We start from the raw sequence: 142,802 nt of genomic DNA, 5'->3' as shown, positions 1-142,802 counted from the left end.
CAGTCAACTGGTGTGAAATGCCGACATTCTACTACCAATTCACATATAAGGTAATTGACATTTCCGCCGGCCAAAATACTTCCTCAGGGGTAGTCTTTTTTTCAGGATGTCCAATGTCAGGATTTGTCATTCACATATACAGCCATTGTGAACTCAAGTCACATAACTTGTAAAATAACGTTTGTAAAAGAAATATGCAAGTGTCCTCCCTTAAGTGACCTTTAAAGAGCTACTGACAATTTTGATGGGCCTTGAACTGGTGTACATGAATCAGGTGTCTAAGGGCCCGTCCACACGGAGCCGTTTTTTGGTTAAAACGCAGATGTTTTGCATCGTTTTGGCCGATCGTCCAAACGAATCCTGTAAACGCATCGCATGAAAACGGAGTTTTCTGAAACCAGGTCCCAGGGTGAATAAATTCACAAACGCAGCCCTTGAGTGTTCGTCTGGACGGCCAAAACGCATACTTGCGTTTCGATGATGTCATCGCCACACCCCTCGAGCGTAACCTCTTGTAACCTGTGACGACGTCTCATTACAACAACTATGGCCGACTACATGCTTGTGTTCCTGCTGGAGAAGATATTGTGCCTATTAGGGTTACTATCGCAAAATTAGTGGTGGGCATAGATTAATTTTTTTAATCTAGATTAATCTTGGAATTAATCTAGAGGGCGGCGGCGTTGACGGCAGACGGCTGGTACGCGTCCGCCTACCGCCGTACCAAGGCGGGCAGCTTGGAGGAAGATTTGGATTATTACAACAACAACAACACCAACTATTTCGACGCTCTGATGTTACGATCAACCCAAAACGTGTCATAGCAAGTTATTTCTATTATCATTGCTACATTGTCTCCAGCATATGGCGCGATTATGGACAGTATATTTTATTAAACACTCCGTTTCTGGTTAGTTCAACTTTGAGAATAGATTAACGGCGATATTTTTTTTATCGCCCGATAAAGAGTCTCGCGTTAACGCAGCACGTTAACGCCGATAACGGCCCACCACTACGCAAAATATTATGCTCCTGTGCCACCACGCTGAGCAAAAAAGACTGATGGACAACCACATAAGCCACATTTTACAAACAAACAACAGCCATGCGTGCGCCAATTGAGACGATCAAAAGGGTTGCGTTAACGCTTTATTACTTGACTCGTTTCCGGTGAATTTCTAAAACTAAAACAGCGCCACCTATACGCCTGGAACATGAAGTAGCGTGTTGAGTCGTATTGAGATGGATCCGTGTGGACGCAAATGTTCTTGAAACGATGCCAGGGAAAACGGAGAAAAAAAAGATAGTTTTGGTACGTGTGGACTTGGCCTAAGGTTGAGCTAACACTCGTTTTTCCCCTGAAATTGCCCTAGATGCATGTATCTTGTTTCAGTGTTAACTTCAACACCTTGAACAACGTGTCTTGTTTGTCAAGTTTAGTGGTCCAAGAAGTTATGTTAGAAAGGATGAACTCATTTGTAGTGTACTTTTCCTACCACTTGTCAATAACAACGTGGACAGACACCCTTGTCTCTCAAACAACTTTTCACACAGACAGAAATGTCAGACATGGAATTGTTCCCTCCTCCCATTCAAATTCCATATTCAACACAGGCCTGTACTAGGCCAAAATTCTCCTGCCTTAATAGATCTATCTCTCCGACCAACTCTCGCTCTACTGAACACCCCAGCGCTGGCCAACAGTAGATGCCAGTGAAATTCTAGGTACAGCCATCACTGTTGGCAAGCCTTTTCCTTTTTTTTTTTGGACGCCCAGCGTCCATCTCCTCTGCCGGCCAACGGGGGCGACCGAAGAGACACTTCCCCGGAGGGGATCCCTGCGCTGCGGTTCAGTGGAGTCATCGTGTCACACAGAGTTTTGGGGAAAGCTGGCTAAGTGTGTCACAGGTCATAAACATAAACAGGTCCTGCACAGTAGGACCCCCTCTGCTCCGCCTGCAGGTCACTCCATGGGTCCCCCAAACTTTAAACCAACCTGGCTAATCCATCCTTAATGTTGAACACACCAAAAAGTAATCCTTTGCAAAGACATTGCTAAGATTCATTGATTTGTGATACAGGAGATTGCTGTATGCAGATTTGGTGTAATTTATTCTGAATATTATTCATTTAACTGCGGTGCGTCATATTTAATTGCAAGGAGTATAGCGTCAACATTAATCAATCCCCCATTAGGAAGATTGTAGTGGTTTACAATCTCCAAGTGCTGAATATTGTAATAAATTGTGCAAAGATACATTGACCGTTGCTGAACACTTGGTCTAGCAAATGACCTTTGACCGTTATACTATAAACACTTTACCTGCGTCAAGTCAGCTTGGCTGTGCAGAGCAGAGCGCCTCCTGTGTGCAGTGACTCCACATAGGCCAGGGCACTCTGCATGGAGGTCAGACAGTAGCCCTCCTCTCCAATCAGATAACTGTAAAATAACGACATGTTGAGTGTGATCACATCCAATTGGGGAGTTATAAACAAGCACATCAATTGCCTTTCACTTCACAATCGCTAAAGACCCGAGGAACCTGGCAGGAGACAGGCATGGAGAAAGACACCCGAGTGACCTTGGTGAATCCCCTCCCTAAACAGCCTCTCTGTCCCGCACCACCAACACAGCCAGCAGCTCGTCAATTCTCCAGACCCCTACTTCCCAAGAGGGTGGTCAGATAATATACCCCCTAACCCCCCCCCCCCCCACACACACCATCGATCATAGCAGCACAACAAGAAATACAAATCAACTTTTTGGCAACTTATTTTCTAGAGTCTTAGTAGAAGTGAGGGTGGAGCAGAGGCGCAGTGCAACACAGCGCCGAGGAGGAATGGCTGAGAAGAGGGGCTGACCCCAGGTGACCCCTGGACTAACGAGACCAAGACACGAGAGCGAGGAGGAGCCAAGAGCCATTACATTACGGCCTGGAGAAGAGAGCGAGGGAGGCTGGCTGACTGCCGGAAGAACTTTGGTTCGGTTGCTGCACAGTTGACTGATCCCCTTCCCTTCCACTAAGAAAGGCTGCAAATCACCGTGCTGTCAAGTATTAATTTAGACGGAATGGGAAAATCATAAATACTGGCATTCCTTGTCTACCGCCAAGCTAACCAGACTGCCAAAATTACAGCTGTGGTGATTGGTCTGTGTGTGAATGTGGCGACAACTAACTGTGTGCATGCACGCCAAAGTGTGTGTGTGTGTGGTGCCAAACAGCATCTGTAACCGTGGTCTGCACTCACACGCGATACGACTGAGTTGCATTACTCTCACTCACTTTCATCACTCTCACACTCTAAAGTTTTGGAGGCTTCATCATTTGCATCTGTCTGTGTACACATGCTGGCGTTCTCCAAACCCACGCCCGACCACAGAGATGCTGAGCTCTGACATCCCTGCTTCGGAGCTGCGGTAGTATGCACACCCTGTCCTCCGTGTGTGATGCACATTTTTCAGTATAGTTTACTCCACAGCTTTATCAATGGCACTTTTCCTAGAAACGTTCCTCTAAATGCAAAACATTTGCTTGGAGGAAAAATGCCACTTGACAAAAAGTGGAAAAGTGACAATATTCTAAGTATAAACCAATTTTGGGGAAAGTCTCAAAATAAAACCGCACAATTATAGGTGGGTCGATTTAACGGCGAGTGGCACACGCTAATTTGAATAAAACTCTAACGACAGAACATTGAAAAGATGGAAAAATTATTAAAATAGCTCTACACACAATCCTGCCTTTGAGTAAGTGGCAGACTGGCTGGAGAGGGCCCAGACACTTACCCCTCATGGATGAACTCTTCGAGGGCAGCGCACTCAGACACCAGCTGGGGAGAGTCGCAGCGGAGGGCCACATATGACAGGATGGGCAGCAGGTCGTCCGCGCCACTGCTCACAGGGACACACAGACACACATGGGTGAGGACCAGTAGGGAGAAAAAAAACATACACACATACACTACAGGGTTGGCTGAGATGAGTGAGTCCCATGGGGAGGAGACTGACAAGGGTCCTAATCGGATCTTGATGGGAAGGAAATGGTAATGACCGCTACACTTCTGCCCAAACAACAACCGAAAGGGAGGGCTAAATGACGGGCCCTCTGAGACGATGGCGGCTAGATAGCATGTTCTCGCTGGGTGCAGACCTCCAAGTATTTGTATATGTGGGCCCTCACACGCAGGGATTTCGGTAAGGCTCGCGTGAGAAGGTAGGCTGGCCGGCCGGCCGGGTCCCTGAGAGCAAAGCAACCAGATGAAAGCGGATACTGGAGATGTGAGAGCTTGGCTCACCAGGGTAGGTGGAACTTGCGTGACAGTGTACTGACACTCCTAGACAACAATCCTGTGCACAATCTCCTGTAAACACAAACCGCCAGTAAAAACACACACACACACACACACACACACACACACACACACACACACACACACACACACACACACACACACACACACACACACACACACACACACACACACACACACACACACACAGCAAATCATCCTCATTTGTTCCAATACAAACATCAGCACAGGGAAATAAAACCCATCACCCTCATCATCGCTTATTATTAAAATATCCCAATTCCACACATGATCAAACAGACCCAAAAGGACAATGGAAGGTTAGAAGGTTGAGAAGGAGGAGGAGGAGAGAACTGGGCGAGTGACAACATGAAGCGAGGAGAGGGAGGTTTGATGGGACAAAAGGTGCACAGCATAGAACAATTGAGCCGGTCACCCGAGTGGGTCAAGAACAAAACAAATGATTGAATGTGGAAACGCTTTTGGATATGAATGAAAGGATTAACAAAAGAGTAAGCAGAGAAGAAGGAGAGTGGCGCTGTGCGTGTGTGTGTGTGTGTGTGTGTGTGTGTCCATGATTTAATCAGGTAGGATCCAAACAAAATGATGTGGGGGATATATTTACTGTATATATATTTCTTATATCAAATAAAAATACAATCACCATGGCGGGGTGCTCTTGCCAAGGAATAATAAAAGGAAACAGTGGCTTAAGATTCAAAATTTGTTGATTTGTTCAACCATTATTTAACAATTAATGATAAAAACCGATAAGGACTGCAATATGTCAGGACAAGTCAGGGAAATATTACAAATGAATCCCAAATCAAGCATGGTTAAACAATATCCCAAATCAAGCCCTGGGGAAATCCATACCCCAGTTAAAAATGAGAAAAACCCTGGCTGTGATTGTATTGGTGCTGCCTCCATGAGCTACATTCATTTATTGTTCAGAAATCTTAAAATCTGAAATCAAGTTGACGCCCTTGTTTTGGGGAGCACCGGCAAGAGAAAGACTTGTCGACTACTCTGCCTCAATTGTGTCTGTCCGGTTTAGGATAATAGAGTTCATATGGGCATGACAATGGCTTCCTACGAAACTCAAAAAAAACTCTAAAAAACAGCAAGATCTCAATTCAATCCAAGAACATGCACACATATAGTTTGTAGCAGCCAATTAAACTGCTGACATTCCATGGCTTATTTTTTCTCTTAAAAACAACAACATCTCTGATTTAGAGAAAAGACTAGACAAAAAGGCTAATGAATGCCTACTCCCTCCACGACTGGAGTATTCCCTGGTCCTCCGTTAGCCTCATTCACCGTTATTCCTAAACACACATAAACATACATACTGGCGGACACCACCCCTCATTGCTTAGGCATGAGCTACACAGTGTTGTCAATACATTCATGATAGGATACCCTCTTCTCTTATAAACAGTGCCATCCATCTATTCTCTCTCCTTGGAAATGAAAAACAACTTGTTTACAAGATGATGTAAACTCACATACATCCCAGTAGTGCATTGCTTATTTTGCACTACTGACACGACGCCCAGTCTCCTGCTGTACTGTGCGTTCACTCTAGGTTCACTGACCCAATGAGCTTGATTCCTTGTGAGTTACCCTGGATGCATTCTATTGGTACTCTCTGCCCACTCTCTCCTTCCCCTGCCCTTGTTCCTTGTAGCACTCAGAATGCATCAAAAATACAGACGGACGACCCAATTTTAGGGCTGGCCCTTGGGAAGTGGTGCCCGACATGGGGCCATCAGACACAGGACAGTCCCCTGCTGGGCTGGGCCCAGTGAGCCCTGATCAGATCTGACAGGCCCAATGAACAAGGCAGGAAGCCTTCCAGGGATGTGTGTCCCACTGGACGACAGGATAAGTTGTTGTCTTTGTGCTATATTAAAGTATGACAAGCATCGAGTTCTCTTTTTGGGATAGAAAATGGAAACCTAGCTGCACTTTCAGTGCATTTCGGGGGATTCATTTGTGAAGGCATGAACGTTCTCACTCACATGGCGGCGCTTTTGGGCGGCGAGTCCACCTCCTGATGGCACCGATAGTCCTCGGCGCAGACGCAAATGTTCCGCAGTGTTCGAACTGTAGCAAAGCAGCACACAGAACGTCAGTAATATTAACAAAAAAGCTGCCAAATCAAATCAAGTTCACAGCCTACAAGTTCGACATGTTGAAACGGAGCCGCAGCACGGAGGTCACCATGACTCCACAGGGAGGGGGGGGGGGGGTCGCTGAACCACACTTTTAAACACTAGCTATTGGCTATTAAACATCAGACGCACCGATACACTCCAGCTTCCTCTGGGGGCAGCAGTCGTTGCAGAGCAGCTTCAGCTCCTGGACGGCTGACTGGTAGGGGTAGGAACACTGCTGCCCGCCGGTGTCCTGGGGAAAGAGTTTGAGCGGCACGCCGACCACCTCGGGCGAAGCGTCGCGGTAGCGCTTCATGCTACATTCGAAGGCCTGCTCCCTGTCCTTGTACACCTTCCTGCACACGCACACACGCACACGCACACACACACCTCTGAGCAAAAGCAGTACTAATGCTGCCCCATGCTGGCCAACAATAGGAATGCACAACTACATTTCTTTACTTTTGCTACCTACAATTTGTGTAACCTGTGTGCTTTATTGTTGCTAACCTTTAACTCATTTGTGCCTTAAGTCCAAGTAGTACACAACGTAAGAGCATGGTAAACATCTATCCAAGAGATACAATGTGTGTATGTAGCTTCTAAAGATAAAAGCCTTAAAAAGAGCAATTAGGTACAGCACTACCTTTGTTCTTTGCTACATATTTTACACTTTTGCTCATCATTCTCTAATATTGTACCAAGTGGGAATGTATATTTGTTTGTTACTTGTAGATTGGTACACAAAACAAAACATTGTGCAAGGGTTTGTTTCAGACTTAGGTGGACAAAAGCCTGAATTACCTGAAGAGAACCAGCAGGGGGCTCCATAGTGGTGCGAAGAAGGCTTCCTCTATGCTGGCTACACACAGGTCCTTAGAATTGGCTGTGTTCAGACACTCAAAGGACAGCAAACACAGCGAGAGCAGCTGATCTGAAACAACAGGCAGAGAGCCATAGGTCAAGACAGAACATATACTCAATAGACAGCATAAACCGGGTCTGCCTGGTTTTGGTTTCAGACTCTGCATTGCAAAAAGGTGGAACATAAAAAGAGATTCCTAAAAGGGGATCTCTGTTGCAGCCTACAGGTGAGCAATGCAGCCCCTTCTGAAGTGCACCCAATGCTCACCAATGGAAATGTGAATGTCCTTGACAATGGCCTTGAGGTGCTCCCTCAGCGCTTTCACCTCCAGCTCCTGCTCCCGGCTCTCCTCCTCCAGCGGCTGCACAGAGGGTTCAAAGGTCAGCTCGGTGTTGCTGTTGTCATGGGACGGCTCCCATTCCAGTTGGTTGAGGAACTGCTCCAGGTCCTCGAAGGAATTCTCCCGGTCCACAAGTAGCGGCATGACGGGACACTTCCCATCCCCCTTCTCAGCCAAGGTGACCACGAAGCTCTGGGATGGCGAGAGCGCAGAGTCTGAGCAGGACCTTTCTGTGATGACCCGCGTGATCCCAAACCCTTTGTTGTTCAGGTTCTTCTGAGGCTCTACATAGAGCCAATTGGATGAATGAAGAATACAACAAACAAAAAAAATTATGCTTCTCATTTTATCTGTGACTTGATAATAGTAGTTGTCTTTGTAAATTGGTCCTTTGTAAAAAGGAAAAGGCAATTAAATTGATCGATTAGTGTTCAATCGACTTTGCATATACTTGTTCTACCTTGCTAATAGCCAGCTCACCAAAACCATATAGCCAGCCAATAATTATTACTACTTGTATAGGTTGCAAATCTGTAACAATTTTGCATGCAAATCCGTAAGCAGCTGCAGAACTATCTTTTGCCAAGGAATATACCTGTGTGTCCTACAGTATGTCTTTACTAATATTGTGTTGTTATTCCTAAAACTACTCTGAACTTTTTTACTAAAAGTATCAGCCAAATGACTTAATGAATAATCCTAGATTTTGGAGTTTTACTCTTGAGAATCACCTCTTTATATAAATTCCTTCATACAAATGATAATTTTATAATTCAAGGGCAAAAATTACACTAGTGCTGCTGATGCATTTCCCTTTTGAAAGGCCGCCCATATTTTCAGTCGCATGCAAGGCAAAATGCTGAAGGCAAATCTGTTTCAGGTCTACCTTGATGCAGTTGAGGACTGCCAAGCAGGCCTTTACTGATGATGGGGTACAGACGGTCGTACACACGATACTGGTGCTTCCTCAGCAGTGTCATAACCGGGTGGTCGGGGCAGCTATTGACACAAGGGTTAGCAAAAAAAACAACATGAAGAAGCAACATCCAGAACATTGCCCTCTCTCTATCTCAATCTCCCCCTCCCCCAAACAGAAGCAAACACTTCTTGAAAATGGTTTCAGAAGTTACATGGCCACTCATGATGACACAGCAGAAGAGCAAACAAAACAATCAACTCTTGATTAAAATCCAGTTCCAGTTCACGTTTCGCCTCCAGTTCTGCGCCTACCTAAGCAAGTAGGACACTAAACCAGAGACCAGCGTGGGATCGTCAGGATTCTTCTTGAGGTTGGCCTTCCACTGTTTGGGCCAGTCCTGCAGAGCAAAGACGTACATGACCCGGTGTTAAGACACACACACATGCGCTAACACATGGCTCCCTCGCCCTGCTCCCCTGTGGCGTTCACCGGGACTCACGTGGTCCTGCTCGTACTCCAGGATGTTAGCGTAGATAACTCGCTGTTCTTGTTCCTCAGCGGTTGTTGTCCCCGACGCTGCAAATCTCCTGAAGCAAGACGGCCACACAAAGATTACAACAATCCTCTACCAAAAAAAAAATACATTCCATGAGCGCTAACTTTATTGACAAAACAATGATCAAGGCCACACCCACACCCAACCACATACTGTACCTGTTGGCCTCTTCCTGCAGCCTAAGTCTTCGCTCTTCCATCTTCCTTTGGAGCTGAATCATTGAATTAGGGATATACAACAACATTCCTATTAAATTAACTATCTAGACTTATTATTTGGCAAAACACATGCTAATAAAAGTCCTGTGTATTATGTATTATACTGAATAGAAGAATAACCTCTAAATAGAAGAAATAGTTGAGTAAAAGAAAATGATGATGTTATAGACGTGGCCAACTAAATAGAGTTTAAATACATTTAGAACAAAAGGATACAGCATCCTGTCTGGCTTGGGCTATGATGAGGTTCTCCATCATCTGCCGCTGGAGAGACAGGGACTGTGTGGTCACAAACAGAGAGAAACATTAGAGAGAAGAAATACTACTGCCATCTTATTCTGTATAGGACCCAGTCACATTCATTCTAACATAAATCTAATGATTATCTGAAGAAGAAGAAGAAGAAGAAGAAGAAGAAGAAGAAGAAATGCTTAGCCATTTATGTTCCCCCTCAAAAAAAGCTATACAGAAACATGCATGCATGTATATGTACTACTGATTGGAAAGCTTCAACTAAAATGATGTTACATTGACCTGAAAGCTAGTTTAGGAAGGGATTTAATGTGGTGCATGTACCAAAAAGTGTATTTAGTGTGGCCCAATAATCATATATAATGGATGTTACTGGGTTACCTCATTGTTAATTGGTAAATCTGGTAAATAATCCTATTCAAAACGTTGTGATTGGATGCAAAACCATGGTTGTTGTATTTTCCCATCATGCTCAGCTGGCATGACACTTTTTTAACTGGATTGAGACATTTATATTTGATCTAGCCTTTGGCTAGCCTTATTTCAAAAGGCTATTCTGTGATCTAAAGAGACTTAAAAGATGATGTTGCATCGCAGCTGCTGTCAAAGGCAGCTGCTGATTAAAATCCCCTCAATGCAAGAGTAGAAGAGACTATCCAAACGTTTAAGTTACGACTCTTCTTGTGGACTTTAAGTATTTTGACCTGGTTAAACAAAGTAACATTCAGACTTAACTCGGGATATCCAGGAGGGATGGACATCAAAATGCATCTTGAGGATTTTTGTTGACGATACTACGCCATATTGAGAGGACCATTTAAATATACCTTTGTTTTTGCCAAGTCTAGCATGAGAAACACAAATCATTCCACGACGAATTACTAAAACAATGACCCATTACTACCAACATTACTACAAACATTACTACCAACTTAAAACTCCAACGCTCCGATGCTTCCAAACGGATGCGATGTGACATCTCGATGTATCACCACTGAGCAGTTTATCCCAGGGGAGCCTGTGCAATAGTGCCTGATGTATTCCAGCAAACACCGAGGTTTAGGGATCTCTGTATAGCTCCACTGTCTACCATCACGTCTAAGTAACTATTTTTATTGGACAAAAGTATGGATACTCAAATTGAAATAGTGGCCGATACCGATCTCGCCTACTCGAGAACACATACATTAATGTAGGCCTAATATGCCTGTGTGTTATGCCTGTGTGTTATGCTCGTCAACGAACGCGTCAGTAAAGTTGCGGCTGAACTCAATCAATCCGGTATGCGGTTGAGGAAATTAAACTTTCTTGTTGTGAGGGCTCCCCCGTGGAAACAGTTAAACTAGAATAGTTTAACTAGCGTCATAAATACACAGCCCTACGTATCCACAATCCGAGAAGTCGGTGTAAATGTTCAGAGTCACTACATTCACCGTTTGAGTATGGATGTATGCAATAGGACTTTGAGCCGTATGAAGCCAAAGATCTTAGGCTCCGGTGGCTTCGTTGGTGATTTGTAAAAAAAAATGTTTTGTTGGGGGGGGGGGGGGGGGGGGCAAACAGTTTCATACATTCTCGGATGATTAAGAAAAACTAAAACGGGATTTACCTGTAAGAATGCCTTTAGTTTTCTCCAGTAATCCCGCGGCTCCATTTGGTTGTTATTACGACTGAACATTTTCCTTTTCTTTGCTTCCTTTTTTTAATGTCGGGGGTTAAAATAACTAGTGCATCAGAGGAACGGTATTTGCGATTCAGTTAAAGTTGATCTTTAAAACGTCCTTGTTCCATTAAGAACAAGGAGTAAATTGCGTTAAAAAAAACACAGGTAATCCTATATAATTACATATAATATATTCCAAAATGAATGTGTCTAAATTAAGCTATGGTGTCGAGCCACGCAATTCCTGTTCTCCGCAGAAATGGGCCTGGAGCCATTTAACAGAAACGGAGCAGTGATTGACTGCTGATTGTCAACCAAAACTTGCTTAGCGGAAAGGGCGTGAATAACACGCTTCATTTGTTTACCATCACGTGTAGGTATCTGCCATTGGCTGTGCTTGTTGGACTATCTTCGGTTGAGATGTGTGCTGTGTAATAGACATTGTTTCGAATTCAATTTATTTCTGTAAATGTTGGAGCCATTCGTTTCGAATAGATTGCACAATTGAAATTGCACTGATAATGGATAATAGGAAGAAATCGACCTAAACCATATGCTGTGGTTTAGGTCATATCTTCCAAATACCTGCTGCATCAAATAGACCCTTTGGGGTACACCAGAGATCAGTATTTCGTGGTTCATCGCGGGGGTTAGACTACTTTAAGTTACATAACATTCTTTGCATAGCATTCTCTTAAAAGGACATTTGTTGTTCAGCCTCACCCCTTTAATTTAGAATTGGTGCCCCCCCCCCTCTAATAAGGCCTTGATCAGATCACTGTTTAGACGGTGCCTTCAAAGACGTACTCACCAGAGATGTCTTTTGACAGGCTTGACCTGGGGCCAGCCTTGCTAGGCGAGCTTCATATTTAGCTTTCAACCTCTGGTTCACGCGTGATGCTTCCTCAATGGGCGTCAGCGCTCTACAGTCCAGACATACACATTAAAACATTGAGGAGTGTACAAAAATACAACTACTCCCATTGGGGTATACATCTTAGGGGATTAGCAGCTCCTTTATAGCTTGAGAATAGTGTGAGGTGAAAATCCTAAAAGATTAACTGACTTGTGAGGACTGGTTTAGACTCGTCACTTTATCAGATCATTGTTTTGCTGACATGATAGCTGGAATCAAATGGTGTTTTCACAAGCTGTGTGAGGTCTCATGGTTGTGGGTGACCCTTACTTTCTGCTTGTGTCCTGTGATTCGGCTGTTTGGAGCCTCTGGAAGACCTCAGGAGGTACAAAAGGAGTGGGCTCCTCATCCGCCTCCGACAACCCCCTGCAGTGAGGAGATTTTGACGGGCTGGCTGCTTTCTGAGCTACATCAATAAGCGGGTCATATTGAATGTCTGTGGGAAAAGAAAGAGAGCAAGTCTGTTTATTATTTAGTCATTTAGTGGACACTTTTTTATGACTCAAACATGACTTATTTTGTTGATTTCATGTTATCTTGCCCAAGGATACCTACCGTTAGACTTTTTCACATTTTATTTCACCACATGTTTATTTATATATATATATATATATCACACAGCAGAACTGAAAGAACAATTTTATCTCATCACCAGGGGTTTCCTCAGTGCTGATAAGGTAGCTGGCACCCAGAGCCTTTGGTATTTCTGGTTGGTGGGGCAGAATGGAAGGGGGTGGGGGCGAAGGGCTGGGGGTGGAGAGGTCCTGGGACTGCTGCCTCCTCCCTGAGAAGGACTTGGCTCTCTCCATACACTGCTCTGCTAGTCGGAACATCCGCTCCACCTCTACTGCCTCTAACTCGTTCCCCTCTGTGATCACAACAGAGAGAGAGAGAGAGAGAGAGAGAGAGAGAGAGAGAGAGAGAGAGAGAGAGATTAGAAACACTTAGCTTTAACGGTGATCTCATGACAGTTCAGATCTGATTATAACCTTGTTGACCAGGTTTGGACTCTTCGAGTTGATTAGATCAGTTGAGGGTACAATGATTAGGCTGATGACAAGTGTTGGTAAGCTCTGAGCCGTCTGCTTCTGGGCAGACCCAGCTTGATCAATAGGATATGTGCTGGACCAATGGGCTATGCAAACACTGATTAAATGAGCTAAAAAAATATAATGGCTACAATAGCTTTCTGTCCTATCATGTACACAAATCTTACTTTTCGTCCCCGCGTCTTCCAAAAGTGCATGTGATATGTAGTTTATACTCCTGAGGTATTCATAGTAGGCTTCCTGAGGAGGGTGGGGGGAGAGAGGAAATATGTTTTATGCTGCTATACCATGAACACAGACTAATAACAATACAAATGTATAGTTGTAAATACTGGATCATTAAAGGATCAATAGCGTGCTACTATAAGGTTTGACAGCACATACAGCGTTTTAAGGATAGGAAAGATAGTGGTAGTCGGTACTTGTGTTAAAGACTGAAGATAGCCTTTTTGTTTACATAATGTCATTGACTATGTCTGATAAAATTTTAACTAGCTTTAATCCCGCAGTATAACGAGACGACGTATTACCTTATGTTGGTTCTCTGCGTCCATTTGTATCGCAGTTTTAGCCATTTTCATGGCATTTTGAAGTGGCTTTAGTATTGTATCCGAACCAAATGCTGCCATAATTGCACCGGAAATGACATATGTTGTTCAGGGAAGTGTTGGTTGCACAATTGGGAGTGGTTCCCGTTCGCGAATTTTTTTTTTCGTAGGATGGTAGGGGCACGTACCGCTTTTTTCGCCTCTGATTGGTTAGAAGGGCTCTCCTCCGATTGGTTATGGCACAGGGCAGGCTGTCGGCTAGTCTACCACTAACAGAAGTAAACAAACTCAATCCAACAGTGATAAGTGCGTCCTATTAAAGAATACATAAGCCGACTTATGCATTGAATAAAACGGCACTATTTTGCCCAGCTGTGTGCAGTGCAGGTCACACAATTACACAGAGGGAGCAAGGTATGGAAAGCAGCGAGAAATGTAATGCGACTATTGGTTCGTGAATCTTTTTTTCGTTTTTTTCGTACATTCAACACTCGACACGATGGACTTTCAGTCTTCCTTCTTAACCGCAACCGAAAAATAGTATTGTGGGCGGGGCTGGACCTTCCTAGGCAGGGCTAGTCGTCCAGCCTCGCCTTCTAACCAATCAGAGGCGAAAAGGGCGGTACGTGCCCCTACCATCCTACGAAAAAAAGATCCGCTTCCCGCAGGCCGCAGCCGTTAGAACTTGGTTCTAAATTAGCATGGTAATAGCCTCGCAGAGTGGATCAGTCCAGCAGGCAGACTGATTAAGTGACGTGTGTTGACAGTCACCGATATATCAATTGTCTATCGTGTATTGTTTCATGGATCAAATTAATTTAAAGAGAAGTTGAGCAATGCACTTTCGGCCTTATTTATTTAAATTGTTTATGTGATAAAAACGCATTCTAAGATTATTATTCTTATTTTTTTAAATGACTTATCTATAAAATGTGAATCGCGAATAATTTAGTTTTCTGGCAAGGGTGGCGCTGTCTGCCTTTTAGTCCCTGAAGTGCATACAACTTCCGGGTTTCAATGTTTACATGTGGGAGCTGATTTCAAACGTTTCATATCCAGATTTGTGCTTGGCTAGTGTTTGGGAAAACTACGCGCATTTACGTTTGGTTTAATACTGCACCGTAACGTTGTAAGGACAAACGTTTACTCGTAAGTCCATTTAATTTGCAAAGGTAACTAGACATGATCTGGTTAAGATAGCTACTGTACGTACCACAGATGATCCTGTTTAGCATTTTTATATCCGAGATTTATTGTTTGTTTAACGATTCTGGAAATAATAGTCATGAAAAAGAAAAGCAAACGTGCGCGGTTGTCTGATCCTTCACAAGAAAAAACCGTGAACGTAATTGCCAGTGGGTTCCAGAAATCACCTGGAAACAGAGGGCGACCACGAAAGAAAGCCACGCCGACCCCTCCACTACAACATGGTTTTAATCACAGCAACCCTCCATCACTAGAGCAGTCAGCGAGTTTTAACTTAAACATGACAGCAGTCGGCGTTACACAAAGTCATAGTGACAGCAAATCAAAAACATCAGGTGGGAATGTCCTTCTATTATTTTGAATTGGAACAAGATTACTTCACATTTGGCCAAGTTGTCAATGGCCAAATGTCAAGCCATTGTAGTCCTGCCTTTGTACTGCACTAGTCTGGTCACAGGCTGACCCTGAATACTAACATGTTTCAATTCCTACAGGTAGACTACCCCAAGCTCTCTGTCGGCTCTGCCATGGTAAATTCTCCCCACGAAGCTTACGGCATGCCTTTAACAAGTTGCCTCAGGATTTTGCCGAGCTCCAAGACTATGAAGACATTGCTCCCAGGTCATCCCTCCTCTTCCACACTGACTTCCAGAGGCTGGTGGGGGTGCCGCTGGACCGGGACCCACGGCTGTCAGAATTTGTCTGTAAGAAATGTTACACCAACTTCTACAAATGTCACAGCATCCTGCTCAGGTTTCTACAGAGAGTTAACCTGCTGCCTGTAGGAAAAGAAAACGCTAGAGACCGGTAAATATGATCAAATCTATAATTAATATATTTGGAACCGTATATATTTATATATACACATATACATATACACATGCCACTTTCCATACAAGTTTATTACTTAGTTGGCAAACATTTGTCTCTTTTTCAGGAAGAATGAAACAAGTCCTCAGTCATTGGTGAATCTCAGTTCAACAAGTATGTGATTGTCCTCTTTCCCTTCTTTGTTATCATGAGAACTAAACCAAGTCCCAATGAAAACTTTGCATCAATCGATTTCACAGATTTAAAAGAATCAAGCAAATAAAAGCATCCTCCATTCGATTTAACTCTGTCTTGCTGTACCTCACTCCTATCCGTAGTGCCGCAGTCTTTCACAGCCGACCGAAAGTGCCTCCACAGCCTAGTGTCCTGGGCTCACCACCACGGGGAGGCCTGCCATTCCTGCCCCGACCTCAAGGATGTGCTGGAGGGCCAGTGCTGGGGCTCAGTCCGGGCTGTGTGGGGCTGCTTGAGCGGTCACAGTCACATCATGGACACGCAGCGCACCGCTGGCGCCAATAGAGATTCTGGATATGTGGCCGAACTAAGCTGTGCTCTATCGGGTGGTGGCGAAGGGGCGTGTGAAGAAGGAGACGAAGGGGACGTCAACACGCAGGACGAAGAAGAAGACCAGGATGATGAAGTGGGGGGCCAGCCCAGTCTTTCTGCAGTTGCTCCACTGACGCAGCACTCAGGCCGGAACGATGGAGCTGCGTACCCAGAAGATGGTGAGGAGAAAAGATTCCCTACACCATCTGACACTCCATCTCTCTCTGTAGCTGGTGCTGATGACCAGTAGTGCTAGTGCAAGAGACCTTTTTTTTTTTACCACTGTTGCTCTATTTGTTTTCACTGTTGGGGGAGGGGGGTGCTTAGCAGTTAGATCAGTTGATGGGATGTTGGGCTGAGGAACAGACCCCTCCTTGGTGTGCGCGTGTGTGTGGACCTCCTGTGATGCAGTTACCACTTAAAATGTTATAATCTCCTTGCAAACTGGTACTGTATGCCATTAGTGATGGTTACACACTGGGAACATTCATAAAAGCATATGATGCCAGTAAATTTTGGTCTCAAAGTTAATCCTGCCATGGAAACATTTTCCAGTTTGTTGTTTAGAGTTCCTAGGCCGTGAGCAGGTGCCATTCCCTCCTGCAAAGCTGCACAACATGACAGCAGATGGCGAGATGTCAGACAGGTAAACACATACACCTAAAGGAATGTAAATAAACACTTGTTAACGCACTGCAACATTTGCATCACTATGAGAGCACTATAAGGTAGCCTCTTGTGAAGCACAAAGCATGGTCTATAATAACATGGGTATGTCTGTTTCCTGCATGATGACTCGTTTGTGCTTCTTGGGGAAACAGAGATCTATCTATTGAGGAGGACTTTGATGAGGGTAGGAAGAGAAACGCCTCAGACGACGAACTATTCCAGCCTTATCAGGATAAAAGGTTAACTCCTCTTCCGCGCTCAATAATCTTGTCTCATCCCAAAAATATGATCTATTGGTTTATTTGGTTTGAGTAACAACAATCCATGTTTTCATATTGAGTGCACCCTCTCTTCCCTTTTTGTGTGTTTGTTCGTCTAGGCCTCGGAGAGTGACGGGGCCAGGCAAGAGGAGGCGAGGCCCGGCCAGCCGAGAGGAGCCCAAGGTCCGAGGTAAACCGGGACCCAAGCCTGGCTGGAAGAACAAGTTCAAACCTCAAGGGTATGTTTTAAAATTTAAGTCTTTGTCCATATTTTACACTAGGGTAACGTAAGAACACACTAGATCCACGTATTTGGAAGATTTGGTAGCATGAAAATGTCTGGTCGATTTTAGCATTTTTTTTCAGCAATGAGGGACAACATTGTCTCGTATTACATTTCATCAGCCAATGACAGCCTCTTGTCTAGAGAGGTTTCACTTTACTTTCATTGTACAATCATTGAGGAAAGACCACAGTCCCAATCTAATTTGTGTTTAATTTGTGTCGTTTCTCAGTGAAGAGCTACCCAATATCTACAAATGTCCTTATCAGGGATGCACAGCAGTATACAGAGCCACTGATGGGCTTAAGGTCAGACCTCATACATGTTTACAATGTAAAAACAGGTTTCCTATGTATTATATTACACAGAATGCTATCATATTCCATAACAGAAGTATAACCACTGAAATTGCTGCAGGGGTAATAATTATATTCTCGTATTGATATGGTTTCTAGAAGCACATAAAGGAGCAGCATGAGGAGAACAGAGAACGGCCATGTCCTTATCCTGGCTGCAACAAGATCTTCATGATTGACCGCTACCTGCAGCGACACGTCAAGCTTATTCACACAGGTGAATTAGGTCACTTGTCTTTGTTACCTTCTTGTTACCACCTCCGCCGCAATGTAGTGGCTTTCACTCAAACTCAGGACTCTTTCACTGTGACATAGAAATACCTTGATAATGACAATAATTCAACAACATATTTGTGTCTTATTGTAATTCTTTCAAAAGTATTCATCTGTTTACATCCTGGTGACAATTACCCAGTCTTAAATGTATATTTATTTTTGTTTAGTAACACACCTGTAACCTTGCACCCAACGTGAATGAGCAGGACAATGTCAGGGTCATAAAAAACAGCAGACATTACTAATGTGTCTTGGTACAGTGCCGCTGTTGCTTCTTTGTCCCCATCATGGCAAAACATTGCGTCTGAATGATAAAGAAAAAACACTGCACTACTCCCCCCTATAGTGTGTCTTTTTGTCCTGTTTTTGACGTCATCATGGTGTTTCCAGATGAGAGGAACTACATCTGTGACCAGTGTGGTCAGACCTTCAAGCAGAGGAAGCATCTATCAGTTCACCAGATGCGTCACTCCGGAGCCAAGCCACTGCAGTAAGGCTGTCACAGTGAGACAATCTGGAGTCCTGAAAACCTTCTAAACCAGGATATCGAGCAGTTGTCGCATACAGTTATGCCCCTTGAGCTATTTCACTTTGTCCTTTTTTAAAGCATTATTTCACCCATTTTGTATATTTCTCTTAATATCATCCACCTGACTTCCGCCATGAAGTAAACAAAAAATATATACTGATCAATGTCATAGTGATCCTGTGTTTAGTGAAACTATTAATTTTGACCTCCCGCACAATGTCCTTTCAAACAAGTTGAACGTACCTTTCTTTCAAACTGCCAATCGAAAAAATCGATCCCACCTCAGTGCCCTCCTTCTCTCTCCCAGGTGCGAAGTGTGCGGCTTCCAGTGCCGCCAGCGCGCCTCCCTCAAGTACCACATGACCAAGCACAAGGCCGAAGCCGACCTGGAGTTTGCCTGCGTCCTGTGCAGCAAGCGCTTTGAGAAGGCCCACAACCTCAACGTCCACATGTCCATGGTCCACCTGCTGACCCAGGGGGAGGCCCCGAGAGGCGTCCCCCTCCAGCAGCAGCCCACGCCCAGCCAGCTGTACTCGGACTCGCACACAGTCACAGAGACGGGAGAGGGGGTCCATCAGCAAGAGCAGGAGAGATGACCGTGGAGCGCCAACCGTTTGCCCCGGTAGCTTCATGGATTTGTTTGGGGGGGGGCCGTGGGGTTTTTTGTGGAAAAAGACACTGTGTTTACATGGGTCCTGATCTCAGAGGGATACGCCATGTTCTCCTCGTTTACAATATCAGACCTGTATGTCCTGATTGACAAACTGATGCCAACGATGATTTAAAGAAAACCGTTAAAGCAGTAAAACAGGGTGTAAACAGTAGACAAACAGTCATTATATCCCCATTTTGATATGTAGGACAGGTGGAAGAAGGGTCAAAACTACAGCATGGAGCTCCAAGGAGAGTAGAGGATACTAGCTGAAGCATAGTGATGACCTTGCTGGCCACCCAAACCCATTTTTTTTTTCTTCAAGGTTAATTTCAGTTGGTTAGATATGGACTCATTTTAGCACTATGCATATTGAATATTAATTTATTCCTTAAAGAGCACCACTGACATTTAAAGCTGCTGTAGGTTTGATTTGAGGGTTGTACAGAGAGCAGAAGAGATTTTGAAACTATAAAACTTCCCTCCCTACGTTTCTCCGACATTGTGAAGTCTTGCATTTCACATACCTTTGATTGACAGGCAAGATGGATTAATTGGCTCATACAGAAGCCGGCGCAGTCAACTTGAAAGGAATATTTTCACAGCACATTTAACTAATAGCTGACGGATGGCTATACCATTTCAACAAATCATCTTGAATCTTAACTTTTTAGCTTTGAAACAATAATGTATTCTCCATTACTACACCATGCATTTCCTAAATTTGAAACCATATATTGATTGTAGCCAACCTGTTCTTCCAGACTGCTCCATGGACTGTTGTCGACTCATAGAAACATAAACCTCTTACGTAAGATGTTTTTATTGAGTTATTCTGAGGAATAAAAATGATTTTCAACTATATAATGTAAACTGTGCAATGGAAGATGCAAATGTATAATACAGACTTTATAAGTCACGTGTGTGTGGTTCATGACCTGTATGATGTGTAGAGGGGTTTCTGATGTATGTTTGAACAGCAGTCAGTTTCTAAGACCATAAATATAAGCACTGAAACTACAACAAAATGACATCCCCCAAAACACAAGCTTGCATTGAAGATGGGTGGGACATTTCTTGTCGGCCTCACGCTCAAGCATTTGAACACAGGTCAAAGGTCCTCTTGGTCAGTCAGAGGAAATCCATCTCTTGACTGAGCCTGGTGGGGCCAAGGAGTGTGGAGAGGGCTGCAGCCACCTCCAGGTCCAACTCCGCACACAGAGACTCCAGCTGTAACGTATCAGGGGGACACATTTTTGTAGGTCCAGTTTAGAAATACAGATGCACCGCTTTACAGATCACATCACTTGTGACATAATGTACCTGGCTATGTTGGGAGGAGGAGAGAGCAGTTGGGGGGGTCTGGGATATGGTCCTCAGTAGAAACTGCCGGGCTTGACCCAAGATCTGCGAGGGCTCCATCTGACAACAAGACACACACAGCCATCATCATCTATCAGTACTGTCCCGCTGTGGCAGAGAACACTGTGAGTTGATGCACAGTTAAAACCCACAGACTGTATAAAATACATTTCAACCCATGCCTCGTCACCTGATTGACATGGGGTTCAGCCAGTAGATTGGGTGTGTGTCCATCCAGGAAGAGTTGAAACAGACAGGCATAGCAGAGGACAGCAGTATGGAGGAAACCTGGACACAAGACTGCCCTCTTCAGCAGCTCAGGGCTCTGCTCCAGCAGCAAGCTGGAGGAACACACATAACATAAAATTGTTTCTATTTTGCTGTCGCACTGCTGTAGAAATGTGGTGATATGAGGAAAAAAAGAATCACCTGTAGAATGCCAGGGACCTCAGGCGTGTGTACTCATCCAGTGTTGCCATGGTAACTGCCCGGTAAGGACCTTGATCTAGTACAGGGGGGATGGATGAGTGTGGATGTCAGTGATTTTCAAGGTAAAAATACAAAAAGGTACAAGACTTCTAACTGAACAATTATTCAATGAAGGTAAAGTCTTGCTACAGCTTCCAGTAACCATCGTCTGACGAGTGGTAAACACTATAATGAATTTGGACTCTTAAGTGCCTGAGAGGACAGAGGCAGACAGTTCAGTGTACCGGCTGGCTGAATCTTGAATATCAGATGCCAGTCTGGAGAGTCCACGAGCACCGTCAGGAGGTCAGTACACATCTCCCTGGACCCCTGCCTGCCGGACTCCTACGCACAAACAGCACAATGGGATCCAACTAGTTCATATTTCTTGTATTATGTTTTTTATGACGGATGGGTTAGTTATGAGTTATGAATAATGTACAGGACACCGACGCAAAGCTGAGGTGTCTTGCTTTGCCCTGAAGGGGCCTATTTTTAATAATGACCGGCGACGTTCTATACATTATCCCGCTTATTACATGGCTACTTGCCAAAACGAAAAAATAACTTCACACAGTGTGTCTTTTTACAATTTATTTGTTACCAGCATTCGTAGTGTTGATCAGCAGAGAAATAGTCCGCCAAAGACGTTGACGTCGCTTGGAGTATGCTGGGGTTGATAAGTTACCGGACTACTTGCGGAGTGATACGAAAGAGGTGAATCAGAGGCCAAAAATTCCACTTTCGTTGACAGCGGTCATTACATGCTTAGCAACGGTCAATTATCGATAATATTTAATAATAATTGGCCGCTGGAAGTCGGGAAGGCCCATGCAAGTGAACGGAGCATTCAACAGCATTGAGAAGAGCCATGTAATAAATAAATAAATAATTAAATAAATATATATATATATATATACACATACACACACACACACACACACATATGTGTATGTACAATATGTATGTATGTATGTATGTGGGGGGGGGGGGGGGGGGGGGAGTTATACAATACATATGTGTAAACACACACACACAAACACATATATCTATATTTTAAACTTTGGTTTAAATACATTGAAGAATAACAATCCAATGGTAGGCTAGTTTCTAGAAGGCCAGTGTTTGTGTGAGAGCCTGAGTCAACCATTCGTTTCAGTTTGTGTGTTCATCTGTGCATTACCTCAGGGTAAAGGACTGTAGCCAGAGTGTCAGTCACACAGAGGAAAAGTAGAAAGACCAACACCTGGAACAAAATAATAACTGATATAGTGAGAGGTTTGAGGTTTAAAACACACACACTCACATACACAAGGTTAGGTCGAACCGGAATTGAGTCACAATATTTGTCAAAAACAAACCAAAAATCAATAGTGAAGCTTTATGCTTGTTCAGAGATAGGGGTGGAGAGGTTTCAAGGCTAGTATTCACTCGTCTTGTAAACAAAATGTCACTCAACATCATGACATGACATATTTTTGACCTATTTAGATCCATATGGGAAGTCACCATTTTGTAGGGACTTTTCTAAATTTGCCAGATTAAATCTTGTTCCCTATAAAGTGCACTATTCATCACCCAAGCACTGTAAAATAAGTGAACAATAAAGGAAAATTATTTCCACACTAAATCCCAGATGCTTAGTGTTTTTTATTTTCAACAGTGCCACAGGGTGATGTGACCACCTCGCAGTTCACCCTTAACCCTCTCCACCCTATGCATCCAATGTAAATCCTGCTTTAAACCTCTTCTTGGCGTTCGCTGTCTTGTATGTGGACCTAGGTCTTTAGGCAGCTGAAGGAGCTGGGCTTGTCATTAGTTCTGTCATAGCAAGAGGGGAACTAGTGCTGGGGGAGTGTCTATCTTATTATACTCCTATACACAGGGCAAGAACGCCCCCTGCAGCAACAAAAACAAACAGGATTTTACGAGGGGGAGGAGCACAGCTTTCAAAATACAATTGATCAGGTTTTGGGTGAAATTTAATTGAGGTGATTGCTGCTATCTGTAGCTATGGGAATGTACTACAAATATGTCTAGGTCATTTTTTTTATTTTTATAAATACTAATTATAAACGTTAATCTTACTTTAAGCGACCAATACACATCACACCGATAGTCAGTTCTCCGGTGCCTCATTTGTGTCAGAATTGTCCCTATTCCCTGCCTTATTTAAACCCTTAATAATTCTCTATATCGTGTTCACTATAAGGAACCATAGGGATAAGGGAACCGATACCCAACTAGAACACAGCCATAGTCCCCTATGGCGTGCAACATGGCTCAGGCAGAGTGGCAGGTAAAAGCAGTTCTTCCTCACCTGTGTGCAGTGCTTGTCCTCCCTTTGCACCAGTGTTTCCAACGTTTCCCTGAAAGCCTGGCCCTTCTTCCCTTGCAGACCCCCCTGGCCTCCCCTGGCGAGGTGCAGACTGGAAGCCAACAGCAGAGCTGGAGCTTCAGGCAGTGGCGACAGCGCCGCCTGCTGTGAGCTGCAGATGATGAGGAAGAAGACACATACAACTCATGGTAAAGTCAAGAGGATCAACATATGGCCTGGAAAGCCCAAGCGCAATGTACACAGTTCAGATGGATTATTCAGTGCAGCATTAAGCTTCAACTATTCACAATGCATATCATTTCTTCCACATTACTACTATTAATCTCAGAGGAGTCACACCTTGTTGGGTGTTTTGTTAAAGAGATGTTCTACAAAAGAAAACTAATTTGCAGGGGAGGATGAAGCTTTCAGAAGTGTATTTCTACAGCGGGCAGAACACAGTATTGATTTGAAATCTTTACATGAACTTTTAACAGTTTATTAGTGCTGGCAGAGAATGTGTTCCCCCATATCACGCTTACAGAGCCTAACATGATTGGTTGAAACGCCCTGTTCCCCAATACTGAGCTTGCCTGCCATAAGGCTTTAGATATTGATCTTAAGTCTGATCTGGGAAACTAACACACCATAATAACACAATCTAGAAGGAGACAATTATTGTCTGTGTGAGTAGAAAAACAAAAACCTACAGATAGGTTGTGAGATGAGAGATATGTCCTGGAGTATTGATATTTCTTATAATCATGTGACAGTAAAAGAATAGGACATTGCTCCACAGTTTTTTAAGGATGCCTAAAGGAAGAGGGTTACATGAGGGCCCAGTGCAGACAGACAGGGATGGTCCTCAGCAGCTCTGGCAGCGGATCTTCATCACAGAGACGCTGCCACACAGATATCAGCATAGGTGACAGTCGTCCCCACCAGTGCTGTACATGGCGCACACACACACACACACACACACACACACACACACACACACACACACACACACACACACACACACACACACACACACACACACACACACACACACATACATTCAGTTTAAGAGTCATTTGAGGGAATATCCACAATGACTTCCACCACCTTTTGAAGTGGGAAGTGAGTCAAGAAGTTATATTTGCCAAATACAACTAACTGCGGTGGAATTTATATTTTGTCTTGAAAATATTTTTTTTTTTTTAAAACAATAGATCAAATAAGAATAGATCAAATAAATCAAATAACAAAATGGAAAACTGTTCAGACCTTGTTGAAATAGATGATAATGATCTAGAGGAGGCTATAGTTATACCAGGACAGAGGAGGCTCATCCTTAACTATAGGATATTGTTTAAAGCTTGAACGTATAGTCCAGTTCACATCAACGTCTATGTACCACGGTGGAGATGAGAAGCAGTGGACAGCGGAGGGGGATCTCAGACCACGCCCTGTTGACCTCCGTGGAGGAGCGGGCACAACGTGCGCTGGCACTCAGCATACCCTGGGGGGAGGGGAGAGGAGGAGGGGATTGGGGGGGATTGGGGATCAGGTCAGTACTGAAGGATGGGAGCAGAGAGATGTGTCAGGTGTTGTAGATGGGAGATCTCACCCTCAGAAGGTGTGACGTGACATGGTAGGGCAGCAGTGCAGCCGGAGAGCACAGCCTCCTCTGATGCACACACGCAGACCCAAAGGAAAGCAGGGGGAACACACACACACACACACACACACACACACACACACACACGTGAATGTTATTAGTGTCTATGCTAATGGTATGTGTGCAACTGTATATTTTATCCATAAACAACACCTGAAGCAGATCTGACGAAACAATCAAAGCACATCAAGTAGTGCATCTGCTCACCTGATACTGGTTGACATGCTCTATGCTACTGTTGAAGTCCAGAGTCCATCCCTGGTCTGCGTTTCTCACTGCGACAACCAACAACTCCGCTGGGAGGGCTAGGAGAACTCTGTGTCACAAAGTCAAGTCAAGTCAACTTTATTTATATAGCACATTTCATACACAAGACTCCATGAGCGTCATACAATAAAATAAACCAGGATTTCATGAGTGCGTAAGACAACTGGATTTGAAATAGTACATAAAAGATATATGAAAACAGCATTTAAAAGAATGCATGGAATACATTTGAAAAATATATTAAAAAGTAGCAGAAAGCGAAGGTGAACATAAATGTTTTTAACCTTACTTTAAATGTAGTAAATGAAGTCTCAGAGCTTCAGGAAGTTTCTTCTAGCTATGTGTTGCATGGCATCATTTAATGGTTTATAGGTGAGCAGCAGTATTTTGAAATTAATCCTCTGACATATTGGGAGCCAATTCAGGGATTTTTCATTTTTAGAACTCTATTAGCTGCATTCTGAACAAGACCTAGAAAGATCTTGATTAGACATGAGTCCTCTTAGTCATGTTTTTGGAGTGATAGTTGGCCGATGATATCACTGACTTGATGTGGCTGTTGACATTCTTATCTGAATCTATAATAACGATTAATAATAAAGATTTCTGGTTTGTTGTAGACTTAAGGCTTAGTTATGGTTCCACATCGACGCAACGCATGGGGGTTTATGGACCCATTACGTCCTTGCGGACCCAACGTGTGCGTCTGTGTGGTCATTGCGTTGCATCAACGTGGAACCATAACTGAGACTTTACTTTCTGTTAAAAACAAATATCTCAGTTTCGTCGCCTTATTTAGTTGTAGGACATTCTGGCACATCCAGTCCTTGACCTGCCCAATGACACAGCAGATCTATAGTCAGACGAAGACGATAGTCACTCAGTTGTTGATAGGGCTAAAAAGATTTGTGTGCAATGTTGTTATTTCAGATAATTAGCTGTAGTGGGATCATGTCAAGGTTAAATAAAGATGGACCAAGGATTGTACCTTTGGGTACTACCTCCACACGCAATGTTAGTTAGTTCAGATACATAGTTACTAATGGAGACAATGTAGTTCCTGTTTTGTATATATGACCTAAACCAGTTCAATATTGTGCCGGATGGCACAGTATTGAGTGGTGAAGATTGTCAAATGCAGCACTGAGGTCCAATAGTATCAATACTGAAAATTTGCCTGATTTTTTTGTTTTTTGTTTTGTTGAGTGTTGTTTAGAGTGTTGTGTTATATGTGTTATCTGTGTGTTATGTGTTATCTGTGTTATCATCTGTGTTATCATTTACAACTTTCATAAAAGCAGTTTGCGTGCTATGAAGGGGGTCAAAATCCTGACGGAATTGTTACAGCTACCAGTTGAAGCTATTTATTTTTAAAGGGATTTAAAATCGTTCAAGGCTTTTCAACAAGAAAAACTCAAACATCCACACACACACACACACACATTTGTGTGTGTGTGTGTGTGTGTGTGTGTGTGTGTGTGTGTGTACCTATTCCATGCGTGTAGTGTTTGCTGCAGGCGTAGCTCTCTGCCGATGCACTGTGAGTCAGAGTTCCCAGCGGAGGAGCACCTCACAGAGAGCAGCTCAAACAGGAAGTGACATACCTCCTCCCTGCCACTGTGACCGTTCAGTTGCATCTCATAAACCAACTCCTGGACAAACAAAATTATATCTGAGCAAGTGCATCAAAAGCTACACCTCAACATAGAGTGCACAATAAGCAGGAGAAGAACATTCTGCCTTCTGAACATGCAGCAATGGAGCAAATGCTGCACTTAAGTGATACTTTTTTCTTACTTTTACAAATGCATGCATGCAAACACAGACCTGTAATCTAGATAAGATGTCTGGTAGACATGTGCCTGTGTCTTGAAGTCTTGGGCCACTTCTCTCCAGGCTTCTGTAGAAAACATTGAGCCAAACACATTGGCCTTCAGAAAAGGATCCCTAATTTAAGTTCCTGTACTATACATTGTTGAAAGAAATTATACAATGTCCATCCATCCATTGTTTTAAGATTATTTAACTTATCTACACCAAAGAAAACCTCCAGACTTATCATCTGCAAGGTGGTTGTTATCAGCAGGGCACAGTTTTAGTTTGAACGGTTTATAATATTCAGACTTATCAGCGTGAGGTAAAGACGTTCCTGAATTTACTGTTGGGATTAAACGTATCTTATCCAGAAAGTAGCATAAATCACATTAGGTTATAGTTCTCGTGTTTACTCAAGACAAAAAAGAGTTAGTTTAAGCAGTAACCACATTGATGTAAACACTTTTACTGATTATTTAATCTGGGAAGCAATTGAATGGCTCCTTTCAAGACCTGTTGGAGAGGAAGTCCTGTGGTGACCCTTCTTGCTGGTCCATGATGGCGTTGAGTATGAGGGTGCATAGAGCTCTCATGTCCCCTCCACAGCCCCCCTGCTCCACAGGACCAGAGAGGTAGCACTCCATGCAGGCCCACTGCTGGTACTCCTGCCTAAATCACACACACACACACACACAAAAATGAAAATGTGTGTGTGTGTGTGTGTGTGTGTGTGTGTGTGTGTGTGTGTGTGTGTGTGTGTGTGTGTGTGTGTGTGTGTGTGTGTGTATGTCTATGTTCAGTATGTGTGTGTGTGTGTGTGTGTGTGTGTGTGTGTGTGTGTGTGTGTGTGTGTGTGTGTGTGTGTGTGTGTGTGTGTGTGTGTGTGTGTGTGTGTGTGTGTGTGTGTTTAGGTGTGCCTATGTTTGGTGTGTGTGTGTGTGTGTGTGTGTGTGTGTGTGTGTGTTGGCTGCATGCCTGTTTATTTGTGTGTATACGCATTGAGGTGTTACCTATCGGGGTCAGATAAGACGTCTTCATTCCGCTGTACTCTTAGTTCAGCTGCCAGCCACTCTGACAAAGACAACTAGATAAAGGGGGAAAATATGGAATTCCTCATGCATTGGTCAATATCAATAACAAAAGCCAGAACTGTGCACATGCACATAAACAGCAAAAGCGTATTTGACGTAATTTGATATACACACTTATATCGTGTGAAGGCAGAGACTCCACTGATTAAAACTGTCAAAAACCGTCCATATTATTCTCTGATTCTCTCTCGCTAAACTAGAGGCAAAAAACATCAAGAACAAACTTCACTTATTCTTTTTATGATCAAATAAATGTCTTGCTTTTGTTGTTTATGTCATCAAAGTGGTTTTTGATTTTGTTTTTTATGTCATCAAAGTGGTTTAACCAAAATAAAAGGATAATCCAGTGTCTGGGCTCCATTTTGCAACTAAAGATTGTGTACAATAGCAGCTAATGGAGGGTTTCAGAGGACTTATGAAAATCGCCTCCAATCAGAACACATGGTATTTGTCGCCATCTGATGGCTGTATGGTGCAATTGCGATTGTTTGGCTTTGGGTGCCATATATTTATGAAAACACCTTTCCACGAAAGGGCAAGAAAAAACTCCTTTAATTAACAAGGAACAAATCTTGAGAAGGAACACGTAGTGTCCCTCCTTCAAGGGATGGCCTAGTAGTATTACAAGCCAACATTTTAAACACGATGGGAAAAATATTGAAAATGCTCTCCTCCACCTCACCCGGTATTGCGGTAGCTGTGCCAGTTGGCTGAAGGTGGGGTTCCTCCACAGCTGCCAGGCAGAATTCCTCCATGTTGCCATGCAGGTGTCTGCGGTGCCACCCCACCGCCTGGGGTCCAACTCCTGCCACCCGTCCACTTGAGGGGGCTCACTAAGGGTCTCAGGGGAGGCGGCGGCGCTCAGTGGGGCCCTGCGAGCTTCAGGCAACAATCTCGGGACGAGGTACAGGAGCTGAACACAAAGCACACATATCAGGTTCTGTAGCTGCTATCGAAGCTAGAATCCCCACAACCACAGAAGAAGTAAGGATAGTATCTAGATGCAGTTTCCTGTCCATTGCCCCAAATAAACCAGAGCCAAGATCCAATGTTCAATCCTTTATTTATCTCACGCAGGATACCCAAAACAACCATCACAGTCCCTCAGAAAAATAAAAGCAGGATTAACATGCAGAATAAGGACGCATGAAAGAGAATCACTGAAGGACTATGCTTGTTGTTTTGTGTAGCCCACGAATAAAGGATTGAACATTGCATCTTGGATCTACGGTATGTTTGGGAAAACAGACTAGAAACTGCTACTTGATTTGATTCTTACTTCTACATTTAGGAAGCAAGACCAGAGTTAAGAAGAGCACTACATCAGATCTTAACTTCTACATTTGGCGAGAAAGCCAGGAGTTAAAAAGAGGACTACATAATCTTAACTTCTACACCAGCTTCTTCGACTTCAACTACTGCCTCAACATGCACATCATTTGGGTAGTTTGACAGCGCAGCATATGTGTGAGCATCAAGTTGCTGTACCTTCTTGACAAGACCAGTGGGTATATAGTCCTGCAGCTCTTGTAACGGTAGTGGGTTGCTTCTGCAGATACCATAGCATACAGCGGCCACGGAGATCCTATAATAATGAACAAAAGTCACATTGGTCAACCTGTTGCGTTAGTGCACATACTGTGTCTGTGGGTATGTGTGTTTATGCATGCACCTTTCAAAATTGGGCCTGTTTTCCAGTATAATGAAATGACCCACATGAACAGTTTGTCACTAACACGGCCAGTGATAATAAGAGCCCATGAGAATTATTTCTAATGAGCCCTTCTCCAACAATGACAATTAGGGGTATTGCACACTACATGAAGGGCTGTGCAGTGTTCCTGGATGTAAACTTGTTCATTGTAGCAACAAGACCATCCTTAGGGAGGGCCCAGGGTCCATCTGTATTTAGGGGCCAAAATAATCTTGATCATTATCATTATTTGAATATTTTTATTAGAATAACAACTCTTTAATTTATTATTTCAAAACGTTTTAATTCTCCAGCAGGATAACTTTTCCAACTATGACTATTTGGGGTATTGCACTTTACGTGAACGGCTGTGCAGTGTTCCTGGATGTACACTTGCGTGACAAAAACATGTTCATTGCAACAACAGGTCATGCAACTCTTCCCCTCGTCCCCCTGAAGAGCAAATTAAAAGACCATCCTAAGGGAGGGCCCAGGGTCCATCTGTAATTAAGGGCCAAAATAATCTTGATCATTATCATTATTTGAATATTTTTATAAGAATAACAACTCTTTATTTGATTATTTCAAAACGTTTTAATTATCCAGCAGGATAACTTTTTAAGAGGACTTTTTAAACATAAGATAGATTGTAAAAAATAAAACTATTGGTTGGAACCAAACAAATACCAAGATCTAGGCACGTTCATTTAGTAAGAGTTTGAGAAGGAGGGTGAAACACCAAGAAGCCCGTCTGACATCAACGTTTCCCGCTAACATGGTGACTGAATCCTACGGCCCCCCTAAAGCGACCCTGTTCTGTTTCTTCGTCTGGCTAGCTTGGTACCAAGCAGACTTGGTAGTGCAGGACTTTTTTGTTTGTTATCAGCTCGTAAGATGCTTTGGATAAAATAATCTGCCAAATGACTTAATAGAAACATAGATCTCAAATGCATCGGAAATGTCTAGCGTACAATAATTTAGATTTGTTTCTGCTTGTGAGCTCCCAATACTGCACAGGAAATAAAAATGAGGCCACAGAAACAAGGTTGGTATAATTGTCACCCTAAAGAATAATTAAGGGAACAAAGCAATCAGAATCAATGTTTCACCCTTCAGTCTAGGCGGCTTGGATTGCGAAAGCATGGTCACTATTAGGCATAGACATAGGTCAAGATTAACCAGGGTAAAGTTAATCCAAATGGAACCATAGGGGGCGCAACAGCAATAGATTGAAAACTTTGAAGAAGCAGAACTCTATTCCAACGTTATCAACTGTCTTCATAACCCCCCTGCTAGACTCAGGCCCATATTAACACAATGTGGTGCCCCTGGGCACTATACCTCAACTTTACCCCTGTATTTTATTACATTATTATTATTGTTATTTTTATGATATTAATATTCATAATCGAGTAATGTATGGTCTTTCAACATTTTCAGGTGGATAATATAAAAAAATTACGATTATTTTTTTTAAAGCTTGTTTCATGTGGTGCCCCCCCACTGGTTGTCAGTGGTTGGTGCCCCTGGGCACAGGCCCAAGTGCCCTTATGGATAATCCGCCCCTGGCTAGACTGGGCACGCAAGCGTCGCGTTGCATAGCTTAGAGTCGAGCAGTAAGGAAAGGCTCCCACTCTCATCCATGAGAGCTGCTAACTGAGCCCGTCTGAAGCACAGCAGACGCGCAGCAAAATGCTCTAAAAGACTTCTAAAAAGAAGTCTAGTTTTATGCGTGTCAACACGTCCCTCTATGAATAAACTGTGTTTTCAAAGAAAGTAAGCCAGAATCTACACTGCGATGTGTCCGTTGAAGCAGGTCGTAAGGAACCGCGACCGCAATGTGATGCAACGCAACATGACGCAACGCAACTTGACCTGATGCAACACATAGCTGCGCTTTCAATGCTCGGTGTAGCTCCTGGGTGAGGCTTGGCCCCTGATAAATGCTGCTTGCACCTTTGGGACCAAAGTGTGAGGCAACCTGTTGTATTAGTGTTTTTAATATAACTATTACTGCTGTGTCGCTTTTTATGAAACTTTCCACATCTGTAGAGGCTGACTAAATATTAAAGGAGACATATTATACCACCAGGTGTGAGTGTGAATAGCGGTTACAAGCCATTTTGAAAATCTGCTTCTTCTGACATCACTAGTGGGCGTGTACACCTAGATGTATGACAGATAGATGAGCAACGTTTGCTACATGTTTGCTTCCATAGAGCACTCACACCCGGTGGTATAATATGTCACCTTTAAGAGAGAAGATTTCTTTTTCAAAAATGAATTGGCACTATGGCAATAGTCCAAAAACAAGCATATCACCTGACCCCTTTGAGTTACAGTCATGAGAATTTGCCAACACACGCATCTCCTCACGATAAACAAATCTGCCTCAAGAACCTATGACTACCGTCTGATAGATTTCCCGCCATTTAGAATTTTGGGAAAAACACTAAATTCCATAGGGATTTTCTTTTTGACTTGGATCTAAATCCCTTGGCAGATACCCTCTATGGATCAATAGCTTCCATCTTACAAGAAAGAAAGTTTGTACACAAAAAATTCAAGCCCCCAGGAGCCAAAAAAAGGGTGTGCTTTAAAACATGTATGGACTTACATGCTTATTTCAACTTCCTATGATCTCGACTTCAATAGAAAAGTTGTTCAGCATAAATTTGTGGACAAGATGACATCCCCACATTTCCAATTGTGGGGATGGCCTGACACTAAAATGACCACATAGATAACCACCTAGACAGATTATTTGATTTGAGCGGGACCAACTTAGTGACTGTTGGGGACAAAAAATTCTAACTGCTCAAGTAACAGAGCTGCCAACTCTCGCGGTTTCACCGTGTGACACATGGTTTTGCCTGCTTACACACGCTCACACATCCAATTTCTCACGGCAAAACCCCCCCCCGTCAACAATCCCGATCGCCCCCCCCATCAACATTTACGCCCGCGGATCCTGCTATAAGGTATGCAAGGAGCCAAAAGGCAGGGTTAACTAAAGCCAATCATCATCAAACTTCAAGATGAACGGCTCCGAAGTTCATCCAATTTGGGCCACAGGGGGCACTATAGCAATCAACAAAAATGTTAACTTTGGACGGCAAATCTTTTAACCCCTTTCACCTACTGTCATGAAATTTTGTAAACACTTGTCTCTCCTCAGGATGAACAAATATTCCCATAACCTGTATCAACATGGCTGCCCGCCAGCCTAATTAGTACAATCAAGGCGGGGTTAAATGAAGGCAATAATCACCAAACTTGGTGTAGGGCTGTAGGCCTACGTAAAGCAGTGGTTCTCAAAGTGTGGGGCGTGCCCCACTGGTGGGGAATAGAGACGTGACAGGTGGGGCGCGACAAACGGGAGGAAACTTCACTGAAAACTCCATATTTCTTATGGTAGGAGCGAAAGCTTGACAGTAGGGCTGGGCGATATGGACCAAAAGTCATATCTTTTCAAGCAGAATGTCGATATAAGATATATATCGATATTTGTTCACAGTGGCGACTGGTCATTAGGGGCAGGTGGGGCTCGGCCCCACCTACTCTCACAAGAAAAAAAAAAAAAAAAAATTAAAATTAAAATTAAAATATAATAAATATATTATATTAAAAAATAATATGTATATATATATATAAAATAAAAAAATCTCCCCAGAAAGTACTGTAAAATAATAAGTTTGGCGCTTTTAGTTCATTTGTAGTCGACCCTAGCTTGCTTCTTCCGGCTGAGTTCATCCGGTGGGGCAAGAGGGGCTCTAGCCCCACCAGCCCAATGTAATGTGTATTGGGCTTGAAAATTTGAAATGCGCATGCTCAGAGTGTTTCTCTGTTGAAGTGGACGGAGATTATTTTACTTCCTGGTGGGGCTAGCCCCACCGGCACCGCCATGGACATATATGGTTCGTTCCACTACAGCGTAATGTGTGTGGCGCGCGTGATGAGTCATGACTCGAGTGACCTAGTCCTCACCTCACGTATTCAGAATTTTATTAAAAGGTTTTATTATTGAGCTATTGACGTTTAATACGTAACAGTGCTTGTGTACATTTTTATTGGTTATTGAACTGTTAACCCGCGAACTTGGGTTCAATATGTGTAGAAAGACTCCCTTTGTTTACGTGACGTTGCCTAGCAACGCTGCGCATGTGCAGCCTTTATCCGCTTCGTTCTGAGTTGGAGAGTAGCACGTTTAAGTTCAAATAGTAATTAAAGTAGTTTGTTACTATACAAGTTAAGCGCCTGTAACATCAGTGTTAAATGCGTATGTGCCGGTTGGTGTGCATTGGTGTGCACTCCGCTTAGCATTAGCATGCTAAGCGGAGTTAGCTTTATTCACGTCTTATGTTGCCTTACTATGTCATATGGATGAGATTCATGTTGCTTAGCGTAATGCCCCATCCACCGCTTGTTTTGCATGTCCCGCAAACCAACCAGTGGAAGTCAGGGGAGGGCGAAATAGTTTTGGAAAGCACCACTACTGCGATGAGGTTGATTTGTTTATCGGCGTTACCATGGCGATCATGACGGTACTGAGCATAAAGTCAAAAGTAGATGAGACGATAGAGGGGTTAGAAAGGGGGTTAAAAGGATTTTTATTTCAGTTATCCTATTTTTGCACCGAAAATATTTGAAAACCATGAAAGTTTAAAAAGTAAAAAATAATGACCGCTACACAAGCAAAGTTTCACAGCGCCCCCTAGGTTCTATGAACGCCCCCGTTGAGAAACCCTGAGGTAGATCATCTGTTGGAGCACAGATTTGAGACCCTTACTGTGTGTTCACACCGCACTTTGTCCCATTTCGCCTATTTGCGCGAATAGGCGAATGTTGCCGCGCGACAAATCATAATCTGTCGCTGTGCATTTTTGTGTGCATTCGCGGGGCGAATTTTTTTTTTGCCTGACAACGGTCATTCATGCCATTCTCATCAACCATGGCCGAGATGTGTGTCTGTACCTGTTGTGGAAGAGGGAGAGCCCGTCGTTTATGGGTTAATAATATAATCCGGAGGCGCACACCGCTTTGTGCCGTGATATTATATATATCGTATATATTATATGATATAGATATTTATATATTATATGTAGATATAGAGCGGGAGTCGCAAACGGCAACAATCACTTTCTCCTCCAAGCTGCGGTTCACTGAACGGTTGAACGGTGATTGGCTGTTTTACGTTACTTCACCCAGGGAGTGAACTGATTGGCTGTTACGTGACGTCACCCAGGGAGTGAACGCTGATTGGCTGTTTTACGTTACTTCACCCACGTTACCCACAGGGAGTGAACGCTGATTGGCTGTTTCAACGCGAATGCCGCGAAGAAGTTGAAATATTTTAACTTTATTCGCGGGGCGAATTATTCGCGGCGCGAATCCACGTGAACGCGCTCGCCGTTCACGAGGAAAAATTTCGCGCTGTCAATCAAATCTTGTCGCGCGTATCGGCGAAAAAAAAATTCGCCCGATTCGCGTCTCCACGTTCACTTAACATTGAAACGTGTCGCGGGGCGAAGTGCGGTGTGAACACACCTTTAGTCTGGAGGAAAAATTAGAGGTAAAACGCCTTGGTCCCCACCATCCAAGGGATTTTGGCATTAGCCAAACCGCTGGCAAAAACATCTGTGCATTTAGTGTGGAGTTAAAAAAAAAGGGTTAGAAAAAAAAAATATATATATATATATATATTAATATTAATTATTTTAAAAAAAAATAATAAAAAATATTAGCCTAGCCCCACCTGTTTTTTACATGTAGAAACGCCACTGTTTGTTCATGCAATAAAATAGGTGCCGTCGCCGCACTCCAACTCGTCATTCTATATCAGGGGCGCCGCATCGCTGTGCTCGTTAACCTGCCTTGCTGATTGCAAACTCAATCCTAAATTTGGGTGTAGGCCAGGGTAGCTAAACATTTTAAAATTAGTCAGTCAAAAACAGTCGGAGCAAGATGTGGCAAATACATATTTTGCGCTGAAGGAGATTTAAAAAAGTGACGCGAGTGGAAGAGCGGGGCCGGGGCAGAGTGTGTGTGAGCCAGAGGCAGAGCGGGATGGAGAGAGATAAGCAGAGCAGAGTCCTGCACGGCTCTTATTTTGCAAACCCGCACCCGTCCTTACCCGCAAAACTTAAAACCACATCCAACCCGTGTTCCGACAGTAACGCGAATTACATTCCGCACCCAGAATCTATAAATTGATACCGACGCCCGACCCGCACCCGAAGGAAAATTAGACATAAAAGATGGAACGCCAGGGAATTACACTAGTGGTGTTTGGCGTGGTGCTTTAGATTGCCGTGCAAAAAAGCACATCATCCACTGTTGACAGTTTTAGTTGACTCCTCCGCTCCTGAATATCAGATCCAGCACCGGAGAAGTCTCGCTCGCTTGCTGCGCTGGATGCACTGAGCAGGGATGGCGAGGATAAATCTGTCAATCTGAGCAATATTGGGAAATGAACGACCGTGCTCTCCCCACCACGATCACACACCAAAAGAGTCATCTTTAGGTGTTGTAATCAAGCAGCAGCTTCGTCCCGATGCTGCGGAGCGGAGCCTCATCACTGGAATCCTCTACGTCCGATAGTGTGTCCGCTGACACTCAAGCTCGCTTCTCGGCCGGGGGCACTGCTCGCATATTGTGTAGATGTGTCACTAATAATTTTTTTTAAATTTGAAATACATTTTAACATTTTAAGCTTGCAGCTTTGCAGCCACTCATGCAGGGATATGTCTCATAAGTTATTTTTTTAAACTTGATTAATGACACAGCTGCACAGTCATGACACAGCTGCACTCTTATTTTCTCTATTTTTGAACTTGATGCAAGTTATGACACAGCTGCACTTTTATTTTCTCTATTGTTGAACTTGCTGTTATTTGATGTTATAGAGTTAGAATTTAGATACAACATGATGTAACTTGATGTTACTTCAATCAATTTGGAAATGTTAAGCTTGGCGTATTTCATTAGCATTGTGTTGGGGCGATGAGGGCAAGTGGGGCTTGAAAATTCCCCCTTGTCCAAATGGGAGATGACCGAAAAAGTTTGAGAACCACTGACTTAAATGAACATAGGTCAAGGTTTAATAAGCTAATGTTCATCCAAATAGGAACATAGGGGGCGGTACAGCGATCGATTGAAAAACGTTGAAGAAGCATAACTCCTAACCCTCTCGACATACGGTCATGAATGTTGTGCGTTTTAATGCGCATTACCAGACTGCAGAGGCTAGTTGAGGCTATTTTAGCGTTGTCAATGGTATACAATCAAATAACGTCAAAAGTAAAAGCTGTCTTCAAAATAAAAAATAAACATATTAATCGAAAGCATTAGTCTATAAATGACGCAATACTAGATTATCCCGAGAGATAGAGGTCCATCCTCTTGGGTAAATGGGTAAAACTGGACATGAAGGAGGGATTATAATGAGATCCAATGAGAAAACAATAAAATGAGCAAACCATCTAACAATAAAATTTAGACTGCTGTAAAGCTCTACTGGGCTCAATAACAGCATCAACCTTCCCGTAAACAAAGAACAGCTTCAAATTTCACTGTTTAGTTTTTTTCTTTTTCCTCAGTGCACAGAAGATATCTTACAGGATAATTACTTACTTGCCCTCAAGCTCATTGACTTCAGATGGATGTTTATGATAACATGACACATATTATCCTTGGGGGGCATGTACAGCTTTCAAAATATAGATATTTTTATTTCTCAATTACTTTCCTGCTCTTCATTCTAATTATCTGCAGTAATACCGTTGTTTTATATGTCATCTATGTACATGAAAGCCTTCACAAACCCATGTATATTTTTGTTGCTGCTTTGCTGATGAACGCCCTGTTTGGAAGCATAACCGTCTATCCCAAACTTCTTGTGGATCTTCTGTCAGCAACCCAAACTATATCTCGCCCTGCCTGCCGGTTACAGAGCTTTTTAATATACTTGTATGCTAGTTGTGAATTCACGCTGTTGTCAGCGATGGCTTTTGATAGGTATGTATCAATATGCAGACCTCTCCAATACCACTCCCTTGTCAGGACACAAACTGTCAAATTCATTTTGGTTTTGGCCTTTTGTTTGCCTAGTTGTAAAATTGGAATTGCCATTATTTTGTCAACTAATGTAGGACTATGCAAGTTTGTGATAATGAGAATTACTTGTGATAACTATTCGCTTGTCAAAGCGGGGTGTGGGGACTCCACCATAAGCAATGTATATGGGCTTTGTGTAATGGTATTTACCGTAGTTCCACATCTAATATTTATTGTGTTTTCTTACACAAGAATATTGATCATTTGTCTTAGGAGCTCCAAGGATTTCAGGAGAGGAGCTCTTAACACGTGTCTCCCCCACCTTGTTATATTTCTGAACTTCACCATGATCATAATGTTTGAAATTATTCAAACCAGAATCCCTTCTGGCATACCGCATATTGTTCGTCTTATAGTATCTCTCCTGTATGTTGTGGTTCCTCCTCTCTTCAATCCTCTCATGTATGGCTTTAAAATGCAAGAGATATCGCAACGTCTTGTAGCACTACTCAAGTTGAAATAACAGTATTTGTCACATGATGAGCTACTAGACAAAGGACTACTGAATATATGCTTTTGTCCAATAAAACAAAATATTGTTGTTAGATAAGCTGTTGTGTATAACTTAGAAATATAATAAGAGTGCAATTTGTTAGAAATGCTAGAGCCATCTGTCAGCTATTAGTGAGTTCAGTGCCTGTATGTTGTTCATGCCCCTGTATGAGACAATATGGAATATGGAGAAACGGAGGGAGAGAGGGGGCAGAAAGGGAGAGACATTTTTTTTATGGTTGTATATTTTCAAAGTAGTCTTCTGCTCTCTTTCTTTACAACTCTCAAATACTACTCAATACTCTCAAAAGGTTTTTCATTATTTGATATTGTTGGCCATAACAGAGTGGGACTTACTAAAAGGGAGATATGGTAATATACATTAAAATATACATACTCATACTTGGCATTTTATTTTGTGTTATTTGTCACTCAAAATAATAACTGCATACTGTGACAAGTGTATGTAAATACAACTATATTTAAATAGTTATATTTGTTAAAAAAGAAATACATCTCGCTTAGTAAAATCAGTTTTGTGTTGTTTTTCACTTCAGGTTAGAGTTACTCCTACAATTGCTTTGTATATATTGTTAACTTTTTAATATTATCACTGTAAATAAATAAATGATCCCATATATTGAGAAGTTAGATCCAGCTAGATTAGTCAGATTAGTCTGAAGATTGGTCTGATTTAAAAAGAGTATGCTAGTTGGTGAAAAACATAACTCTGTTAACCATCTGTCAGATCACAATCCGACACAATCTATATAAAATTATAGATTAGGTTCTGAAACTAAATGGCTGAGCATATATAAAGAAGAACCCTGTGGATTACGTGAAGGCTGTGTTTGAAAGACTCTTAATATTTATTATGTTTTCTTACACAAGAATATTGATCATTTGTCTGAGGAGCTCCAGATTTCAGGAGAGGAGCTCTTAACACGTCTCTCCCCCACCTGGTTGTGTTTCTGAACTTCACCATAATTGTTATGTTTGAAGTCATTCAAAATCGTATCCCTTCTGGCATACCGCATATTGTTCGTCTTATAGTATCTCTCCTGTATATTGTGGTTCCTCCTCTCTTCAATCCTCTCATGTATGGATTTAAAATGCAAGAGATATATCAACGTCTTGTAGCACTATTCAAGCTGAAATAATAGTAGTTGACAGACAATAGGCTGCTAGACAGTAGAAAATATGTCTAAAACATGTTTATCTGGAATGTGGACAATTTATTTTAGTATTTTATTCGTCTTATTATTATGTTTGCTAACTTAAAAAAGGTAAACTAAGATTCAGGAGCTAGATTTGAGGGAAGTAGGGAGCAGAGAGGGAGTGGCATTTCTGGGGTTGTTTATTTTCATAGTTAAACATTTATTTAAAATGATTGGCCATGTCACAGAATGTAACTTATCTAATATTGGTTGCTTATTACAGGTCAGATATGGTAATATTAATTAAATATACATATACTTTTTTGCCATTTTTTTTATTAGGCTCTTAAACAGCCTAAAGTCCCTCAACATAGAAACTGCATATTGTTATGTGTATGTTAATACAACTGTATTTAAATACTGAAGGTAAAGTTGTTAAATAAATAGTTTTGTATAAATACTGAATCTGTTACGTGTTGTTGGTTACTTAAGCTCTTTATCTTTATCGTAAAATTGGGTTTTATAGAATGAATATGAATAAATACCACATATATTTAGTACTTAGATCCAGAAAGATAAATCTGAAATTTAAAAAGAGTACGGCACCTGGCGAAAAACACTGTTGTTTAATCACCTGTCAGCTCAATAGCCAACCCAAACAATGTTTTATAAATGAATTTGTAAAATGAAATCAAATGTGAATAAAGATAATTAATTATTTAAAAAGTAATAAATACAATATACATCACACAGCCATGTTGGACGAAATGCTTTACTTTTATGTTACGACTGTGGTCGTAGTTTTTGTATTCTGTGTTTGTGTGTGTGGCTTTGTGTTTTCTGTCAATCTTCTATGTAAATAGGAATGTGCCATTCCCGGGTGGGGATTGGTCCACTCGTTTCGGTCGGGGACGGTGATTGGCCAAGGCAAGAATAAAAAGGAGTCAAGATGGCCACCGTGGAAGCCAGCACTTCCATCCTCCTCTCCCAACAAGCCACACATGTTTTCATGTCCTGTATTTTAGTTTAGAAGTTTCTGTTCAAATAGTAGGGGTGGACTGCCATTTCAGTTTGTATTGTTTCCTCCTGTTTTCATTAGAAAGGGAGCTGATTTAATTGTCATTTGTATTCTTAGGTTAGAGTCTTTTGTTTCAGATAGGGACGTTTTGTTTGTTATTTTGGCCTGGGTCCACCCTGAAGCCTACTTTAGTTACTTTGATAATTGTTTGTGTGAATAAATCCTGTAATCATTTAAAAAGGAACAACACGTGTGCTAGTGGCTACTTGGGAGTTGGGGAAGAGGGGTGTTTTTCATGTTGCGTCCTAGGCCCCTAGAATGGGGCGTAACAGTTGTCTTTGAAAAAATTCAGTCAGACACCTACAATGCACACCTCTCCTCCCACCATATCAAGCCTCTCACCTGACACACAAGAGCATGTTGTCTATTTTCATAGTTAAACATTTATTTAAAATGATTGGCCATGTCACAGAATGTAACTTATCTAATATTGGTTGCTTATTACAGGTCAGATATGGTAATATTAATTAAATATACATATACTTTTTTGCCATTTTTTTTATTAGGCTCTTAAACAGCCTAAAGTCCCTCAACATAGAAACTGCATATTGTTATGTGTATGTTAATACAACTGTATTTAAATACTGAAGGTAAAGTTGTTAAATAAATAGTTTTGTATAAATACTGAATCTGTTACGTGTTGTTGGTTACTTAAGCTCTTTATCTTTATCGTAAAATTGGGTTTTATAGAATGAATATGAATAAATACCACATATATTTAGTACTTAGATCCAGAAAGATAAATCTGAAATTTAAAAAGAGTACGGCACCTGGCGAAAAACACTGTTGTTTAATCACCTGTCAGCTCAATAGCCAACCCAAACAATGTTTTATAAATGAATTTGTAAAATGAAATCAAATGTGAATAAAGATAATTAATTATTTAAAAAGTAATAAATACAATATACATCACACAGCCATGTTGGACGAAATGCTTTACTTTTATGTTACGACTGTGGTCGTAGTTTTTGTATTCTGTGTTTGTGTGTGTGGCTTTGTGTTTTCTGTCAATCTTCTATGTAAATAGGAATGTGCCATTCCCGGGTGGGGATTGGTCCACTCGTTTCGGTCGGGGACGGTGATTGGCCAAGGCAAGAATAAAAAGGAGTCAAGATGGCCACCGTGGAAGCCAGCACTTCCATCCTCCTCTCCCAACAAGCCACACATGTTTTCATGTCCTGTATTTTAGTTTAGAAGTTTCTGTTCAAATAGTAGGGGTGGACTGCCATTTCAGTTTGTATTGTTTCCTCCTGTTTTCATTAGAAAGGGAGCTGATTTAATTGTCATTTGTATTCTTAGGTTAGAGTCTTTTGTTTCAGATAGGGACGTTTTGTTTGTTATTTTGGCCTGGGTCCACCCTGAAGCCTACTTTAGTTACTTTGATAATTGTTTGTGTGAATAAATCCTGTAATCATTTAAAAAGGAACAACACGTGTGCTAGTGGCTACTTGGGAGTTGGGGAAGAGGGGTGTTTTTCATGTTGCGTCCTAGGCCCCTAGAATGGGGCGTAACAGTTGTCTTTGAAAAAATTCAGTCAGACACCTACAATGCACACCTCTCCTCCCACCATATCAAGCCTCTCACCTGACACACAAGAGCATGTTGTCTTGCGTGTCTCAGAGCAAGGCAATGCTAAGGGCCTCTGTGACCTTGAAGAGGGCACTTCCAGAGATGGTTAAAACACATAATTGACAGCACTAAGGCTGGGCTTCGTTTTAAAATAATTGAAATAATAAATGGTTTAATAATTTATGGTTTGATAATTTGTCTGAGGAGTTCAAGTGATTTCAGGAGAGGTGCTCTTGACACCTGTCTCCCCCACCTGGTTATATTTCTGAACTTCACCATAATCGTTATGTTTGAAGTCATTCAAAATTGTATCCCTTCTGGCATACCGCATATTGTTCGTCTTATAGTATCTCTCCTGTATGTTGTGATTCCTCCTCTTTTCAATCCTCTCATGTATGGGTTTAAAATGCAAGAGATATCTCAACGTGTTGTAGCACTATTCAAGCTGAAATAATAGTATTTGTCAGACAATAGGCTGCTAGACAGTGGACACCACTGACAAAAAATACTTTTGATTGATAAGATGTGCATAACATGTTTATCTGGAATGTGGACAATTGCTTTTGGTCTTTTATTTGTTTTATTATTATTATGTTTGCTCACTTAAAAAAAGGTAAAATTCAGGGCATATAATGTGAGTGGATGTTCATAGGGAGGGAGGGAGCAGAGAGGGAGTGGTTTGAAGTTGTTTATTTTTAAAGTCAAACATTTATTCAATATTATTGGTCATGTCACAGAATGTGACTTATGTAATATTTGTTCCTACTTACAGGTCAGATATGATAAAAAACATTCAAATAATCATGTACTTTCGCTTTTTCTTTTTTATTAGGCTGTTAAACAGCCTAATGTCCCACAATATATAAACTGCATATTATCACAAGTGTATGTCAATTGAAGTGTATTTCAATTCTGAAGATATGTTTGTTAAATAAATACAGATTTTGTCAAATCTGTTGTGTGTTGTTGGTCACCTCAGGTTCGTTTTACTCCTAAAATGTTGTTTTAAAGATTGTTTACTTTTTTATATCTTCACTGGATATGAATAATTTACCACATATATTTTGTACTTAGATCCAGAAAGATAAATCAGATATTTTAAAAAGACTAAGCTAGCTGGGGATAAGCACTATACGTTTTTACACTGCCAAATATGCCCGTCTTAAGCATGCCTTTTTCCCGGCATGGTCCGCTCGTTTACACTGCCTGAGGTAAATTGCCTGCTTGAGCTAGCACCCCAATTTACCCTCCCGGACCCTACACACATTGACGGTTTAATTTTGATGTAAATGCGATTAGACGTTCCGCGGTTCCGGGGTGGGGGGGGGGGGCTTGGGTAGAGGTGTTGCTGCACAGTCTCTACAACAGAGACAATGCAGCAATATCAACATTAGGAGTTCTAACTGGAGAGACGGTGAAATCCGCGAGCTGCTGACCATCATGGGAGAGAAGGTGATGCAGTCGCATAATGCATTAAACAAAGACGTTGAAAGATGGTGCGATCTACGAGAAAGACGCAGAGGGACTGTCCTTACGAGGCTTTTGTCGGGATAAAAAACAAGTGGTCAGCAAAATGAAGAATATGTTGGCATTTTTGCACTTGTAAATAGTTAATCACGTTTGTAGCCTACACTCAGACGTGAACTCATTCTTGCATGTCTTCATTCATAAAAAAATAAAAACATTCGGGAGTATGCAAATTATTCTAAACAGGTCTAGACTCCGTGCATAGCCCTGCCTTCTCCAGTGAACCCAGAAAGTCGGCGCTGTGACGAACAGGGGATTTTACACCCTCGGTTTCACACAGGCAAGACGGTGAAATTGCCGGGCGTGCCAAGCCGCGACCGAACCGGCTTGGCAGTGTAAAAAGGCCTTCTGTTTAATCACCACCTGTCAGCTCCATATCTAACCCAATATGTTTTATAAATTCATTTGTAAAATTAAATCAAATGTTAATAAAGATAATAATCAATAATTAAAAGTAATAAATACAATATATACATCACATCACCATGTTGCACAAAATGCTTTACTTTTTGTTGGTCTTTGAACGATTCAAAAAAATAAAGGCATTAGAGCAGGGGTGCCCAATACGTCGATCGCAAAGGTAGTGCAAGTAGATTGCATGACATTCCCCTTATTAAAAAAATAAATAAAATAAAATCGCTACATTTTATGTGCTATCCATTTAGGGAAGAAGTTGAAGTTGATTTACTCGCATCAAAAATTGCAGCACTTTTTCAGCTGAGCAAGCCTGCAATGGAGGATGAGATTATGAGAAATATGATTCCACTATGACTGATGGTCATTTGGAAGCCTGCTTCCAAATGATGCAATTTTTAATGTAGGTATATCGTTTTGACCTGGTAATTTTGAAAGTAGTTGCAAGCCGAAAAAGTGTGGGCACCCCTGCATTAGAGTATACATGATGCAATACTAATTTAACCTCAGGGATAAAAGTCCATCCTGTTTGGGTAAAACTGGACACGAAGGAGGGATTATAATGAGATCCAATGAGAAGAGAAAACAATAAAATCAGCAAACCATCTAAGAATCAAACATGGACTGCTGTGAAAGCTATTAAGTGCTCGATTACAGCAGCAACCTCCCCATATTCCTAGAACGGTTCAATTATAACTTTTTCAGATATTCTCTGTGCGCTGAGGCAAAGAAAAGAACAGAAGGACAATACCTTAATTGCACTCGAAAATTGATTTCAGATGGATGTTCATTACAACATTACATATCTTATACTTGGAGGGCATGTACAGCTTTCAAAATATAGATATTTATATTTCTCAATTACTTTTCTGCTCTTCATTCTAATTATCTGCAGTAATACCATTGTTTTATATGTCATCTATGTCCACGAAAGCCTTCACAAACCCATGTATATTTTTGTTGCTGCTTTGCTGATGAACTCCCTGTTTGGAAGCATAACAGTGTATCCGAAACTTCTTGTGGATCTGCTGTCAACGACCCAAACTATATCTCGCCCTGCCTGCCGTTTACAAAGCTTTTTAATATATGTGTATGCTGCTTGTGAATTCACACTGTTGTCAGCGATGGCTTTTGATAGGTATGTATCCATATGCAGACCTCTTCAATACCATTCACTTGTCAGGACACAAACTGTCAAATTAATCTTGGTTTTGGCCTTTTGTTTGCCTATTTGTAAAATGGGAATTGGCATTATTCATTCGGCTAGTTTAGGCCTATGCAAGTTTGTGTTAACGAGAATTATTTGTGATAACTATTCGCTTGTCAAAGCGGGGTGTGGGGACTCTACTGTAAGCAATGCATATGGGCTTTTTGTAATGGTACTTTCTATACTTCCACATCTTATATTTATTGTGTTTTCTTACACAAGAATATTGATCATTTGTCTGAGGAGCTCCAGGGATTTCAGGAGAGGAGCTCTTAACACGTGTCTCCCCCACCTGGTTATATTTCTGAACTTCACCATAATCATTATGTTTGAAGTCATTCAAAATCGTATCCCTTTGGGCATACCGCATATTGTTCGTCTCATAGTATCTCTCCTGTATGTTGTGGTTCCTCCTCTTTTCAATCCTCTCATGTATGGCTTTAAAATGCAAGAGATATATCAACGTCTTGTAGCACTATTCTAGTTGAAATAGGCTGCTAGACAGTGGATACCACTGACAAAAAATACTTTGGATTGATAAGATGTGCATAACATGTTTATCTGGAATGTGGACAATTGCTTTTGGTCTTTTGTATTATTATTATTATTATTATTATTATTATTATTATTATTATTATTATTATGTTTGCTCACTTAAAAAAGGTAAAATTCATGGGCTATAATCTGAGTGGAGGTTCATAGGGAGGGAGGGAGCAGAGAGGCAGTGGCATTTTTGGGGTTGGTTATTTTTAAAGTCAAACATTTATTTAATATTATTAGCCATGTCACAGAATGTGACTTATGTTATATTTGTTCTTACTTACAGGTCAGATTCAAATAATCATGTACTTTTTTTGCTTTTTCTTTCTTTTAATGTAATTGCAAAATGCTAAATATAAACAGCATATTATTAGTGTCTAAGTCAATTATAAGTCAATTGAAGTATATTTAAATTATAAGATATGTTTGTTCAATAAATTAAATTCATAAATTGATGTGTTGTTGGTCACCTCAGGTTAGATTTTCTCCTAAAATGGTGTTTTAAAAGGTGTTTACTTTTTTATATCTTCACTGGATTTGATTAATTTACCACACATATTGTACTTAGATCCAGAAATCAGATGTTTTAAAAAGACTAAGCTAGATGGCGAAAAACACTGTTTAACCACGTTATTAAATTTAATCAAATGCTAATAAAGATAATAATTGATAATTGATAAAAGTAATAAATACAATATATACATCACATTGCCATGTCACATGAAATGCTTTACTTTTTGTTGGTCTTTGAACAATTAAAAAAATAAAGGCATTAGAGCAGGGGTGCCCAATACGTTGATCACGATTTACCGGTCGATCACAAAGGTAGTGCAAGTAGATCGCATGACATTCCCCCCCAAAAAAGTAAAGTTTTATTAAAAAATTAAAAAGTAACATCTCTGTGTAATTTACAACTTCAAAGATTATTAAAGCACAATTCCGGTATTTTGAATATTGAGCCCCCTTTTTGGTTTGTCTAGGATGAAATAGAGTGATTGACACCGAAATTTTGACTATTGGTCCTGTCTTGGGTATTTGGCTCATTTAGAATCGCCCCTGCCTGCTTCAGAATGGCTGGCTATGGGCATTCAAAAACCTGTCCTTAAAACAACCCTAAACGTTTGTTTTCAGAAATGTGCAACTCACTGAGTGGTTAGTGGTGTTTGTTGATGTTCCAAATCAAGTATTGTGGCGAAATACAGTTTCTGTCGTGTTTTATTTGGCATTTTGTAAATCCAAAGATTTCTGTTGGAAGACTCATTCCTCATTGACCAGCAACAGAAAGGGGGGCTGGTTGTAGTCTTTTCGCTCGGTCTAGCCCTACTGTTGATACCGAGAACCGAGCGAAAAGACTACAATCAAACGTAAACAGCCCCATTTCCGTTTCCGGTCCAGTTTCCGTTTCAATGGGATTTACATAAAGCCAAATAAAACACGACAGAAACTGTATTTCGCTCAGTGGCGGTGGGTCAATAGAGGGCGCTAGGGCACCGCCCCTCCATGAAATATTCACTCGAATATATCTGCCAACTTTGAATAAACTATTATACATAGAAAATAAAACAACAAAAATACATAGCGTTTATCCTTGTTTAATTGTGTGATAGACCGTACTTGCAACTGCCAGCAACCATTTAAATGCGTCTGAACGTCAATGATTTGGGCTAGGCTAGTTATTGGTCATTCGAAATAAAGCCCTCCTTCAGGTCAAGGGTGCCGGCCAAGTTGAAGTCAACGTAAGCTCGCAAACTTTTTGCTGTCTATCAAGCAGAGATGGCTTTTCATAGACCTCTGAAGAATAAGTCCCGCCTCCGAGGCTCCGGTTCCCTCGGTCAAATGTCTATGGGAAATAACATGGGGGTTTTGAATGATCGTACATTACAAACTCTGTAGGTGGCGAAGAAGTAAAAGCTGCGTCACGTTTTGAACTACACACATTTTCCATCTAGTTTCGACTGGCTTTTTGGATTGTCAGTGCCATTAAAATAGCACTTATAATCGTTTACTACTTTAACGGCACCGACAATCCAAAAAAACAGTCAAAACTAGACATTTGACCGAGGGAACCAGGAGCCTCGGAGGCTGACTTATTCTTCAGAGGTCTATTGGTGCAAAAAAAAATCGCCCTCGGGTCGCAACAGTATGCACCCCAGGCCAATGGTTTGGGTTTTCTGTTTTTTTAATCACCACATGATTGGACAATTCAGCGAATAAATCAAATAGGCTACCTCCCTCAGCAACACTCGCGCAACACAACTACAGCAGAGAAGAGATGGATGGATGGATTAAGAGATTAATTTAGTCTTTCGGCCTGTAGCATATAAACAAAATAAAGCAACTGTCCCTCTATAATATCATAATAACAACAAGCTTGTAAGCTTACCCAGGCCCTGCAAGTCAGGATTTAGGCTATGAATCTGAATGAATAGTAGGTAATAGGTAATGGCCATCCCCAAAATGCACCAGAATACAGGAAATCAAATCTACCAAATTATTTTTTTTCTATTACTGCGCCCCACCAACAATTTTTATCACCAGCCGCCACTGATTTCGCTACGATACTTGATTTGGAACATCAACGAACACCACTAACCACTCGGTGAGTTGCACATTTCTGAAAATGAACGTTTAGGGTTGATTTAAGGACAGGTTTGTGAATGCCCATAGCCAGCCATTCTGAAGCAGGCAGGGGCGATTCTAAATGGACATGACCAATAGTCAAAATTTTGGTGTCAACCATTTCATCCTAGACAAACCAGAAAGGGGGCTCAATGTTCAAAATACCGGAATTGTCCTTTAAGTATATCAAATACCATTCCACCAGTACTGATGGTCAAATTATGCATATTTTAAAGTAGGTATCTTGTTTTGACCTGCTCATTTTGAAAGTAGCTTGCAAGCCAAAGAAAGTGTGGGGACCCCTGCATTAGAGTATACATGATGCAATACTAGTATATCCTCAGGGATAAAAGTCCACCCTGTTTGGGTAAAACCGGACATGAAGGAGGGATTATAATGAGATCTAATTAGAATAGAGAAAACAATAAAATCAGCAAACCGTCTTCACAATCAAACATAGACTGCTGTGAAAGCTCTAAAGTGCTCGATAACAGCAGCAACCTTCCCACATTCCTAGACCGGTTAAATTATCACTTTTTTAGATATCCTCTGTGCGCTGAGGCAGAAGAAAATAATAGAAGGACAATACCTTAATTGGACTCCAAGATTGATTTCAGATGGATGTTCATTACAACATTACATATCTTATACTTGGAGGGCATGTACAGCTTTCAAAATATAGATATTTATATTTCTCAATGACTCTCCTGCTCTTCATTCTAATTATCTGCAGTAATACCGTTGTTTTATATGTCATCTATGTACATGAAAGCCTTCACAAACACATGTATATTTTTGTTGCTGCATTGCTGATGAACGCCCTGTTTGGAAGCATAACCGTCTATCCGAAACTTCTTGTGGATCTTCTGTCAGCAACCCAAACTATATCCCGCCCTGCCTGCCGGTTACAGAGCTTTTTAATATACGTGTATGCTGGCTGTGAATTCACACTGTTGTCAGCGATGGCTTTTGATAGGTATGTATCCATATGCAGACCTCTCCAATACCACTCCCTTGTCAGGACACAAACTGTCAAATTAATTTTGGCTTTTGCATTTTGGGTCCCGACTTGTAAAATAGGAATTGGCGTTATTTTGTCAACCAAAATAGAACTATGCAAGTTTGTGTTGATGAGAGTTATTTGTGATAACTATTCGCTTGTCAAAGCGAGTTGTGGGGACTCGACTGTAATTAATGCATATGGGCTTTCTGTAATGGTACTTTGTATAGTTCCACATCTAATATTTATTATGTTTTCTTACACAAGAATATTGATAATTTGTCTGAGGAGCTCCAGAGATTTCAGGAGAGGAGCTCTTAACACGTGTCTCCCCCACCTTGTTATATTTCTGAACTACACCATAATCGTTATGTTTGAAATCATTCAAAATCGAATTCCTTCTGGCATACCGCATATTGTTCGTTTTATAATATCTCTCCTGTATGTTGTGGTTCCTCCTCTCTTCAATCCTCTCATGTATGGATTTAAAATGCAAGAGATATCTAAATGTCTTGTAGCACTATTCAAGCTGAAATAATAGTATTTGGCAAACATCAGTTAGACAGTGACATACAGACAAAATGTATGATTGAATTGGATAACAAAAAATGTTGTTAGATAAGATGTGCATAAAATGTTTATCTGGAATGTGGACAATTGATTTTAGTATTTTATTTGTTTTATTATGTTTGCTAAGATTCAGTAGCTATAATGTGAGTGGAGGTTCATAGGGAGGGAGTGAGAAGAGAGGGAATGGCATTTTTTTTTGGATTGTTTACTTCAAAGTCAAACATCTATTAACATTATTGGCCATGTCACAGAATGTGACTTATCTAATATTTGTTTCTTATTATAGGTCCGATATGGTAATATACATTAAAAGTCAGCCTAATAACTGCATATTGTCATTTGATTGTATTTTCAATTCTGAAGGTATATTTGTTCAATAAATACAGATTGTCAAATTTTTTATGTGTTGTTGGTCACCTCAGGTTAGATTTTCTCCTAAAATTGTGTTTTATAGGTCATTTACTTTTTTATATTTTCAATGTATATGAATCATTCACAACATATATTTAGTACTTCCAAAAAGATAAATCTGATGTCAAAATTAATTCAGAGACAGACACCTACAATGCACACCTCTCCTCCCACCGTATCAAGCCTCTCACCTGACACACAAGAGCATGTTGTCTTGTGTGTCTCAGAGCAAGGCAGTGCTAAGGGCCTCTGTGACCTTGAAGAGGGCACTTCCAGAGATGGAAGAGATGGAAGAGATGGAAAACACATCATTTACAGCACTGAGACTGGGCTTGGGTCTAAAATAATTAGAATGATGAATGGTTTAATGATGCTAAAATAAGAACAAGTGTTAGCCTTATTGAAAAGGAGTAATCTCAGCATGTAGTTATCAAGTCTCTCACGGCTCGGCCCCACCAAACACGTGGTCAAGTGTGGCACACGCCTCCCATTCACTTTGCATTGGACGTGTGCTGAACGTGTTCTTGCGTCGGACAGGGGATTCTAGGAAGGCTCGGGTGAAGGGGGCAGGGGATCGCGACGTGTGTAAAGGGGAGGGACAAAAGTTGAAATTCAGTGAACTTTATGCAAAGGAGCGCGTCTTGCAGCGGGCGTTCGGCCATGCGATTGGACAATGGACATTCAATAAGTACTGGCAGACCCTACAGACTCGTAGAATTTCATTTCCATGTTTCAAGCACTTCCATCCACAAACTGGTGAACTCCCAGAAGCAGCCCCTAGAGAGGGTGCAGGGAATTGCCACGCTCGAGACCATGCCTTTGGCGGGGCCGAGCCGTCAGAGTACGACATTGGTCTTAAGTGGCCTAATTCTTTTATTTTAATGTAATTTGGGTAATTTTTGGGTAATTTGAGTAAAAGAAAGCTATCAACATTCCTACATCCTAAGATCCCTCATAATTCTGAGCAGATTTAGGAGTGTCAAAAAGGAATCCTAATAATTAAGAGTTGCCAGAAGGTGGCTGCATTGAGGCGACAATACAAGCCTTGCATATTATGTGGGGGCCAGGCCTGGGAGCTTCACCAGGAGAACTTTTGTGGGGGGGAGACTTTTAAATCTGGGCACATAGATTTCAAATATATATTTGATATTTTAAAATATGCTGGCTTAATCTGTATAAAAAATCACAAGCTTCAAGCTGAACATTTATTATAGAGACTGATAAATGGATCTGCAATTGACAATGAATAACTTCCTCTGAAGTTCATCTTGCCTCGTCTCTTTCCATCCAACCCCCAGTGTCGTTATGCCCGTGGTATACTGACAGCCCAGCAACACATTTTAAGAAAAATGTGTTCTTCGTTATTTCAAAGTTGAAACTTTACCAATGTTACTGAATCTATAATATAAGTGTTTACTGACATTTGGATACGTTTAACTATTATTCCACTGCATACATTTAAATATTTAAATTGTTTCTCAAACATGAGATATCAACTAAAAAACATTTTTTATTAAAAGAGATGATGGTCGTGGAACAATGGTGTTGTTTGAATAATATTATATCAATCAAAATGAGTACAAATTAGGGATGCACCGAAATGAAAATTCTTGGCCGAAACCGAAAACCGAAAATGAGGAAACCAAGGCCGAAAACCGAAACACAGAAATAAATTATTATGCCAATTATTAGTAGGCCTACCATTGCATTTATAGCTATGACTGTGTACTAACCTCACTAAAATCAAGGCATTGTAATTCAAAGAATAAATCAATTACAATTATTAAAAGTATAAAAATATTTATTTGCGGATGGTCCGTAAACTCGCGGCTGATAGCCGACAGCTCATAGAAGCTGTCTCATAGCGAGCTGTCGCTAAAGACGGCTCGTTTGGATGAAAACAAGGTTGTAGCTGGTTCTCTAGATTACTACATTTAGTCTTTTTCAGATATATGGAAATATGCCCACACCGCAGACATGTTAGCGCAGAGGCGCTTATCCAGACAAGCGTGTGCTGGCCGCAGTTTTTGTTTGCGTCATCACAATTTCCTGTTTCGGCCATGTTGTTTCGGTGATAAAAGTGTTTCGGCCGAAAGCCGAAAATGCACTTTTGGGCCATTTTCGGTGGCCGAAATTTCGGTGCATCCCTAGTACAAATATTAATTAAAGCCAGGTTAGAAAATTTGGAGAAATCAGCCACTGTAAAGTAGATCTGGAAAGTATCAACCTTAAAGATTCCACTCCTCCCTTCAAAGCAACTATACTAAAAGAGTGCGTGGGTAGACGCACAGGATGCACGGGTTTATTACAGACCTCTGACAGCCACTAATACTGGATGTTTTTCTTTGTTTTTCTCAGAGCATTTGATTGATTGATATTGCTGTCGGGACCTATAAAGAATTTCCATCAATAGGAAAGAAAATGCATCTAAAATAAATTGCCTACTCTAGCTTTAAGGCACACCTGTATGCTGTGGTGTTTGGGAAATAACTGTGTTCAGGATCGTCTGATCCTCTAGTAGTCCATCACAAAAACTGTATTTGCGCTAGAATTCCTGCCAAAATGTCTCTTTTCACATACTTTGTGCGCTTGCACTTGCGCTTTCTTTCTGTTCCTAGCTGCAGTACATCACATTTATGGTCTATGTGATGTAAAACTAAAAGTATAGTTGATGAAAAATTGGAAACCCTATGGAATGTCACATGATAATTAATAAATACTATATTAATACATTATATCTCTTCAAAGAAACCTTTTTTTTGGTTACTTCTCTTTTCTTCCTCCTAAACAAATCAAACAATAAAAATAAACTCTTTATGAACAGCTGTTCAATTGTAATAAGTGGAATGGGACAAGGTATAAATGGAATGAGATCCCCATTATGTTATATTTTCTAATTCCAACATGTGTTTTGTCTATGCTCATTACAGATGATAGTATGCACTCATATCACCAAGGCGTCTCTTTGAGCAATAAAATATTTCTTATTTTAGACCCCTAGCTTATTATTTTTTTGTTATTATTTGTATTATTTTGGGTGGTTTAAGAAAGCCTGATATTAAAAGATAAACCAAGGCATTAGAGTATACATGCAACACTAATTTATCCTCAGGGATAAAGGTAAATCCTGTTTGGTTAAAACTGGACACAAAGGAGGGATTATAATGAGATCCAATGAGAATAGGTGAAAACTATAAAAAGAGCAATCCTAGACAATCAAACAGACTGCTGTAAAAGCTCTTAAGTGATCGATAACAGCAGCAACCTTCCCATATTCCTGGAACGGTTCAATTATCACTGTTTAAGATATTCTCTGTGCAGTGAGGCAAAGAAAAAGAACAGAAGAACAATACCTTAATTGCACTAAAACATTGTTTTCAGATGGATGGTCATTATAACATTACATATATTATACTTGGGGGGCATGTACAGCTTTCAAAATATAGATATTTTTATTTCACAATTACTTTCTTGCTCTTCATTTTAATTATCTGCAGTAATACCGTTGTTTTATATGTCATCTATGTACATGAAAGCCTTCACAAACCCATGTATATTTTTGTTGCCGCTTTGCTGATTAACGCCCTGTTTGGAAGCATAACCATCTATCCGAAACTTCTTGTGGATCTGCTTTCAGCAACCCAAACAATATCCCTCCCTGCCTGCCGGTTACAAAGCTTTTTAATATACTTGTATGCTTCTTGTGAATTCACACTGTTGACAGCGATGGCTTTTGATAGGTATGTATCCATATGCAGACCTCTCCAATACCACTCCTTGGTCAGGCCACAAATTGTCAAATTCATTTTGGTTTTGGCCATTTCTTTGCCCACTTGCAAATTGGGAATTGGCATTATTTATTCGGCTCATTTAGGCCTATGCAGGTTTATGTTAATGAGAATCACTTGTGATAACTATTCGCTTGTCAAGGCAGGTTGTGGGGACTCTAGTGTAATTAATGCATATGGATTTTTTGTAATGGTATTTTCTGTAATTCCACATCTTATATTTATTTTGTTTTCTTACACAAGAATATTAATAATTTGTCTGAGGAGCTCCATGGATTTCAGGAGAGGAGCTCTTAACACGTGTCTCCCCCACCTTGTTATATTTCTGAACTTCACCATAATCATTTTGTTTGAGGTCATTCAAACCAGAATCCACTCTGGCATTCCACATATTGTTCGTCTTATAGTATCTCTCCTGTATGTTATGATTCCGCCTCTCTTCAATCCTCTCATGTATGGATTTAAAATGCAAGAGATATATCAACGTCTTGTAGCACTATTCAAGCTGAAATAACAGTATTTGTCAGACAGTGAGCTTCAAAACATACTTTCCATGGATAACAAAAAATTATTTTGTTTGATAAAATGTGCATAACATGTTTATCTGGAATGTGGACAATTACTTTTAATATTTTATTTGTCTTATTATTATTATGTTTGCTCACTTAAAAAAGGTAAACTAAGATTCAGGAGCTAGATTTGAGTGGTACAGAGGGAGGTAGGAAGCAAAGAGGGAGTGGCATTTTTGGGGCTGTTAATTTTCAAAGTTAAACATTTATTGAACATTATTGGCCATAACACAGAATGTGATTTAGCTAATATTAGTTCCTTATTATAGTTCAGAGATGGTATTAAAAATAAAAAATATATACACATAGTTTTTGTTTTTATAAGGCTGTTAAACAGCCTAATGCCCCTCAACATATAAACTGCATATTGTTACAAGTGTATGTTAATATAAGTGTATTTAGTTGTTAAATAGTTAAATAAATAGTTTTGTATAAATGCTAAATCTGTTACACGTTGTATCTGATGTTTTAGTGTTGTTTGATAGTACACTAGTTGGCGAAAAACACTTGTATAGGCACCTGTCAGCCTCATAGCCAACACAATCAATGTATTGTCAATTTATTTGTGAAGTTAAATCAAATGTTGAAGATAATAATTAATGATTGAAGTAAATACAATATTTACATCCCACAGCCATGTTGCCCGGAATGAATTACATTTTTTGGTCTTTGAACACATTCAGAGTCAGACACCTGCTCTACACACCCCTCCTCCCACCGTATCAAGCCTCTCACCTAACACACAAGAGCATGTTGTCTCAGCGCAAGGCAGTGCTAAGGGCCTCTGTGACCTTGAAGAGGGCACTTCCAGAGATGGTTAAAACACATAATTTACAGCACTGAGGCTAGGCTTGGTTCTGAAATAATTAAAATGATGAATGGTTTAATGATGCTAAAATAAGAACAAGTGACATCCTTATTGAAATGGCATTATCTCAGCATGTAGTTATCAAGTATCTCAGAGTACGACAATGGTCCTTAGTGGCCTTAATCTGTGAGTGATGTAATTTGGGTCCTTCTTCTACTTCTGGAATTAAAAGCAAGTTATCAACATTCCTACATCCTAAGATCCCTCCTAACTCTGAGCACATTTAGGAGTGTCGAAAAGGAATCCTATCAGTCAAGAGTTGCAAGAAGGGGGCTGCATTGAGGCGACAATACAATCTGTCAATATTATGGGGGGGGGGGGGGGGCAGGCCTGGGAAATTCACCAGGAGAACTCTTGTGGGGGGGAGACTTGAAATGAAACAGTTCAAATGGGATTTAAAATATATATTGGATATTTTTAAATATGCATGTCTTATTCTATCTAAATAATCACAAGCTTCAAGCTGAAAAATAATTATACTGAGACTGATCTGTGTTAAATTAACATCAATGGATCTGCAATTGACAATCAACAACTTCCTCTGAAATTCATCGTGCCCCATCTCGTTCTATCCGACCCCCAGTTCCAGTGTGCCCGTGGTACTGCGCTTTAACCAGAGTTACTGTAAGTGTGTGTTTCTAACAGCACAGCAACACATTTTTTTTTTCAAAGTATTTAACCATAAAAATAAGATCCCTCCCTTAAACCCTTCAAAAAAATTATCCCAAAACACATGATTAGCTTGCTAGCTTTAGCAATAGGTCTGCCTAGCCATGTGGAAGAGCGCTGTCATGCGCAATAAGTGCACTGACAGTGTGTGGGAAGGTGGGTAGACAGACAGGTAGGGAGCCCAATCCCAGGACCGTCTGATCCTCTAGTAGTCCATCACAAATCTGTATTTGTGCCAGAATTCCTGCCAAAATGTCTCTTCTCACGTACTTTGTGCACTTGCACTGTCCCTTATGATAATTAAATCAAAGCTACAACCTACAACCATGCATCATTATATAATATGATATAATTACACTTCTGTATATTGAGAGACATTTTTGTCTGTTCCTAGCTGCGGTACATCACATTTATGTTCTATGTGGTGTAAAACTAAAAGTATAGTATAAAAATTGGAAACCCTCCGGAATGTCACATGATAATTTGTACCTTGCGCACACATGCTTGCTTAGAGAACACATTTACATTATACAAACATTTGATCAATTAATAAATACTACATAATATTTCTGCAAAGAAACCTTTTTTTTGGTTGCTGCATTTTTCTTCTTCTTCCAAAACAAATCAAATGATAAAAATAAACTCTAAAAATGAATTTAATGACAAGCTATTAAATTATAATAAATGTGATGGGACAAGGTATGAATAGAATGAGACCCCCCATTGTGTTAACAGAAGAACATAGAATTGACTATACAATACAAAGCCAATTAGCTTTTAAACGGTCTACGCTTTGAGAATCTCTTAATAATTCAGTAAAAAAGTTGGAGTCAAATGTGCCCAAACGTTAAAAAGATCCTCACATTTTCCTGGGGAAGTTCCGGCAGAAAACAACGCTTTACAATTCAATGAAAATGTAAACTTGGTAGATCCACAATCTTGGTTCTAGGATCTAGTGGGATATGGATTTTATATTTTCTAATTGGTGTGTTGGAAGTATGCAATCATATCACCAAGGCGTGTCTTTGAGAAATGAAATACAGCTTCTTTTATACCGATAGATTATTATTAGTAGTATTATTTTGGAAGAAATATAATACAGTATTGGTATGATGCAATATTAAATTATCCTCAAAGACTGAGGTCCAACCTGGACATGAAGGAGGGATTATAATGAGATCCACTGAGAATTAGAAAAAACAATAAAATGAGCAAACCGTCAAACATAGACTGCTGTAAAAGCGCTCAAGTGCTCGATAACAGCAGCAACCCTCCCATATTCCTAGAACGGTTCAATTATCACCGTGTAAGATATTCTCTGTGCACTGAGGCAAAGAAAAAGGACCAAAGAACAATATTGTAATTGCACTCAAACATTGATTTCAGATGGATATTCATTACAACATTACATATCTTATACTTGGGGGGCATGTACAGTTGTCAAAATATAGATATTTATATTTCTCAATTACTTTCCTGCTCTTCATTTTAATTATCTGCAGTAATACCGTTGTTTTATATGTCATCTATGTACATGAAAGCCTTCACAAACCCATGTATATTTTTGTTGCTGCTTTGCTGATGAACGCCCTGTTTGGAAGCATAACCGTTTATCCCAAACTTCTTGTGGATCTTCTGTCAGAAACCCAAACTATATCCCAACCTGCCTGCCGGTTACAGAGCTTTTTAACATACGTTTATGGTGCTAGCGAATTCACACTTTTGTCAGCGATGGCTTTTGATAGGTATGTATCAATATGCAGACCTCTCCAATACCACTCCCTTGTCAGGATACAAACTGTCAAATTAATTTTGGTTTTGGCCTTTTGTTTGCCTATTTGTAAAATGGGAATTGCCATTATTTTGTCAATTAATATAGGACTATGCAAGTTTGTGTTGATGAGAATTATTTGTGATAACTATTCGCTTGTCAAAGCGGGGTGTGGGGACTCGACCATAAGCAATGCATATGGGCTTTTTGCAATGGTACTTTCAATACTTCCACATCTAATATTTATTGTGTTTTCTTACATAAGAATATTGATCATTTGTCTGAGGAGCTCCACAGACTTCAGGAGAGGAGCTCTTAACACCTGTCTCCCCCACCTTGTTATATTTCTGAACTTCACCATAATCGTTTTGTTTGAAGTCATTCAAAATCGAATTCCTTCTGGCATACCACATATTATTCGTCTTATAGTATCTCTCCTGTATGTTGTGATTCCTCCTCTCTTCAATCCTCTCATGTATGGATTTAAAATGCAAGAGATATATCAACATATTGTAACACTATTCAAGCTGAAATAACATTATTTGTCAGACAATGAGCTACTCTAGACAGAGGAATACTATTACTTCACTTGAATCTGAAACCAAAAAGATATACTGCTCCTAGATGTCCAAGTGCATGAATTATCTCATTCTAACCACATGTTGATTTGGAATTTGATAGAAATGCCATAGCCATCCATCAGCTGTTAGTGAGGGAAACGGTTTGTGAGAATATCTGTTGTGTTTGACAGTGCAACTTTTTCTGTATGTGACTATTCCAATTTTAAGCCACTCAAATGGCAGGAGAAGTTTTTCTCTTTTCTTTTTTCTCTTTACCCTCTCAAATCTTACCTACAGCACCTTGAAGCATTTTCATTCATTATGTGACTTATCTAATATGTCATTACAATTATAGTAATACACATTTAAATATATGGCATACATTTTAAAAAACATTTGCTTTGTGTGCATTTTTTTATTATGCTTTATTATCTAAAATAATGTTAAATAAATACAGTTTTTCGTAAAAACTGTTGTGTCTTTTGTCGCCTCAGGTTAGATTTACTGCAGACATTTAGAAAACCCAAATTTTGTTTTATATAGATTGTTCACTATTGGCTAGACATGAGACCACAACAGTGAATAATTCCTCCCGGTGTACTTCACTTACTTCCAAGACAGAATCTCCAGAAAAATGTATCGGTAATAATTAGATTTGAAGAAACTCTTTTAGGATCCTGAATCAGATAATATGTGTTAACAAACTGCCAAATGTTTCTTTATACATTCCTATATGACATAACCAGTCCTTTTTGCCATCTCAGACAGATGGGGCATTTGCTGTATGGAGGGACAGAGGACTTGCGACCCTTGGAAATTTATCTAGACAGAGTTTGCATAATTTAGCTAGCTCAAAACAAAAGTGAACTTCTCTAACTCCAACATGTTTCGTTATCTCTAAATTAGGCATTATGTGAAAGACGTTTTGAAACCATGGCAGAAAGTTGCCTATTTTATGAGCTCTTGCAGCTTCATCTGGACTCAAAACACCTGATATCTCATTTTGTCTGATGACATTTGAAATGACGGTTTGACCAGAATCAAAACCTGCTTAATTAATGTCAGGTACAAACTGATTCAATTCAAAGTGGTCAATAGATTACTACCACTATTCTAAGACCAAACTCCACAAAATGTATCCATCCGTTTCTCCTGTCATTTTGTGACAGATGCAAAGGTCTAGGCCTAAATCTTTTCAGAAAATGCAATAGCGATTGAATTTAAAAGCTATTTAACTATATTGTATTGTTAAAATAAAAACACAAAAATGGTTTAAAAATTTTGATATACGGCTGATATGGTTGTACAATTGTAATGTCTCCCACTACTACCTTTAGTGATAGGTTAACTTTGGTGCAATTCCTAGGAGTAATTCTGAGAGGCTTGATAGCTATGGGCTCGTGGTCACATGTGCCCAACAGTTAAAGGTTTTTAAAAAATCCTCACATTTCCATGGGGAAGCTGCAGTAAAAAATATGTTTTTGGACATTTCAAGGTCACTTGTGAAATCATGAGGTTTGTGGATCTAACTGCAAATGGATTTTATATTTTTTACAACCATCATGTTTTTTGTGTATGCTCTACACAGAATGAAATATGAGCTCATCATCACATAACAAATGCAAATCATTGAGCGAATATATAAAAATACTGCTTCTTGTTGGCTAATAGCTTATTATTTCTATTATTTTGGACGTTTTAAATAAAACTGATATCAAAGCATAAACAAGTACACATGTAGTATACGAGTATACATGATGCAATAATAAATTATACTCGAAGATTGAGGTCCATCTTCTTTAGGGAAAACCTGACATGAAGGAGGGATTATAATGAGATCCACTGAGAATTAGAATAAAAAATAAAATGAGCAAACCACCTAACAATCAAAGAGTGCTGTAAAAGCTCTCAAGGGCTTGATAACAGAAGCAACCTGTACCCATATTTGTAGAACAGTTCCATATATATTTTTTAGATATCCTCTGTGCACTGAGGCAAAAAAAAAACAGAAGGACAATACCTAAATTGCACTCAAACATTGATTCCAGATGGATTACAACAATACATATCTTATACTTGGAGGGCATGTACAGCTTTCAAAATATAGATATTTATATTTCTCAATGACTCTCCTGCTCTTCATTCTAATTATCTGCAGTAATACCGTTGTTTTATACGTCATCTATGTACATGAAAGCCTTCACAAACCCATGTATATTTTTGTTGCTGCTCTGCTGATGAACGCCCTATTTGGAAGCATAACAGTCTATCCCAAACTTCTTGTGGATCTTCTGTCAGCAACCCAAACTATATCCCAACCTGCCTGCCGGTTACAGAGCTTTTTAATTTACGTGTATGCTGCTTGCGAATTCACACTGTTGGCAGCGATGGCTTTTGATAGGTATGTATCAATATGCAGACCTCTCCAATACCACTCCCTTGTCAGGACACAAACTGTCAAATTCATTTTGTTTTTGGCCTTTTGTTTACCTTGTTGTAAAATTGGAATTGCTGTTATTTTGTCAACTCATATAGGACTTTGCAAGTTTGTGTTGATGAGAATTACTTGTGATAACTATTCGCTTGTCAAAGTGGGGTGTGGGGACTCAACCATAAGCAATGCATATGGGCTTTCTGTAATGGTACTTGCTATAGTGCCACATCTAATATTTATTGTGTTTTCTTACACAAGAATATTGTTCATTTGTCTGAGGAGCTCCAGGGATTTCAGGAGAGGAGCTCTTAACACCTGTCTCCCCCACCTGGTTATATTTCTGAACTTTACCATAATTGCTATGTTTGAAATCATTCAAAATCGTATCCCTTCTGGCATACCACACATTGTTCGTCTTATAGTATCTCTCCTGTATGTTGTGATTCCTCCTCTCTTCAATCCTCTCATGTATGGATTTAAAATGCAAGCGATATCTCAACGTGTTGTAGCACTATTCAAGCTGAAATAACAGTATTTGACAGACAATAAGCTACTAGACAGAGGACTACTATAACGGGAGTGGATTTTTTTGGGTTGTTTTATTTTGAAAGTCTTACTCTCTTTTGCTCTTTTCTTTGCGCTCTCTTAAATCAAATCTTACCTACAGTACCTTGAAGAATTGTAATTTATAATGCAACTAATCTAATATATGGTCCTTATTACAGGTCAGATATGGTAATATTCATTCAAATATACATAGTATATATTTAATAAGACAATGTGCTTTGTGTGCATTCAATTTTGCTTTAATTATGCTATTTAACTGTCACTCAACATAATAACTGCATACTGTTTCAAGTGTATGAAAATACAAGTGTATTAAAATACAAAGTTAGATTTGTTTAATCAATACTGATGTTGTAAACTCTGTTGTGTATTTGTGACTGTCATTTATAGACTAATAGTTGTTAAAATGAACAGTCATCTCTGTCCTCCTACAAAGCGATTTGACAGGTCTGCCTAATAAACAAATGTCTCACAACATCTGATCTGCAATAGCCAATCTACAACCTTCTCAGAAATTCTCCTCACCCATTCTTGTTTCCTCCAACTGTCTGTTGGTCTGCCTGTAGAAGGGTGCTCTAGCAAGAATAAAGAGTGTTTCTATCTGCACAGCAACATATATATATTTTTTAAACGTATTTCTCATTATTTTTCAGTTAACACTTTTCTTTTCCAATGTTAAAGATATATACAATTAGTATTGCCAAGGGTTAACCAACATTCTGACAAGTTTAGCTATTTCTACCCTGCCTATGGTCAATTTTTAATTGCTTCTCAGAAATTAGCTATAAACTAGAAATACGTTTGCATTCAAAGAGATGATGATTGTGCAATATTGGTGTTCTGTGAATAATATTCTATTTAAGTAAAATATGAATTTAGGGGAACGCCTGTTTGCTGTAGGGATTGGTAAATAATCGTGCTAAATTCATCTCTTTCTCCAGTAGCCTACACCAAAACTGTATTTGACAAACAAAGAATAAAATTAACTATCTGCGCTAAAATTCCTACAGAACTGTGCATATCACACACTTAATTCACTTGCACCATCCCCTCCCATACTGAGACCAAGCCGAGACCATACATCCTAACATGTCATGATAGTAACACACGTCTGGATATTGTCTGAACTTTCTTCCTGTTACTACTGCGTCACGTCACATTCAGGGTCTATGGCGAGACATTCATTTTTTTGGTTCTCCACCTTGTGAAGCTCTTTATATAGGCCTTTACCTTTTCAGAAAAGCAATAGCTATTGAATTTAAAAGCTATATACCTATATTTTCATGTTAGAAATACTGCAATAATGTCTTCAAACTTTTGATTGACGGCTGATATGGTTGTATAATAGTAACTTCTTCCACTCCTAAAAGCCGGGTCCTACTCTTGGCTAACAGTAGGTCAAGGTAACGCACTCCCAGGTCCTACTTTGAGCTGTGAGTACCTTTAGTGATAGGGTAACTTCAACTTTCGTTCATGGATCTAACTGCATATGGATTTGACATTTTTTACAACCAACATGTGTTTTGTGTACGCTCTACACAGAATAAAATATGAGCTCATCACAACAAATGCATATAATTGAGGGAATAAATTGGCCAATAGCTTGTTATTTCTACTATTTTGGAAGTTTTAAATAAAACTGATATCAAAGCATAAAGTACACATGTGCAATAATAAGTCAAAATATAGATATTTATATTTCTCAATGACTCTCCTGCTCTTCATTCTAATTATCTGCAGTAATACCGTTGTTTTATACGTCATCTATGTCCATGAAAGCCTTCACAAACCCATGTATATTTTTGTTGCTGCTTTGCTGATGAACGCCCTGTTTGGAAGCATAACCGTCTATCCCAAACTTATTGTGGATCTTCTGTCAGCAACCCAAACTATATCTCGCCCTGCCTGCCGGTTACAGAGCTTTTTAGTATACGTGTATGCTGGTTGTGAATTCACACTCTTGTCAGCGATGGCTTTTGATAGGTATGTATCAATATGTAGACCTCTCCAATACCACTCCCTTGTCAGGACACAAACTGTCAAATTAATTTTGTTTTTGGCTTTTTGTTTACCTTGTTGTAAAATTGGAATTGCTATTATTTTGTCAACTAATATAGGACTATGCAAGTTTGTGTTGATGAGAATTACTTGTGATAACTATTCGCTTGTCAAAGTGGGGTGTGGGGACTCAACCATAAGCAATGCATATGGGCTTTTTGCAATGGTACTTTCAATACTTCCACATCTAATATTTATTGTGTTTTCTTACACAAGAATATTGTTCATTTGTCTGAGGAGCTCCAGGGACTTTAGGAGAGGAGCTCTTAACACATGTCTCCCCCACCTGGTTATATTTCTGAACTTCACCATTATCATTATGTTTGAAGTCATTCAAAATCGAATTCCTTCTGGCATACCGCATATTGTTCGTCTTATAGTATCTCTCCTGTATGTTGTGATACCTCCTCTCTTCAATCCTCTCATGTATGGATTTAAAATGCAAGAGATATCTCAACATATTGTAGCACTATTCAAGCTGAAATAAATGTTTGTCAGACAATGAGCTACTCTAGACAGAGGAATACTATTACTTCACTTGAATCTGAAACCAAAAAGATATACTGCTGCTAGATATCCAAGTGCATGACTTATCTCACATTCTGACCACATGTTGATTTGGAATTTGATAGAAATGCCATAGCCAACCATCAGCTGTTAGTGAGGGAAACGGTTTGTGAGAATATCTGTTGTGTTTGACAGTGCACATTTTTCTGTACAAGACCATTCCAATTTTAAGCCACTCAAATGGCAGGAGAAGTCTTGCTCTCTTTTTCTCTTTACCCTCTCAAATCTTACCTACAGTACCTTGAAGCATTTTCATTCATTATGTGACTTATCTAATATGTCATTACAGTTATGGTAATACACATTTAAATATATGGCATACATTTTAAAACCCTTGCCTTGTGTGCATTTGATTTTTTTATTATGCTTTATTATGTCAAATAAATACAGTTTTTCGTAAACATTTGTTATGTGTCGTTTGTCACCTAGATTCAGATTCATTGCCGACATTTAGAAAACTCAAATTTTGTATATAGATTTAGGTTTACTATTGGCTAGACATGAGACCACAACAGTGAGTAGTTCCTCCCTGTGTACTTCACTTTCTCCTAAGACAGAATCCCCAAAATGTATCGGTAATAATTACATTTGAAGAAACTCCCATAGGATCCTGAATCAGATGAGATGTGTTAACAAACTGCCAAATGTTTCTTTATACACTCCTATATGTCATAACCACCAACTCAGACAGATGGGGCATTTGCTATATGGAGGGACAGGGGACCTGCGACCCTTGGAAATGTATATAGACAAAGAGTTTGCATAATTTAGTCAGCTGAAAACAAAAGTGAACATCTCCACTTCCAACATCTTTCATTATCTCCAAATTATTATTATGTGTAAGAAATATGACAGAGAGTTGCCTATTTAATGAGCTCTTGCAGTTTTATCTGGACTCGAGACACCTGATATCTAATTTTGTCTGATGACATTTGGAATGACGGTTTGACCAGAATCAAAACTTGCTCAATTAATGTCAGGTAAAAATTTATTCAATTCAAAGTGGTATGAAAATGATTCTAACATATTGGAAATTCCCTATACCCCCATGTTTTAAGAAATGGCTCACTGAAATGATCATAATCATACAGATGGAGAGAATACGCTTCTATAAATCTAAAGCACCCAATAGATTTCTGAACATACCCATTTATTGACTACCTCAAAAGGTAAATAATTATTAATTATAGTCTGTAGGGAGCCTGTATGCTTTATCTGTATTATTGTAATACCTGATATTCTAATACATTTTAGAAAATTGCTGTTTTTCGATAATACACACACACACACACGCGCACAAACGTCCAGATGTGAAAAACAATTAGCCTATATATAAATAGTCTACTTTTTATATATGTATATTTATATATTCATATATTTAATATTTAAGAGTATGCTTGCTGGCGAAAAACAATATTCAGTAGTCATTGTACCACCTGTCAGCATCATATCCAACACAATCAATGCAATATCATAGATTTTAATTTGTTCAATTAAGTGAAATTTGAAAGATTGATTAGTCAATTTGGAGAAAACAGCCAGAGTAAGATAGATTCTGAAATTATCCAGCTGTCAGGATGTAAAGAGAATTTCAACAAATACGATAAAAAATTCCTTTAAAATAAATGTCCTAACCTAGTTTTAATATAGATAATACGTTCTTTAAAAATACAATAATGAACATGTTAACTTGTATTTTCAGATACGTCAGACTCTTTGCAATGCACACACCCCCTTATCGAGTCTCTCACCTGACACAGAAGAGCATGTTGTCTTGTGTGTTGCAGAGGAAGGCAGTGCTCAGGGCCTCTGTGAGCGGGTCTGTCCGGAACACCACTAAGGGCATCATCTGCACCAGAGGACTATGGGTGCGAGAGGCATGGAGGTGGACTACAATAGCAGCCAGACCCAGTAAATGGGAAGTGGTCAGTGATGCCCCCTTAGGACAGATAGGGGTAAAGAAAAAAAGAAGATATATATTATATGGGAAACAATACTAGAACAGGGAAATGTTGAGCATTGAAAATCGGATGCTAAGAATGAAGAGCTAGAGCTACATGTTACCTGGTTATGAAACAGGTCCCAGAGTCTGTGCATCAAGACAGAGACTAGCTCTGTGTGACCAAGCAGGACATTGACATACTGGGCTGCCCACTGACTTTGTCTGGAGAAGTGCACAGGAGACATGGTGAACTATGCTACAAGTATGTTATTTAAAAAAAAAAACATAACAAGTTCAACATATGTGTCCATCAGCACAAAATAGACAATGTAGTCCCCCAGATATCACTTTTTGGATAGAAGTTGTATGGCAACTTGCATTGTCAACTAGATTTGTATTTGTAATTCCTTGTTCCTTGTTTCAAATGTCTAATACAATTTACCCCATGGTTGTAATTATAGAGATCAAGGATATTATATTATAGAGATTATCGATGTCAGAGAGTGTCAGATTTATTGATCACTGAAATGCATGAAGAGGATAATTATACTATTATTGCTGCATGTATAGCCTGAGGCCCCTGTGGTGTAGGCTCCTACCTATTGGGTGGACTAGATGCATCTAAAAGACACTGGCAGAAGGTTCTCAGGATACTGTCCACCACCTGGGGATCACATTGGAAACATCATGTGAGATGGGAACTAACACCCACAACCAGACAAAATTACATCACTGGTTGTCATCAAGCCTGCACTGGCTTGCACCAACTGAGAACTGGAGGAATCGTGAGCTAAGCCGTGTGCATACATTGACATGCAGCTTGCACGTCAGAGGCACATCTATGTGAAGCTTGATGACCCGCGGTTCCTCCTTGTCGCTGGCCCGGTCTGGGAAGATAACGCCCAGGGTGTGAGAGATCCTGGCCAGCTGTGCAGAGAACTCTGTAGTGGGTGTGACCACCAGAGAAAGAAGGTAGGTGAGTTTACATTTGGTACATTTTAAGCAGATGATTTTATCCAAAGTGAGATTTAGAAGAGTTGAGTCATACAATCAAAATTGTAGTACTTGTCACATTTCAAGACCAACTTTCTAAAAGAAAGTGCAGAACATTGATAACACTTACAATTAGAAGGTTGGTTTAAAAAAGGTGTATAGCTACATAATGTGATTCCTTTTGTGTGGCTTTTTTGTGTCGTGACTGAGTCTTCCATACGTCTTGGTCAGGGTGAGCTTGTGCATGTGCATGTGCATGTGCGTGTGCGTGCGTATGTGTGTGTGTGTGTGCGTTCCATCTCATCTTACCTCCATCTTCACCCACGGTGACCAGCCTCCTTAACGCTTTCAGCTGAACATTTAACCCCTCCAGAGGATCACTATCACCGTCATATTTCTCTATACATGATGTCCCTTTCTCTGGGGACACACAACACATTCAACTCAGAGTCCCCTTACACACAAATATGTGTTAGAATAGAAAACAACAATCTGCAGAGGGGTATGGTTTCCTTCCACAAGCATGTGTGCGCGCATACACACACACACACACACACACACACACACAGTAAAGGTTAGTCCAATGCGGTACTTGCAATGTAACCAATTGGCTAACAATACCATATTAAGGATAATTACAAAGTCTAACAAGCAAGACAAAGATACATATATAGAGTTCACCATTGCCACTTCATATGAATAAGCTTTGTGTTGTTCTTGTTGTAGTCATGTGTAATATTGGACGATGTAGGCTATATAGTAGTAGTATTAGTACCGGTACTAGTACTGGTACTAATACTAGTACTGGTACTAGTAGTAGTACTAGTAGTACAGACAACATACAGGAGATAAGATAAGATACCCACTGTTCTGCTGTCTCTGCCTCTGACATGCCTCAACATAAGAAGAGTACTGGCCGGCAGGAATCTTTTCAGTTCTGAAGAAAACACAAACATTATTTAAGCAATGTTCAACATTCATTGTTGTACAACGAAGCTGTCCGAAGGATTCTGTGTGTGCCGTCTGTGTAGACAGTATGACTTAGATTTTCAATTGACCAAAATCAAATTGTATTTTTTATATCATTCATCCTGATGTTGGCATGTTTGACATTTTGTTACTCACTTTTTTAGGGCATCAATGAAACTCATCTTAAGGTCAGCCTTCAAAGGAAGCTGCAAACAGTCATATACACAGAGTTAACATTTGGAAGACTCCAGCTGGACAGTAAGTATCTCGAAAAACCAAAATCCTATGCTAGAGGACTTTCCCTAGATTTTTCATCCGCATTCAATACCATACAGCCGGACTTGCTTCTCACTAAAATGGTTCAGTTACACATTTACCCTTTTGTTATTCAGTTTTATCATACGTTTCTCACTGACAGGACTCAGCATGTAAAGGTTAATAAGACACTGTCCTCCCCCATCAAGACCAGAGTTGGGGCACCCCAGGGATGCATTAGATAGGGTTGAAATATTCAGATGATTCTACCTTAATATCGCTGATGATTTTTTTTTTTGACTGACAGTGATGACCCGAGACAGTACCAGTGTAGTGTTGACCGGCTAGTGGATTGGTGTGACAAAAAAAAAGGAAATCATTTTTGGTCTTGCTCCTGGTGGTACAACACCGCCTGTGGCTATCCATGGTATTGATATTGAACAAGTTCCATCTTACAAATATCTGGGGGTGATGATAGATGCAACCTTATCATGGTCCTCTCATATTGACTATATTTGTAAGAGGGTACAGCAGTGTATCTATTCCCTACGCAGACTTAGATCGTTTGGTGCTAGCAGTCCGATTTTGTCTCTCTTTTATACGTCTGTTGTTCAAACTGTGATGTTGTACTGTAGCACGGCCTGGTTTAACAGCCTATCTATAGCCTATAAAAACAAACTTTATAGCCAAATTAAGATCTGCGCTAAAATTACTGGTAGGCCTGTTGAGACCGTGTTACACTCCTTTAAAGATGCCCAGACCAAGAGCATGCTTAGACTGGCGAAAAGTATCTCCTCTGACCCCTTACATGTTTGAAATGGAGAATATGAACTGATGCCCTCCATGAGGCGGTTTAGAGTCCCCAAATTTAAGAAAAACAGACTGAAGAACTCTTTTGTACATCAGTCTGTCCTGCTGCTAAATCAGTATTGATAATTCAGAGGGTATGTTTTTTTTTTGTTTTTGTTCTTTACTTTCTGTTCTTGTGACTAGTCCTATATTGTATGTCTCGTTGTGTATCTTGAACGGAGACGCCATGGAGGCAAAACAAATTTCAGTGTAAGCTGACAATAAAGTTGTATTGTATCGTACAGTTCCAAACTCTTCAAACTAAAACTGAAATGCAACTGTCTGATTAATGAACTCAAATGTATTTTGGCATTTCATGTTTTACTATTTTGTTTCCAAATCCCATATGTGAATTGAGGTACTGTGAAACATGCATGCAAATCTGATATTCCATGCAGTCGGGGCAGACTAAACGTGTGTCTCACCACACGTGGTGTCATCAGGGCTGGGAGAAACCGGTTGAGGAAATATGGCCTCCGGAAAATACTGTTCACAGAGATTGGAAAGAGGCAGTCATCCATCTTTAACTCAGTCATTTTACTTCTCCCATTGTGGTGTACGGGTTGTGTCAAAGTGTAAATAAGTGGCCATAATATTTTATTTGTTGTTCTACACTTAGATTTAGTGAATACAGTGATATTAAAAGAAAAAACTGTTATGAAGCAGGTAGGGTCATAATCTTGCATTGTAATTCGGACAGAAACTGTATTGTTGTCGTGACATTAAAATACCTGGCCTCCATGACCGTGGCAGAGATTCTTCCTGTGGTCGTGAACAGAGACAATGCCTTCTCCACATCCTGTAAGGCTTGACACTGGTGCTAAGGAAATAGTAATCCACATACACACATACAACAGCATACACTCATCAAAGACCCAGTATCAACCAAGTTGTATTGTTTAGACAAAAAGTGCATTATTTGAGCCCAACCACTGAGTCACTGTCACCTTCCCCGGTTCTCCAGTGGCCCCAGAAACATCTTCGTACATACTCATGTCCTCCACTGACACCTACAGAAGGAATGCTATTAGGAATCTGGCCTAGGTATTTAGCTATTTGTCTAGATATCTAGATAATTTACAACCTCACCTTGAGGTCGGCCAGCCTGGTCTTAGCAAGGGAGACGTACTCCTGCAGTAGACTGCGGTGCTTCACTGCTGTGTAGGGGGGGTGCAGCATGTGAACCTAAGATAGGAAGGATCAGGAGAAAATGTGTTCTTCAGAAATGTAAATAACTAACTATGATTGACATAAGTTCCGGAAAATTGAATGAATGAACGCAATAAAGTATTCAACAAAAAAACAAAAAGATAGGAAGGATAGGAACATGTGCAACAGCTGAGGGCTGAGAAGATGATTAGGATGATGGAAATTGTGGTGGCTGGGATCAGATCAATTGTACTGTGTACCTACACACAGTTAACCTCTAGGATCTTGTTGGTTATAGCTATAGTGGTGTAGGGTTACCTTGAGGTACTGTGGGGGGTCAAAGGGCACCAGGTCGGACAGGAACTTCAGCAGGAACACCAACGATTTTTTGCTGCTCCCATGGTAACTGCTATGTCCACCAAAAGACAGCTAATATAAAGTAGAAAGGAATTATACATTAAGTGTGATATGTGATTATAAAGTAATTTCAAACGATAAGTATAAAGTTCAGAAAGGTTTTAAAATACAATTTCTGGGGAAAAGTAAATTCAAGTTAAATTTACTGGCGTCATTGATTTTGTTTGTGATCAGGGGTATATTGTTAAATTATGTTATGGAAAATTAGATCATGAAGGGCCGAAACACAATCCAAATAAAATGTGATGTTCACATGTGGCTCTTGGTCTAAACCAGTGCAGATTAAGCTGCTCAGTGAGAGGACAGTGGTTGTCTGGGACTTGGGTCAGGGGAGGACTAACCTTAAACCATTCGCTGTAGGAGGGGAAGAAGCTGGGGCCCTCCAGGGCCCCCTGGCGAGCCAGCAAGAAGGCTGTAATCATGTTCTCTAGATCATAGCCTTCAAATGCTGAAGTCAGCAACTGGCCCAGCATGTCTGGAAGAGGCAGAGAGAGAGGGTTGTATATCCTTCAGTCCTTCAGGTCAATCCAAAGCATTGGATTTTACTAAATGTATTTCCTGTGTAACTAAGCAGTCAACTACATTCAATGATACAGATCATGATATTATGTAGGGACCTTTGAGGCAGGGCTGGGCATCAGGGTTGAAGACCAGCAGTGTGGATAAGAAGCTGAGGACATTCTGCCAGTTCACTTCGTGAGTCTCCAACACCTGCTGCAGCTGATGGAGCAAGTCCTCCACACTGAAGACTATGGCCAGCTGTATAAGGCAAGACACACACACACACACACACACACACACCAAGGCTTGCTGATTAATACATTTAATTAAAAAATGCAACATGATGCAAACGTTTATTCACTAAAGTGTGGATTTAGTGGTGGGTTAATTGCAGTTCAGACTGCAAAAGTATATTTTTGAGGATTTATTTCTACATCCATGAAGCACCTAAAGATGACCCTTTCTGTAGTGTAGACATTCACTTATATGCATTCCATATTCAAGTGTAAATCCCAGTGTTTGCGCCTGGCACATTTATTTTCCAACAGAAAAAAGCAGTGGCCTGAGAGAGAAAAGAGAATCCTGGACAGCCTTTACCCGTAACTCAGGCTTTCACAGGGGGCTGTGGAATTCAGAGGCGGAGTACGAGAGACACTCGTTTTCCCAAAGCAGGTTGCCAAAGGGTACATGCTCTCATGCAACGTTGTAGACATGCACACCTCCATCGCCGTACGGCTCGGTCAACATGCAATATGAAAAGATGTTTCACCTTACGAAACAGGACAGTCAGCAACCTGCTGGTTTTAGCAAAGCTCCAGTCGTTCTGCATAGCGATGGCATCTGACACTGTGGGAGGAGGCAAAAGGAGACATTTCAAGACATGGCGTGCCTTGAATGGGGTAAAGAAGTGTTGGCTTAGGGGGCCGGATGGAGTGTTTCAGCGGGACAGGTCGCTGGTGGGCCACCTTTAAGGCGAGGTTTGTAGGTGAGTGTCTGTGTGAGGCTGTGCATGAAGAAGCGGCGCAGGGCTTCTGGCGACGCTGACGTGCCACACAGAGATGCATCCAGCAGCTGGATCCTGTGCAGGAGGGACATGTACAGGGAGACTTACTTTTTGAAAATAGAGACCAGAAGAGACCATCATTACCATTATGATACGGAGTGTTATGCTCCATGGTCAGTCTATCATGTAGCAGCTTTTTCTCACAGTGGTTCTACTGAGTAGGACCGATGCACTTTGTCTCCATAGTAAGCCTGAGTACTCACCAATTCTCTACTGCTGCCTCACCGCATGGCTGGGCATGCAACCTATCCAAGCTGTCTAGGAGCCCAGAGAGAAAGTGATATCCATTATGCTGTCCATTATGCTCAGACAGTTTAATGTTCCATGGTTAGGGGAATTCAAATAGGCGTCCACTTGTGTACATACTTTTTTAGAAAAAATAAAGGTAGTTGAAGAATCTATCATGACTAGCATAGCTGGGAGGGAAACAAGACTCACAATAGAGCATGTCGTCCAGTATAGAGCAGCAGGTGACTGAGGTCCTCCTGCTAGGTCCCAATGGGCCCTGGTTCTCCTCAAAGCCTGTCCCCACCAGGACCCCCACTACTGCTGCAATACACACACAGTCAACCATTCCATAACAATATACGTATGTTATATATGTAATAACAATAGCCTTGATAGGCGTTTTGAAGACACATATTGTTGTAGGTTTCACATATCACTATCAAGTTCAGGTAGACGTAGGTGTCGATTCAGAAATGATTACAAAATGTTTGATCATTTTGTCCTGACAGTCTAGCATTTAAGCTCAGACACTGGGTAAAATGTAAAAAAATGTATGCGAATAAATAAATGCAAATGATCGCACTTTAGCTTTCACACATTTCTCAGTAACAACAACCTATAAACAAACCCTACTCCTGCTGTTGTTGAATGTAGTCCAAACAGGCTATGTTCAAAATAATTAAATTAAAAATTAAAAATACACATAGCACATAAAATGTCATGGTCATGCTGAAGACACCAATAATTTTTTTATGAAACTTGCTTGTGCATATATCTATTAAATGATGTCATGTCAAATCAGAAACAGATTGAAGACTTTTGAGTGCTCATAAGAGAGTAAATGTTTTGGTTCATAATGATGAAAAACTACAGAAGATGCCACCCAAACTGCCTTTTCCTCAGCCAGACGAGGCATATGACATCTCTTACAGGAAAGAACTGCCTGCTGAATGTCTCTCTCCTCTTCCACCTCCTGCTCCTCCTCCTGTTGGGCCTGCAGTAATGTCCTACTACAGAGAGCCTTCAACCCAGCCACCATCCACACCCTCGCTTCTTCATCGCTGCAGAGACGAGACAGATGGACAGAGATGTGGTTCTGCTGGTTTGGGGAAGGTAGACTCTACAAACTAAATATGTTATATGATAAAACCAATTTTACAGGTTACAGTTTCTGATGATTTAAATCATGATTTAATTACACAGCCTTTAACAAAAGGGATCTGTGGTACTGGGCTGCTACACAAAAAGAATTGGTGTTGTATTTAACTGAAGCTTAAGTGAATCTCAGAGGATTTAACTATTTTGCAAAGTAACTTTCTTTATGCTTGATGAAAAAGGAACCAAACTCCTTTGTTTAAGCAACCTCACACAACACCAACTGCATATCATAAAAAGCATATTGCAAATCACCCTTGTCACCGTGACATGACGGATAAGCCGCAAGGGAAACAGAAGGAACGCTTATCTTTTTGTACCAGTATGTGGTTTTTTGAGTAACATAAGAAGATTAAAGATCACTTTACCTCTCTAAAATGTATTTGATGCTCAGGATGTCCTGAGCGTAAAGGTGGTGTGCGACCTCTAGCTTGTACTGTGTCTAGAGGAGACAAAATAATTAAATTAAAATAGTTCAATTATAAATAAATACTTTTTTGAGACAAAAAACTTGAATGAATGTGAATGTGAACCTGTTCATACTCTTATGCACAACAATTTGCACATATTCAAACCATAAACATTACAAGCATACCCACAATTTCACATACATAAGAACATACTGACGCTCATTAACACACCTGATGCTTTGTGTACTCCTGCCAAAAGAGCTTGGGGCAGAAGGCTCCGAGAGATAGCAGCTCTCTGGTTGCGAGCAGCAGTGAACACAGCTGAACCTGGAGGGATCACGTTCACACATAGAAGAACCACATGTTTACTTTGGAACTACCGAAATGCAATGGCCCTCTTCACGTTTCACGGACATCTTCAAAATATAGAATCTTACTCAAGACATGTTTTGCATAGTATCCACAATACAAGCCAATCATTCCAATACTTACTCGCTGACAAGAGGTGAGCAGTACTCTCTTGACCCCATTGCCCTCTTTAGTTTCATAATCATCATCTTCCTCATCTTCATTACAAGTCATTCTCAGTCTCTCCAGGATAGTCCTGACCGAGAGAGCGATCAATGACACGCCTAGCTTGTCCGCCTGCCGCTTCAACACAGGCACTAGGGATGAAATATAAATACAAAGAATTCATAAATAAATACAATCCTGGCATGCACATTGTTACACGTAAACACAAACAGACTGAGCATGCAGAGATGAAAAGAGAAAAAAAGCAAATTCAGATCGACCCCAAGCCCACAAAAGACACAAAAACACAGAAAACCAATTAGGACGTGATTCATCATTTCCGAGAAATGCTGCCAGAGCATTCAGGGATAGGGCAGAAGGAGATGTCATTACTGGCATTAGGAGGGAAGCACTGTTTCTCCTGCTATGTCTCCTGCTCTATCTCCTGCTCCTGCTATGAAAAAACGTTGTTTATGAAGGGAAATGGCAAAAACTCACCTAGAAGTGATCCAGCAAGAGCTGAGGAAAGAACCTCTGAGACAGTCTGTTCCGGCTGTGCATTTTCCACACACGTCTCTGCGGAAGGCCGTGGAATCTTCATGGAAGAAAATGAATATAAGCACCCAGTGGCATTTCATTTCAGTAGTTGGTATTGAATGAATAGGGAGATAGGACCAATTGAAATAATTGATTGTTGAACAATATTTTTAAAACACATGACTAAAGGCCTATGTATTCCAAAGGACAAACATAATTACTACTACAAGAAGTACGTGCAAATGCCAATGCAACCATTTCACTTCACATACATTTTATACCAAACTTAAGTACTATTCTCACAACGGCTTAGTCAACTAACCACGACTTCCGAGAGCAGGCCTGAGATGTTCTGGTGTCGGTACAACAGTTGGATGGCTGCCTCTTGGAGCTCCTTGGTATCCTCCGCCTTTGGCCTCTTTGTCACACGACCAGCTGTGAATTTAATGTTGATATCAGTTGACATCACCGGCAATATTCACAATATAATGATGTTTCTTCTCTGCAGATACATATAATGGCAGTTAACAGTAATATTAGTGTGACATATAGTTTGATATTATTGCAAAATATATAGCATGTGAAAGTGTCAGCCTGGACATCTTACATTGGAATTAGGTCCAGTTTCATATCTAATATAAATAAACTATCAGGTAGGCTACTAAGAAATATATCAATAATGTTAAGAATATTTTTGGATAGAGTGCTAGTAATATAGTTAGAATAGTAACAATGTTTTATATAGGAACAGCGTATTATTTTGTAATGTCACAAATGTATCTATTGTGCATCCACTTACTAACTCGATCGTATTCAAACTTAATCTCCTTAAATGATGCGAGATTACAGCTGTCATACTATTGTGCGGTAAGGGCTAGTTCATCTCTACGTCACATCGCAACGACCCCCGCCATTTTGAAAGCAAACGAACAAATGTTGGTAGTAAGGGTTTCTTCTTCATTGTATTAGTACTAAATCGTAAAATGATTTGTCATTATGTGGAGACATTGGCGTGTTCGAAACTGCCGTTTCTCATGCGAGAAAGTTTTCATTAGCCTAGGTTACGGTAAATTCAGGTTGCCTTAGGATTTTACGTGAAGGTACAACTCTGATGGCAGAGAAACAACAGAAAACTAGATGAAGTATGACGTCGACGCGACTCCGAAGGCGTGTTGATGATGACGGTGGTGTTTGAACGAGTTGAAATTAGAAGTGTTCGTGTTGACACTCAACACTCAGTAATGATAATGAATTACGTTTTATGAGGAGAGGAAACAAACCCTTTGACTCACCAAGGAGGCTTTCGAGAGTCCTTTTTTGAGAAACGGAGCTTAGGTTTAGTGACATTATATTGTTATTGTGACAAGTCAACTTAAATACTACTAGCCATTTGTAGTAGCCGTGTTTAGCTATCTATATGCTTTTTATCCTTAGTTTAAAAATATTTCGTTCTGCACTGCCATGTTATGACATTTACGTCCATGTGTCTTCGCGCTCTACTGGCTCATTGGATGACACCGAAGCCAATCAAGATTATCCGGCTGGAGGGACAAGAGCTAACCCTGAGTTTCTTTCAACCTATTTCATAGTCTGGTTTCAACCAAGTTTTGTAGTTTGTGTGTGGTGTTTTTTTAGTACCACAGCAGACAGCAGACCAAAAAAAAACGCGGTGTGTGTGTGTGCGTGTGTGTGTGTGTGTGTGTGTGTGTGTGTGTGTGTGTGTGTGTGTGTGTGTGTGTGTGTGTGTGTGTGTGTGTGTGTGTGTGTGTGTGTGTGCGTTGATATTATTCATTCCTAACCATTTGATTCCATAATTACCACATAAAGTGTACTTGAGCCTGATAATAAATAAATAAAGTAAATAATGGGTATCCCATTATAAATGATGGGACTCCAATTAGGTCCAACAGGTTAATGATAACAAAGTAGCATGGTCAGATGGACTTACAGACTAGTGTGTGTGTGTGTGTGTGTGTGTGTGTGTGTGTGTGTGTGTGTCTGTGTGTGTGTGTGTGTGTGTGTGTGTGTGTGTGTGTGTGTGTGTGTGTGTGTGTAATCCGTCCTTTATATCATGCGGTACCTTAGTTTTAGAAAGAACATAAGCACTTGACAAAGAGAATAAATTATTTGAATGCATGAACATGAAGAGATGATTCTGAAACCCAGCCCACCCCACCTCCCTCAGCCCCTTCCCCCTGTCTCATCCACCACCCACACACACAGGCCACAAATTGCCCTGCCGACTACTTAGCCTGTAGACAGCAGACAAAAAAAGATCAGACCGTGTGGTGGTGTGTATGTGTGGGTGGGTGTGTGTGTGTGTGTGTGTGTAAGACAGCTGAGTAGATGGCCTGTGTCTGAGACAGATGACCTTGTGCACATGCACACACCCAACACATGCGCAGACACACACACTCACACACATGCACACAGACATTACACATTACATTATATTTGTTAAGTGGACGCTTTTATACAAATCAACTTACAATAAGTGCATTCAACCATGACGATACAACCCATAAATTGCAAGAATCCTGCAAGTACATTTAATTGGTTAAAAAAGCAGAGACATTTTTTTATACATTTTATTTAAATTCAAATGATTCCTTTATGAGCCAAGATGCAGTCGGAAAATATTTGTTTTTAGTCTGCGACAGAAGATGTAAGGGTTTCTGCTATCCTAATGCCAGTGGCAACAATAAGCCAACAATCAGGATTTTGTTGGACAGCATCTTGGGACCACTCATAGAACGGGAATAACAAGCCGATTGTCAGGATCGGCCTGAGCCATTTGCAGCACGGTAGGCAAGTACCAGTGACTTGAATCGGATTCAAGCATTCAAAAGGTAGCCAGTGCAGGGTGCGTTTGAGCGGTGTTGCATGCGCGAACTTGGGTAGGTTGACCAGCCACACTGCTGCCTTCTGGATGCACTGCAGATGTCGAATAATACATGCAGACAGTCCAGCCAGATGTGGGTCGCAGTAGTCTAGATGCAAAATGTCATGATGACACACAAATGACAAACCTGCGTGGCCTTCTGAATGAGAAACGCACATAGATAAGGAGATAAGGAGACTGAAAAAGAGGAGAGAAGAGGAAGGTAGGCATGAAGGTTGTCAGGGCCCTTGGATTTGCATCATTGTCTATCAGCTGCTCCTAGCATGGTTCTGTCAGCATGCACTGAGTCTATCAACCACAGAGCTGGACGAGGCAAGATAAGAAGGATACAGGGTGCAAATGTTTGTGGCGGCTAGGCACAGCATGTGTAGAAGAGGGAGGTGTGTCAGTTTGAAATAGGGGAAGAGAGTAAGATAAGAAGTAGTGGTTAAGGACATGAAGAGGAGTTACAGAAAGGTCGGAGGTGGAGCAGTTCTTGGTGAATACAAGGTTGAATTGGTTACCACCTTTGTGAGTGGGGGGAGGGAGACAGTGAGGGAGTGGGGAGCCCTCTTCCAGGTTGTTCGATAGGAGGATGTCCAATTCCTCCATAAACCTCCAAGAAGACCTAGTAGGCGGTAGAGTACAGCAAAGTTTAATTTTGACGGAGACAAGTTACAGACAAGTTTCACACAAGTTACAGACACAGTGTGAAATTTGAAAGAAAAAGGAGTGAAGTTTGGAAGGGGGCAAAGGGTAAATTTCCATTTGCGGGAGATTCAGAAACTAGTGCCCCCCTGTTGCTCTATGCCCACAACTACTCTGTGCTAGAACTCAACTTCAACTTTGTCAAAGTTAAGGGCCAAGCAATAGAAACCCGTTCTCACACATAGCTCAACAAACAAAGAACAGATTTCCCAACTCAAGCAGGGAAAATGATCTCCAAAAGTAAGCGTATGTTCTTTAACTTTATCTTTAACTTTAACTTTATAGACTGTGTAAAAATACCCTACACTGGTTATAAGATTAGTTCACCACAACCCTATGTGCAAGTAACCCTAGGTCGCACAACCGTAAGCCACGTCAGAACATGGTGGAATATAAGAATAGGCTAACTCACCATTCTCTCACCTGACACAGCCGGATTACTAATAATAATGGTTAAATCCTAGTGACCGAAGGATACTACACTAGATTATAGAGTATTAACACCACAATAACAATATACAATTATATTTAAGTCTACTAACTCCACCACAACGATGTCCAATCAGATTAAGTCTACTTAAACCACTAAGGCAGCACACAATTAGACTAAAATGTATGAACATTGCACCGTCAAGTAAAAATGCCTGCAGCACTACCCATCCAACCTGTATGAATTAAAAGTGATACACAACAGGTTGGTTATATAACATCATGAGCAGACAATGGCTTGTTAACAAATGCGTCTATGATGCTATATTGACAAAATCTAGATTTCTTTTGTCTTAAATCCAAGGTTTTAAAAACGTATCTTTATGTTCTTAAAATAAGTGATGCTCCCTTTGAGTTCTTATAACCTGCCTCAAACTCAGGTATGATAAATGACTGATCACACCTCACAAACAAATCATTATGTATTGAAAACATTCTCCCCCGACAAATCTTTATGATCCAGGAAGCTACATTTTGGCTCAGAGCTGCACCCCTACCTCTTCCCAAATGTGTGTGCATTTACTTTAATCATTTCCAACACATTGATGCCTATTTCAATGGAATTGTGAGTACAGCAATTGACATTGTGTACCCGATGCATATAGCATGAATAACACTACCCTCAAATAATTTCACATTCCTAGTCTCACTGCAATTCAAATGAGCACAGGAGAGGGTGGTAGTACACTGTTGGCAATTGGACAATGATGCTTGTATAAGCTGCTTCAAACTGGGACAAGCTTTGTTGCTCACAGGCAGCAAAAGTTAGTGTATGCACCCAGCACCCTGAACTGAACTGGGGCGAAGGTTATGTGTGGTGCTACAGCATGCAATGCCAAAACCTACGAAAGAAAACCATTACTCACCAGCACCTCCTTTCAACATTGTAATCAAGGGGAAACAGGAGTTTTAAATTAGTTTGAATGAATGTCTTCAAAGCACCAACAAAGGATAGCAAAGTAAAGGATCATTGTTAAGTGTGAATTCTTACAATGAGTAATGGGTAGCTTTGTTGCTGTAGGAATCATGATGTTCAGATGACCAATTTGTCTACATCTGTTGTGTTTGTGTGTATTATATCTCCCAACGATTATGGCCAACTCACAGACACACTGACATTGCATCAGCACTTTAGAGAGACCACAGACAGGATGTTGAATCAGCAACCTGGTATACTGTACTATGTAAATCATAGGCCATTCTGCTGTTTAGAATTAGATTCTTCTTAAGCAATTCATAACCAGGTAATCTCCAGAGGAATGTTAACAAAATATATTGAAAGCATTCACGTTCAATTGGAAGGATAGGCTATTCTTTTACAGCTTGAGGAGATTTCTTGTAGAAGAGAGCTTGGTTTTGTAACCAATCTCATTAACTATTGCAACATTCCCCTTTTGCAAACCAATTGGTTAACTGGATTATTCTTTGGAAAGGCATTGAAAGCACCCACTGTAGGGATAAAATGTTGTGGCACTTTGATGGTATAAAAAGGTACCACATTTCACTGCAAAACCAACAACCTTCAGTCAGGCAGGTTTTGCATCTGGTTGAAAGGTAGGTTCGGCCACACGCAAAAGGGGAAAATAACCATGTTTGAACACTTTACTTTTCCACTACAAAAGCTTTAAGAATTAGTGCCGGTGGCTGCCGCTATGCTCTTAAAGAAAAAAAAGTGAAAAGTAAAGAAATGCTCCCTGTAAAGAAAAATTCTCCCTGGTAAAAGCCTCTGGCCATACAAAGGAATGCGTGTCCAGTCTTGTTAATTGTGTGCACACAATCTTACTATTCCAGCTTTTGTTTTTGTAAAGTCAAAAGCATTCAGGGAATAGTGACAGAAAATGACTAATAAGAATGATGATTACCAACAAGGCTTTGTGGAGATCTCGGCTCAAAGCCGCCAACTAACCACGATAGCGAGGCGGAAAGAGTTTAGTTTGCATTGATTTCAATATCCCAGTGACATAGGCTACCGTAAACTGCTTTTCTCAATGCATTTATTTTTCATTTATTTTCTTGCAATATTCAAGTACATGATTTCCTGTATCCAGAAAACAATCAATAGCAGTTACTTTGAAACATCCATTATATTTCCCCGTCATTAAAAAACAACAACAGATTATCCTTTTTCTCAAATTCGCATTCCTAAGACACTTGGACCACTTGTAAACATGATACAAAGCAATGTTTTTTGTTGTTTGTTTTTTTAAACCTTTTTAAAATAAAAAAAACATTTGTAGAAAAATATCTTCTTTATAAGTATTTTTCTTCACGTGTATCGACACATCAAGTACCTCACAGTACAATCTTGTTTAAAAAGCACATACTGGAAAATAACACAACAGGTCGGAGGGTAAAAGGCCTTTGGTTTTACATGAAAACACTGAAAAAGAACCCTCCAAAATAAAGCCCAGCCGCCGCTATGTGCAGAACGCTGACCAATGGAGAGTTGATTGTTAAATGAATGTCGCCTCGCGCAGCTGGACGGTCGCCCCAAACATGGGGCGCCCACATCCATACACAGGTTATCGGGGTTGGGAGGTGTCAGGGGAATAGGGGACAGGGGGGAGGGCGGGGGGGCAGCCCCACTAGGCTACAATCAGGTGACAGTCCTGGGGGTGGCAGTCCCGCAGAACCTCCGGTGCACAAAGTGTCCCAGGACGATGAGGAGCATCTCCGAGGTGCTGCTGAGCGCCACGATGAAGGGCGCCTGCGATGCAAAGTCCGCCTCGGCCCGCTGGAATGACAGCTGCATGACGGCGAGCGCCAGCAGGCTGTTCTGGACCCCCACCTCGATGCTCACCGTCTTCCTCTGTGGCAACGCCAGCGCCGCCGTCTTGGCCAGGGCCGCCCCGACCAGCAGGCCGAACATGGGCACGGTCACGCCGGCCGCCACTATCTGGGGCCGGACGTTGGCCAGGATGGAGGCCCCCATCTGATAGGCCATGAAGATGCCGCCCACGATGAGCACAAAGCTGAAGGGCCGGATGAGCGCCAGCAGGACCCGGGTGAGTCCCGGCAGCCGCAGCTTCACCAGCATGCCCAGCGAGATGGGGATGGCGATGAAGAGCAGGGTGCCCAGGATCTTGATGAAGGGCACGTGCAGGGCGGCATGCACGCCCAGCAGCCAGCCGTATAGTGCCGACGACAGGGGCATGGCCGCCGCAGCCACCACCGTGGAGACCAGCGTCATGGAGATGGCCAGGGTCACGTCGCCGCCTAGCAACAGGCTGTAGAGGTAACCCCCACCGCCCCCCGGGGCCGAGCAGGTGATCACCAGGCCTAGAGAGAGCGCCTTGGGCAGCGAGACCAGTTCGGACAAGCAATATGCATACAAAGGCATCACAAGAAACTGTCCCACCACCCCAAGTAGCAACGGAACAGGCCTCTTCAGGAGACCCTTGAGCACCTCCACCTCCACCTTGCACCCAAAGGCACACTTGTTGATGAAGATGAGGGGCAGCAAGGCAAACAGCACGGGGTTCTCTGAGAAGTGGGAAAAGCCCCCGGGCTGAACGAGCCGGGTGGCAGCATCCTCACTTCCTGGCGTTGACACCCTGATGGAGTAGTCTGTCCTCTCTTCAATCAGAACTGACATGGCGTCGTCCTGATCTAGGTCCAGGAGCTGGATCTGCAACTGTGCTGTGCCTGGCAAACCAGACCTTATTGTGATAATATAACTTTTAACGGGCCCCGCACGTCCACCGTCAGTCACATTCAGGATTGATAAAACCTCCGGGTCCAAGGAGTGAACACTCAGCGTCTGCTTCCAGCTCTCGCGCCCCTTCCTGCTCGCGTTGGTGCTCCGGTACTGACTGGAGATAACAATCACGCCGTTGGTGTTTTCGGGAAATTCAAATTCTTGCGATGATCCGTCGCCGATTGTAATATACCTTCTGTCGCTATCGGCCGTCACGTTCGGACTGTCGCTGTTGCTTGGGGACTTGCCCGTCGTCACCTGGTCCGCTTCTCCGGCAATCAGGAAGAGACAACAAAATGCAAATAGCGTCCTCATCGTATTGACGGACTGGGGGCAGAGGGGAGCCGCATAGATCCGCTTTTTCCAGTCGCCCCTCTAGATTGTCTTCTTAGACCGTAGTCCGGCTATAAAAGGCGGCTAAACTCCTCATTTTCTCGGGTACAAAATAACTGCCAAAATAGCGGTGCCACATTGCTCCGAATGCCAATTTTCTAGCTTGCTTTATACCGGAACCTAAACATCACCCCGCCCCATCCAATGGCAACTCCCGGCAGAACAAGACACATCAAACATGCCACACGATATGGAGGCTTTCTATTTCTTTTCGGGAAGCGAAATGGTGTCCGTGTTGGTAAGAGAGAGCATCACGTTTTATTTATTTATTGTATCCTACCTCGATGACAGCTATAACCATCCCACTATAGCCCTTTCCTCCACAGCAGCTTGTTGTTTCTAGTCTATCCTCCCTCTCTGACTGACTCAGTAAGACGCGCTCTCAGCCAATAGGAGCCGCCCAAAATCCACGTCCATACGCGAATATGCAAAGATACGTCACACTCTTGGGGGAGGTTTCAGGGGGTCGTCCGTGGGAAACACCGCTTTACCAAGGAACTTGCTATCTATACTAGCTATCCATCTATCTTTCTGTGTGTCTGTACCAATCTACCTCAATGTGTGCTTAGTGTGTGCTTAGTGTGTGTGTGTGTGTGTGTGTGTGTGTGTGTGTGTGTGTGTGTGAGTGTGTGTGTGTGTGTGTGTGTGTGTGTGTGTGTGTGTGTGTGTTGTGTATCTAACTACATATGTCTGTCTGCATGATGCCAATAGGCCAAACTGTTGAATATGTTCATGATTACAGGTAACAATTACACACTACGAGATATACAGTTTGTGGATGTGTTATACAACTTTATATCCTTGTTTAATAAAGGTAGTTTCCGATGGCTCACCTTAAACGGCTGTGACCGGTCACTCAAGTCGCACCAAGTCAAAGTCAAAGTCACACTCCCTCAGGGTATCCAGTTCCACCTGGCTTCAAAGCATGCTGATGTTTTTTTTGTAATACCACAAACACTACAGTGAAACCTGGCCCCAGACTACTACTCCCAGAGGGCTTCCCGTTTTGTAGTAGGCAGCGATTTGCTTGGCTGGCTCAATGTATGTTTGCAAACGTAAGGGTGCCTGGTCCTATCATATTTACAATCTACTATGCCTCCCACCATATGTTCAGGCCCGTTCTAGCTGTCAGCACGCAGGAGAGTTAAGCAGTGAGCAAATATTGACCTATGTGGTCTAAAATTATATTTATTTATACACACACACACACACACACACACACACACACACACACACAAATAAGCTCTGTCATTGAGTGAAAATGGCACTTAATAAAACCAAGTGTGGATGGGGATGTGCAGTTATAGTTAAAACATGGTGCCACATATTCATCTTCAAAGACACTTAAAAAACAACAATGGAAGCAAAAAACGAAGACTTGCATCTGAGGGAAATTGATTTTATTTAGCAAGATAAATATATAAAACAAATGCACTGGGAGGTCTGTAATGGTGACTATACATAACCCTTCCCATATTCAAAGCAAATGATATACTCCAAAGGTGATCTATGTTCTCTGTTATGACTCTCTGCCAGCGGGGTTAATGTCCCCAAACAGAGAACAACCCTTGTGGAAAGGTCCTTGTCAAAATACAATCAACACTAACCCAGCTAAAATTGAACACACTCTGCATCCATCTTGACTTCTGTTGAATTGTGGTACACATTCAATGACATATATTCCTCAACTTGTATGGAGTAGACGTGTCAACTGCTAAGATGATAGACAGCAGATATCAACAAAAAATAACGTGTGGAGACTGTGAGTGGTTTCCAAGAAATAGCTTTGAGAGATGTTAGTCAAGGAATCCAAGATATTTTTGCAGAACCAAACGTATGTCCTCAGAACAAAAACAAAAAGATTTCCACACAAAAGTCCCCGATGGCCAGTGACACTTTGCCTATACCTTCGCTTGTACAAGAATTTATTTTGAAATCAGGATCGGTCTTACATTTGTCCCAATGCATTTGAACCCTCCTTGACAGCGACATGCAGCAGTATGATGTATGGCAGTCAACAGCATTCAATGCTTCAGCCAACTATTGTTAGCCTCCTTAAAGGCTGCTCTTCAGGCACAGAAGGACAAAGTGCCGATGCAAGCACCTGCACCCTGAGTAAGGCATGCCACGTGGACAGCAGGAAAAACAACACAAACGTATGAAAGCAAAGGAGAAAATATACAGAAAGAACAACAACAACAAACCATGAAAATAATAATAAGACACAAAAGAAGAAGAAAGAAAAAATACCACTAAGGACCTTATATTGACTTGAGGCTTACACTCCCTGAATTAATCTTTTAATTATTTGTATTATATTCACCTTATTTATTTTTAATTCCTCACTGCTTGACCTGTCTTGTCAACACTTATAGAACAGTTTTGATGGGCAGAATGAGAGTGGCCCTCTTCATACCCTCTCCCAATACAGGCAGACATCTGTCAAACAGCAGGTTGACAGAAGACCAAAACACATCAAGGGGGGCAAAAAGACATATTTAACTTCAAACCATATGCACCCAAGTATAGTATAGCCTGTAACCTCCCTATCTATATATATATATATACACTACATCTACTCACATTCTCATCCCCTTTTGTAAGGTGGTTGTTAAAGCAAACGCCCGAATTGTTTGCGAGGGCGTGTGCATGTCTTCTGTATGCATGTTTTGTGTGTGTGTGTTTGTGGGTTAACGTAGTGTGTCTGGGAGGAGATGAGCGCCAGTAGAATTTAGGAAGACAAAAGAATAGAAGGCCCCTCTTTCAGCAAAAAGGTCAAAGGAGAGCGAACAGGGCATTAGAAAAGGTGCCAAACAGAAGAGATGGATTGAATTGCAAATGGGCCCTCGTGAGAGACAGAGAGAGTGGGAAACCGCCGGGAGTTGTGCCTTCTCAGGTGTTATTCTTGGCCAGTGTGTGGAAGTGTATTTATAGGCCAAGGGGAAGGTAATCAATAGGCTCATTAAGTACCAACAGTTATAACACCTCAACAAATTCACCGACACACACACACACACACACACACACACACACACACACACACACACACACACACACACACACACACACACACACACACACACACACACACACACACACACACACACACACACACACACACACACACACAGTCCAGTGCTGCCTTTAATTTGGTCTGGCTCCCACGGCAACCATTTATAGCCCAACCGCTATTTCTGTAAGATCTTCTCAGTTCCGAAGTGCAGCCAACCTAAAGATACAGATGGAATAGTGTGAGTAAAACGTTTTAAATGTTTAAAACAAATCAGGTGAAGTGCAAGGGAAAGACATGCATTGGAAGAACACATAACCAAAACATTAACAGAAGCTTTGTGAAGCGAGAGGTGAATTAGATCTCTGTCCGAACCTCGAGGATGAATGACAATTACGCTGCCGACTGGTTTTATTCGGCAATGCCATACATTTGGCGTTATAATAAATTAATGGCTTGAATTCTTCTGCAAAGATCAACCAGGGGCAAAATATATAATTTGAAAGAAATGCTCAGATTAAATGTCCTGTATTCATGTTTCCTAATTCAATAATCCCTGGGACACATCTCAACGTGACACGTTTAAGCGCTGAGTCATTCACAATCTTGGCAACACCCTTAACTACAACACCTCATTCAACGCAAAGCTCCCACGACAATGGGCTGCATACCGTCGGGAGAGCTGGTCCTCCTTGTCCTGTTTGCTGGAGGTCTCCCCGCCCAGGGAGGCTGCCCCGGCCGGCAGCTGGTTCAGCTGGTCCATGACCTCCAGTCCACTCTCCTCCGCTATCTGGTGGATCAGGCTGTCCACCTGTTCCTGCGGCGTGGTCAGCGTGGTGGCCGAGCTCATGGCGTCGTCCATCACCTGTTGGGATGGATGAGATGAGCTGCTATTAAGAAAGCCTAAGGTGTGCAAACTCCCGATTAGCTGTGAGATAACTACGAAAGGGGATGTCTTCCACCGACACCCATCATGTTTGAAATGGAAATGTGGTTGTGTGCCTATGGTTTGATTTGAGTGGTTTATCTATATAAAACGACCAATGCTATTTGGGCCTCAACAGTGGTGCACAAGCATTATATGTACAATGAAATTAAAGTTTATATTAAAGTTTCAACATAGAGCGAGTGGTTTATTGAAAATGAGTATGCAGGAACACACACACACACACACACACACACACACACACACACACACACACACACACACACACACACACACACACACACACACACACACACACACACACACACTGACCGAGGTGTGAACATCCAGGTTCTGGACTTGGGTTTCAAACTTATCCATGACAGCTGAAACCTTCTGCAAGTCCATGGAGCCCAGAGCTTTGTCCAGAGCCTTTGTTACCTGGGCCATGTTCTTAGTCACCTGATAGATAATACAAAGCAGGAGATTAGTCCACGTTATCGACAAGGTGCCCTTATATTGCCTTCATAGCAGGCATTCACTTATGACTCTCTTTAGCTGTTATGGATCGTGTTCCCTTCTCCCTACCCTATCACCTATATGAAGACTTAACGTTAGGTATTCAGGTTCAATTGATTATTACATATAATGATACGGAAGGACTGGAATATTTGGTCTCATTTGTGAGTCAAAGATCTGAGGGGAAGGACTAATTTGGCAAGCATTTGAAAGAGTTATTAGGCATACAATACTTGTGGTGTGGTGCAATGTGTAGTATTAAGTCCCCTTCAGTGGTGATGTAACCAACTGAATAGCCCCTCCTCTAACCCCTCACTTATTTAAATATTATTCTACTTCGTTTAAGAATGCTTGATTCTGGTTGGCTGGGAGGAGGGCATTAACCCGGCAGGTTGCCCGCTGACTTGTCGGTTGTACTTGCTGCTGACTGAGCACAGCGTCATCAAATAGTAGATCAATACGCTGCTTGTATTTTTTTTCTATCACAAAAATTTCAAACATGAGGTCCATTGTAAAAATAAACCTTGTTTAAAAAAGTTTCTAAAATGTGCGGGAAATCTATTGGAGGGTCAATCAATACATAGTTTCGCAAGCGAGATACAATGTAGCAACTACGTTATTAAACTAGTGATCAGATGCAGCCTTGTGTGGTTGCTATAGAAACTAATTAGCTACAGCTGAGCTAACGTTATTCACCATAGTTCTAAAGGGGACTACTTTTTGAGGGAGATTAACTCAAACAGAGTATACATTTAATAAGCATGCAATACGAATAAGAAAAAGCATAATTATTAAAGTATTTGAATTGTCTTATTATGTTGGCAAGCAAGAAGTAGAATAAACGGGATAATCACCTCAAGGCAGGGCAATAAACAGTTTGATATGCCCGGCTCGTGGAAGCGTTACCGTCCACGAGCCGGGCATATCAAACTGTTTATTGCCCTGCCTCTCAGTGATTATCCCTTACTTAACTTATTAAGACTGTAAAACTATAGGTCACAGGCTTACAAGTAATAATGCATCTGTAATTCTGCATCCAATGTTAAGCATAATGTATTACAAATATATTTAGCTGTTTGGTTATCTGATCACTGTCACCGGACTCTAATTGACACGAGAAGGATGCGTTCAAAAGTGTTTTGCAGCATATCAATAAGGTACCTGTGTGTTGTTCATAAGGCCACATAATGTAAAATATCTAATACAACATTGTACATTTGTTCTGAAGACGTTGTTTCGTCCCAGTGATCCGGTACAGCATCAGAATGACCCTGTCACATAGTATGTTGTGCGCCGGGCTCTTATGTGCTCTTAGTCTCGGCCTAGATAAACTTACAATAGGGCCATGTTCTTCTATCTTGAATAGTGGCTAACATTTAGTCACACTCAAAACTTGGCCTACCTCAAAATATAATATTAACATATAAACTGCCCCGGTCCCAGTGCCTGATACAATGTGCAGTGGCCTGGTCTTTATGAGGCATGCTTAGCAGACAAAGGAAAACAGACAGAACTCACCCCCTTCATAGTGATTGCTGTTTGAACTTTAGAGGCAACAGCATCCACTCGGGAAGCCATGCGCAGCCAATTAAGCCCCTCATTTTTCTTCCGTATGGCGTTCTCAGCATAGACTCTGGCACATTCCACATTCTTCTGCTGAAGAGCCTGGTGACAGCAGAGACATGCACACAAAGATACACACACACACACACAAACATAGGGAAGTAATTGTAATGGAAAAATGCAAATCAGTTGATTACGCAACTGGGCACCTATCCCTTCATTAACAAATGTATAGTGCCCTCTTGTGGATTTCAAAATATATCTGAACTCCATGCAACATGAACATTAGAGATATTATTCATTAAAAATATATATTTTGGTTAGAGTACTACTACATCCCACTGCCTTGAAAAAACTGCTTATAAAATATTGATGTATACCTAATGTTTTATCATATTATATAATGGCTTTTCGCAAAACTTACAATAACCTTTGCAGAACCTACGCTGAGACTTTTGCATGAATACTGAAATCATCTGAGTGTTGTAATTTATTTAATGTCAAGTGGGATGCTTGCCAATATTAAACCAAAGTGGGAAAGCACTGGTTAAGCTTTAACACTACTACCTTAAAACCGTCTGACCTACAGCTGAGATTTGGGGATGAGAGATCCATAATACATTTCAGCTGTCTTCTGAGAAAGTTACTGTATTCAGATATTTTTCATTGATGATCTTCAGTTTTATGTCAAGTTTCCAACATTTAATATCTTGAATGTTTAAATTCCACTAAATTGAGTGGACTCCAAATTAAGAACAGCCAAATACACACAATTCTCGGTTTTATGAATGTGAACGAATACTGGAGTTTACTTGTAATAATGATTGGTAGACTATGTTCATCTTCTTACCTTCTTGACCTTGGCCTGTTCCTTCTCCGAATCCTTTTCTGCCTTTTTGGCGAGTTTCTCGAGTTGTTTAGCTGTGAACTGCCAACCAAAAAGAAAGAAAAAGAGTCAACGTGAGTTGTTGGTTTTTGCTCATTTGTATATCTTTGTTATGATCAACAGATCAAGACTTGAATTTTGTTGGTACAAACCTTTAGTTGAAAGAGCGTGTCTAGGGAGAGGTGCAAAAAGAGATAGGACTAAGTTAAAAGGCGTAGGTTTAGAGTGATTGGTGACACATCAGCTGTTTTTCAGGTTACATTGCATTTCCGTATAGGCCTTTTCATACCATAGCCAACATGACATAACCCAGTTTAGTTTCCATAAATGCTCGATTACTTAGCCTATCTAAGACAGCAAATATTAACCCAACTACAACAGCGATCTTGGTCAATTATTTTTTTAGCAATGTTGATTAATCGATCAGAAACATGCATTGTTTCGCGATATTTGTGCGAGATAAATATGATTAACGAACACACTATGAATGTTAGCGGTTGCAATGCTATTAATCCATCGTTGTCATGGTTGGTATCTCAAATAGCTCAAAAGATAGATCCAGTAAAGCACATGTGTAGCAATTCTTACCATCCATCTTAAATATGTTAACGATTCCAGACAATACAAGTAAAATAGGTTTACTCTGTGGTTAGCCTTAGCTTGTGGATTTGTTTTGATTCAACACTGCACTTCCTGGTTATGAGATATCACGTGGTATAGGCGGATGACAACAAAGCGCATGCCTGAACTGGGCCGTCCATTTCTTACATTAAACAACCATCTATGGATGTAAATATGATTATAAACGGGATTTCTCCGATGTGTGTGTGTGTGTGTGTGTGTGTGTGTGTGTGTGTGTGTGTGTGTGTGTGTGTGTGTGTGTGTGTGTGTGTGTGAGAGAGAGAAAGAGAGAGCGGGAGAGAGAGAGAGAGAGAGAGAGAGAGAGAGAGAGGGTGTGTGTGTGTGTGTGTGTGTGTGTGTGTGTGTGTGTGTGTGTGTGTGTGTGTGTGTGTGAGAGAGAGAAAGAGAGAGCGGGAGAGAGAGAGAGAGAGAGAGAGAGAGAGAGAGAGAGAGAGGGTGTGTGTGTGTGTGTGTGTGTGTGTGTGTGTGTTTGTGCATGTTTCTTGTTACTCTGTTACACTATTTTCATGAGTGCAATTACAGATATATATAGCCTCCATATTACAGACGTTAATGTTGCGTTTCTGTTTCTGTTTGCTTTGTGTTAAGGAACGTTTTTTCTGGTAACATTGTTTCCTATTAAACTCGCGGAGAATGCCGGGAAAAAGTTTCAAATAAGACAGGAATATTTGGCAGTGTAAAACGCTTAGTAGCCTAATATAGCTTAATTAAAAGAAGGGTGGCGGGGCGGGGCTCTGATAACGGCCAGAAGAGCGGCAGCGCAGATGCTTAATCACTAAGTCGAGCTACCTGCTTAACGCTGATCAAACCTACGGAGAACCAAACCTTTATTTTGACTGCTTATTCTTGTTAATTAAAGGTCTATATACATGTTCAATGGGTTCTGGTTCAAGTCAATGCGAAGAAAAAGGTAACACATTTTACTTTGGTGTGTTTCTAAGTGTGGGTCCGCTATATCGTGCAGTCTATGCTTTGGGCTGCGATAATGGTATTCTCACCATGCATTTTACTATAATTACGGTCAGACCTATACTCCCAGACTAAACAATGTAGGGATCAAATGCATTAGGCTTGTGTGTTGTTGATCGCAACCCCTGTAATTGTTTTAAGAAGGGTTCCTCTTGGCGTCCTTGTATTGTACTCTTTTACTGAACCTATGTGTCGGAAATAAAGTCAAATTGAATTGAATTGTACATCTAGAAAAAGGAAAGAAGGAGTAATAATTGATGACGATGAAGATTTTGAGTTCTAACCTGTCGAGGTTAGATGACTGATTTTCTATCTAGCCTGGTTAAATCTGCTTGAGCGAACTTTACAAGCGAACCTAATAACCTCTACTAACCCTAACCGTATCATTGTAATGCTCTTTGGTAACCACTATGATCATGCAACTCTCCACTCTATCATGGTATCAGCATTGTTATCATATCATTTTGAGATATTTATGACACAGTTATAGTAGCCCCCTCTTATACAATGCAAATAGTCAACATATGAGCGAGATTGAAGTGTAACGCCAGGAGTTGAGTGGATGGGGTGTTGTACAAGATCACATGTCCTCATAACATATTGTATGTAGAAAACCATGTAACCATACCATATTTCTGCTAAATTTACAGATGTTTCATCACAGAACAACATTGAGGCAGGTTCATCTCCCCCTGCCATCATTGTCACGGCCCCCTCCCAAGAAGACCTCTACGCTTCGCCATCCACCATGACCATAGCCGATGCCATCAAAGAAAGGAGGCCGACTTCAACCCCGATCTTTGTTGGACGCAAACCACTAAATAGCAACAAAACGTGATTCTGATTGAACTGTATTATCTGCAAGATCACCAGGAAGAGTAAAACCCTTCCATTTTACTGAAGAAAATGATGATGTACACGCAGCTGGTGGTCCTACTGCTTGTGGATCCCAGATGACACCCAGCTGACACAAGGATGCACAGGTTGTTCAAACTAGTGCACTTACTTATGAATTCAGTAGGTTATTTATGTTGGTATATCATGTCGGAGTATTATGCAAATGATATACGACAGCTACTCCAAATACAAAACAATAGTATGACATGCTACAATCTATGTATATGAGGTATATGGTGATTGTGATACAGTTTATGAATAATGTTTTAGTTTTTTGGTGTCATGACTGCAGAGATGACGCTGCTGAACTCCGGAAAAGCTCATGGTTGTCCAGATAAAAACCGATGCCAAAACAATGGCTGCACACGCTCCCTAGTTGTTGGGATTTGTAGATAGCATAATCATTCTACTTTTGCTTAACTGTATGCTGTTTTAATTGACAAGATGGATAATGTCGGAGATGATGAACCGGATCCTATTAGGCTCAAATCGATCAAGAACAATAAAACATTTACCGTGCCACAAAGTGATAGGGTAAGGAATAACCAACTAGCTATAGTTATACCAGTTATTGTTAAAGCAACATGTTATAGTTGGGTTACTACCAAGCTTGACAATATGAACCTGCGATTTGAGTTCATGCATACATTACATACTTGGCCCAACATCCCTGTGCAGACCATGTTATATGTGGCTAATCGTTTAGGTCCAAGCAATCAGGGACATTATCAACTTATCCTTTCCAGTGATCCTTCCTTTCTAACTCAACTAAGGCCCTCACATATCCTTACATTTATGGTGTAATTACAGTGGATTTCTGTCCTCAAACAACAAGGGTCAGTAAGATATGACTGGCCCGTGTCATCCAGGGACACGTTTCAGAAGTTGGTACATGGGCAGTAAGAGATTAATGGGGTTCGTCCTTAACGTAAGAGGTAATTGCTGGTAATCTTTGTAGGCTCTTCATTAACTTAAGAGTGCGGGTTTATCACTCCTCCAAGACGATCTGTAGCACTATTTGCCTTCCCTCTTTTTATTTTTGCCCCTATCTTTTCCAGTTTGGGACCTGCCGAAGTGTCAAAGAGTTTGAGAAATTCAACCGAATTGGGGAAGGGACCTATGGTATTGTGTGTAAGTATCAATCCATGCAGAAGTGGACGGTTGGTACTTTGTCTAATGGTTGTTTTGGACATAAACTCATGAGCAATAGGCAATAGAAACCCCATCCCTTTCTTTGATTCTTCCTGGACTCGTATGTGATTGCTTTTTTCCACACTTAGTAGTTGCTCAAATAGGATGGTATGGTCAGTATGTCAGCATTTGCTAAATATATAAATGTCCACTCTTTATTTCCCCCAATGTAGACCGAGCACGAGACACCAGGTCTGATGAGATTGTAGCGTTGAAGAAGGTCCGCATGGACAAAGAGAAAGATGGTGAGTCTGTGTAGGTCGGACTACTGGTAACTTCTGGAAAGTACTCATACAGTTCGGCAGATGTGATTAAATAGCCCAGTGTGTGTAGCCATGCATGACTAAGATGGCCACCATAAGTCACAAAGTCCATTGACGGTTGTCAAAGCAGCTTTGAAGCGTATGCTCTTGTTTCCATATATTGTATTGTAATGTGTACATAATATTATGGATTCTCACAGGCATTCCCATCAGCAGCCTCCGTGAGATCACGTTACTGCTGAGGCTGAGGCATGTCAACATAGTGGAGCTGAAGGAGGTGGTCGTAGGGAGTCAGTTGGAGAGGTACCATGCACACACGGAAACCCATGGTTTAAACTGATGGGCACTTGAACAATGTCAGTGTCATAAAGAGATACAAATATTTGATGTTCTTGTGTTAATTGTTGTTGAGTATCAGTTATTTTATATTACATAGGAAATAAAGAATTACAATGAAGCCACACATACAATGGACTGCTTCCATTTGCATGGATCTACAGTCAATCTATAATATCTAGTGCTTACATCTGCCGGTCTCCGCTGCAGCCTGTTCCTGGTGATGAGTTACTGTGAGCAGGACCTGGCCAGTTTACTGGAGAACATGCAGACGCCCTTCTCAGAGGCCCAGGTACCGCACAGACCCAAGTCCCCTCACACCACACCCAACCTTCTTTTATAGCTGCCTCCGACTTAGTTAGCTAATGTCTGCAGTCAAGAGCTGAACTAGAGGTTAAGTGATCTACCACAGGACATGATCTTGTCTGACAAGGCATCTAGATCTAGATTCAGTCTACATATTTCCGAACAGCTATGTATGTATGTATGTATGTATGTATGTATGTATGTATGTATGTATGTATGTATGTTTGAAACAAAATTGGAAGAAGATAAACCACACACACAAACCATATCCATTTTCTGTACTGTAGTTGTGAAGGGATCTCACTCTCTCTCTCTCCTAGGTGAAGTGTATAGTGCTTCAGTTGCTACGAGGTCTGGAGTATCTTCACCATAACTTCATGTTGCACAGGTCAGTCCTGTCCAGCACAATGAAATGGCTAAATATTACATTTATTGTTCATGGAACTAATTTGCTATCTGGTCATGATCCTTTTGCACAACCAGGGACCTGAAGGTTTCTAATTTACTGATGACCGACAAGGGCTGCGTTAAGATAGGTAAATTGTCAATGTTACTATGCCTTCCCCCATCCCCCTCCTACTATAATCCTATTGGAACAGGCCAAGAGCACTAGCACACAGTGGCCATGCACCTGGGGATTATTCTGTTAACTAATAGCATTACTTTTACTTGCTACACAATTGATACGATCTGTCTGCTGTGCAAAAAATATATTGCTCCATATAAGATTTAAAAAAAAAAACTTTCTGCAGCTGATTTTGGTTTGGCCCGTGTGTACGGCATCCCTGTACAGCCGATGACCCCCAGAGTGGTGACACTATGGTGAGTTTTGTGTGTGTGTGTGTGTGTGTGTGTGTGTGTGTGTGTGTGTGTGTGTGTGTGTGTGTGTGTGTGTGTGTGTGTGTGTGTGTGTGTGTGTGTGTCCTTGTCCTGGCACAATGGAAACTCATCCCTGTAATCCCTCCTTGCTAATCCCTTCTCCCTAGATCCACTTACATCTTACGTCTCTGACCTCGCCCTCATCAACTTGCTTGCATGACTGGCAGTCTGTGACTGTGTCTACTTAAGGACATTTCCACATTTGAAGGATCTAGCTCATGTCATCAGTTTTATTTAATATATCTGATTTGCCTGACGGGTCGTTTAATCGTGTACTTTTATTCTGCCCAACACTTGACCACCTCTCTGTGTCTTTCTCTGTCTCTGTAGGTATAGAGCCCCGGAGCTCCTTCTAGGGACAAAAACACAGACAACTGCACTAGATATGTGGTGGGTTTCAAATGTAACATGATGACCATTTGCCTGGAAAGGACAATGAAGCTGTTGAACTGTGTGGGATTGTACTTACCAAAATATGCAAATATACCAAGACAGGCATTACATTGTGAACGGAACCACTAGTATAAAATAGAGCAGGTCCAGTCAATTCCTGATGACACTTTTCCCTTTTGACCTCATGCTTCTTAAACTGCATTAAGAATTTGAATGTTCAAACAATTGTGAAAAAGCATGCTGCAGGAAGGTACATTGATGAAGTCTATAGCAACGACAAAGATGAAGTGAGCGTCACCCCATGTCGCGGTTTCTCTGCAGGGCAGTGGGCTGTATTGTTGCTGAGCTGCTGGCCCACAAGCCCCTGCTGCCTGGAGGCTCGGAAATCCAGCAGGTGGACCTCATCGTCCAGCTACTGGGAACGCCTAATGACAACATCTGGCCTGTAAGAACGTCCCTGGAAAATAACTGACCTCCGACTCACCATATACATGGCATGGAACAAACATGGGTTTTTTTATGTCTTAAGTTGGGCTGCTCAAAGTTAACCCGGGTGTCTGTGTCTGTTGGTCTGTGCCAGGGTTTCTCCCGGCTTCCTCTGGTTGGTCAGTACAGTCTGAGGAAACAGCCCTACAACAACCTGAAGAACAAATTCACCTGGCTGTCGGAAGCCGGCCACAGACTGCTCAACCTGCTCTTCATGTACAATCCCCAGCGCAGGTACGGCCTACACTCCCATATGATACACACATGCTGCATCCATACACCCCTATGATCTACACACATGGCATACCATGTACATGTGCTACATTAATATATGCATGCGCCTATACATGTGCACACATACAGTAATACACCCCTGATTATTAAAACGTTAACCACTTAAACTACAACTTTCCAACATTTGAATTTCAGAGCAACTGCCAAAGATTGCTTGGATAGTTCCTATTTTAAGGAGAAACCTCTACGTGAGTATAATGGCCATATATATATATATATATATATAAATAAAAATTGTGTGTGTGTTATGTTTTTGTACATCGGTCTCCTCTCTGAACTCCAGCATGTGAACCCGAACTGATGCCAACCTTCCCACACCACCGCAACAAGCGTGCGGCACCTCGTGTAGAGAGCCGTCCCAAACGAAGCAAGGTGTGATGGGACGAAAGATGTGGACAAGCCCCCCTCCTCCCCGCCACGACAGCATCCTATTCTACAATAACAATGATCTGTCAAAGATCAGAAGGCTCTTCTGTTCACCTCCAAACCGCTCCACCGATTACAATGAGCCCTTTGCCCACTCTTGCGTCCATTGCTTTTGCTGGCTACCCATGGAACATGTCGATCACATGCATGTGTAAAAGTACAGACCTTTCCAATAAGACATTTTTTATGAAATGTTCTGCCTTTTGTAGGATTGACATTTGCAGGTGGGTCTTTGCAGATGACCACAAGGTATAGAGGATATGTAAGGTAGGCTCTTAAGGTTTCAGCACCATCATGGAGAGGAGCCTGAAGTAGAACATATACGTAGACTCAAAGTGCTGCTCCGAAATGAGTGAAAAGTATATCAAGCTCACACAACTTGTATTCTACTGTGAACCTTTGGACTGTATATAAACACAAACTATTGGACAACCAAACATTGTTTGTCCTTTGATAATAAATGAATCTGATGTATTTTATCTGAAGTATACGATGACTGCACAGTATAGGTAATGCAAGGATCACATCAAACCCCTGAAACATGCATCCGTATATCTTGTAAATCTTGATCAACTTTTCTCTTTGCTGTAAATGCCTAGTCAATTTTTCTGGAACAAATAAACATTCATTTAAAAAATGAAATGTAGACATTTTATTTCCTTTAGATTATTCAAGTAGTTATAACATTATGACTAGTAGTACGTTAGTTTATTATAAACTGACTTTGCAATTGAACCATATGGTGTACCTTCAAATACGCATAGATAGCAGCAATATTGCTCAGCCAAACATCTCTGAACAATTGATTTCTGAAGTATCATTGTTAAGATAAGTTGTGGGGCGGGTGGGAGAACAACACTGAATTAACCACACAACCTCCTGATGATAATGTTAGTTACTGGGTACAATGCTGCTAACAACTGAATAGAAAGGTACACAGATCAGGCATCACAATTGAGAAAATACTGGAGAAAGATGTCAATATCTGTTGCGTACTAAACAGCAATCACACAGTTAAATAACTTAAATACTGAGCTGCATAAATTAAATAAGTCTGAAAAAGTGCTTTAAAACAAGGTTTGCAAAGGAGCACAAGTAAACCGAACAAGAACATAAACGTAGTACTTCAAAAAACCCTGGAGAAGACCTACAAGTCAGTGATTTTCAGATTTTCTAACATTTTGAAGAGTAAATCCTCCATACTTTTGCGATTTCTTTCTTGGTGAGCAATATTGTACTTCAGATCTTATTATGAGTCCAACTATTTTTCAGCTGGCAGCAACAAGGAAATCTTGGTGCGAGAATCAGCCAGTGATGTATGTCAATCACTATTGGATTGACATCATTAAAAAAAAGAAAAAGTAAAAAAACGAACAAAGCCAACCTTAAATGTGTTAAAACATTAACACACAAATAAATTAATAACAAATGAAAAGACAGCAGATGCACACATCCACATGCCTGGCACAATTAACTAACAAAATAAATTGTTTGTTCCTCAAAAAGCCTATATCAAGCTAATTTGCAGCACTCACAAACAAAGTTCAAGAAGGAAACAAAAATGTTCATTCAATCCTTTTGAAGACTCTAGTCTAGGCGGTAGACTCTGAGAGGGGACGAACTAAATGGAATCTGCGTTCTGAGTCAGGTTACAAGTAGATAAAAAAAGATACTAGGTAGCGTCTACGACCGGACAGGAAACACACTTTGTATTTCAGACTTTCTTTCTCTTCAACCTTATCCACAGATTCAAAAACCGAGCATGGACCGGGTGATTCAAGAAAACAAAAAGACAACTCCCTCTGCTTTTTTTGTTATTTTTTAGGCACCATCCGTTTTACGTAAAAATCCATGAAAGGCAGTGACTCACATACATCCAATGAGAGAAGACGCAGGGAGAGAGAGAGAGAGAGAGAGAGAGAGAGAGAGAGAGAGAGAGAGAGAGAGAGAGAGAGAGAGAGAGAGAGAGAGAGAGAGAGAGAGAGAGAGAGAGAGAGAGAGAGAGAGAGAGAGAGAGCAAGTACAGTAGCTGGGCTTAACTTGAGGGGAACTTAATACAAGGGAGCTAGTGAGGGGAGATGTAGCCTTCGGGGAGATGGGAAGGGGCTTCATCTCGCATTCAGCCCTCCATTCCAAAGTCCTCTGTGAACTTGGTGACCTTCAGCAGGTCCTCAGAGTTGACGGTGGGACGTGTGGTGGACAAAGAGCGCAACATGTCCGACTGGAAGAGACAAGAGGATGCGTTCAATTTGGCTCGCTTGTTCCCTCATTCCCTGTTACATTTATAGTGAACACCAAATAGGACACTATTTAGGGAATAAGTACAGTATAGGGGAAATTCTGAAACTAATTATGTGCCGGAAATCCATCAACGTGACGTGTATTGGTCACACAAACAAGCTGACGTGCTAATTTATGTATCTAGTTTTTAAGTTTCAAACTTCATTGTCCCCATCCAAGCATACTATCGTCTATCCTAAGGAAGGTGTGTGCCGAACCAAAGGGACCGTCTCTATTGGATGAATCTGATGACAACGAAAACCCCAATGCATCATGGGATATAGTGCAGAGATAAGTCACCCTGGGCATTTAAATGTTTTATTATACTGTGTGTGTGTGCATGTGTGTGTGTCTCACCATGCATACTATGGGCTCCAGCAGCTTGTCACTAGGCACGTCCATCCAGGTCAACTCTATGGCATCAGGGTCCCCCGGGGAACACGGGGTCAAGAGGTCATCTACCATAAGCTGACTGTTGCTACGTGACGGACCATGCACCTGCAATGCAACAAGGTGACGGGGAACCAAATCATATATTTAACATACAACATGTTACACAACATGTTAGGGCTGTTTGATATGATGATATATGGCGGGGGACGAGAGAAAAATGTCCCTCTGTCGTTCCTATCGCTATTGGACGTTACGGCAGTATTTGACTGCCTTACGTTCACGTGCTCGATGAATACAAAAACAAACATGGAGGAGCCTGAAACAGAACGAAAGTCCCCGCAACTGTCCAAGACTGTTGTGATCTATGTCTAAGGGAAGTGATGAAAACCTTAAACGAGGTTGAAAGATTCTTTAGCATGCGGATAGGTGGAACTCGTTCTGGACAGCCGTTGATTTTGATGATCATGTCTGACAGAGGGTTGGGCTTCTCAGCATAACACTACGGTGTGCGGCCAGTTTATATACAACATTGCTGATTATAACACTTGTAAACAACAACGGTACTAAAAAAGGATCACAAGGTTGCCGTGTGTCATAACAGGCCCTCTCCTTCCTAGAACACTATGCCCAAAAAAATTGTATAGTGTTCAAGGCCCAGCTGAAACCGTGGCCTCACTTACACTTCAGCAACGGAGCCGTGGAGGAGCCTAGTTACGACGAGTACTTATTTTTGTCTATTGGAGATTTATGAAACTGTGTTTTTCTATTTGTTTTTGATATTTTATATATTGATTTTGTACTGTTTTTGTTTGCTGGCTGCAGTACTGGAGATTTCTGAAACGGAGTGAGGTTTACTTTTTGTATTTTATAATCATATAATTATTTTGTTTATTGGCTGCTGAATAATCTGAAACTTGAAAAGGTATTGTTCACTTTAATATTGATTAAGTTTAATATCAAATTATTATTTATTATTTTAATTATTATTTATTTATTATTTATTTATTTCTCATGTGTGACAGTTCTGCTCAATGAACATCAAAATAGAGGACAAAAGAGGAAGTGTAAGTGTTTTTGTATTTAGTTGACAGTAGTCAGGTGGCATGTGGTTGTTTTGTGTAGACATTTGTTTCATAGAATTGACAGAAAACATACCATTTTGTGATATTTATCGTTATCGAGATATAAAATGACCCATATCGTTATAGAAGATTTACACCATATCGCACAGCCCTACAACATGTGGAGCAATATTGCTTACAGGAATCCAGGTTGTTATAAAATCATTTCATTTAATAATTTGTGAAAGTTCAACCAAACCACCAAAATTTAGAGCTTAAGCCCAAGCGATCTTCCCTTTGCATTTTTAGTGCAACCCAAAAAATGAATCAAGACATATTATTGTTTTAACAGGGCAAAGCACGCGGCTAGCTTCAGACAGGACTCAATTTAAAAACAAATATTTCACACAATATCTGCAGACAAACCTGGGACAAAAAGACAAGCCCACCTTTTTGAAGTGGGTGGCCGACTGGACCTTCCTGACGGGCTGCATGAGGGCGTCCCGCACGATGACGCTGATGTCCGCCCCTGAGTAGCCCTCCGTCTTGTGGGCCAGCTGTCGCAGGTCGGGCTCGGTCAGGCTGTGGGGCGTGTTGCCCAGGTGGAGGCGGAACATCTGGGACCGGGCAGGCTCCTCCGGCAGGGGGATGTAGATGCGCTTCTCGAACCTGGGGGCCGGAGAACACGCGGCCGGCGTTGTATCAGACGACCCTATTAGCTTTGAAAAAGACAATGACAATGCAAAAAAACACAGCAGGAAGGAAGCCGGGGTGATGATTTCTAGTTGGCTCAGGTGTACACGCTGGCTCTAAACCCTTCCAGGCGGCCACTGACCTTCTCCGGATGGCGGCGTCCAGCACCCAGGGTATGTTGGTGGCTCCAAGCACCAGGATCCCATCGTTGTTGTTCCCAACCCCTGGGAACAAACACAACACCCACCTCTTTGGGTTGACACGCTTCCTCTCTCTGAGATGTGCCATTATATATCGTCTGCTGGTGGTTCTGTGTGTGTGTGTTGGGTGCTGTGGAGGGTTTTTATCAACCTTCTGAACCACCTTGGATTCTGCGTGTGTGTGTGTGTGTGTGTGTGCACATAAGGTGGTGACGAGTTCACCCACCTTGCATCTGAACCAGGAACTCGGTCTTGATTCGGCGGGCGGCTTCACTTTCATTCTCGTTCCTGGAGCCACACAGTGAGTCCACCTCGTCAATGAAGATGATGGAGGGCTTGTGCTGGCGGGCCAGGTCAAACAGATTCTTCACCAGTCTGCAGAGGGGAGGAGAGAAGGAACAGGACTGTACCCCATGATTGAGAAACTTTTCTGTCCAATTTTGTTTCTTCAAGACTCCTTGAGGAGTCTTTCAGACCTTTTGATTAGCCTACATAATATCCCAAAATATCTCTTTAAAAGAATTGTATTTTAGTATTTCTAAGATAAGCGCACATGACAGACAAAATCTGGACATACTTCTCGCTCTCTCCCAGCCACTTGGACATGAGGTCAGAGGAGGAGACGGAGAAGAAGGTGGAGTTGTTGGCCTCCGTGGCCACGGCCTTGGCCAGGTAGGACTTTCCTGTCCCTGGGGGCCCAAACAGCAAGATGCCTCTCCATGGGGTCCGCTTGCCTGATTTAACAACACAAGCTGAATAGTAAACAGCATGACCACCCAGAAATATTCTGCTCAATTCAATAAAGATTAAATTCCCCTGGGGGATGTATTTTTTGGACTCTGCAGCATGATTTAACAGCATGCTGCAGTTAAAATACATCAGACAACAACTCTCATCGGCCACAACAACCACAAGCAAAACACAGCAAAAAAACTAAATATAAAAATATCCAGGGTAAGTTATTTCACAGCCTCAGCATAATGGGGGTAATATTGCAAAATAAACCCCCAAGAGTCAGGTCAGTCTCTGCACCATCTGGGTGTATTCATATGGCTGAGATCCAGTGATAGATGTAGGGAAGGAGAGAGTGGGGTCAGGCCTCTGCTTCACCTGTGAAGAGGTGGGGGAATTTGATGGGCAGGATGACGGCTTCCTTCAGTGCTTCCTTGGCGCACTCCAGGCCAGCGACGTCATTCCACCGGACGTTTGGCTTCTCCATGACGATGGCGCCTGTGCACAGGGATAGGACACATTCATCACAAATATAAATGAAGCACTATGCATGATGTCTATAAAGGTGTGAAAGTGAAAGTGAACAGGTTAGATCATTTTATGGCAGACATTGGCATGATGATGTGATGGATAATCTCACCCATGAGCTGCTCCTGCAGTTTCTTCTTCTCAGGATTCTCCCCCTCACTGTCACTGTCGCTCCTAGTGCACACGCACACACACAAACACATAATGAGAACTAAACTTCATACAGTCCAGTGTACGACCATGAATCTAGACAGACGGCCTACTTGTCATTGCTTTGAGCCTCCTTGACTGGTTTCTTGCCCTGCTTGTCCTTGTTCTTCAGGTAGTCTTTGAGCTTCTCTGCGCGGTCCAGGTACTGCATGCATTTCCCTCGAATGCTCTCCTTGGCCTTGTCACTATGGGCCTCGTCTGAAGGAGAGGCGAAACCCCGCATAAAATCGGGACAGAGCAGACAGATCATTTATTTGTTTGCAGTTTGTAGCTTGTTTACACAAGCTTTTTATGTAAAGATAGTACTTGTCTGCTAAATTCGATATCAATAACACTGAATAAAAAGTATGAGTAAACATATTTAGGCTATAAGCTTACAGTACTCACATTTGATGGCATGCAAGAAGTACTCCACTGCATGCTGGTACAGGCGGAGGGCCTCTTCATAATTCTTTGCCTTGTCCTCTTCTGTGGCTTTGGTCACGAGGTCAATTGCTTTCTGCCATCAGCATTGCAATGGAAAATGCACAGGTTGACAAATAGTGTTTCAAAGTAGGATTATGGGACAGTGGTGGAGGGGGGATACACAATAACTACAGGAATTCATTATGTATCACTTTCCAAAAATACATTCATTCTTTTTATTATGGTCTATTGAAATAGTAGCTGACAATAAAAATGAGGGTAGTACCAGATATTGCAAGTACTTGTAATAGTAATTGTAATAACGATTATTATCGATTCTTTACGAAAAAGCAGTATACTAACAGATCTCCAGCACCAAATCAGTTGTTTTATAGATAGTCCGGTCAACTTCCACTTACTATTTTAGACTAGGAGGCATATACCGCCTGCCTTGTCGATGTATGAATACATCAATACAAGTGCTAGCATGCTAACGTTAAATACATTGCTTTACACAAGCAAACCTCCCAAATGTATGACCTGTTCATGTTGACATGTGCTGGATGAGAGCTCCACGATGGGTTATTTTACATCGTGGGTAAACACAGGAAAATACCCACACTAGTCTACACCCTGCTAACTCGTCAGTGTCACGCTAGCCTGTCTCCTATAATCCATCGTTGTACCGTGCAGTGTCTCTTTCTATGCTAGCGTATTGGTGACGGACCTGTAGTGTTGACGTTGTCATTTCATCTCACTGTTCCGCTATCCAAGCGAATATATTATATTCCCTCTGATTACACCTGAAATCCGCCTGTTAACTTGACTGGATGCTCAAAGGGCAGTCGGCTCTTGACATGACAACAAGTGCACACAATGATGACAGCCTCCCTTTGCTCAGCACAGCAGCGAGTCGTCTGGGAAAGGCAACAACACTACGTCGATTTACGGTTTGGACATGGACATATCAAACGGGTGCTGCCACCCAGCGGCCACGGTATTATATCATATTAGATGCAACTTTTTTGAATTCAAAATAAAAATGTATACTATACGTCTGGAATAAAAACATAATCACTGATCGTTTTGCAATAGTTTTATTAGTATCTATGTATCTACATTTGAAGTTGTTACAATTATATCATACATTGCATACTGGTTGTCAGAAAAGATGGTACTTAAAATAAGTCTACGTTGCATAATAAAGAGATTTGCAGCAGCACACATTCAGCTTCTGGCGCTTTCTGCAAGATGATTGTGTTGCACGCAACAACTTTGGTTTGGATGCCATTATCTGAAGCATTGTTTTGCATTTAGAAAGGATCATTGGAAAAGCATATATAGTCACCAGTTTAAATTAATTGATTGGCTTAGGTGTCAAAGCAGACACAAGTGAAAGCCTTTGACTTAAAGATGTTTTACCAGGTGCAGGTGAAGATGTTAATGCCCTTATTCTAATATAAATGTTATCTCCGAGTTAAATACAAGTGACCTACAATCACTATAGTGTAGACCTCCTTTCAGAAAAAATATATATAACATAATTGGTGGCATAAATGTAGATCTAAGCTGCCTTAAATAAGTGAGATTATGCAGAGCATCTTAGAATTTATTTTTTTAAAGATTATTGTATGTGATGGACTAGTCATGTATGTCCAGATAAAATTATTAATAATGTACCTTTGCATGAAATATGAAGGACACAGAATGTCTCCAAAGAAGATGATGATGATAGGACAATAGGAAACATTAACTGAGAGTTAATGTGGGGGCAATGGGATGAGTTTATCTACATTCAAGCTGCGTTCCACTTCACAATTCAGGTCTTGTAACAGACAACAAAATAGTAGAATTCAAAGAAGGTACACGTTATCAAATGATATCAAAATTGAATAAAATAAATACAGTTCTATGCAGTTCCCGGGGCAATGTATGCATTTTAGAAAGGAGGAATGATAATTTCTTATGAGCAATATTTCTCTTGGAGAAGTTTTATTTGTTTAATTATAATCTATAAATAGTTTTAGGTTGAGGCTGCATTGGATTGTCATGCAGTAGAAAGGAATGTGTAAATTAGCATTGACAATAAATGTTTAACTGCAAATATCCTTAAGCATCTTTGTTTAGCATTTTCTACAGCCTAAGCAAGATTACCCTTGGAATGTGATTGATAAAATATATATCCTATATGAAATACTGCGCTTAAGGTTTAAAGGAATTATAATCTCAGCAGAGTTCATTTTAAATACGATATCATGAAGTCATGCTTACATATGGCATACATTTGTACATATAAAAGAAACATACAAAATTAAAACCAAGATACATATTTACATAGTGAGAGTATTAGGATTGCTGTGTCGCATGTCAAAAGCGTGTATAGTTGTGTCATATTGATGGTAAAAACAAAGGAATACTTAAAAATGATCAAAATTGACTAAATGGGAAAAAGGCACTGTTGGCAATCCAAATTACACCAGTAGTTTAGGATAATGTGATAACACGTTGAGTGTTTAACAACCCATGCACAGAAGTATTAAAACACTTTCACGCAAGTAAAAGTGACCATGTAAAAAAACACTCACTCACAAGATCAATCTGCATGCAAAATCTATAAAAGCAAACATACAATATACACAAACTTCTCTCACTCTCTCTCTTGCGGTACACATGGTCTAGCAGAGACAGAAACAGTGTACTGAGAAACTGCCCGCTATCAAAGGCTTTACTGGAATTCTAGGCATAAATGAAACATTAACAAACCGTTCAAAACCGGTTGTATATATATATATATATTTATATATATATATCAAAATTTTCTGAAATAGTCCTTCTTTTCCTGTATACTTTTGAGTGGTGCTAAACACATTTTTAAACAACACTGTGCACATTTATTTCCTACAGTTACCTTAAAGGCTTTATGGAATATTTTCTGAACAGCTCTTTAGTTTCTACCACCATTTGGTTCCTACTCCCTACATAATGTCATGAAACAGATGAGATCTATAAAGACATGAACCTTGTTCCTGTGTGGAATGCCCATGCAGCACCCAACCCTACAAGAATCACTTATGGTTCCTTGACCTTGCCAGCGACAGTTTACCAGCAGGTCAAAGCCAAGGGATGGAAGAGAAGGCACTTTTTTTTTTCTCTTTAGACAAACATTGACTCCTAGATCGACAATTCACACAAACTTAGCTTCTCCGTTGCCTCTTCTGATGCCTCTGTACACTATGTAGGTTTAAAAAAATATTTATATATAATATTTCATTTGTTTTGGGGCGGGGAGGAGGGTGCGGGGGGGCACTACCCCACGATGGTTGTCGGCTGACCTCGTCGGGGCTAGCTTACGTCAGCAGGCCCATGCGCGTCAGCTTGGCCGATAGGAATGAGTGGAGGACAAACACTACTGGCTTCGGCCCGGAGTGAAGGTCAAACACCTGAAGGGTGAAACAGAAGGAGGACGGGGTGGGATTCAACGGGTTGCAAGACGGAAAGACAAGGATGAACAGAGTAAGGGGTTACATGGGGTAATGGAGACAGAGTGGACGAAGCGAGACAGAGAAAGAGAGATCTACATTAGATGAATGTAAAGCAAGCTGATGTCAACATCATACAGACTGCAACACTATGGGACTTAAGCCACAACTTCAAGCTGTAAATGTTATTTGATGTTAATGCAGATTCTTTTGTTTGTTTTTAAATACATGTTCTCCGTGTTTGTTGTCATCCTCCATGGATTTCACCTTGTGCCCTTTTGTTTTGTTTACCAAGTTCAATTAAAAAATTCAAGCAGTTGGGGAAGCTGAGCATTCCCCCATAGCAGCGAAAAGATCACCCTGGTTACTGAGTTAGACGTACCATTTCTCCCTCCGGACCCCCAAAGTCAAGGTAAAGGTTGCGGATCCCGTCGTCAGCCGACATCCTGAGCTTCTCAAAGGGGTACCTGTACAGCACGGCGCCCCCGCCGGGCTCGGACGGCTCCCGACACACTGTGAACCCCTTCTCGTAGTGCAGGGTCAGACGCACGTCCTGGCTGCTCAGTGTGCACCCTGAGCGGGGAACAGGACAGAAGAGGTTTAAAATAGAGTACGGCAGCAGCTGGTTAAAAAAAAATAAGGTTGTTGTTGTGCTTATGGTTTGGCTTAAAAGAAAGAGAAAGAGAAAGACAGAGAGAGAAAAGCCATCAAATGAAAAACAACTGTGATTGCAGAACAGGCTGACAAAGCATTTACAGTAACTCTGAATTCTCCTGTCCTCCCACTGTGTTTAGTGGTAATGAGAGGGAAGTGGTAAAAAAAAAAGAGAACTATTGCCTTTGGACTATTGTTTTCTCTGCAACAAACCATTGTGTAGAAAGATTGTCTGGCCCCAGGGCACTTCTTACTGCTTGCCAATTATATTTCATCATGGCCACACAACCCATTGGGAGAGTTTGCAGCAGCACACATGAGTGATATTAACCAGTTCAGACAAAAAAAAACAACCTCAATATGAAGTTTTGGATGTCCGTTTTTTCCAAATTTAACATACACAACTTCTTGTGAGAGCACAATGTAGTATCCCTTAAGTTAAAAACAAACTACTACAACCTTGCTTATCTATGATTCAATAGGATTTGCAAACATGTCGCAACAAGAGTTCAGTATCCATCTGCTAAGAAGCCATTATGGGGTTATCAATCTAGCACAGCAATGTAGTTCAACCACCCACAGCTTATGTTTATTGCAAATATGATCTAAATCATAGATCTCCTATCAAGAACCCAAGCAGTATGTATCTAGCTCAGTGCAGACACAAACAGAGATAACCCTGTGAGTGTGTACACATATGGTTCCACCAAAATACAAAGATGTAGGTACCGACATATATAATACAACACTTCAACAACACATTTTAAATCTGTATACATATACAATATACCCCACCACACACACAAACAACCCCATTTCCTACCCTCTGCGTACAAGCACAGAGATATAACAGTACTCAGCCACTAAAATAATGCATACACACATACACACAGAGCAAATGATGGGACACACATGCAGAAACACAGCTGCATCCAGGAGGCCTTAGACACACAAAAGGGATGTTTTTTCCACCAATGGAAAACACCCAACCAAACGTAGTGCTGTTTATTCAGCTAACATAATGTCATATTTGTAATTTCAAGGCAAAGCTGAAACATCCGTGTTTTGAATGTTTCATGTGATGTTTAATTTCAAAGATCCTATGTTTCTCAGTCCTGTTTGTTTGTATTGATAATGGATTTTGACCCGGATGCATTAACAGACCACATTACAGTGTCAGCACATGCACCACCCCCCACCCCTCACATAGGCAATGAGACGGACTTGAGGCTTCATCAAAAGGCATAAAAGCCCTAGGAGGCTGTTCACCTCATGAAAGGTGGGTGTGCACTGGAACATAACGGTTTCTATTTCTACACACAAACACACACACACACACACACAAGTAGAATATTGAATAGCACCACAACACAAACATGCAAATTCACACACACAGGTTGTGCTCACCAATGGACACTTCCTTGATGAGCTCGGCAGCGGCATGGCCCCCCTGCACCAGGGCCCGTGTCCATGACGACAGGTCCCAGTGGGTCTCCACCCGGAAGAGGTGGGACTCGATGCCCCGGCCAGTGCCGGTCCGTGTGGCAAACACCAGGTCAGCCCCCTGGGCAGGGGAGCTCCGGGCACTACCTGAATGGACAAGCCTGAGGAGAGAGGAGGGGAGAGAGGGAGGAAGAGAGAGGGAGGATGAGAGAGAGGGAGGAAGAGAGAGAGGGAGGATGAGAGAGAGGGAGGAAGAGAGAGGGATGGGGGAAGAGAGAGGGAGGATGAGAGAGGGAGGAAGAGAGAGGGAGGATGAGAGAGAGGGAGGAAGAGAGAGAGAGGAAGAGAGAGAGAGAGGGAGGAAGAGAGAGAGGGAGGAAGAGAAAGAGAGAGAAGAGACAAGAGAGGGAGTGAGGAGAGAGAGATAAAGAGAAGAGACAGAGAGAGAGAGAGCGAGAGAGAGCAGAGACAAGAGAAGATGTGAGTGAATGAGTGAGTGAGTGAGTGAGTGAGTGAGAAAGATGGATACATATTTGTCAGGTTCCACTGTGAAGGGCAGGAAAGAGAGGCCAGGGAAAGATAACACGTGGGGGCGGGAACAGAGAAACACTAAAATAAACGTTGTTTTTTTACTAAAATTCACGTTTCTCATTATTTTTAATTGGTAATGATTTTGAGTGTTTCTCTGCTTCTATCCTCAATATATATTCCATTATCAATGTCTGCATGATCAATCTGTGGTCACATAACAATAACAGTAGGTTTACGTCTCATCCGTTCATAGCTCAGCGGGCAGCGAGGGTCTTCACCTTGTGGCCAGTAGTGGGTGGGTGAGAAGCGGCATGGACCAGGACTCTCGACTCCAAGGCACCGACTCAAACAGCAAGATGTCCTTCTCTGTCAGCGCCATGACGATTGGCCTGAACTGCTGCCGCCCACCTTCCAGCTGGACCTTTAGGAGCCAGGCACACACACACACACACGAGAGGTGGCTCTCAGAAACCATCTGTTTGTTTACCGTGAGTCATCCAACATGGCCTCATTATGCAGCGTCAGAAGAAATAAGGCCTGTTTTTTTAAGTGCGTGTCCATGTGCGTGCTCGTGTGTGTATCCAAAAGGTGTGTGTGATGAAAAACATGAGGGAGGTATCCCCTGTGTGTGTGTGTGTGTGTGTGTGTGTGTGTGTGTGTGTGTGTGTGTGTGTGTGTGTGTGTGTGTGTGTGTGTGTGTGTGTGTGTGTGTGTGTGTGTGTGTGTGTGTGTGTGTGTGTGTGTGGCATGTGAACAACTACATCCTAGGAGTGTGTTGGTAAGGCTGACAGCTTAAGTAGGTGGGCTGAGAGGAAGTATTTAATGGAATGTAAACTCCTCCAGGTCTTTTTTTGAGTGCTTCCTGTTTAAAACCAAGAGCAGCGCCTCGCCTAGGTAAATACAAACCCACACAAGTCCACACGTCCCACACCACACTCAACCAATACAGCAGCCCAGTTGGCATGACTTGTATTCCCCATACCGGATTCCCATTTACGGGCCGAAAGCTACCCCTGGTTATTTTCCAAATTGTTCAAGTCTATCCTGGCAAATGCTGTAAGTGCTAAGTACTTGGAACATTTGTCTTCAGGGCTTGCCCATGACAGGTTTGGAATATGTTTTTTCCCGAAGAAAGACAAAGTCATGCGCTGACACAGTGCTGCCAATGCTGCTTAACCTGGTGAATGCGTTTTGGTTCATTCATTATGTTATGAGAATGCCAGCTGTCTCCAGGATTTGAAACAATAGATGTCGAAGTAATATAGAAATCTAAATGATACATAGTAATGAATGACCTGGAATTAGTGGATATTTAAATGACAGACAATTTAAATATTTGTTATATTTTTATCAATATCTCTCTGCAGGGGCTGCAATATACCCTACCCTTTGTTTTTCTGTGTTTATTTTGGTACCAAGAAGGAAGAAGGAAACATAGTAAAAGGAACGGGTGGAGGAGGAGGAGGAGGATTTGATTGGAGGAGGCGTGATTTTTGACAGTGCCTTCAATGCTCTATACACCGGCATTGATCATTCACAACTCCGCCGCCTGCAGTTAGTTCAAAACTCAGCCGCCCGACTCCTCACCTGTACAAAGAAGCGCGATCACATCACCCCAGTCCTCGCATCGCTCCACTGGATCCCCATCCGCTACCGCATTGATTTCAAAGTTCTTCTGACTGTCTACAAATCCCTCCATGTTCTGGCCCCCACCTACCTCTCTGATATTCTCCACCACCACATCCCATCTAGAGCACTACGGTCAGCTGACCAACTATTGTTGGAAGTGCCCAGGACCAGGCTAAAAACCAGGGGGGACAGAGCCTTTGCAGTAGCAGCTCCCAGACTCTGGAACTGCCTACCCCCACACATCCGGGCAGCCCAGTCTCTTAATATTTTTAAATCAGTTAAAGACCCACCATTTTTCACTGGCCTACGATTAGTGTTTCCTTTTTTTTTGCTTTATTTTAACTCCTAACGTCATTGTCTTTTAACCCTTCCTTTTTTTTTTTTCTTTCTTTTTTGCCTTAGGTCATTTTCTATGAGCACTTTCTGTGAAGCACTTTGGTTGCGGCTCAGCCGTCTGTAAATGTGCTATATAAATAAAATTTGACTTGACTTGACTTGAGGAGGAGGAGGAAGGGTTACCTGTTCGGCCATCCAGCCGATGTGCTTGAGGTTGGGGTGGGAGGAGGAGGAGGCGACCGTGGCCCCCAGGTAGGCGTTGATGTGGGCCAACACGTGCGGGAGCATCGCGGCAATGTTGGTGTGGATGGCGGTGAACCAGGAGTTGGCGGTGGGCGCATCCTTGCAGCGCAGCACCACCGTGTGCTGCCCGTCGGGGGAGTGCAGCTCCAGCAGCCTGCAGCGCAAAGGAGAGGAGTGAGACCCTGGACAGCTACAGTTATAGATCCAGCATTTTCTGAGAGAGGTTCTCCCACAGTTAAAGAGGCCCTGGATGGATGGACACGTTTTATTCTTGGGAGTTTGTAGTTAATTTTGAAGAACTGTAACATAAATGTAATGAATGAAAGAAACTTATTTTAAATACCAAATCAAAACACATTTAAAACCAATTATTATCAATGATTTCTAAGAAAAATCTAAATCTAAAGAAATCTAAAGTATGATGGCAAACGACTTCAAATCTGGGTTATCGGGAGTTTCAAGTGCTTTCGCTTCATATTTGTATCGACCAATCATGTTGCTGGAGGTGGAGATCTGTAAAAGCGTAAATGTTAGCCTAAAATAACCGCGCAAATAACCCTATTTTCATGCACTAGCACAAATATATTTCTTACTAGATTCATTATGGCTCCTCCCAGAACATAGTACATACATAGTGCTACAACATAGTACAATTGCTGTATCCGAGATCACTGTTGATACAAATGCCGGCATCCTGCCACACCTACACGCCCACATATGCAGGCATTTGTCACACACACACACACACACACACACACACACACACACACACACACACACACACACACACACACACACACACACACACACACACACACACACACACACACACACACACACACACACACACACACACACACACACACACACTTTGGATCTCAGACCTGTTCTCCAAGTCCGGCATGGTGAGGTTCCTGCTGATGAAGCACATCTTCAGGCCGATCACCTTCCTGTCCCGGGGGCCAGAGGAGCTGCTGTGCTTGGGCGAGCCGGAGTCCTCACTGCCACTGCAGTTGGGGGACTGCGGACGGACGCCGTCCCAAGGCAGGTCGGCCACCAGGGACGGCTTCTTGAACAGCGGCGACACCTCGCGGATGTACTTCACTGTTGGCAGGGGGAGAGAGAGAGAGACACACAGTGAGATACAGCTGGCAAGGGGGATTCTTTATGTGGGAGCAGATGGAGATGATGGCTGTCCCCAGTTTGAAACAATTTTGGTTGATTTCTTACGAATACCTGCGCTGGTTCAATAAACAAAGCCAGAAACATAATGACACAAATTGAAAAATAAAATCAAAACAAACCATATTCAATAAAAGAAAAATAGAAAATTAGATTGTACTTCAACTAATTTGCCCTGCTGCAAATCTATGATTTGCAGCAAAATCTATGATTTTTTTGCTGTGGTCATTGAAAGATTGGCTTAAAATTCCCTCAGTATTTGGAAAATCTTAATATGCTTTTGGTGATTGTGTATAAAGGGGCCAACAATGCCATTTGTTCTAGGTTAAAAAAAAAAAAGCTTTAGAAAATGCTGTTCTTAAAAACAAAATGGTCGTCAGAAGGACTGAGGAAGGACAGGAAATCACTATTATGTTCTAAAAAGATATACGGGTCCTCTGTGGGGAGCATACATGGAAAAACAACTTGGCACTACAGCTGCAGAAGACTTGGCCCCGGCCTCAGTTATGCAGAAGAATGGACCCTGCTTCAATATAATACATCTAACTTTCCAAACTTGGTTTCCCGTGGTCCGTTCAACCAATCCCACATCCACTCTGACAAACCACAGCCGCCACACACTCTCTCCTTCACGCACACACACACACGCACAGAGTCCTTTCTAACACTTTCTCCCTCTCTCAACCCTCTGTCTGTGTGTGTGTGCATGTGTGTGTGTGTGTGTAAGAGAGAAAGTGTTGGCCTGCTGGGTTAGTCTACTCTGTCTGAAATCCGAGCCCCGGCTTTGAGGCGGTGAGGTCATCCTTCAATGCAGACTGTGATAGGTTTGTGGACTTAAATGGTTCTAACGTCTTAAGGCAACCTATTTGATAAGTGCTGGTGTGTGTGTGTGTGTGTGTGTGTGTGTGTGTGTGTGTGTGTGTGTGTGTGTGTGTGTGTGTGTGTGTGTGTGGCAGAAATTTGAAAAAAGACAAAAGTAAAAGTGCATGTGTGCACTTGGGACGGAGACCGTACATTTGCTTTCTTGTGTCCTTGTGGATTCGAATGAGACTTCAGTTAAAACCAGAGTTATCAGTATCAATGCAAGAGAGAAAAACAAAAACGGCTATAGAAATGAGCGCTATATATAAACCTGTGTACTGGGTCTTTGCATGCTGCTTAACGATCTTTCATTAAGTCCATGACTCGCAGCTTAAAGCACTGCTGGAATTATCATGTGGCCGCGGGCCAACAATCCAAACGTCATTCCCTGGCCTCCCTTACCACATTGGTCATACACACACATACCATCACTGCTGCATATGCAAGCGGTTTTGGATGGAAGGAAACAGCGTGCACACAAAAACGTGTGTGTGTGTGTGTGTGTGTGTGTGTGTGTGTGTGTGTGTGTGTGTGTGTGTGTGTGTGTGTGTGTGTGTGTGTGTGTGTGTGTGTGTGTGTCAATGACAGCTATGGATTCCAGGGCAACAAGCATGTGTCTCTACCGATGAATTAACAGATTCTTGTTACATTGAATTAACATTCTTCAAAATGTTACATTGTTAACTAATGTTACTTCCAGCCACCATCTCATCATATTTCAAACTGAATATTGGTCGTTGTCCCGCTGACAGATTAGCTGCTACAACTAGCCATGGTTATGACTCTATGCCTAGTTTCACTGCTACGATGACGACCACTGCAGTTACTATGGAAATGACTATGGAAATTAGGAATAATAAGTCTGCAGCTATTCTACCGAACCACTAGTAACAACTTCTAAATTCACTGCTACTTAGGAGAACTAAGTTTGCAACAATGCTATCATACTTGCTAATTTGAAAGAGAAAGTTAAATAATGATGTCACATCATCTATGACTAATCCACATAATTATAATAATTTTTTAGATGTGTGTGAAGTTTACACATCAGAATCTCGTTTCTCATGACACAGACGGGAAAAGAAAAGTATGGCCGTGGCATTCACCCCTGGAACCACCAGCACTGGGGAATGGCCCTGCATTGCTGTTTTTTGTAGACCGCCAAGACTTGGTAAACCTGCCTTGTGCCAAACATTCACTACGTTGGCTTCATTCGATGTCATCCCAACAAGTAAACACAGCTGGATAATTATTAACCTCTACGACTGGAACATTATTATGCCACGAAGGCCACAGGATTGATATGGGTTATTTTTTTTATCTGCCTTTTTGCCTGTTTTCCAGGCTTTCACATCTGGAAATGATCAAAGTCTATTTTTCTTAAAAGTCGTTATTTTTCTTCCCGGTCTTTCTGGTGTTGGTGAAGATCCTCAGGCCCCACTGTGCCGTCAGTCTGTCTGTCCGGCCGTCTATGCACCTCCCTCAACTATTTGGACACTACCGCCACTACCACTGGGGTTTTTTTCCATTCATTTGAGTTTGTGTGTAGTTTCCTGTCAGTCCATCTCTTCCTCATGTGTTAGTGCGTGCTTTCACTAATGTCTGTCCATCTATGTCAGCACATAGGCCGTGTTCCCTGTCGTGTGCGTGTGTCTGAGTCCCCTCAAGTGCCGTTTAAAGATACCATTAGGTCAACCAGGCCTTCCATTTTGGTTCCACTTCTGATTCTAAGTAGGTCTGCACACAGAGGACTATCAACACTGTGCGTGTGCATGCATGCGTGTGCATGTGTGCAGCTCCCCTCATACTTCACCTACCACAGCAGGGAAAAATTGAAAAGGAAAACAACAAATGATTCAAAAGCCATACTAAAAGTACTAAGTAAAGAGAGCAGAAGAGAGAATATGGGTAAGAAGGCAACTAGATGGTGGAATGGGCCCTCAACATTTACGTGATGTTGGTTGTGGTGAAAGGCCACGTTCAGCCTTCTCGTTTGTCCTTCACCACACACACGCACATAAACCCACACACACATAGCAATAAACCAAACAGAATAATGTTACAGTATGGTTTGAAAAATAAAATGCTTACAGGGCAGTATGTCAGTCAATCAGGCCATCCATTTCCCCTGGTGGTTTGGCCAACACCTCCAGCTGCCCCCCTCCCCCCTTTCCCTGGCTTGGATCCTCTCTCCACTTTCAGTTCCCCGAGCCTTTCTTATGTCTATACTTTATCCACGGAATTCTGCTAACCCCTCCACCCCTTATAGTCCTTCTCTCTTCCCATACCTGCCAGACCCCTAATGAGAACAATGTGTTGGAGCGCTGTGATTGTGTGTGTGTGCGTGTATGCATGTGCGTGCATGCGTGTTGAGGGAGGAGATTCCAGGGGTCAAGTTGAAGTTTACGCATGTGTGCACACTTGGCCCAAAGACGCTTCACGTACACAAGGTCCGCTAGGTTCCCTCTTCCAGTTTATTTACACAGGCCTTCATCCCAATTAAATTCCAAGTAAAAGGCTCCACAGAACCACACCGAGCTGGTTTGGAACTCTATCCCCTTGCCCGCACATGGGCAAGGAAGATCTCTAGCAAAAGACGGAGAAAAGAACGAAAAGCTTGAGGAAGGCAGCAGAACAGTTCTCTTCCTATTGGCTAGGCTCAAACACAACCGTGTGTTTAAGCCTTGCCTATATCGTCCTATAGGCAAGGCTCAAACACAACCGCATTTGGACTGCGGGGACCAAGATAAAATATGGAAAGTGAAATTCAACAGTTGTACAATAAATAATGACGGATGGATGACTCTAACGGCTACCTTGACCCAGAGTCTAGATTATTCCAGAAAGAGCAGATGGTCATAATGACAAGCCAAGGGCAGGCATCTGTCAGTAGGTGCAAGTATGGCGCTGATTCAGCTTTATATTAAAATACATGCAACCTCTTTGTTTGTGCACACACACACACACACACACACACACACTTAGTCACCCGCTATGGGCTTCAAAGCTCATAGACAAACCACATGGTTAAAACCAGAATAATAAAATAACTTTTTCAACTTCAAAAGTCCCGTTCTGCAGCTGGCATCAATAGTGCATTATACTGTCTGAACCACCATACCCGGGCAGTTGGTGGGCTATTCTGAATCATATATCCACAGACCATCATAAAATCGGTCTTAATGCAGGTCCACACACACATCTGCACTCTCATATCGCAGGGATGTGGATGTGATTACACCCTAGGATCTCATGATGTAGTCCTGCCGTCAGTCGCTAATGCTCGGGCCGAGGCGGGAGAGAAAGCTTTTAGTCCCTCTGCTCCTTCGGCTGTGGAATAGTCTCTGTAGAAAGACTTTCAATGCACAAGGATTTTCCTGAGCTCATTGATTTCAACCGATGCTAAATGACACCATGGCTATCATTTATATGTCTTGCAACAATGTTTGAATGATTCCGGAATCCTGTTTAATGATTATTGATCTGACTAACCTTTTTAATCAAGGGATAGCAACACAATAGGTTGAGAGGAGAGTGAATAGTGAAAAAAAAAAAGATGACAGATGGATCCTGTACAGATCATGGATCCTGAGTGTAGATTATTCCAGATGGAGCAGCAAGTCATAATGATGGGCAAAGGGCAGGCATCTGTCATTTGGTTTATGTGTTTATTATAATTCCTTCTCACTTAAACACATGCAATATATTGCATTTACACACATAAATACATGAATGACAGGCGGTAACGTAACGCACAACATCTACCCACACAAAAGCACAAAAAGAAGCAGTTGATAATTTAGGAGGAAACAAATGTTTTTTTGTCTCTAATTTTGTCTCGTACTATAAACAACCAATCAGGGTAACGACGCATGCCTATGAGAACCGAAGTGTTAACGAGTTTTATGAGCCGGAGAAAGTTCAGTGGATATATGTGGCTGTGTTCACTGGGCTGTAACCAGGGGCCCTCTATGTGCTGATACGGGTTAAGAGTGAGTCCCGACTGATATACACTCTCCCGATCTATTTGCAGCTTTATGCAGACTCATGATCTTCGACTCTGCGAAGCGGCGTGAATGGAGACGAGACAAGGGGATAGAAAAGCAACGTGCTCAGCAAAGCCTTGGCCTTTCCAAAAACAAAAGCAACACAGCACCGTTTTCCCGACCCAGGACTGTCCCCGTTTCAGTCAATGACTTCTTTGTCTGCGTTTGTGTCCCCTCTCCCCCCTCCCCCTCCCCCAACATCCCCCCGCGCCACCTCCCTCTCATTTTCTCTTCTTGTGCCTCCAATTACTGTCACAACGGGCTGGTTCCTGTGTCTCCATTTACCCCTGACCATCAGGTTTGCTCACCCCATTAGGACGACAGGGGGCTAGAACTCTGTTGCTTTACCCGATCGTTTGAACACATTGGCCATTATGGACGGCTTCTCTGTCTGTCGGTCGCTCAGTAAGCTGGCCGCAGGACGGGAGGAGAGTCCGCAGCAGTTATGTTTTCAGGGGAACAAGGAGAATATGCTGCAGCTAACTCCTCCTACTCTCTATGAGGTTCTGCAAAGATAGCCTGGTTAAAACTCCCTCCCTGTGAACTACAACGAATTAAGCCTGTCCTAGAACACAATCCTTCCCAATGAGAGGCCCACGCTCCACTCTTCCTCCCTGAAAGAGGTTCCACATTCAACACAATGATGCCCTTTTAACTGATGGTGGCGGTTTGTTCCTTTTTTTCTTCCGGTTTCCGGCTTCTAATCCAATACACATGTGATGAGTGTTGACTGAACTCGGTCACATGAGCAAAACAAAACAAAACTAACCAAGCAAAACTAACCCAACAATCTGAAACCCAATTCTTGCAAAATAAATGCCTCATGCTAAAGCAATAGAGGACTACGCTATGACCTAAAGTGACATCTTCCAACGACTTCTGCGTAGAAGGCCGTTAATGCTTTTTTTTTATTGGCCCAAACGACTTCCTGATTTTACACACCAGCTTACTCATAATATCCAACCTGAATCCTTCTTCTCTCGGAGGTAGGACATACCCAATACAGGACAGTGGCAGGACAGTGTAGCGGTTACAGGGTACCATGTTCACTGTTTCACTCTCTTACAGTAGGGCATTAGTAGTAGGCATCATTCATCAAGATGACCCTCACCCGTGACCAGCTTCTAAATGATCTGTATCTGAAGTCACCTCATTCAAGTTGCTTTGGATAAAGGTATCAGCTTAGATACTTGTCGTGGGTTTTCTTTGAAACACTTGAATATGAATCTGACCTAACACAAGCGTTGTCCGAGACGGTGGGATTCCCAGGTGGGAGATGTCAACTGCTGACCTTTCTCCCTTTTTTGGAGGAACTTCGAGGTCACAAGAGGTCAGGAATGTGGAACACATCAGCTAATTGTCCAACTATCCGGGGTATTTGAGTGTTGTGTGTACCCGTCAATGGGGTCTAGAAAGAAAAACAACCACTTTGTTTTGTCCAGCCGCGGTCATTGGTTCAAATGAGTGTGTCTGTAGGAGACACAGAGAAAAGCTAATGGGAGAGAGCCGGAGAGTGAGTTGTTTAACAATGACAGGCACTTGGCAAATTCCTCCAATCCGAGTCGAGTGCTTAGATCCCTGTCCAATACAGCGGGAAACTGAACCAAGTAAATAGTTCACTTCTGATAGACTACCATTGCATAAATCATTGACAAATCATCATGGCAGCAGAGTTGAATCAATTACACCTCACTACTGCTTAGTAGACAGGGTCCAATAACAAAAAGTAACATTAGGCTACTACTATCCAGATAAATAGACCTATCAGGTTCAGCAAGAGTAGTAATAGGATACACAAATCATGATTATGGCTACACTGGGAAAATCCACTTTTAAGGCCCCAATGAATTGAGATGAATTGAATTTTGTCCGTTTGATAGTCGGTTGTTGTTTGTTTACTTTGCTTGCCCTATGATGATCCAACTCAACCACTTCCTTTATTTTCCCCTGTTGTCCCCCTCTGGCCCCCTCCTTTAGATGCATCAGTGAAACTGTAAGGACTTGTCAAAATGTTCATATTTTAAGCTCATCCAATGCTGTCGACACAATTAAGCCCCACCCACTTTTTTTTGTTGCAAAATAACGTCAACAGTTGTGGACTGGATGCTTGCCTTGTTTACGTTCAAGAGTTCGCTGTCATGCATTGATCCAAACTATTACCCGCAACAACACAAAACACTGCAGCTATACTCAATTCCCGTCGGTGAGCGATTCTATTCTAGAAGTAACCCACACATGTTTTGAAATGTTCTCCAGTCAGTGGGCGTCTCAAACAAGTTCACCGTGCCCTCGTGAGGGCAATGTGCGTTACGTTATACTGGCTATATCGGGCATAATGGCCCCATGCATGCACCACTCATTTGGTAGGCTACATTAGGCTACATTATAAGTAACATACATAAATGGAACCGAAACGGAGGGAGAGAGCGTATAATCTCGGCCTTCGCAAATCCCCGCTGTAGCGTGGGTCAACTTACCCTCGAGCGTCACCTCTTTTCCTGCCTTTTTAAGCGCCTGAACCGCTAAATCATGCGTAGCTTCACGGAGGTCATTGCCGTTCACGGAGAGGATCGCATCGCCCACCCGGAGAGCCCGACTCTGGTCCGCTGCGAGTCCGGGAAAGATCTTGGAGATGAGAATGGGCATTCGGTTCTCCCTGCCGCCCTTGATGCTGATACCCAACCCGCCAGACTCTTGTTTGACAACTCGAACTTTACGCACCGCTTCGGTCGAACCGTCCAAACTAATAGGAATTTCGCCTTGCCGTGAACTAAAACTGGACCCAGGACTGCCGTAACTGGACCCGGGGCTTCCAAAGTCAGAGTTTGCGCCGTTATTTGGGTACTGCTTTGGGCTGTTTACACCATAGGGGCTGCCGTACTGTCCGCGGGTGTTAGCTCCGTGCCCCGGACTGTCGTGGTTCTGGTACGGTTCTTGGCGCGAGTTGGGACCTCGGTTTGGGTTTCCAGAAGCCAAGTTCGAATCGTTTCCGTTTGACATTCCATTCCGTTGGCCTGCAGGGGAGTTGTAATCCAAATGATTGGACCCATGTGCGGTTATCTCCGCTTCGGCCGTTAGAGTAAATGTTTCACGGGTCAGTTCGGCGGCCACTCGGATCCACCGGTCCCGGAGCAAAAGATCCAGTTGGCCGTTTTTGTCCGCTCTGGTCCAAATAGCCATTCTGAACGGCTAGCCTACTCAGAGGCGGGCGGATTTCAGACTAAACTCACCATGAACTTTTTCCTCTTTTCTGAGTGCGCATAAGCGCCAACCAGGCTACACTGGCCGATCGACACACCCACTTACGTACAGCCTGCAGGAAACAAGAGAGGGAAAAAAAACAGTCCCTGAAAAAGAGCAAAGAGAGTCTTCGATGGGGAGGGTTTGTTGAATTAAAGCTTTGAGCTCGGTATGTAGAGTAAATCGGAGCCAGATGACAGATGGAATCAACCAATCGACATTTAGATGTGTAGATTACTTATTCATGAGGATAGAGGCGGGGCCAAATGTGACATTAAAGATCCAATGTGGCACAAGTGAAGTTGCAAATGGATTTTTATTGTTGTCCAAAACTGCAGCAGATGTGTTTATTATAATGTACACGGTTGCTACCACTCAATAAAAAGGAACTAATGGTTTCAAAAGTAACTTGTTATGTTGATAGACAAGCAAATCAGATCAAATCAACAGTGATGCATTGGCAGGAAATCAGATTGTTATATAAAGTACAACTATAAGGATGCATAACGTGGTGGACTAAATAGTGCCACATTCCGTCTTGGGAGCCTACTGATTGGGCTCCAAGTCCAAGCTGGTTAAAGACCAACAATAAGGAGCATATTGGCTCTGGCTGGGATTGAGGCTCCATGGTCATCAATTGAACATGTCGCCGACAGTATTTGATCAAGACCAACCAGAAGAGCAGTGGAAGTGTTCTGGGTAGAAATGGGGCTTCTTGGACCCATGGTTGCGAGGACAGTGCTTCTACGACGGGCTCCAAAGAATGACACAAGCGAGGGTGGCGTTTGTTGATAAGATCTTTTATTTATTGCAGTCGAGGTTGACTCAGTGTTTACAAAACCCTTGAGCAGATTGCAGACGTCCGCCGGGTATTGAGGCGAGGGGGGGGGGGGGGGGGGGAGTGCGAGGAGCGGGTGGGGTTGGGGTGGGGGGGCTGGGAGAGGGGCGCGTTTCGCCTCAGCTTTATTTACATCAGTGATCCAATAAAATGTCCCATACATTCAGGAGGTCACCGCCACTCCCGACTCCCATCCACCCACACCTTGTGGGGCCAATCTCCACCCACTACTGACCCGCAAAGTAGGCCACCTTCCATGCGAGAAAGGCTATGTCCCCAATGAGCTTGCACTGATTGTGCCTCTGGCCATGCTAAAGGGTACAATACATTCACAACATAATCAAGGCAACATGTCATGGCCGGCGTTTGGCCGTGTGTGTGTGTGTGTGTGTGTGAACATGTGTGTGTGTGAACATGTGTATGTGTGTGTCCAGAGGAGGTGGGGGGGGGGGCTCCAACACTGGAGCTGGATTTGAGTATCGGGAGAAGGGGTTGCCGGGGGCGCGTGGTGGCGGCAGAGGGGGGCAGGGCTAGCTCATCCAATCAAACAGTGTAACGGTACGCTCTCGGATCACTTTCCCGCCCTGCCGGGGAGGGAGGCATCAGGCTGGGCTAGCTGCAGCTGCTGCCTCTGTGAGGCACTGGGCGGAGGCTGCGACGGGGCGCCCCAGGGACAGGGCTCTGACAGCGGGCGAGGCAAGGGTGCGGTCGGGGGCGGGCGGGCAGTGGCTCGGCTCGCCCTCTTGGGGGTGTTGAGGAGGTCCAGGCTGCGGCGGCTAGACGAGATGACGTCAGCCACGAACTTGGTGCACTCTGCGCAGACGTCGCGCAGCGTGCAGCCGTGGGCGTACAGGTGGGGGAACTCCTCCTCCACAGAGCGGCGCGTCAGGCTGCGTAGGGACCTGGGGCCGGGGGAGGTCGGGTCAGATACGCTCTAGGCACTTTCTGCAGTCTTGGTGGCACATTGCAGTTGTGGGATTGTGTGTGGATGGCCCTACCTGGCCCGAGTCAGACTGATTGGACTCTGGGGCTGGGGGCGGATGCAAACCTGTTGCACATTGAGCAATCAATGTGGCACAGGTTAAACCAGCCATCACCACACACACTCTCTCCTACATGGCAACATGGAGCGCAAGGCCATGGATCATTATCAGCAAAACGTACAATAAACTGGCCACCCCATGTCCTTTGTCTGGAGGAGCCCAATAAAAGCCACCAGGTGGCGTGTGGCATTGGACATTACTGCAGCAAGTTTAGCAGAAAAAGTCAATAGTTTGATGAATTGATTTTGCGGCAAGAATAAAGATCAATATTTATACCCAGTAATACCCAGGCATGCGCATGGCTATTACATATGTATAAAAAAAGGAAACCTTGGTTTCACCCCTCCAAAAAACAGATTAAGAGAATCATAATGGTAATCTTAATATATTAAAGTTGGATCATCAAATACCCCTGTAACCTGGACTGGTCGTAACGTGCAATAAAGTAACAATAAATAATCAGACATCAACTACTGTACTTGAAAAGCACAATGAAATTGCTAGCTCATTGACACACTAAATCAAAACAAACAGAAGTAGTGAGATGAAGTTTAAACCATAGGGATTAACATAAAGATTTACTGATTTAAAAACATTCATGAACATTTCTGATCGCATAGTGCCAAGTGTTTCTGTCTGTCTCTCCCTCACCACCACCTCTCCTGTGAATGCCACACAGAATGAGGGAGGATATTAACGATGGTGGGATAATTATTGCATAATGGCTACTTAGAGGCCTCGGAAGAGAGGCTGTTCTTTCATAACTGAGATCTGAGAGAGAGACAGTGGGGTGATGGAGAAAACATTGGCTTGAAAAAAACAACAGCCATTGGCTTGATTATGTGATCTCCCATTGGATGAAGTAGGCAGAGGCTGTTCTATTTTGAGTTCAAGCAGGTTGTAAAACAAGGGAAGCGAGAGAGTAGGAAGGAAATTGATTTAACCTGCAGCCTTACCCTGCATGTGTACACACAAATGTTTTGATAATGCACACACTGGATAGGGTTAAATTGACATGCGTTGGGGGAAGGGGGGGGGGGGGCGGCTGGCTAAATGGAGCCCATCTAAGCCCCGCCCCCTGCTAGTCTGTATCAATCACTAATCACAGTCACCACCTCTGTCTGGATTCACACACGTCTGGGGAGACCTGTTGAAGGACAACATCATCATCCACTTACTTGTATACTTGGCTTTTGTGGCCATGGCTCTTGGGGCTGCTGTGGAAGCCCAAGGTATACACAGGGATGTGTGCCATCTTCTTTGATGGGATCTTCATCTGTTGCAGAGAGAAGAGACCAGAGGGTCAGGGACATGTCATGAGACATACAACTGCACAGAGGTTAAGGGAATAGAGAGCAATGAATGAAAAGCACTGGAGAAAGGGCAACATGTATAACTAGTTTGACGCATGGAGCAGTTCATTGGCATGACTAACAAAATCAACATAAATTAACCAACAGGTTTATGAGCAGGCAAAAACATCAGGCGTCACAAATTAATCCATTCTCAGAGGTATGTCCATTCCAATCACAACACTAACACGCACAAAACAACACACAATGTTTAAAAAGTTATAAATAGGTAATACGGTAAGGAAAAAAACGGGTCTGTTCATTGCAACACACACACACACACACACACACGCACACGCACACACACACACAACAACAAAATCACAGCAAACACAATTGGGAACCACACAAGTCAAGTCCCAAAATCTCAAACCTACATAGCACAGAACCACACATCCACACGGCCTGGGGGTAGGGCAACAAATCAAAAGCAATTAGCCACCATTAAACCACAAGCTTAACATATGAACAATAAATGCACAATGGGCCCAGGTTAATATTGGTTTTGACTGAGTCATATTGGATGTGTCAGGAAGCCAGGCCACAAGGCCTACGGGTAACAGGGTGCCGATGCGGATCAAGTGATTCCAGTTACCTTTGCACTGCAGGAGGCACAGACCGATCTACAGGGAAAGACAGCATTAATATGATACATGAATTGGTCCATATATATATATATTTTTATATTATAGAACCCTTTATATAGGAGTATAAAGTGACACACATTGACAACATTGAATTAAATTATGAACATGTAGAATGCATGGGCAAAACCTTTTACAGAGTAAGCAATTGGACGGCCACGAGAAGAGAGGAAACTTCACTTTACAGCAGCAGCAAACCTGGGACACACACACACACACACACACACACACACACACACACACACACACACACACACACACACACACACACACACACACACACACACACACACACACACACACACACACACACACACACACTTAAAGTGGTCCATCAAGATCCATATTGAAGGGTATAAGCATTACCCGAACGCTGCTGTCCCAGTACCTTGCCCTTCTTCAGGTTGTTGTAGAGCTCTTTGGTCTGATAGAACTTCTCCATTTCTGCCTTCACTAGAACCCGGCGCACATTGATCACCTCCTCCACTGTCAAGGCAAGACTCTCCACTGGGTGGCTGAACTCCTCCTAGATGGGGAATGACATGGACCCCCAGGGGGAGAGAGTAAATCCCAGGTTATGTGGTTATTATCATACAAAGCCCCACACGTTTATACTCTGAATCCCAATAGTTGCTGATTGTGTTGCTGCAAATGTATATGTAATGTAATATAATTATTTACCATCCACTGTCTCTTCTTGTCAATTGTGGGTGGGGCTTCTGAGGTTTCTGTGACCTCATCCACCGAGCTGAGGGACAGGCGGGCGGGGGAGGAGGGGGCCCAGGAAGCTTGGTAGGAGGCTGGAGGGACAGAAAGATGGTCAATGGACTGCATTTATATAGTAGTGGCCACTCAAAGTGCTGTACAATATTGCAAGGGCATGCAGGGCCACAGCCAGCTCGTCAGGGGCAGATAGGGTTAGGCGTCTTGTTCAGGGACACCTCGACCCTCAGCTAGGAGGAGCCGGGGATCGAACTAGCAACCTTCCGGTTACCAGTTCACCTGCTCTACCTCCTGAGCCACATGCCGCCCAGATGTAGAAAGATGGATGGATAGAGGGACAGAGAGGAGAGATGGAGCTGCATGGACGGAGGTCCTATGCGTGTGAATGGTGTGAGTGAGGGTGTGCAGGAGGAGAACAAGGTACCAGGGGAGTAAGAGGAGCTAGAAAACATGGAATAAAAACAATTTTAAAAAGGGGATGCAAGGGACAAATACATAACATAATAAAAAGGAAACAACATCTACAAAATCTGTATGAGATGAAGGACCAACAGACGGAGACCGGTGCAGGTCCATGCATAAGACATGAGATGTCTTATGCCCCCCCCCCCCCCCGCTACTGGAGAGCACAGCTATAATGTCCCCATCTGTTATCCAATTGATTGCGGTGATGTGCCTCAGACATCTGTACCTTAGAGCATCACAGCTAGAGGTCTATGCACGCTAATGGGCCCTTGTTTCAAAAGAGCTGCTTGGTTGGAGGTCATGATAAATTAAGCAGGCAACTCGACTGGAGGTGTGTGTGTGTGGGTGGTGGAAAGTCTGCCTGAGCTTCTAAATTATGCAACCGTAAAAAAGTGCACGCACAGGAGCCGAGATTGAGATGGCCTCTTCGGTCACGCAAGCTGAAAGTGTGAATTCAACAGTTTCAACACTTAAACCAAATGATATAAAGATCTTCTGCAGCTGGTGAATGCTCTCCATTGCCACTATTGGTCAATACACAACATGACCTGACCACGAGCAGAATACCTCATTATAACAGCAAACTTGGTTAGGTAGAGGTCCCAATCTGTCTGGGATTAATAGAGTAGACCACCATCTTATCTTATCTCATTTACTACAATAGGCCTACACATGTTGTAAAAGGCCACATACATGAAAAAAACCATGGCTATTCAATAAATTGCGAATATAGACTGAATTATGCGAACGCATTAGCATCCATCGGTGTAATGGAGTGGCTCACTGTTCATCTATCAGCACATCTTTTCAAGTTGATTACAAGCCATGGAAACACTGCAGATTGAGTTACGCAGCACATGTTATCCCCCTCGCAACATGATGTGTTGTAGGAAGTTCCCCTGTAATGGACTGACATACTGTATTTTTCATGTCATCAAACCACACAGACTCCTCACTCACCACTCACCAAGCTAGATAACGGTTATCAAATTTCCGTTAATGCTGGATTTGAGGTTCGCCTCAGGATCAGAGAGGATATACAGAGGAGGACGTCTGCATGGTGCTCTTATTGTACAAGGAGTGATGGAATACTATACTGTGCACATTATAGTTGAATTAACCTTTACAATTAAAAGGTCAACCTTCATAAAGGTTGAGGGTTGACAAACATGCCCACCTCATGCGTCACGCCTGGACCACAGAAATGGAACAAGTTGCATGGGAGTAAACAAAAAAAAAAAGATTTCAAGTGGTTTATGTCAAATGTCATGGGTACAACTGTATGTGCAGTAAATCAAACTGAAACAGACTATTGGGCAGGTACTCATACATAATGAAAACAGAGTTGCTCGAACACTGTCATCAAAGTTACTGCTGCTTCTTTTTGCTCCCTCATTGAGTCACACACACTATACACCAGTTATCTGGTGTTGACTGGCATTACTGTCTTGTGTCAAATTACACATTAGCTGATGTGGAAAATTATATTATAATTAAGCAATTATTGAAATCGAAACTATGTAATTGTGGCTCTGTTGACTGACGACATACACATTTTTCATCAAGACGTGACGCATGAGGTGGGCGTGACCTAGCAACAAATATCTTGAAGGCAGTCGCCATCTAGTGACAGAAGTGGTAAATGCATTATAAAAATAAAAATGTTCAAATAAAAAAAATACGATTTTTATCCAGATGGTTTGTTGCGAAATATACACAAACATAAGACCATATAGAGAATCATTTTTACAACTGATATATGAAGCTACAATAATAACAATCCACCGTGTCCCATACTGACCTCGGTATACTGGCGGTGGGAAGGCCCCCGTCATGGTCTGGGACCGCGGCCTGTCGCCCCTCAGCCGGACCGCCACCTCGCCCCCCGGCCGCGGGGAGCCGGCGAGGGAGGGCAGCATGTCGCCCCGGAGCTCCGCCAGGTCGTGCTCCGAGAAGGAGCGGTCTCGCTTCAGAGGTAAGGGGAAGCTCTCGGCCCTCCGCATCTCCCCTCCGTCCGGGGAGTCCTCCTCCTCCAGACCAACAGAAGGGGAGAGGAGGGGTGAGGTGGCGTGAGGTGAGGCAGATGGAGCCATTAGGGCATAGAGGTGAGTAGAAAAGGAAAGGAGTGGGGTGTGAGGAGTGGAGGAAAGGAGAGAAAAGGAGAGGAAGGGGGGAGTAAAAGGAGCAGAGTGAAAAAAGGGAGACGAGAGTATGGGGAGAAGAGGAGGTTCAAAAGAAAGGAGGAGTGTAGGGTGAGGAGAGAATGGGAGGAGAGTCGGGGAAGGAGAGGAGAGCAAGGTGAGGTGAGGAGAGGAAAGGATAGCAGAAAGGAGAGGGGTGTTGGGTGAGGAGAGGGGAGTGGAGTGAGGAGAGTAGAACAAAGAGGATGTGAAAATGGTCAGGGGGGGCCAGAAGTGAGAGAAGAGGAAGTCAAAGGATTGAAGTATACAGGTGAGAATCAAAAGGAAGTGAGAAAGCAAGAGGGAAACAAGACCACGTCAACCGAGTACACGCTAGGGTATGGTTATCTCACCTCACCTATCACCTATCAGAAATGGAACACCTGAAGATTGCGTATACCACCTTTTGCCTACCATACACAACTTTGAACAATGGGGAGTTAGTTATTCAGTCAGTGAGTAACTTTCCCTCTGCTAAGCTTAGATACATTGCATGTAAAGTTGTTATGAGGCATTGTGACCCCCTAGTGTCCTAGTCATAACATAGACACAGTCTCCCTACTACTTTAATTGAATGTGTTTGATTAATCGGTTGAATGTGAATTACGTGAGTGGATATACGTGTGTGGATATACGTGAAGGTATTCTTAAAACACAGCAGCGCGTTTGAAAATGTAAAAGAACACTTTCTTTGTATACACTTGCTTGAAACATAAAAAAAAGGTGCATCAATAATGTGATGAGTAGATAAAAGCTTTTAGATATTGATCCGTATCCATATATTATATACTATATTTGGCAGTTGACTATCATTCAAAGTCTGATGTCTGATTGTTCATTACCTCCATTGCTCGAAGAGAATGGAGTTTGTAATACAAACAAGTCCAAAAAGTTTTAAGTTATCATAGATAACTTGAGAAAATGAATGAATGCTGCATCACGGATTGGAATCATTGGAATGATGCTACTGAATGTGGTCTGATCTATTGGTGCATTTCCACCACAGGGTGCGGGTCGCAGTCTGCAAAGGTGCGGCACAGGTCGCGTTTCCACTGCCAAAAGTGGGCGTGACCCGGACTGAGCCGTATTGAGCCGTTCTCATCTCGCAGTACTACTCCGTTGGGGTACTGAGAGCCTGAAAGGGTCCCGGTAAGTTTGAGCTACACACACCGTCCGTTGATTGGTCGAGAGAATCGTCCCTTCTGTGTGACAGGGGGATAATAACAAACAAACACAGTACCCGCGAGGTATTTCTGGACAACGGCGAAAGTTTTGTTTATGGAAGAAAATCTCGCTCAAAAGTTTGCCGTCCTTCTTGGACGTCCTACATTGTTGCTCTTTGTTCATTGTGCACGTTCTTCTTTTTCCTTGGATTTATTAGCAGGCTACACTGTGTCGGGCTGCTATGAGATCACAAAGCTTACATAGCTGCCATGGCTATCGCCGTCCGGCTTAAACCCTGCCCACCACAAGGGTACTGGCAGCGGTGGAAACGCGACACCGAGCTGGGCTATACCGCACCCTCACTACTGAGCTGAGGCGTGCTGGGTCCGAAGCGTACCCTGCGGTGGAAATGCGCCATATTACTCATTAGCACTCTCTAAGAGGACAGTGCCTCTCAGTGTCTACAACAAATCCCTCAGGTTTGGACTACATTATTGTCTCTGCATGGCCTCGCCTCACCTCCCAGACATTCATCTCCTCCATCTCTGCCAGTGTGGGGGCCTTGAGGCGAACACGTGGCCTGGGCGGGGCCAGAGGCCCGACGTCGGACACAGACAGGTCAATACAGGAAGTAGACTTCACGTTGCAAGGACAAGGCAGGGCAAGGCAGGGCATGGAGCCAAATGCTGAAGGAGGGAGGGGGTGAAACCACAATGATAGCCATGTGAACATTGATAACCAACTATTAGTTATTTTTGTGTTTGTTGTGTTTTCTCAAACAGCAATTGAGAGAAAGAAAGGGCCCTCCAGGAATAAGAGGGAAAAGAGCTGTGTGTGTGACCTTGTCTGTCCTTACTTTAGAAGGACAGACAGACATATTCATCCACCCACACAGGGAACAGCATTGCCCTTGGTCTGTAAATAACTAATCAATTGTATGAAATACAACACCACCTTCCCAGGCACACTAGCACTAAAACAAAAACATTACTAATGCACTTTAGCGGCAGGTCATTCATGGACAGTAAAACCTTTGTATAAACTGCACTGTCTATAGATCCTGATGAGATTAGGAATAGGAGTGGCTCATTTCAACACACACACACACACACACACACACACACACACACACACACACACACACACACACACACACACACACACACACACACACACACACACACACACACACACACACACACACACACACACACACCTTGCCATCCCTTTAGTTAGACCTCTACAAGGAAACATGTGCTCTCAGTCGTCACATTGAAGTGTTTTTGTCGCATTTGGTCTCCAATTAATGCTCCTCAATTTAAATGTTTGCATGAAACTGCAGAGCATAACTTATGCTTTGCGAGGGTTTTCCATAAAATTTTTAATAAATTTTCTAGGACTGTGTGACTCTCTGCGTGTGACTGTGTGTGTGACTGTGTGTGTGTCTGTGTGTGTGCGTGCGCTTACATCTGGAGGGCGGGGAGGCCACAGGCCTGAGCTTCCTCTCCTGCTTGATCCCCGCCAGGAGGCGCTGGTGGAGCGACTCGGGCTCCTGGGGGGGAGGGGGGAGGCTGCGCTCTGACACCTGAAGGGCCCCACCCAGAGGTGGTGCGACCACCAGCAAATACAAGACAAACAAAAGACAGCAGGAACAGAGGAGGGGGGAGCAGGCCGTAAAGACAGATATTTCGCTTGAGTAAATCAAACAGCACCTTGAGAAGCTAAAAGATGACTGCTAACATTATAAGCACGAAAGCAAAGGGAAACATGCACCTGGACTGTACAACTTAAATTAGTAAAGTATATATATATTAAATATGATTAAAGTATTCTCAAAATAAATAATAATAAAGTCATTACATGGCATATTAGCATCGACGCTCTTATGCTCATTTGACACAGAGTTAGATCAAGATAAAACCCTGTGAAGAAATGAATGGGCCGTACTCTGTGCACCTTGTATGTGGACTAACCGGTTTGAGGGGAGGTCTGGACCTGATAAAATCCAGGATCATTTCGTGTGCATTCCTCTTCACTCTGGTGGGGATATCGCCATCCACCTGGGAATGGGTTTAGGATGGGATGACTGAACGCAGTCTGGACAGATCATAAATGCTCTGTGCTTTGAGAAAGTGAACGCTAACTCTGTGGCAACGGCCTTAAAGCCCTTGCCAAAGGTGTATTTTACAAGCACATTATTGTTGGTTGTCAGGCAAAGCACACTAGATATTGCTGCATACAGTATTCATTTATTTTAAATTACCTTAATGTGCCGATTTCTTTATTGTTTTACCATTAACGTAATCAACGACACAAAGTCTTGTGTTGGGTGATGGTTGGTGAACTGTTTTTGACTGGAGCTGCAGTGAGTTCAAAAGGGCCCCAGATGAGGTGGGCCGGTTAGATTGCTATTCAGTGAGTTGCGTTGGCCTTCCTCACCATGACTTTGCGTAGCTGGATCTTCCGCGACCGTATGTCCTGCATGAGCATCTCGAAGGGGGTGAGGCTGAACTCGGTGGGGAGGGGGTTGAAGGGCTGCTCCCCCACCTTCTTCAGCTTCACGCCCTGCCTCAGGTCCTTCATCAGCTGCACCCACAGGCGGGCCTGCACACACACACACACACACACACACACACACACACACACACACACACACACACACACACACTATCAACATATGTATCAACATATCACTGCACACTGTATCAACATGAGTTTTGAAAGGTGTTTATGGGGATACCAGACACGACTGTCCACAAAGTAGATGGAAAGACTAAAATATGGAAAACAACCTAAAATAAAACTTCAACAATATATAACAGGAACAACTGAGCTTTTGTAAAAAGACAACTGAAAGTGTTTTCTCTTCAGCTCAAACATAGAACTGCCTGAACTCTTGCACCAAGACTCAATTTATAGCACATGGGCAGGATAGCAAAGGGTCTACTACATACCCCTAATGAGGTGATTGGCCGAACACAACAGAAAATAAATGTGCACACAGGCACACACACACACCCAGTCTGTGTGCTTCAAAGCACCAAGCTCAGCGGTGGACGAGTCTTCTGGAATTTCATCTTTTCGGATTTTCTTCAGCATCTGCAGAATGGAACACAAACCAAAATGTAATTTCCCGTTTCCCCTGAGCTCTGCGGCATCAACAACAGCTGCACTCAAAACCCTTCAATACAACAGAAAACTGTTATTCATTAGGCCCAGGGCTTTATAATAAAAGTGTTGCTATGCTAACCAGACTTTTATGGGACAGCAGACAGCCGAGTGACTGCAGCCCCTTAACCTTTCGGAAACACAGACAGCACGAGCAGCAGAGGCTACAGCTCACCTCCTTGGCATCTTGTATCTTGGTGAGGAACGTCTGCAGCTCCAGGGTCTCCACAAACAGGGCCCTGCAGACGGCCTGGTAGTGCTCGGCGGCCAGCGTGGGGTTGGCCAGCCGAGACGCGCACAGCGCCTTCACCTTCGCCAACGTGCACACCGGCCTCCTCTTCCTCAGCACCCCCTCATCAACGCGCTCCTCCTCATCATCATCTTCCTCCTCCTCCTCCTCTTGCTCCTCGTCCTCCTGCCCGCTGTACCCCTCATCTGCGGTGCCGTTGATGCAGCCGTCACGGTCTGCACCTCCTCCTCCTCCTCCGCCACCACCACCACCATCGAGGGAGTCAGCCTCCCCGTTGCCGCACGCCATGCGCTCCAAGAGGCTTTCCAGCTGCGGACTGAGCTCCTGCTCCTCGCTGTCATCCAGGCCCCAGTCCAGCGCCTGGTAGATGGCCATGCCCATTGACCGCACCAGCTGGGGGTGATGCCGTGAGGGGGAGAGAGGTGGGGGGGTTTGTTTAGGCAAGTTTTGGTTTTGATTTAGTTGTGGTTAATATCGCTTTGAAGTTTGAAGACGGGATGCGGTGTATTTGACAAGCACATCCGATAAGATGTAAACGCAGAGGAAGAAACTAGAGAGCTATAAAGATAGGAGTAAGATCCACCAAGATAATAATGAATTATATTGCCTGTCGCAAAATAATGAAGGAGTCACAGGTGGTTTCATAAGCTGCCTTGTAAATTCTGTTTACAATTTACAAACAAGCTTTTATGAAATCTTTAAATGTCAAAGGATTAGCTATTAGAAGCTTTATTTCATAAAACTTATTCCAGGTTATATTTCTCACAAATGCCAGACCTGCTACAAGAAGAGCACATATGTCTATGTCTAAGTATAACAACTACAAAATAGTCATCCAAATTAAGTATAATGTAAATCTTTATTTACATTACACTTTAAACCATTTCATATTTTCTGAGGGGCAGTGATAGTTTCAACACCCCGAATATAAGTGCTTGTGATGATGACCTTGGATTTCCCCTAAACTCACCTGTCGCTCGACGACCACTGGAGTGGAAGGTCTGTCCGTGTCATCTGCACAGAGAGCATAGGAGACAGTCAGTGAGAGATTTTCACCTGGAAACATTGATCACATAGAAGGCCTCAAAAGTGGAGGCTCATTCGCGAACAAATCAGTTCGAACGAACGACTCTTTAAAATGAACGAACCGACCTGATTCGCCGTTCTCGTTCGACTCGTTCGTCTCGTTCGTTCTCCGAGACTCGACTCCCAGCTCCACCCACTAGTCGCTGAGTCGCGCTGACTCGCCGTTCGTTCACTGACTGTGTTTTGCGGTGAAGACTCGAGGACTGAGACGTCACGAGAGCCAGCTGGGCAACAAAATGCAGATTCCGACCATGAAGTGCTCCTTAGTTAAAAGGAACTTAGTTAATGTTGTGTTGATTGTTGACCGTTTGCACCATTGCACGATCGTGATTAGTTTGAGAATGAGAACGAGGGAGGAGCTGAGTCTGACCAACTCGGCTGAGAACTGTGCATTTGCGATTTGTTTGAACGAGAACGAGGGAGGAGCCGAGTCTGACCGACTCAGTGACTGAGAATCATGATTCACCGCTACCGGAAATGCGAACGAACGAATGAACGACTCTTCTTGGCGAACTGACTGACACGAACTGATTCATTCAAAAGAATCATGAAATTCACCACTAGTCACCATGGGTCAGAACTGTAGAACTGTGTCAGAACTGTGGATAAGAAAGGTGGTGTTTCATGAGCCATCTGGCACTGTTTGATGACCACTTACGACCAGGATGCAGCCAGTGTTACCACCACCCTTAAACCCAGCACTACATGTGTGTGTGTGTGTGTGTGTGTGTGTGTGTGTGTGTGTGTGTGTGTGTGTGTGTGTGTGTGTGTGTGTGTGTGTGTGTGTGTGTGTGTGTGTGTGTTTTAAATACAGAAAGTTAAAACTCTCTCTGAGATCAGATGTCGGGACCGACACCCATGGGACCTGAAACTCCTCATTCAGCAGCTCTCGCTGCAGGGAAACAAGAGACGAACACGGCCGGACAGAGACTGGCTGGAAGAAACAACAACATAAAGGAGGTGGAGAGGTTATAGAGAAAGGGAATGAAATCTGAGCATAAAAATAAAAAAGAATAAAGATAATAAATAATAAAAATGGGAGACCAAAAGCGGGGCACAAAGATGTGTCTGTAGAAGCATCCGACCCGGTCTACAAAGTGATGAGAGCAGTGCTAACTGCAGAACACACACACAGTCCTTTGTTGTACATGAGGCAGGTCTCCTATACAACAAAGCCACCAACTGACACACACACACACACACACACACACACACACACACACACACACACACACACACACACACACACACACACACACACACACACACACACACACACACACACACACACACACACACACACACACACAAAAGACACCAAGCGCATCATTCCAAGAACTGTACGCAGGTCAGCAGAAATTGCCTCACTGGTCCTGTATCAAAACAACAGCAGTTTTAGTTGCCACGGTTACTGGACAGTGAAGAACACACAAAGGGAGATGGTGTGTGTCTGTGTAGCCAGCCATGAGGTCTTCTCAAGATGATCAGAGCTACAGTATCTGTTAAGAATAATAATGTACGCACACATCTCTTTTTAGGCACTTGAGTCTCATTCTGTGCCCACAAGAAAGCTAAAATGGTGCCCAAAACTGAATGAACAGAAGGGAAAAAAGGGTAAATATTCCTGTGTTGGAGCATAACCTTGACGTTGACCGAATTCTAGTTAGTTCCACCTTGACAGGTTTAGTCACACACTCACACACACACACACACACACACACATGCACACGCACACAATAACAATGACATAACGCTTTACCCCTTGTCCCACAAAAACGTATCAATGGCAGTTAAGTGTTATCAGCTAAAGATACCAAAGAACGATCATCTCCTTAACAAGTTGTACACTATAATGATATGGTTATTTGGTACAAATTAAAACAAACAACATAGCCAGAGTGAGCACATGTATCTTGTGATGTGATTCTGGCGCTGCAGAGTAAGCATGCAGGTTCTACTGTACATTTATGGCACTATTGGATAGCCATTTGCTTCACTCTGATTTGCTTAGTCATGCATCTATTCATGAGCATCAGAAACACTGTGCATCCTCAAGCAACTTCATGGATCTCTAACTATCCAGGAAATGCTATTTAGAGACATAAAACTTGAGTGTGAAGGCAGGCTCCAACTCTACGTTCTGTTTAAGACAATACCTATCACCTTAAAATTGTTGTATCCAGGTGCTCATTAATTTACAAGTAGACTTTCTCACTAGCCATGTAAAGCAACATTTAGAGCAATACTTACATTGTATGTGTATAATAATAACTAATTATGTCCTGCTTTCCTGCAAACCATCGTCAGTTTCGGCTACATAAAGTCATGTTGATGGATGCAGAAAGCCTCCCAGGTTTAAAACTTTGGGTCAAAAATCTCCATTACATTGTCAATAAAACGACCCAGTTGTTTACATTTTACCTTGCTGCATTTTTTTGTGCACAACATACAGACCTGCATGTGAAGTTCAATATAGCTTCAGCGGAATGCCTATTCAATATCAGTGGGTCAGCTAATAAATGAACTATGGAGAAGATATGCTCCCCCATGAATAAAAGAATGAATGAATGAATCGTAGTCCGATACATAACAGTAACAGGGAATCACAATGAAAACAGTGGCACGTGATTGGATATTAGAGGCCGTTTGTTTACATCCAACTCTACCATCAACTTGATGACACGATGATGACCGATATGTTTTAGACACTGGAACTAAGTGAGGAATGGACTTGGCTACACAGGATTCAATAACATTCAAAGTGCCGACAGAGGTAAATATAAGACCGCTCTCCATACCACTGCTGCAGGGCTGTTGCCGGAGCGCCACTGTCCCGTCTCTGCTGAGGAGAATAGAGGACGGGTCTTTCACTTGGTAAAGTGGACCCGTCGCCGGGCGCGGCGCCCTCGCTCCTCCGCAGCATTGGTAGCACACAGCCCAGGCCTGCTCCTCGTTGATCGGCTGCTCATAGGACTTCAGCACCTCTTCGAGAGATAGTTCCCGGAGGTCGGTGAGGTCTCGCGCCTCTCCGCTTCCCGTGGACACGGCCACCCGCGGATCGCCATCCGTGATGCCTCTGTTTGTGGATCTGGCCATGGCTGCGACACTGATTAACCCATTCCTCACGCGTAGGGCAACTTTGCAGCCATATAGGCTTAATTACACCAGCCCATGCAGATATCTACTAGTGCTCCTCCGTTATGGAGGCGGTGTCGCGGCGCTAGCACCACAGCTGCCCCCGGTTATGCTATCACAACGTCGAGAAGGTGAGCTCTGCTGCAGCGGTGCCAATCAGCGTCAGATGAGTTGGGAAGGAGGCGGGGGGGGGGGGGGTAGTTCAATCTCCTTCCACGGTGGCGCATTCCACCTTCTGGTAGACATACGCAATACAGGGCGGGCGGCGGGGAGGCAAACTTGTTGAAAAGCGATTCAGCCAGTTCGTCATGTTGATAATGATGATGATGATGAAGATATGGTATTTCAATGACCTACCGGTTTGGAATAAACTCAACAATATTTTACCCCTTGCTTTCTCTGCAGCACATCCACCGCGAGCCTTTGCGCCCTGCCCCCCCCCCCCCCCCCCCCCCACACACACACACACACACACACACACACACACACACACACACACACACACACACAACAGTACCACCCGGTAACGACAATATAGGCCAATAAGATAGCCATCTTTATATCGCCCTTTACTGCAGTTGTCATATGGCACCACGTGTTGTCAATTCAGTGAAAACTTAATTAGGCCTACACACAAATGTTGCTGTTGTTATTAGCCTATTTCATTTTTATTTTATTTTATGCAGACCTATACTATTTATAAATGATACCTAGGCTATATAATTTATAAATGTATAGAAATACTTAACCGTAACCAGTAGATGGCAATATCGCCTACTTTATTTCCCGGTAGGCGAGGTCTCGTCTTACTGGGCTCCAGCCCCTGAATCCATGATGATTATCAGGCTCCACACGTGTTGGGTCACTTATTAATTAATGGAGCCTACAAATAGGCTACATTATCTGTGGTCAGGGTTAGGGTTATCAGTGGTCATTTCAAGTTTGAAACAGGGGCAGATTAATATTAACACACCATGTGGTTCTAAAATAGAAGTATGCAAGAAAACATCAATTTTGTAGAAATTCACTTTTCCAGAGTTGTCTGCAATTAGGAGGTTAATAGCGCAACTGTATGGTGTTCCTATTCGTGCACCGCACATGCCACTGCAAAGAAAAAACAAATTTCTTTAAATGTATTTCTGTTTGGGATACCAAAAATAATTCAAATTGATCATGTCACGGTGGGTGCTGACGGGACAGCAGGAACAAAGAGTTATAGATCCAATTACAGACAACTCCGGAAATGTAACAAAAAGGGCTTTTAATGAAAGAAACTCGGAATCTCTGTTCCTTGAGCAGTCCGAAAAAAACACAACAATTTGGGATGACAAAAACAAAGAACCTACAAGGGGACAAGGAGGTGAACTGCTATAAATAGGGAGAGCGTGTTCGGGAATGAGTTGCAGGTGGGAAGATAGAAAGGGACACAATAGGGGAATGAGGGGATTGCAGGCTGGAGATGGGGAGAACAAACTCCCCTTGTCTGGTGGACAAGAGGAGAACAAACAAAATAAGGACAAAGACAGAACATGGTTCAAAATCCCGTATGTTTACAGAGACAATAACAGCATTAAGCATAACAAGGTTACAGCATATATCATGCCCAGTGTCAAGGTGCCCTTCAACGTTTTCATCAAACATTGAAGTCATTATTTTGCTCGTACTGTACCAAGCTCAGAAATAACTGGGAGCAAGCTTTGCCTTGGTTCTCACTGGCGGCTAGGGAGGTAGTGCAAGACAGCTTGGGTTTTTAATTATTTCATTTTTGGTCAAAAGATGCATATGATAGTTGGCAGATGGTGGAACCCCCACAAAATGTCCTTGACTATGTGAATCAATTTAGACAATAGCTGTTTTTGGCAGGAGAAACGGCAAAACAGGTGTTGGGAAAGCCATAAGAAAATGTGAAAATTGTGCTGCTGGTGATCTCATTATTGCACTCAAATTTCACTTTGATAATTGAAATGATCTAATTTAAACTCCTACTAGCAGGAAAACCACACAGTTATTTCACGTAAATCTGTTGAAACCTTACTATTCATGCTGGAGCAGTGATGGGGAGAAGCCGGTTTGTTTAGATGTGAAAGTGTCTCTTTGTACAGGTGCTGCGGAAACTGAGTCTGCAGTGTGTGAGGTAAAGATCAAACCCTGGTGATGGTGCTTTGCAAGGTCGGTTGAACCAATTCAGAAATATTAGAAAAGACTCTTTCAGAACAATGACGGTCAGAATTGGTTGTTCTCATTAAGAGCTATCCATCATTTTCTTCTGACCAAACGGGCTGCACAGACCTTCTTGAGTGTGGATGTGGGGGATACAGAACCTAATAAACAACATTTCTATTGCATTTCAACTAATAAAAGACAACAGTTGGATAGAGAAGTAAAATACGTGATGGACAACAACATTACGTGAACGTAAATGTTGTAATGTCAAAGTAAATCGGACAAAACGTGCAGATCTTGTACTGACTCCCGTAACTTAATAATGTTACGAAGCCTGATGCGTTTCCTTTGCAACATATGAGTTGTGAAGATCATGTGGGATCAGCGAAGTACGCCGGTAAATTTGACCTCTTGAAAAGGTACTGGGCAGTACCACCAATGCCTAGAGCACAAGAATTGTCTGCGTTCATCACACCCTCTGGCCTGTATAGTTACAAAGTGATGCCATTTGGGCCTTTGAAACGCACCCCCAACATTTCAATGCTTAATTAACAAGGTTGTGGATGGTTTGGAGGGTTGTGCAATATATATGGATGATGTCATCGACAGGAACAATTGGTCCCAACATGTATATAAAATGGTTGTTTGACAGGTTCATGTTGGGACAGTTGACAGTCAATTTTTTAAAGTGTGAGTTTGCTAAGGCCATCGCATGGTAGAAGACAAGATCAGAGATGGTAGGGTATTATCGGGGCTTCTCTAAAAAGGTATCTTTGGTTGTGTCCCCATTGACTGATTTGGCAAAAAAAACAAGCACACTTTGGTCTGATCACAGTGTCAAAGGACTTCTGCACCTGTGGTGACAGCTCCATGCTTTGAGCAACAGTTGTCATTACAGGTGGATGCTTCCCAGGTAGGAGCAAGGGCAGTATTGATGCAGGGGGTTGAACAGGGCTTAGACACAGCAGTAGGTTTTTTCTCAAAGAAGTGTAATACCTACCAGGTTAACTACTGATGAAGAATAAGTTATCTTTAGGACACTTTGGACAGCCAAGTATTCGGTTTAAAGAGTATGATCGTTGGAAGATAGAGACAGCGAGTTACTTGGCATACATTGAATGAGACAATGGGTGTACATGCTTCTAATTGCCATCTATTTAAGGATGAAGCTTCAGTTGAGTTTACCGTTTATTCAAGTTAAGCACAGACTGGCAAGCGGCTAAAGTAGGTTTAAGAATGTGCACAGGGGGATTCTAACCACTCGTCTAATGAGCCGCTCTAATTGTACACCTATGGTGTGTGTTCATATTTATACAGGTGGCTCCTCCTCTGGTAGGAGCTGTGTTTTTCCACAGCTTGGACTGAGAGTTGTCTGCCATATCTGTTGATATGATGATCAAGGCAGTTGCTAGGAATTCTGGGCCCCCTGAAAGAATATCGGTGTGGGCCCCTCTACCCCATTCATTGCCACCTTAAATGTTCTTGTTTTTCAGTGTTCTTGACGGTGCCTGGTGTAATACACCCAATTTGTTTCCTTTTTTACATTTAACGACTTAACAAGTGTATTATTATGTAAATTATGTAATATTAATTGTCTTATTCTCATTTCCCTGATTTGCAACACGTTATTACACCTCTGATTGCAAATACATTTTCAATTAACCACTCAACAAATAAGTGTGGGTATTTTATTGTATTTAACAATCAAGCACTGATATGCAAAAAACAAAGTGTCCTGGCTCAAGATAGTCCACAGGTAAATATGTAGCGTTTAATTTAAATGTGCAAGTGAAACAAAGAGCACATGGAATACGTTGTTGTAAAACAAATATGAAAAACAACAACAAGCCTCAACTAATCTCAATTAAAGTTTAAATTGGATTGTTTGTTCACTGTAAGTCTCATCACTCACTCACTTCCGCTGAGGAAGAACCATGGGAAGACCCAGGCACGTGCACACATAGGGCCCTAGGGGTGCTTGAGCCCCTGCCCTTTTTTATGGAAGCATATATGTAGCAAAATTCAAATGACAATGCAATTTGCAATTAGCAATTCAATAAGTCATTGCATTATGTAATTGTCAATTCATCATGCAATTTAATAATGTAATTTGAAAATACAAAGTGTATTTTAATATGCAAAGTGACAATGAAATCCTCAATTCAATTAAAAAAAGTTATAACAATAAAAAGCGCCCCCGTAATTGGAATTCACTTTGCCACGCTCTGTGTGTTGCAAAATTCAAATGACATTTCAATCCGCAAAACGCTTTGCAAAACGCTTTGCAAAACGTTTTGCAAAAGATTTTGCAATCTTATCAGCGAATCGTGTGTGGGCGGGAGTCGGGACCTATGTCACTTCCTCATAATTTCCTTGTTTATGTTTGTATGTGTCAGCAATGGAGGAGATTGTCGCTACGCTCCGAAGTTTGGCAGATGATATGCTGTGCAATCGTGTTGAAGACACAGATGCAGTTGATAGAGTGCGTGCTCTGGGAGATAGGGTATTACAAGGAAATTACGAGGAAGTGACGTAGATCCTGCCCACACACTATTCTCTGGTAGATTGCAAAATGTTTTGCAAAATGTTTTGCAAAGCGTTTTGCAAAGCGTTTTGCGGATTGAAATGTCATTTGAAATTTGCAACACACGGAGCGTGGCAAAGTGCATTGCAATTAC

At 42.1% G+C, this 142,802-nt stretch overlaps 14 protein-coding genes across 19 annotated transcripts in view; 7 read left to right on the top strand and 7 right to left on the bottom strand.

Annotated features, from left to right (window-relative positions):
* vps9d1 (VPS9 domain containing 1) overlaps nt 1–13,880 on the bottom strand; it is a gene marked incomplete at its 5' end in the record, with an annotated part of 16,337 nt that extends 2,457 nt beyond the window's left edge. The window contains 16 exons of the mRNA XM_084477210.1: nt 2,324–2,440; nt 3,788–3,892; nt 6,339–6,423; nt 6,624–6,829; nt 7,278–7,407; nt 7,606–7,962; nt 8,565–8,677; nt 8,909–8,994; nt 9,097–9,184; nt 9,312–9,364; nt 9,588–9,650; nt 12,098–12,209; nt 12,473–12,638; nt 12,855–13,070; nt 13,419–13,491; nt 13,782–13,880. Coding sequence (XP_084333336.1) covers nt 2,329–2,440; nt 3,788–3,892; nt 6,339–6,423; nt 6,624–6,829; nt 7,278–7,407; nt 7,606–7,962; nt 8,565–8,677; nt 8,909–8,994; nt 9,097–9,184; nt 9,312–9,364; nt 9,588–9,650; nt 12,098–12,209; nt 12,473–12,638; nt 12,855–13,070; nt 13,419–13,491; nt 13,782–13,880 — 2,064 coding nt within the window. The 3' untranslated portion in view covers nt 2,324–2,328. The remainder of the gene's footprint in view (nt 1–2,323; nt 2,441–3,787; nt 3,893–6,338; nt 6,424–6,623; nt 6,830–7,277; nt 7,408–7,605; nt 7,963–8,564; nt 8,678–8,908; nt 8,995–9,096; nt 9,185–9,311; nt 9,365–9,587; nt 9,651–12,097; nt 12,210–12,472; nt 12,639–12,854; nt 13,071–13,418; nt 13,492–13,781) is intronic.
* A 938-nt stretch (nt 13,881–14,818) lies between these two features.
* znf276 (zinc finger protein 276) lies at nt 14,819–20,306 on the top strand. Of its 3 annotated transcripts, XM_084477538.1 has the most exons (12): nt 14,819–14,948; nt 15,166–15,340; nt 15,500–15,812; nt 15,943–15,989; nt 16,154–16,561; nt 16,938–17,028; nt 17,204–17,290; nt 17,431–17,550; nt 17,827–17,902; nt 18,050–18,167; nt 18,617–18,716; nt 19,063–20,305. In XM_084477538.1, exons 2-12 carry the CDS (start codon nt 15,286–15,288, stop codon nt 19,349–19,351), a joined length of 1,704 nt encoding a protein of 567 aa, XP_084333664.1. In that variant the 5' UTR covers nt 14,819–14,948; nt 15,166–15,285; the 3' UTR covers nt 19,352–20,305. The 3 variants fall into 3 exon arrangements, with proteins under 3 accessions (XP_084333664.1, XP_084333662.1, XP_084333663.1); XM_084477536.1 differs by having other exon boundaries at nt 14,836–15,340; nt 19,063–20,306; XM_084477537.1 differs by having other exon boundaries at nt 14,836–15,340; nt 16,950–17,028; nt 19,063–19,358.
* Nucleotides 20,307–20,509: 203 nt separating this feature from the next.
* fanca (FA complementation group A) lies at nt 20,510–77,049 on the bottom strand. The gene is made up of 42 exons (XM_084477547.1): nt 76,907–77,049; nt 75,937–76,049; nt 75,576–75,672; nt 75,057–75,229; nt 74,796–74,891; nt 74,523–74,596; nt 73,930–74,060; nt 73,210–73,320; nt 72,975–73,029; nt 72,674–72,786; nt 72,478–72,554; nt 71,825–71,966; nt 71,549–71,682; nt 71,109–71,219; nt 70,731–70,826; nt 70,589–70,651; nt 70,373–70,461; nt 70,067–70,127; nt 68,694–68,743; nt 68,435–68,505; nt 67,878–67,988; nt 67,383–67,516; nt 67,175–67,239; nt 66,698–66,797; nt 66,385–66,572; nt 29,879–29,975; nt 29,073–29,303; nt 28,310–28,383; nt 27,813–27,968; nt 27,312–27,384; nt 26,973–27,136; nt 25,425–25,533; nt 25,167–25,226; nt 24,954–25,058; nt 24,386–24,501; nt 23,558–23,726; nt 22,421–22,483; nt 21,483–21,582; nt 21,199–21,274; nt 20,960–21,110; nt 20,731–20,829; nt 20,510–20,637 (listed from the first exon to the last, which is right to left on the bottom strand). Exons 1-42 carry the CDS (start codon nt 76,959–76,961, stop codon nt 20,539–20,541), a joined length of 4,452 nt encoding a protein of 1,483 aa, XP_084333673.1. The 5' UTR covers nt 76,962–77,049; the 3' UTR covers nt 20,510–20,538.
* Nucleotides 37,741–39,850, top strand: LOC311357559 (olfactory receptor 52E4-like; the record flags this gene model as incomplete). 2 transcript variants are annotated; one of them, XM_084477539.1, is made up of 2 exons in its annotated part: nt 37,741–38,449; nt 39,612–39,850. In XM_084477539.1, the coding sequence occupies 2 exons, from the start codon at nt 37,741–37,743 to the stop codon at nt 39,848–39,850; spliced, it is 948 nt and encodes a 315-aa protein (XP_084333665.1). The 2 variants fall into 2 exon arrangements, with proteins under 2 accessions (XP_084333665.1, XP_084333666.1); XM_084477540.1 differs by lacking the exon at nt 39,612–39,850 and having other exon boundaries at nt 37,741–38,661.
* Nucleotides 45,215–46,126, top strand: LOC311357562 (olfactory receptor 52E4-like; the record flags this gene model as incomplete). The annotated part of the gene is made up of 1 exon (XM_084477543.1): nt 45,215–46,126. The coding sequence occupies one exon, from the start codon at nt 45,215–45,217 to the stop codon at nt 46,124–46,126; it is 912 nt and encodes a 303-aa protein (XP_084333669.1).
* On the top strand, nt 49,419–50,339 carry LOC311357561 (olfactory receptor 52E4-like; the record flags this gene model as incomplete). The annotated part of the gene is made up of 1 exon (XM_084477542.1): nt 49,419–50,339. The coding sequence occupies one exon, from the start codon at nt 49,419–49,421 to the stop codon at nt 50,337–50,339; it is 921 nt and encodes a 306-aa protein (XP_084333668.1).
* Nucleotides 54,164–55,084, top strand: LOC311357560 (olfactory receptor 52K1-like; the record flags this gene model as incomplete). Its single annotated transcript, XM_084477541.1, has 1 exon — nt 54,164–55,084. One exon carries the CDS (start codon nt 54,164–54,166, stop codon nt 55,082–55,084), a length of 921 nt encoding a protein of 306 aa, XP_084333667.1.
* On the top strand, nt 58,063–64,553 carry LOC311357563 (olfactory receptor 52E4-like; the record flags this gene model as incomplete). 3 transcript variants are annotated; one of them, XM_084477545.1, is made up of 2 exons in its annotated part: nt 58,063–58,127; nt 63,698–64,553. In XM_084477545.1, the coding sequence occupies 2 exons, from the start codon at nt 58,063–58,065 to the stop codon at nt 64,551–64,553; spliced, it is 921 nt and encodes a 306-aa protein (XP_084333671.1). The 3 variants fall into 3 exon arrangements, with proteins under 3 accessions (XP_084333671.1, XP_084333670.1, XP_084333672.1); XM_084477544.1 differs by having other exon boundaries at nt 58,063–58,177; nt 63,739–64,553; XM_084477546.1 differs by lacking the exon at nt 58,063–58,127 and adding an exon at nt 61,056–61,114.
* A 4,682-nt stretch (nt 77,050–81,731) lies between the features above and the next one.
* On the bottom strand, nt 81,732–84,116 carry slc10a3 (solute carrier family 10 member 3). Its single transcript, XM_084476975.1, has one exon. The coding sequence runs from the start codon at nt 83,702–83,704 to the stop codon at nt 82,289–82,291; it is 1,416 nt and encodes a 471-aa protein (XP_084333101.1). The 5' UTR covers nt 83,705–84,116; the 3' UTR covers nt 81,732–82,288.
* A 2,734-nt stretch (nt 84,117–86,850) lies between these two features.
* chmp1a (charged multivesicular body protein 1A) lies at nt 86,851–91,382 on the bottom strand. The gene is made up of 7 exons (XM_084477614.1): nt 91,274–91,382; nt 90,838–90,857; nt 90,650–90,727; nt 89,755–89,901; nt 88,051–88,179; nt 87,464–87,657; nt 86,851–87,011 (listed from the first exon to the last, which is right to left on the bottom strand). Exons 1-7 carry the CDS (start codon nt 91,278–91,280, stop codon nt 86,990–86,992), a joined length of 597 nt encoding a protein of 198 aa, XP_084333740.1. The 5' UTR covers nt 91,281–91,382; the 3' UTR covers nt 86,851–86,989.
* Nucleotides 91,383–93,549: 2,167 nt separating this feature from the next.
* Nucleotides 93,550–98,398, top strand: cdk10 (cyclin dependent kinase 10). The gene is made up of 13 exons (XM_084477937.1): nt 93,550–93,727; nt 94,252–94,324; nt 94,558–94,629; nt 94,848–94,950; nt 95,194–95,275; nt 95,610–95,677; nt 95,773–95,825; nt 96,042–96,111; nt 96,499–96,558; nt 96,883–97,006; nt 97,142–97,281; nt 97,477–97,529; nt 97,625–98,398. The coding sequence occupies exons 1-13, from the start codon at nt 93,638–93,640 to the stop codon at nt 97,717–97,719; spliced, it is 1,083 nt and encodes a 360-aa protein (XP_084334063.1). The 5' UTR covers nt 93,550–93,637; the 3' UTR covers nt 97,720–98,398.
* A 1,393-nt stretch (nt 98,399–99,791) lies between these two features.
* Nucleotides 99,792–105,159, bottom strand: vps4a (vacuolar protein sorting 4 homolog A). The gene is made up of 11 exons (XM_084476793.1): nt 104,997–105,159; nt 104,252–104,363; nt 103,918–104,062; nt 103,767–103,828; nt 103,505–103,624; nt 102,972–103,128; nt 102,621–102,769; nt 102,337–102,418; nt 101,951–102,170; nt 100,405–100,545; nt 99,792–99,988 (listed from the first exon to the last, which is right to left on the bottom strand). Exons 1-11 carry the CDS (start codon nt 105,015–105,017, stop codon nt 99,887–99,889), a joined length of 1,311 nt encoding a protein of 436 aa, XP_084332919.1. The 5' UTR covers nt 105,018–105,159; the 3' UTR covers nt 99,792–99,886.
* Nucleotides 105,160–105,358: 199 nt separating this feature from the next.
* Nucleotides 105,359–121,983, bottom strand: sntb2 (syntrophin, beta 2). The gene is made up of 7 exons (XM_084477659.1): nt 121,151–121,983; nt 113,469–113,688; nt 112,525–112,738; nt 110,655–110,797; nt 109,810–110,006; nt 108,131–108,321; nt 105,359–107,709 (listed from the first exon to the last, which is right to left on the bottom strand). Exons 1-7 carry the CDS (start codon nt 121,851–121,853, stop codon nt 107,617–107,619), a joined length of 1,761 nt encoding a protein of 586 aa, XP_084333785.1. The 5' UTR covers nt 121,854–121,983; the 3' UTR covers nt 105,359–107,616.
* A 1,339-nt stretch (nt 121,984–123,322) lies between these two features.
* On the bottom strand, nt 123,323–137,922 carry spire2 (spire-type actin nucleation factor 2; the record flags this gene model as incomplete). The annotated part of the gene is made up of 15 exons (XM_084477861.1): nt 123,323–123,653; nt 124,973–125,070; nt 125,742–125,769; nt 125,921–125,988; nt 126,179–126,316; nt 126,472–126,590; nt 128,780–129,008; nt 130,842–131,008; nt 131,790–131,907; nt 132,296–132,382; nt 132,762–132,926; nt 133,341–133,421; nt 133,666–134,133; nt 134,711–134,754; nt 137,625–137,922. The coding sequence occupies 15 exons, from the start codon at nt 137,920–137,922 to the stop codon at nt 123,323–123,325; spliced, it is 2,439 nt and encodes an 812-aa protein (XP_084333987.1).
* Between the last annotated feature and the right edge of the window lie 4,880 nt (nt 137,923–142,802).

This window comes from Micromesistius poutassou (genome assembly GCF_964030765.1).
Source record: "Micromesistius poutassou genome assembly, chromosome: 13".
Taxonomy (NCBI): domain Eukaryota; kingdom Metazoa; phylum Chordata; class Actinopteri; order Gadiformes; family Gadidae; genus Micromesistius; species Micromesistius poutassou.
The sequence above is the reverse complement of the archived record's forward strand: the minus strand, read 5'-3'. Positions and strand labels throughout refer to the sequence as shown.

Bases quoted from the DNA above. Each gene is read 5' to 3' on its own strand.
- znf276 (XM_084477536.1), top strand. From the start codon at position 15,085: ATGAAAAAGAAAAGCAAACGTGCGCGGTTGTCTGATCCTTCACAAGAA. The intron at 15,813-15,942 runs GTAAATATGATC...TCTCTTTTTCAG, and splicing joins AAAGAAAACGCTAGAGACCG to GAAGAATGAAACAAGTCCTC. The intron at 17,029-17,203 runs GTAAACACATAC...TTGGGGAAACAG, and splicing joins GATGGCGAGATGTCAGACAG to AGATCTATCTATTGAGGAGG.
- fanca (XM_084477547.1), bottom strand. From the start codon at position 76,961: ATGTCACTAAACCTAAGCTCCGTTTCTCAAAAAAGGACTCTCGAAAGC. The intron at 74,597-74,795 runs GTGTGTTAATGA...TGTCTCCTCTAG, and splicing joins AGGAGTACACAAAGCATCAG to ACACAGTACAAGCTAGAGGT. The intron at 27,137-27,311 runs GTCTGTGTTTGC...TTGTTTGTCCAG, and splicing joins ACATCTTATCTAGATTACAG to GAGTTGGTTTATGAGATGCA.
- slc10a3 (XM_084476975.1), bottom strand. From the start codon at position 83,704: ATGAGGACGCTATTTGCATTTTGTTGTCTCTTCCTGATTGCCGGAGAA.
- chmp1a (XM_084477614.1), bottom strand. The intron at 89,902-90,649 runs GTAAGAAGATGA...TGCTGTCACCAG, and splicing joins AACAGGCCAAGGTCAAGAAG to GCTCTTCAGCAGAAGAATGT. The intron at 87,658-88,050 runs GTCAGTGTGTGT...CCATCCCAACAG, and splicing joins ACCTGGATGTTCACACCTCG to GTGATGGACGACGCCATGAG.
- cdk10 (XM_084477937.1), top strand. From the start codon at position 93,638: ATGGATAATGTCGGAGATGATGAACCGGATCCTATTAGGCTCAAATCG. The intron at 93,728-94,251 runs GTAAGGAATAAC...TATCTTTTCCAG, and splicing joins CCGTGCCACAAAGTGATAGG to TTTGGGACCTGCCGAAGTGT. The intron at 97,282-97,476 runs GTACGGCCTACA...TTTGAATTTCAG, and splicing joins ATGTACAATCCCCAGCGCAG to AGCAACTGCCAAAGATTGCT.
- vps4a (XM_084476793.1), bottom strand. From the start codon at position 105,017: ATGACAACGTCAACACTACAG. The intron at 104,063-104,251 runs GTGAGTACTGTA...CCTCTCCTTCAG, and splicing joins CTTCTTGCATGCCATCAAAT to ACGAGGCCCATAGTGACAAG. The intron at 103,129-103,504 runs GTGAAGCAGAGG...TTGTTAAATCAG, and splicing joins ATTCCCCCACCTCTTCACAG to GCAAGCGGACCCCATGGAGA.
- sntb2 (XM_084477659.1), bottom strand. From the start codon at position 121,853: ATGGCTATTTGGACCAGAGCGGACAAAAACGGCCAACTGGATCTTTTG. The intron at 113,689-121,150 runs GTAAGTTGACCC...CCCTGCCAACAG, and splicing joins AAAAGAGGTGACGCTCGAGG to TGAAGTACATCCGCGAGGTG. The intron at 108,322-109,809 runs GTGAGCACAACC...TTCCCCGCTCAG, and splicing joins CATCAAGGAAGTGTCCATTG to GGTGCACACTGAGCAGCCAG.